Source organism: Plectropomus leopardus, chromosome 15, assembly GCF_008729295.1.
Source record: "Plectropomus leopardus isolate mb chromosome 15, YSFRI_Pleo_2.0, whole genome shotgun sequence".
In the NCBI taxonomy this organism is placed as follows: domain Eukaryota; kingdom Metazoa; phylum Chordata; class Actinopteri; order Perciformes; family Serranidae; genus Plectropomus; species Plectropomus leopardus.
In genome coordinates, this window is record NC_056477.1 from 15,614,650 (window position 1) to 15,758,828 (window position 144,179).

At 39.0% G+C, this 144,179-nt stretch overlaps 8 protein-coding genes across 9 annotated transcripts in view; 5 read left to right on the forward strand and 3 right to left on the reverse strand.

Moving 5' to 3' along the window:
• The first annotated feature begins 5,674 nt into the window (after positions 1-5,674).
• Positions 5,675-12,525, forward strand: got1 (glutamic-oxaloacetic transaminase 1, soluble). Its single transcript, XM_042502254.1, has 9 exons — positions 5,675-5,854; positions 7,947-8,128; positions 8,212-8,335; positions 9,086-9,198; positions 9,297-9,401; positions 9,551-9,701; positions 9,979-10,144; positions 10,264-10,406; positions 11,215-12,525. Exons 1-9 carry the CDS (start codon positions 5,746-5,748, stop codon positions 11,352-11,354), a joined length of 1,233 nt encoding a protein of 410 aa, XP_042358188.1. The 5' UTR covers positions 5,675-5,745; the 3' UTR covers positions 11,355-12,525.
• A 2,053-nt stretch (positions 12,526-14,578) lies between these two features.
• Positions 14,579-27,999, reverse strand: LOC121954622 (metal transporter CNNM1). The gene is made up of 10 exons (XM_042502253.1): positions 26,535-27,999; positions 22,651-22,794; positions 21,413-21,553; positions 21,086-21,255; positions 20,776-20,875; positions 19,201-19,346; positions 18,506-18,749; positions 16,413-16,517; positions 15,308-15,409; positions 14,579-14,927 (listed from the first exon to the last, which is right to left on the reverse strand). The coding sequence occupies exons 1-10, from the start codon at positions 27,997-27,999 to the stop codon at positions 14,848-14,850; spliced, it is 2,697 nt and encodes an 898-aa protein (XP_042358187.1). The 3' UTR covers positions 14,579-14,847.
• Positions 28,000-32,772: 4,773 nt separating this feature from the next.
• Positions 32,773-103,087, forward strand: hpse2 (heparanase 2). Its single transcript, XM_042502298.1, is given in 13 exon segments — positions 32,773-33,271; positions 36,372-36,526; positions 37,825-37,986; positions 70,338-70,511; positions 71,587-71,758; positions 76,817-76,864; positions 88,278-88,371; positions 89,599-89,617; positions 89,620-89,704; positions 89,973-90,087; positions 94,752-94,897; positions 97,057-97,203; positions 101,162-103,087. Coding segments are annotated over 13 exon segments (1,767 nt in total). The 5' UTR covers positions 32,773-32,984; the 3' UTR covers positions 101,325-103,087.
• Positions 103,088-106,972: 3,885 nt separating this feature from the next.
• hps1 (HPS1 biogenesis of lysosomal organelles complex 3 subunit 1) lies at positions 106,973-118,670 on the forward strand. The gene is made up of 18 exons (XM_042502007.1): positions 106,973-107,259; positions 109,486-109,673; positions 110,172-110,306; positions 110,721-110,863; positions 111,503-111,611; positions 113,128-113,288; positions 113,407-113,509; positions 113,614-113,698; positions 113,796-113,854; positions 113,967-114,134; positions 114,358-114,537; positions 115,900-115,976; positions 116,073-116,210; positions 116,432-116,497; positions 116,651-116,795; positions 117,646-117,759; positions 117,842-117,924; positions 118,005-118,670. The coding sequence occupies exons 2-18, from the start codon at positions 109,557-109,559 to the stop codon at positions 118,165-118,167; spliced, it is 2,046 nt and encodes a 681-aa protein (XP_042357941.1). The 5' UTR covers positions 106,973-107,259; positions 109,486-109,556; the 3' UTR covers positions 118,168-118,670.
• LOC121954494 (ankyrin repeat domain-containing protein 2) lies at positions 118,136-128,759 on the forward strand. Its single transcript, XM_042502010.1, has 9 exons — positions 118,136-118,205; positions 125,272-125,342; positions 126,505-126,651; positions 126,760-126,867; positions 126,957-127,055; positions 127,191-127,289; positions 127,415-127,513; positions 127,606-127,704; positions 128,612-128,759. Exons 2-9 carry the CDS (start codon positions 125,274-125,276, stop codon positions 128,726-128,728), a joined length of 837 nt encoding a protein of 278 aa, XP_042357944.1. The 5' UTR covers positions 118,136-118,205; positions 125,272-125,273; the 3' UTR covers positions 128,729-128,759.
• st3gal7 (ST3 beta-galactoside alpha-2,3-sialyltransferase 7) lies at positions 118,719-123,264 on the reverse strand. Of its 2 annotated transcripts, XM_042502008.1 has the most exons (8): positions 123,125-123,264; positions 122,718-122,883; positions 122,514-122,640; positions 122,097-122,434; positions 121,060-121,246; positions 120,766-120,906; positions 120,302-120,451; positions 118,719-119,132 (listed from the first exon to the last, which is right to left on the reverse strand). In XM_042502008.1, exons 2-8 carry the CDS (start codon positions 122,864-122,866, stop codon positions 119,046-119,048), a joined length of 1,179 nt encoding a protein of 392 aa, XP_042357942.1. In that variant the 5' UTR covers positions 122,867-122,883; positions 123,125-123,264; the 3' UTR covers positions 118,719-119,045. The 2 variants fall into 2 exon arrangements, with proteins under 2 accessions (XP_042357942.1, XP_042357943.1); XM_042502009.1 differs by lacking the exon at positions 118,719-119,132 and having other exon boundaries at positions 120,441-120,506.
• Positions 128,760-134,010: 5,251 nt separating the features above from the next.
• morn4 (MORN repeat containing 4) lies at positions 134,011-138,463 on the reverse strand. The gene is made up of 5 exons (XM_042501529.1): positions 138,422-138,463; positions 137,214-137,287; positions 135,449-135,563; positions 134,495-134,604; positions 134,011-134,399 (listed from the first exon to the last, which is right to left on the reverse strand). The coding sequence occupies exons 2-5, from the start codon at positions 137,278-137,280 to the stop codon at positions 134,251-134,253; spliced, it is 441 nt and encodes a 146-aa protein (XP_042357463.1). The 5' UTR covers positions 137,281-137,287; positions 138,422-138,463; the 3' UTR covers positions 134,011-134,250.
• A 1,481-nt stretch (positions 138,464-139,944) lies between these two features.
• LOC121954964 (ligand-dependent corepressor-like) overlaps positions 139,945-144,179 on the forward strand; it is a 19,039-nt gene continuing 14,804 nt past the window's right edge. Inside the window, exon 1 of the mRNA XM_042502724.1 lies at positions 139,945-140,041. Within this exon, the coding sequence (XP_042358658.1) occupies positions 139,945-140,041 (97 nt within the window). The remainder of the gene's footprint in view (positions 140,042-144,179) is intronic.

The window sequence follows — 144,179 nt, forward strand, 5'->3', positions numbered from 1 at the left end:
TGTTTCTTTGCATGCATATTTGTATAAAGCAGCGGCCTGGAGTGCCAGAGCTGGCCAAAAGACAACATCAATCAATTAGAATAGCACGCGGTAGACCTTGTGTTTGAGGTTCCACCCAGCCTTATGGGGTAAAGGCCATATCAGTGAACAGCAGCATATTAGCAGACCTTGATATGATCCTACTTGTCAAAACTGAGGATCAAAGTCAAATCCTAAAACATTTTGGGAAATATTTTGCTCTACTTTCTTTTCAAGAATTAAATGAAGATATTAATACTCTAATGTCTGTACAATAAATATAAATCTACCTGTACATGCCAATAGTTGGTTAAAGTGTAGCACAAACACTGAAAATGGGGGGCAACAGGAGGCCCAAGGTAACCAAATCCACATAGGGGAATCTTTGAGAGCCCTGACACACCAAGTGAACAGTCAGCCGTTGGTTTACTTTGAGCAATCACTGAGGGTCTGTTGCCCAAGGTTTTGTGGTGCCCCCTCTCTACTCTTTTCCGGCTGATTCAGCATGTTTAATTGGCGTTGGAGACAGCAGAGTCTATCTGTGAATGAAATCACTCAGATAAGCAGTTCAGCTCAGTGCACGAATCCATCGAATCCATCTGTCATGTTTGTCTTCTGGTTTCCATTTCTGTATGACAAGTACAGACTGCCGCTGCCTGCTGGCATGGTGACTTATTTCTTTTCACACAGGTGCGGAGCATACATGCTAGTTGGCCTTTGGCTGTAGAGCTTAAGGTGTGTTCAGTGCAACTTTTTTAACGAGACAGTCAATGTAAGGCGATGCGAAAGTTGGCCTTTATTGCCACAGCTCTGTGATGTCGGTTTGTTGCCTGGGCCCTAAAGCTCACTGATTAACATGTTGACCCTTGGTAAAACCTAATTTTTTGTCGACACTTTGCGTTGTGAAGTTTAAAATACCAATTAAAGAGCTTTAGAGGTGTTGGTAGATGGATTTTGCTTCCTCTGGACCTCTGGCCAGGTTAGCGGTTTCTCTGTTTCAGTCTGTGTGAAAAGATATGTGGCTGCTGGCTCTATTGTACAAAAATGAGAGAGGTGGTGAACTTGTCATTTAAATTAAGGCAAGAATAAGCATGCTTCCCACATGATGAACTACTTCTTTATTCTGTGTGAGTGGCACATGTAGTGACATTGTCAGGATTTTTTTCAGAAAACCATCTCAGATGGTGTATGGCCTTTGTCACAATGAATCTTAACAAAAATAAAAAAACTTTACTTTTTTTCTTTTCTTTTTTTTCAGCTGTGCAAACAGTGCACTTGCAACTGCTACATTCATTTATTTGCATTTGTGAAACTCAAAAAAACTAAAGGTGAAATACTGATAGGATGTTTTAAAATTTCATTTTACAAAGCAATTACTATGCTATCTGGAAAATTAAATTGGCATTTCATTTGAATCCACTAATCTAGTTTACATTTTTGTCATTCAGGTGTACAAACAGTATGTCATCATTCAGATGTACATAAGAGAGAGGGTAAAGTGTGAATGTACGCATGCCCAAGGAAAAAAAATCAGATTTCATATCATGATATCAAATGGAGCACACAAAGACATGTATGCACACATAACCTTGCGCAGACACACGCTCAGATACAGAAGTCGGAATGCAGTCAGACGCACAGAGCGTTGATGTGTGTTATTGCATGCACGCTCCATCAGTCATTGGACTGCACAGGGAGCAACAGGGAGGTCCTGTGCTGTCTGTTGTTGCTGTGTCTAGTCCCTTGTTAGAGAATTGATGACACTGTCTTTGGAAAACAAACAAGGCGGGAAGCTAAAAAGGTGGTCACTCACCACAGCGCTCTGACCCAGAGACACAGAGGCCACAGCAACATGTGAGCAACGCTGCAACGTCCCCCTTGGAATGTGCTGCAGTGTGTATTGTGTGTGCGCACACGCTCCTGTTTGTGTTTCAGTGATACCGCAGCTGGAATGTGACTGTCTTGTGCCTGAATGTGTGCCTTTGTGTGTTTTAGTGTCAACAGCACCAATGATAACCTGCATGCAAAATGAAAACACTGTGATAAAAGAATCCTTGTTGGCACTTTTCTTTTTTTGTCATATTTGCATTTCTCTGCTAGATGCCAAAATAAATGTTCCACATATCAATGTCAAGGAGATGCAGAGAAGGTGCCTGTGAATGTTTGGCTGACTAACTCATTGATCTGGATGTGACACACTCCCCCTGTGGGCACTGTCTTGCCAGAGGCGGCTGCTGTCACTCTTTGCTCTGACTCACACTTCACATCACAGCCCAAACCGTGGTCCTGGGGCCTCCCCAGTGCGTACACACCAAACCCTGCCCTGGGCCCCCGAGCCTTGTTCTGGGAGCTCAAATCCCATAATTGCAGGGCTGACAGTGATAGCTAACATACGAGACACCCTCACCTGGTCGGAAAGAATGAAAACATCTACTGTCAAAGTGAAGCGGGGAGATGAGTGGGGGTGGTTCCAGGTATGGGGAAAGTGAGTAACATCTGGGACAAAACCGGAGGGGAAAATTGTAACTCAGTGTTCTGTGATAATTGGTATTATGATTATTTGTACCACATTGGTAGAGCATGATTAGTAAGGTGTATATAATGCTTTATTCTTGGTTAAAAATACTTTAGTCATGGTCTATAAATCAGAGATAAACCATTATTAAGGACAACTTTTTTGTCACCATGTTGTGCAAATACATTTGTACAATGTTTATCCTGTACAGCATTACCTGTTATTTTTTTAGCTTACTTTTTTAATGCATAAGGATGGGGCTGGTTGATATGGAGAAAATATCTGACCAAATACCTTGATATCTATATTGTGACGATATGGAAGGGTTGACAATTGGTGCCTCACAAAATATCGACACAATAAGATTTTTGATAAATCATAATGTGGATACAATGAGTAAATATTGAACCAGCCAGAGCAGTCTGGTAAGTTCAAACCAGAGAGAGACAACAACATGATATAATGATTGATATCGAATCTAATATCACAGTATTGATATAACATTGATACTCCCCAGCCCTTCATCAGGAATACCTCTGGTTTTCCTAATCAATTAACAGCGTAACATTTACAGTATAAAAAAATCTCTTAATTAATAGTGTATTTCTGAGCTATACAGTAATAAAGCAGAATTACTGATTTTTTAAGCAGCATCTTTTTTTTTTTTTTTTTTTAACCTTTTGGGAACAATGGAACACTATGTTGATATGTTATCACCTTGTAACATTATAAACAATTGCCTGTTTATTTACACATCCAGCAAACACGGAGCAACGTAAGCGCTCATAAGAAGATAAGATAAGAAGAATAAAGATATTTACTCTCTTTCTTTGCTCTGCCAGTCTCACAAACTACTGAGAAAAAAAATCTGCCTCTTTAGTGTATGCTCCAAAGTGTTTACTTTAGTCACCACAGTAATATTGTTTTCTCCTGTTTGGTGCTGGGGAGGTAATGATAGTGTTGAGACTGAACCAGTAAAGTTGCGGGCAATATAAAACTGAAACAATGAGCTAAATAACTCTAAAACACGTGTACAGCTGAGGAGAACTGCAGAGTTGAATGGTAATTTTGTTTGTTTCATTTGTGTGTGCTCGTCACTATAAGTGACCTGTTTCCAGTGTTGGGGAGTAACTGCTCACATGTAAAAGTGTTATCTAAATACAAAATAAATTTAGTTGTAATCGTTTACAGTTACTGTAAAAAATAAAGTATTTTACAGTTTCTAAACAAAATGTTGGTGATTACAAGGGGTTACATCCAAATATATTTTTCTCGGTAGAAACTTCAGAATATAACATTCACTGTGTCACCTTGCATCTTTTCACCGTGCAGGAATGCCTTTTTTTGGCCTTTTTCTAAACTACACAGTTCAGCAAAGCCATCAGGAAACTTTGAGTGCAACATTTATGCACTTACTGGGCTGTTTTTTTAGGACTTTTTTTCAGCTTTATCAACCAGTTTAAAACATTTGATAGAAAAGTAATAAAATATAAGCTACATGACGGTGAAGAAATGAAAATAATGACATTACTGCTTACAACACGGTAACTAGTAATCTGTAAACTATTACATTTCAGAAGTAACCTTCCCAAAACAGCCTGTTTCACAGTATAAGTCAGGGGTGTCCATTTTTTTTTCGAATGGAGGCCAGATTAGATAATAGATAAATTAGATAATACCTTGGTGTCAGCTGCCTCTAACATCAAATGTGCAACTGTTTCATCTTTTAGTGAAAATGTTGTCAACTTTGTACCGCTCCAAAAAGAAGCAGTCCTCACTGCCGTCACTTCTTTGCATTGGCCATGGCTGGCTACAGGAAATGTCTGCTGTTGGCTTGTTTGCTCGTTTACCATCTATTTCTGAAAACACATTAGTTCTGCCTTCATAGTTCCCACTTGATGCGTGTTTACAAACTGTATTATAGTCCTGCCATTGTGAGCTGAATAGAAAATCTGCAAAGTGATCTTGCTTAATTTACCAGTATTGTGTGGCAGGCCAAGTAGGCCTTCATTATATTTTGAAAGTCAAGCCAAGCGTAATTTAAAATTGGTCCACGGGCCATGATTGGCCTCAGGGCTGGACTTTGGACATTCCTGGTATAAGTAGTCATTTAACCCATGTAAAAAATTGTATTTCTGCAGCTTTCACTACGCAAACATGGTTAGACCATGCAACAATATCTTCATCTTAAACTTTCTTAAGAAATAATATTAGTACTATCTGAATGCTGGTGGAAGTGTAGCTAATCTGAACTACTGTATCTATAGCAATGCATATTGTATTTTAGTATTCCTAATAGAAGATGTTACTGTTTTAATGTGTTCCACCAGCAGTGACTTTAACGACACAAACTAGGTCAAACAATGCAGCAGACAGAAACATTAAAGCCAGCACTGAGGCCTCAAAACGGGCTGAGTCCTGCCTTTAGTACAGCCAAAAAGCTTTCCAACAGGGTCACAATCCTGATAGGGGCGAGCAGGCTGGAGTGGCCCTCATTTATCAACCACTTCAGCTCCTGCAGACAGCTGTGGGGAGAGCACAGAGGAGCCAGAGTGTTTACACCACGGCTCAGCCGAGGCCCTCAGGACTGAACAGATGAAGATGCTTGCACATTTACACATCCTTACATGCAGTTACTCAAACAGTGTGGAGCCCAAGCATAATAGCTGTCTGTTTAGCGAGGGTTCAAATTGTCATTTATGATGGGATGTTCGGCCTCGCCCTCTGACACAGAGTTGGCAATGTCTGGCAGATATCTTGTCTGTGAGTCATTTGATCAAGATATATCATTTTACATGTAAACTGGAGGACATTGCTGTGCAGAAAAACTCATTCCATCAGTAATTTTGGTCAGTTTAGCTCCTGATACAAGCTTTAATAAGGCTGTGGCGCCACCATGTGGTGATTTTTTTTATTGCGGTCAAATCCTGAAACGCCAGGCATTTGATGAGACATTTGTCAGTCATGCTGCAGAGGTATTCATTGGTCAACAGTGCCGGGTGTGTGTTTTCTTGAACTTTGACCGGACTGGGATCAGTGCTGGGATTGGTTTTGCAGATGCATCTCGACTTCTATTGGTAAATCCGCTCACACCCACTTCACATGCCACAAATCCAAGTTGAAGGTGAAAGCCCTCTTTTCTCCCGTTAGCTCCGCCGGTAGCAGCTTGTCGCCCGTCGTCGCCACAGTCGCCTGTAAATTTGACAGCAGACATGTCGGTGTTTTGTGAAGTCCCTCAAGCGGCTCCCGTGGCTGTCTTCAAGCTCACGCAGGACTTCAACAACGACCAGTTTCCCAACAAGGTGAACCTCGGAGTTGGAGGTAAGTTGTCTACAATAAGTCTGAATGACTGCCTTGTTGCTAGTGACATCGATAGCCATGGTAACGGTATCCTGGAGCAACCAACTAGTGTTCCAACTAGTGGTAGCTTAGCTAGCTAGGTGTCTGTTAGCTGAAGCCGGTGTTCCAGCAAATTTTGTGACCTCTGTAGGACTTACTCCTATCAAACAGTGACACAAGTTCTGGAAGCTGTTAACCCAAAATTTGAACTACTTATACAGTATCCGTGACGGGTAATTCGGTATGGTATGTAGGATGTTTCCATAAAATTTGAACACTTTTTTTTTATTGCTTTGACCGCATAAACTAGTCCAAATCTGACGGGTCACAGATTTCGATGTAACACCTGTAACGCAGCATTATCTAAAACGTCATGTTTGATGTTTATACTGTGCAATAACTTGATCCACAATGCACTTTTAACCTGCTGCCATTTATTTATTGATATTTAAGACACACTTCGTATTATTATTTATGCTTGGTGTTATTTGTCGGTTTTATTTCGTGTTTTAAACGTAGCTTTGATTGAATGTTTATTTTGTTAGTGTGCAGCTGTCAGCCTTGGTCACCAAACATAGTAAAATTGCAATGAACTGTTGCAAGTTTTCTATGTAACGTTACAACTGTATAATGACGTTATTCAGCATTACTTTGCGTCTGACAGGAGGGTTGATTTCCAACTGATCGACTAGTCAGGTCTTGTTATTTGCTCTTCAGTCACCCCATACCAACTGCTGATTGCAGCTTTGTTGATAATGCACTCTTGTTATGTAATAATGTGGCACAAAGGCAGCAATCATTTGTACTCTCTGGTATCCTCTCTTCCTCTCTCTCGCTGCAACTCTGCACAACACCCTCTTACTCTGTGGACTAAGGAGTCGATGGGATTACTGTTCCCCTCATGCTGCAAGAGCAAGCTACACAGGAGTTTAAATATGTATCACGTAGTCCTACGCAGTCCTACTTCTCTCCTAAGGCGAGCAAATGGCACATTTCAGTCCTCAGTACAACTGTTTTCAGTGTTAATCTTATTAAAAGTAGTAATCCTTGCTGCTTACATTGCAAAGGAACAGAGTGAGAAACATTGCTTAGCTCTGTTGTGGCAGTGTGTCAATGGCACTGACTGCACAGCAGGATGAGGCTGCCTGAGTCCCATGATTAGTACAGCAGGCTGAGGCCCTATAATCCCCTTCTCTCTGCAAGAAACTGTGCCACAGATGGTCAGTAGCTACTGGGCAGCTGGGAACTGAAGGCTACACAAAAACTAATATCTACAGCCAAAAAAAATATCTCTTTTAATTATTAGTCGATTGATAGAAAATGAAACAGCAGCTATTTTGATAATCCACTAGATGCATAAGTCATTTTACAAGTAAATGACAAAAATGAACTAACGCCAGTCTCTCAGTTGCGAGGCTTTGCAGCTTTTCTTTATCTTATTTGACAAGTTGAATATTTGTGGGGTTCTGGAGATGTCATGTGGGCTTTTAGGAACTTGTGATTATTTATTATTTATTTTTTACTTTATTACTATTTGGAATTTTCTAGACCACAGGGTTAACACATTAACAGTGTGCAGAATAATCAAAAATGAAAACAATGGTTAGTTGTGGCTCTAGTCCTATCAGCTCTTTCTTTCTTTCTTTCTTTCTTTCTTTTTTTTTTTTTTTTTTTTTTACAATTTAGTCATGTCTTCAATGCCAGTGAGTGAATGAGACAAAACTCATTACTGCAGATGATATTTGCCCTGAAACTTATTAGTGAGTTACAGAGTAAGTTGATGCCCTCTGTTCTGAAGATAAAAAGGCTATTGTCCGATTGTCCTTATCAGGTGGTGACACAGAGTTCAGCCGGCTAAAACACTCAGCAGAGAGATGAAACTGCACTTCTGTTACAATATCTAAGTTATCTTTCCAGGGTCAGTGTTACATTCCTGTTATTTGACTGAGAAAGAGTGTCCCTCTTAGAAACTCATACTTAATACTGTTGAAATTGTTAGGCAATACATCAAGGCTTAACTGTTTTAGTCCCTTTTTTTTTGTATATAATGGTTTCCCTAAATTGTTTCTTGCAGCCTACCGGACAGATGAGGGCCAGCCATGGGTTTTGCCAGTGGTGAAAAAAGTGGAAAAGATCATTGTGCATGATGACAGGCTAAATCATGAGTACCTGCCCATCCTGGGCCTGCCTGACTTCAGATCCTCGGCCTCTAAGATTGCACTGGGAGACAACAGTCCTGCCATCCAGGAGAACAGGGTTTGTGTTGTAAAACACCACACTGTGTTTCAGTTTTTAATCTTTTTGCATCTAAACTAACTGTCTATTTCTGTCACTGCCAGGTGGGGGCCGTCCAGTGTCTGGGTGGCACAGGTGCTTTGAAGATGGGTGCAGAATTTCTCAGACGTTTCTATAATGGAACCAACAACACCAAAACACCCGTCTATGTGTCTGCACCTACCTGGGGTACATTCGCACATGCACACAATCAAAGAAGTTTCAGTTCTGTAACCTCACCGTTAGATGCTGCTAAATCCTACAAACAAGACCTTTAGTATTTACTGTGTATCTGTACACCACATAAGCAACTCATGCTTTGCCAGTGCCACTGTCAGCATGTGGTTGCTGTACATTTTATCCACACTATCAGTAAACATTAAGAATGACCAACTAAGTTATCATACACCTCCTGCACAAAAAGAATGTTTATTTTGCAACATTAGTTAACTTTTTCAAAGTCATATTGCTTCTTAAATGGTCAAGAGTGGTGATCTCTGCAGGTGCATTGCTTTATAAAATGATAACATTAAAGGTTAATGATAGCACACTGAACGAGAGATTGCGATTCAGAAAACTTAATTGTTCATCAGATGTGACAAAAGCATGTTTTGAAAAGGGTGAGATTTGCTAGCATTTGCCAAAACATTTATAAAATTTAAAAAAAACACATTTTAGTCATAATTTCAGAATTAGATCAGTATTACTTTTTTCACTATTCAATTTTAATTTGACTCCAGAAGTTCTCTCAGCAGCTCTTTATTAGACTCACTGTAGACTTTACACTCAGCTCATAGAGTATGCTATTAATAAATGTCTCAACAGTAATCTTGATTTGTTATCAGTTTCTATCTGAGCAGCATTAATAAAACAGCATTTATCTTTGTATCTAGTAATACAATAATGTGAAAACACTTGTTATTCTTGCTGTTGTTTTAGAAAATCACAATGCTGTATTCGCCAATGCTGGTTTTGAGGATGTCCGTCCATACAAGTACTGGGACGCAGAGAGGAGAGGCCTTGATTTGAACGGTTTCCTTGGAGACCTGGAGGTAAGCAGTGTGTGATGGCGACTCTAGTACTACTTGATTTTGGTCATCAGTCATTTTGATTAGAAGTTTACAGTACTTCTTCTTTCTGTGTCCCACAGAGTTGTCCAGAGCGTTCTATCTTTGTCCTCCATGCCTGCGCCCATAATCCCACTGGCACAGACCCCACACAGAACCAGTGGAAGCAGATTGCAGAAGTTATGATGGTATTGCAGACATACATGAATATAAACTAACATTTTTCCATACTGTAACACAGCTAACATAAGTGTCCGTTTAAACAGGACATCTTTTTGCTGCTTAATGTCGACCACAATATGATGACTGTTTGATCTTTTCTCCTGTTCTTTTCCAGAGGAGGAAGCTGTTTGTGTTCTTTGACTCGGCTTATCAGGGATTCGCCTCAGGCAGTCTGGATAAAGATGCCTGGGCGGTCCGCTACTTTGTCTCCATGGGCTTTGAAATGTTTTGCGCTCAGTCCTTCTCCAAGAACTTTGGCCTCTACAGTGAGTGAACCCTGGGTGCATTGAGTCGTACATCATTCGCTTGCATGACAGTGATAAATAGTGACATTGTTTATACTGTTTTTACTTCACTTTTGCTTTATTTTGCAACATGTTGATAACAGAATTAAGGATACGCCTCCAACTTAGATTTTTGTAATCTTACTCCACACCTGTCTTAGTTTTTTGGACATGACAAAACATTGTAAATAATCAGCAAAGCATAAAGGAAGCAACACCTACAATACTGATTTATGTTGGATGTGTTGTGTCCCATCAGATGAGCGTGTGGGAAACCTTACCATCGTGGCTCGTGATGCAGACAACCTGAAGCGGGTTCTGTCCCAGATGGAGAAGATTGTCAGGACAACTTGGTCCAACCCACCGTCTCAGGGAGCTCGCATTGTTGCCATCACTCTTACCTCACCTGAGCTCTTTGCTGAATGGTCAGCACAAAACATACCCATAATAATAACAACCAAAGCACTGTATGAGGTATAACAGACATAAAAACAATGCCTTTTCACTGCTGCAGAGTTATTCTTTTCTATGTCTTTGACTCTAGGAAGGACAATGTGAAGACCATGGCTGACAGGGTTCTGTTGATGAGGGCTCAGCTGAAAGCTAAGCTCCAGGCTCTGGGGACACCAGGCACTTGGGACCACATCACAGAGCAGATTGGCATGTTCAGCTTTACAGGCCTCAACCGTGAGTACAAAGACTATGTACAGAGAGCAAATGATTTTTCTGACACGCATACACAGCTCAGCACAACCACCTTACACACATCTCCATAGAAACCAGCATATTGAGTGATGCAAGCTGCTGCAGTTGCACAAAAAAATGCTGAGCTCAACTGTATTTCTCGGGGGGAAAAAATCTGGTGCCTTTAAACATTGTTTCAGTTTTTGAATGTTAAAAAGGTGTTAAGATAACTAATGCCAACCATATACCATAAGAATTTAAAAAGACTAAATTCTGATGACACCCTCTTACATCTAAAGACAATGTGAGATTTATACTCACAAACTATAAGATTTCACAGAAACTGGGGATCTTTTAGGGTCACTATTTGCAAGAATACAACTAGATTCCTTTTAAGATTATTTCCCACCCTGCCCCTGAAAATATTACACCAAACTTCCTTTAAGAAATACATTATATTAACACATACACTGTAAAGCCCTCTGAGGCAAACCATGTTTTGTGATAATGGGCTTTATAATTAAAATTGACTTGACTTGACTAACAATTCCTTAGATGTCAGAAAAAAAAAACCCTAACTCCAGAAACACAAAGCAAAGGGTGTCATATGTCAACTGTAATCTTGTCAATTCCGCATCAATATAATCTATAAGACTGTATTTGTATACCGACTTTACATTTTGGATTTTGTTGCCTCAACTTGCTACCAGTCTCTGTTGTTTAGCTGTGCTATTTTCATGGGAGGAGACCATAAAGTGTTACATTAATAATCAATAAATGATTAAATATGGTTCTGCTGTATATCCTGCAGCCAAACAAGTGGAATATATGGTGAAGGAGAAACACATCTACCTGATGGCCAGTGGTCGCATCAACATGTGCGGTTTGACCACCAAGAACATCGACTACGTGGCTGAATCCATCCATGAGACCGTCACCAAGGTCCAGTAGAGGACTACACTACCCACAGTTCTCAGTACCTCCTCATGAGCCACCAGATACCAGGGGAAAGTGTTTGTATGGAGCAGATTTGATTGGGCAAACATGAACTCTAATTTGCACACACAGCCCTCAGTTATTGGCCCCGTTTCCTCCTCATTTCAGTGTTTGTGTTCAGCTAGGTGAAACACATCCTGGACCTAATCCTGTGTAAACGCACAAATGTGAAAAATTCCTTTACATAATTGTTTTATTGATTTTTCCTGTTTCTTCGTGTTGGTCTCCCACTTATAGTGTGTACTCAGTGTGATTTTTTTTTTTTTTTTTTTTTACAATAGTCAACTGTAGGTGTATGTGTCATTACCAGGACCTTTAAAAAGGGCTCCGTGTTAAAATTACCTCAGCAGTGCTGACTCAACTGTCTAAAACTGTTTAATGTCATACTTTCATGATTCATCCATTCCAAGTGTTACATATTAACACATTTTGAATTTTATTTAACATGCAGTAATTACCATGAATGACTAACATTTAAGCACTGACCAAACTGACTCAATGTAGCTTTGATTAGAGGAAGCGATAATACTTTAAGTATTTACTAGCTCTATCATAAACGGAGTATCAGTATTTACTGCCGATAATGTGAACAAATATAAGTGTTCTCAGGAAGGTATTTTTAACTTAAACTATGTAATTTATTAATGCCACTGTCTTCTGCCCAACGGGGTTAAACTAATTACCTCAATTTTAATAAGTATTTATGAAGCATTTTTACCTCCAGTTTATGTTCAGTGAGCACAAACAACATTGAACTATCCTAACAGTGAATCCAGTGTAATCTCTCTTTTCAGCTCACAGCTGAAAGTTGGGATGTTTCTGGTTCAGTCGGGCACCTGCCAACTGAATATTGAGTTTGCACAGCAATTGTGGGTCCATAGCACTAATGCAATATTATGTAAGACCACTCATGTCAGTGGCACAAACACACTAATGATCAACCAGTTTGCTATCGTATTACTGTGCATAGTACACCAGAAAAACAGTTGTACTGTTAAGCAAATAAAGCTGAAAATGAAAATGAAGCTAATAAGATTAATTAAACACTAATAAAGAACAATAAATAGTGGGTTTCTATTGTTACATGTTGGAATTGTTTGCATCTATTAAACAGCTTTTACAAGCACACATGATTTGAAGTGAGTGATGACGGAAAATAATAATGCAGTGTACAGTTGGACAAATATAAAAATGGAGGAAACAAAATAAAGTAGACAAGAATAATATTTAAGTAGATTTATTATAATTATCCCTTGTGTAGAACATATTTTCTATCTCTTTATATCTTTGGGTAACTTGTATAGTCATCTGAATTTTACATTACAAAACATTGCCTTTATTATCTCAAACAAACAGTATATCAATCCTCATAAATATATAAATCAGTGTTCACCAACCGCAGAATCTGGTGTTCAGGGGAGAGACTTTCTGATTCACACAAATCCTCTTACTGAGAGTAAGTTGCCAGATCAAAAGACTTCCCTTTGCATGTTCTGTGTACATAGAGGGGTCAATGCAAATAGCATAGCAGTGCAGTATCCTTTGTACTCCTGTACCCTTACCAAGCAGAATGAATTATGTCACAGAGTGTCCCGATACACCACCTCTGTGTGTGTGTGTGTGTGTGTGTGTGTGTGTTTGTTTGACAGGAGGTGGAGGCTTGACGTCAGCGTGCATCATATTGCTTTCCTCTTTCATATCTTTTTCTCTGTTCTGTAGAGCAGTGTACCTGCCAAGATTTCACAACACAGAGTAGCTTAGTCCAACCTGAGCTGCAGCAAATACATTTCAAAAAAGATTAAATCATTGTCATTATTGCAGATTATTTATAGAACAGTGGCTTCATTTCTTTCCTTCAGTAAGCAGGGCTGTATGGCCTCCCATCGTCTTCAGTAGATGCAGTGACCTTTGACCCTTTCTTGTGCTGCATTAGCAACAGTTGAAAAGAAAACTGCTTTTCAAGAAAACTGCAGCCTGATTGCAGTATTTATTGCACATATCGCTCTAACTCTCAACTTCAGCAGTTTAAACTTCAGGCTTATTTTAAAATCTTCACTTGCTTAAGATTTCAGTAAGTCGCACACTGCACCCCTGTGGGGAGAAGTTACTGCAGATCATCCTACTCATGCATCCCTTTACTTAAGCATGCATATGGGTAAACACAGCTTTCTACATGGGGTACTTCTACAGTAAAAGCAGCATAAACAAACATGCAAGTAGCGACTACTCTTTCTTCAAGAATACTCATAATATCCACCTAGATCCCCAGATCCCAGGACCCCAAACCCCTAGCTTATTTTGAATTGGTGTATGCAGCTTTAGTGAGATCAACTGTACATAGAAAAGTGGTTAATATGGCTTCTAATGGTATGAAGTTGATTGCCCCTACATGTTCTACTCAAACAATAGGCTAATGTTTTCTTAAAATGTAACATTAAGAGAAAAGGTGGGTAAGTGAGGGTGTCTGTTTGATTGAAACACTTAAATTGTGTCCATACAGCTACATATGCAGTGAGAAGGGAATGTTTTGATAGGACAGACTGTATGTAGGACACATGCATTTGTGTGTGCATTTACTGAGTGAATATGTAGCCATTTACAGTATGCAAGATGACTTATATTGCTATCATCAGATTGCTTTTTGTAATTCTGACACTTATGTATAAAAGGTAAGAAATTGTGTTATTTCAAGCACAGGCATTGTCAAAATTGCACATGCTCCCTTAAACTTGCTGAGAGTTCAGTGTGTACAATAATAAGTCATTCAAGAATTATTTTATGGCTTTCTCATAATTGTGTTCTTTTAAAAATTGTGCTCTTGTTTAGTGGCTCTCTTTTCTTAGCCGATGGCTAGTGTGTCTGTTGGCAGTAGGTGGCACCCTTATGGCAACATTAGAACAGTTCCCTGTGCAAACAACATTTCCAGTATGTAGGAACTGCCTTATAGTAAGAAATAAATCATGTTTTCATTGTTTGATCAGGTAAAAGTTGGCTCAGATTTTTCCTAAGGACCTTGTTGGCCTCCACGTTGAGAGATCTTTAGAGTCCAGATGGCTTAAATGAGATGATTAAATGTTCACATTATGGATAAAGCTACCATAAAAAGCTTGAATGGCAAGATTTCACTATAAAACATGACCAAAACCTCCATACAGTCCAGTGTAAGGCTGGATAAATCCAATACTATGTTGTTTAGATTTGTCCAATCAAGTTTTTGTCAGATCTGTCCCACTTATAATCACTTTAAGGGTGTGAATTCAGGCAGAGGTGGGACAGAGTGTGCCAGTGGGGACCTGAGTATTACTGGTGGCTACATCATATTAAGATGGCTCAGTCTCCTGTGCGAGTTGTGTCGGAGCATGGAGGGAGTCTATGAGGGGGTGGTTGTTTAGTGAGGAAAACCAGTGAGTGATACAGTGGAGGAAGCTTCATCCTCAGTGTCACTGTGCTAGCTCGTCACTGCTGGCTGCTCTGAACCTTCCTCCAAACTCCTTTCTCCATCGCGAGATTTTTTCCTCCTCTTGTTACCTAGAAACAGCAGAAATTTAGGTCATTACTGGTTAAAACGCCTGCCTTAAACTGTAGCTGCATCAGTTTAAGCTTGTCTTTCTTATCTGTACATTTCCTCTGTTGTGATGGCCATTAACTGAAATGATGCACTAGGCAGCACAGCTACTGCCTCAAACAAATAAATAAAAGTAAATGAGTCATGTCAGTTGCATCTGGAGAATCTGCTCTACTGAGGAGGAGTAGGTTGCAGCAAGGGACACGACACATCACTTGTTGCTAAGAAACACACGGCGCGGTTTCCCATGTCTGATAGAGAAGTTTGGGCACATCTAATGGTGTGTGTGTGGGGGGGGGGGATGTACTGTCACATTAGTGTTGGTGACAAATGGCTCACTCACTCAATTTACGCAACAGCTTTTTCCCGATGTTCTCCTCCGAGCTGGACAGAGACAGAGAGCTGATGAAGGGAGAGGTGGAAGGCTGAGACTCCGTAGGCACGTCTGAAAGAAAGTTTAAGAGAGATGACAGCGGGATGAGAGGGGATACAGCAGAAGTAATCGGCAAGGTAGATGAATAACCCTGAGACCTACAGTGATATGTAGCCTACTGCACTGCATGCAGTCTACTTGATCAAATTAGTTGCTTGATAATTAGGGAATGAATACAAAGGGATTGCAAGAAGGAAACAACAGCCATAGCTCCCAAGAAAAAATAGAGAAGAGTCATAAACGCAGCAGTGTGACTCATTAGATTTTGTGATACCGATATTAGTATTAGAAATGCCTCTGATACTGCCAAAAATTCTGTACTGGTTAACAGCAAGTACTCAAATCTAGTAGTTTCACATCCAGATAAAACACTTGTCAGACCAGGAGGTTGCGCTGTGCAGCATGTCGCAACTACTGTTTTAGAGTGGTGAACAACAGTTGATTTCCTTTAAGTAGTGTAACATAAAACGTTTTACCCTCGAGTGTTGTCCTACAAGTAAAAAGGCAATGTGTACAGCATGGAAAAAGGTGCTGAGCAACTTTTTTATATATATTTTTTTGTATTATATTATTAAAATGCCTAGTTAAGCCACCGAAGGCTCCAAGTAAAGCTGTAGCTGAAAGATTCTGAGTGTATTGAGAAAGGGTGATTTATTGCATGTGTCTTCATTTAAATAAGGAATGATGTGTTATTTCTTCTTTCAAGGCTTTCTGAGATGTATTTTAACTGCACTAATGGAAAACTTTCAAAGAAAAATACTGAGGACTTGCATGTTGGTTTACTGCTACCATATTTAAAAAAAAAAATATTTTGCCATTCAGACAAGTAGTGGAAACTGATTGTCTGTGCAACGTTTTAAAAGCCATCTTAGTCAGTGTCGTATCTTGAGTACTGAACTCTTATGAAACAAATGAACAAAATTAAACTTTTTGGACATTGTGTACTTTAACAAAAACAAACTGAGTCTCAGAATTGAGGATTTGTAAGCCTGTTTTCTCGTGCAGCAGCACTCACCATTCTCTCCATAGCTTTCTGGCCGGTCCTCATGGATGTAGGGAATTTCATCCATGCGGAGGAACACAGTATCGTTTGGACTCCTCTGCCCATCCGATTTACTGCCTGTGAAGAAAGAATTAGACCGATCAGCTTGAATATGACTGCACGTAGCCACATAACAGCAGTTTGTTTGTAGCTCAGCCTGTAGAGGGAGGTAGAGAACTTGCAATTTATCAGTCTGTGTTTTTTAAGGGTCCAGTATGAAGTTAAACATGACAGTGGGTATGAGGTTTAAATTCTAAAGGTGAGCTACAACCAGTGAGGAGATTTAATTGGTGAAACCTGGAGCGTTGTGTTTGAACATAAAAACTGGTGGTATATAAGTGGATGCTACCCTTTTATTGACAACCAATAGAACCATCTGTGCAGTGATTTTCTTTGACACTAACGCAAACACGCACAAACTGGGTGGCGTGTTGCACCCAGCATAAGACAGATGGTATGTGGGAAATCCTTTAAGCCTTGAAACCAATACAGATTGGTTGATGTTAGCACCAGTTTTGTGAGTGAGTCAGTGTGGGTGTTTAATTTATAGGATTCCTTCTGTACTGATATTATAAATATAAAGAAAAAATATTTAACAGACTATTTGGCCATTATTTTATGTGAAGCATTGATGATTCAACCTCATTTTCATTCAATTTCTTTTTTTTGTTTTTTTTTTTTTTTTGTTTAGAGAATCTATAATCATTGCAGCCGTCAGTCATCAGATCATTAATTCTAAGGTTGCCCCTGACCAGTCTGGTCGTTACATTAATCATGTATTGCTCCTGTCAGACAGGTTTTTAGACCTTAGCCCACAAAGTAATCCGATCAGTGTGTCTGATGCTTTGAACGTGCTCTTTCTTTCTGTTCAAAAGAAGTCTCCACCACTCCAGTGGAAAGTGAAATTCATATTGAACCTCATGGAGCTCGATCATGATTTACATTTCAGGGCTTTGCAGTTGCTTTTATCTGTGGAGACTAACAGCGAGTGTAAAAGTAGAATCCCCTCTGTAACTAAAAGTGAGCAGTGGAAATATTGTAGTGCTCTTAACAAACTTTAGGCATGAGCAAAGGGCTTGTGGAGGAAATCGAGTATTAAGCCGAGGAGGAAAATAAACAGATGTACTTGAGAGGGGGTGGAGAGGCACTGAGAGAGCAGATGGTGATGTCAGATACTTAAAGATCCTCATCCTACACATTAACATCTGAGGTACAGGGACAAACTAAGGTGGAAAAAAGTTTTTGAAGGATGATGCTGAATGTAATGAGCATTAAGGCTGTCGATAGCTGATATTTTGTGTCAGCCTTCGTACTTGATTGAAGCTGATTAGAAGCAAAAGCAGCAAATAGTCTAATTTTAGAAACAGTGAATGTTTGGCATATTTGCAAGAAAAAACACTGACTAATTATAAAAACTGTAGTAAATTAATTTCTAATGGACTAATTGATTAAAAGAGTGTTATTTTAGCACTTAAACCACACATTTGATAACATTTGACTTAACACAAAATAAAAACTGGACTTGGACTTCAAGCATCATTGACTAGTGACTTAAATCAACTAAAATTAACACTATTCATTTCCAGCAAGCTGAAACTGACTGTAATTCCCCAGATCCCCTTTGTCTGAATCAATCTGACAGCATCCAATCAAGGTGCAGAAGACAACCATGAGAAACTAATGAAATAGAAAAGATTATCTCATTCATGCAGAAAAAACTATGCTTTGGTCAACAACAAAAATAATTATAGTGTGCAAAACGTGTCTACAGACAACTTCCAACAAACATGTTTTTAATCAATAAAGAGAAACTTAAATGACTTTCAAAGATTTTCTTGTAAATTGAATATACAATGTTGTTACAATGGCATAAGCACATTGTAATTTTTTAAGGACTCAAGGTTTAAGACTTGATACTTGACTTGGGACTTGTCAGTCTTGATTTGGGACTTGAGAGCAAAGACTTAATACGTACTTGTGACTTGCAAAACAATATCCTGTTCCCACCTCTGACGAAAACCAGCAAATTGTACAGTCAGCATGTTCCAAGCATCTGCATTACTTACGAACAATGCGGTTTCTTTCATTGAGCTGGGAGGTGTTATGAAGGCCACCATGGGGATGGAGATGTGCAAGGCGTGCCAGCCCCAGTCGAGTATGTGTGTGTGTGAGGGGGAGGGCGATGCTGTGTGAGCGGGCCTCTGGGACAGGAGGCCTCCCTTTAGCATCAGGATCCACCGCATCTGGTGTCTGAGGGGAGCTGTCCATCCTGGTGGCCGTCAGGGCGTTCTGGTAGTGGTTCCTGGTGATCTGTTAGGAGACAGAAAGTATCAGATCTGTGTGTGCATGCAGGGCTGACCCCAGTAGACATGGACTGTATTGGGGAAAAAAGGGGGGGGGTGAAGCGAGAGGGCACATCCATCATTAAAGGCTGAAATATTCATGGTTGAAATGGAGCTCAATTATCCCCAGTGATTAAAGGAAAGCAGTTGTACGGAGGGGAGAGCGAGGGACAGGATGTCTGTGTTCAGTCAGAATCAGGGATTAGGACATATCAAAGGCAAACGCTGCAGCAGAGGAAGAGTCTGAATTGTTGGGAATTTTGAGGATTAAATGGAGGGAGTTTTTAAGTGCTTGCTTGTGCTCCCAATTTTTTTTTACCTTCTCCATGCAGGAAATTATACATTTAATTGAGAATTTAATAATAGCAGTTAATGATTTTTTTTCATGAAGTTTCCGTGTAAGCACTGGTGTTTGTAACCTTGATAATCTGCAGGTCTGTAAGCTGTCGGACGGAGTAGTCTGGTAAGTAGACCCCTCCTCCTGTAGTAAGCTGACCCACGCTGCCTCCACTCAGTAATGAATCTGACTGGTTCAGACCACTGCCACGGGAACTATACCTCGGACCTGAACAGGACAGAAGAAAAAACTTTTAGGCCTGTGTATTTTACTTACTTTCATTTAAATGTCCAGTGTGTAAGATTTAGGGGGATATATTGACAGAAATTAAATACAATATAAGAAGTATATTTTCATTTAGTGTATAAACACCTGAAAATAAGAGTCCTTGTATTTTTGATACCTAAAATAAGACATTTACATCTACATAGAAAGAGGGCCCTTGTCCACAGAGTCCGCCATGTTTCTGCAGTAGCCCAAAACAGATAAACTGAACACTGGCTCTAGATAAAGCCATTATGTTTTTGCATCAGTCACTCTAGTAAGCAACCCCCCGTGACAAGCCAAACAGCACTGAAAAAATAGACTTTTAATGTGAAACTGCTTTTAGTGGTTTTAATGGTTTAAACCATTGGGTTCATTTATTTTGGAGAGGAATAGATCGCTGCAGATAATTCAGCTCCTGGTAAAAATATCCTGAATGTCTGGATCTTAAGTTATCAGAGAAAAAGGTAATCACACCTGAGCAGGTGCTGGCCTGGTTGCTTGTCAGTGACGTGATGAACAGCATTGAAGAAATACTGATTTGTAATGTGACACTGCTTTATTTAGTGTTTTACTGATTGAACCATTTGTTATGTAGAGGAAAAGACCTCTGCTGGTAATTTAGCTCAAGGTAAAAATCTCCTTAATAATGACCACTGAAGTAATTTTAACCAAGAGAAGTTTCAGGTCAACTATAGATCTCAAATTAACACACTTATGGGAGATGATTGATGGCATTAGACATAGAAATAGTTGTGTGTGTTTTGTTATGTAGGGTCTTTCTATTTGCCTATATTCTGCATAGTTTTGAGTTTAGCACTGCCCAGCTGAGTGGCAAGAAATGCTGTTGGAGAGCAATGACTCATAGAAAGAGTAAATAAAAACCAAAAACCAAAAAAAAGTAAAAAGACAACTCTTTTCAGATGTGATACCCCTGCAGCTGCTTAAGAGAAAATTCTGGATTTTGTAATGTCCTAAGAAGGGATTTTCAAATATTTAATGGGGGTCTTCCAAATAGCTTTAAGCTCACACTGAACATCACACATGCAAACAACCATCACAAGAAACAGAGGGGGGAGAGAGAGAGACAGGCTGTCCGCTTGCTCTGCAGTCTTAGCTGGATTTCATATAATCCTGTGCAGGTCATGTCCTTCCGCTGGGAAATTCTCTGAAATCACTTCTTTTAATTACTTACTTCCCACGGCTGCTGCTGCTCTTGCAAGCTGACGCTATACAGACGCTGGGTGGGATATAGACCGCAAAAAACATGTCTGCCACCGGCACTGCGTTTGTTATGTGATTATTATTGCTGAACTGTCCCTCTTTTCATTATCATCACCATCACCCTCATTGTGATATTGATCTATATTGCCTCATGTGTGCACTTACTTACCAATAGGCAGCGGGGAGATGAGTGCTGGCATGCCATAATAGGAAAATGCTCCATTTTCAAAGCGGAGAGCCTCCTTTCCTATCTCGACCTCCACTCGTCCCTGCAACATCAGCACAGCCATTTACATGCATTAGCTCTGAGCTCATGGTGTGATATAAACACTGAATTGATTACTCATCTAATGGAGCCTCCTACACGGGAGCTATGCAGAAAAACACTTTAATTATAACAATATCAAGCACAAAAGAGATTGTTGCTCAGTTTCATTATTCATCTGCACAGCCTTTCTGTCTTATTTGCAATAATTTACCTGTAGGATGAGAACAAAGTAGTCCACAGGTTTGCTTCTCTGGAAGAGGTAGTGTTGAGGAGCGTGTTTGTTCTTGGGGTTGAACTTGAGCTCCTGCACAACGCTGGGATGTTTGATGAGACGTAGCAAGATCTTCTCTGACAGGTGACACAACCTGAAAGGCTCCACCTCTAGATGGATACACACACACACACACACACACACAAATAAGCCAAAACAAAAGTCAAAGAGAGAACACCATGTCCCCTGCCCCATGTCCTCGTCTCTTTATCCTGCAATCCACTGTGTGCACCCAAAAATACACAACACGCATAAATGCAATGCTACCTGTTGCCAAGAAGCGGTGTGTTGCAAGCAGCAACTGGGGTGATATCTTCACCTTCAGCTCATTTTCTGACACTTTGAAGATGGAAAAATCCTGCTGTTTCCTCTCGTGGTTGGACACTCGCCTCTTGTTCCGATTATCAGCTATGAATACACACAAATTTCAAATTATATCAGGGGCAAAGAATGCAGTGCAGATTTCACATTTCATATATGCTCTGTTAATAACTGAGGTAGGGAAAGGTGTTAATCTTTTACTAAATTGGTTACCTAATTAGATATGTCACATAACAATAGTACTCTTGTCAGCACTACAAGGAATCAGAAGCTACTTTGAGGTGCCACTGACCTCATTAGTTGATGCAGATTCATGTGTTGCATGCCAACGAACCCCGCAGATGTATTAGTAAGTTTATCTGCAGAAAGCTTGAGATTATCCATCTCTGATTGATAAAATTAACTTATCCTCCACAGATGTGTGGAGCGTTAAATGCATTATATCTTATTAAATACATCGTAGCTGCAGCAGGAACAGCTGGTGTGCTATAAATGCCTGAAGTACAAAGTCTGGAGAGATTAGCTCCCCTGCTATATATATATATACACACACACACACACATAATTATGCACATGTAGACACACAAATAACAGAGTTTATGAAAACCGATGCAAGTGCACCAGTGACTGCTTCACTCTGCATGTAATTAAAACTGCAGAACACTTTCATGTTCATGGCTTAGGGGAGTTTTTTTTGTTGTTATTTCCCAGTTCTGGCTTGCAAATTGTCAAATTTAGTGAGGAAACTGAGAGACTGGTTTAGAAATGAAATGAAGGGAATTTGGCATTTGACTTCCTGTCTGTGGAGAGCCTTTTCAGCCAATTAAAGATGAGCGGATTATGGTGATTATCTGTGAGACTAGGCCATTTATTCACATTATTTAATTATGCATCGGCAAGGAGCTGTAAGCGCCAGGGGAGGGATCATGGGATCAATAGTTTAATGAAAAAGCAGGAGAAGAGGTAGTGGAAGAAAAGAAATTCCAGTGTACAATTGCTGTATAGTATATGTTGTTAAATTGAGCATTTTGCTGTGGACCGCAGAGCCACATAAATTCTGTCAGCTGCTGTGACGAACAGAGAAAATCTATTCAGTGTGGGAGCTGCAAATATAATTAAATTGATTCACAGCTAATGCAACAGTGACTTTAAAAACTCGAGTTTTTGCATCATACAGTACTTACTATACAGATCTGTCTCGTCCACAATCTCTGACTTGATGATCTCTTCTATGACGTCCTCTAGGGTGACGATGCCCATCACTTCGTAGAAGGGGTCTCCCTCACCCTCACTGTTCACCCTCTGCACCACAGCCAGGTGGGACTTACCTGCATTCATCAGGGGAAAAAAAGGGGTGAGTTTGAATGTTTTCTACAATGTGAGTTTATGCTAAAAACTGCCCGTGCAATGGGGTTGAGCGGCAACGTCACTGGATAAAAATAACACGAGTCAACAGCCTCCAACTGGATCTGTGCAGTCAAGATGAAAATCAGCATAATTACACCAACTGGAGCTGAGAGGCAGTAAACACAGGAGAGATCTATCTGAGAGCTTGAATGTGAATTTATGCCAATGTCAGGACTGCCCTCGTGTGTGTGTGTGAGTGTGTGTGAGTCAGATGAGAAGAAAGTGGGCATTTGGGGGATTAGTCTGTAGACACTTTGACAGTTTGGAAGACTTGGACCCTTACGTAAACACTGAGATTATGCAATCAGTCTGGGGATGCCTGCATCTGCTGACTAAACTGCCCATGCTGCTGCCGCCCCTGTTAAACACACATACATACACACACTTTACACATCCATGAGCAGACCCCAACGCTCCCTCTCAGTAAGCGTTAGGCTGAACATGACAAGCCTGCCAGATACAATGACACAGCTCGCCAACAGCATCTCCGGAGCAAGTCGATAAAGTGGATGTGACAAGAAGTAGAAATTGCCGCCACTCTTGAACATCACCGGGAGAAATGGGCAAATTCCCATGAACACATTAGCAACCCACTACTGTTATGCTTTATGCATTTAATGTACAATTTTTCTTTGTCATCAGCGTGGCTCTTCTTACGTCAAATAAGTTATCTAACCAATTTTATGACGTCACCAGAACACAGATTCCACCAGTCTCCTTACTTCGAACAAAATCAGTGGCTCATATGAGATGGGCCGATTTAGGGGATCGCTGCCAGGGGATAAAATGGATCAAATGCCTTAATCCACTGCAACAAGACAAAAAAAATCCTGATTGACTGACAGGAAGCAGCCATCTCCCAACATGAAACTGTGTCTGTGTGAGATTGGCTGAGATGACGAGGGTTGTTCTCTGCACTCAGGTCAGCTTGTCTGAAGAGCTCAGGTGAGTCAGAGGTAGATTTGCCATCAGTTGCTGATGTGCCCGGGCACTGCATTACATCATTCATATGTTACATAATACTCTTGCAGAACAACACACACACACAGAGTTACCAGGCTCACACACACAGACGCACATGCCTAGGGCGAAACTGGGTCTACCATGGATGTCCCTTTTGCGAATGTTTCTGCTCTGCCAGTTACAAAGGCTCCTCCAGACTATGCGTTGTTTTGGATAATGCATAATATTTTTGTGCATGATTGTGCTGCATTGTGTATATATTTTTATTTGTCTTTTCTGCAGAGATTGCAGCCATACAATACAAAAATAATGCATTGTTTATATTTCTGCGGCTATTTTTGTCTTCACTCTTTACACACATGCACACACAAAAACACACTCAGCTTATAAAAACGATATTGGCTGCCTTCTATGATTTGTTGGCTGTTATCTAAAAGGTTCAGATTTATTTTGTTTACTGTTTGGTGCCTAGAAATGATTTATTTTGTAGATTTGTATGCAGTGATGCACAAAATGCATTTACTCAGACACTACCCTTTAGGGTCTAGTGCAGAGATACTCAACTCACTTAGCCCAGGGGCTACTTTTACAAAATTAGTAGGCTGGAGGCCAGTTTCACATGAAGGCAGGTGTGTTTCTAGGATTTGAGGACATTCGGGGCTTAGCCTGGACCCCTGTTAAGAGGTCTGGAGAATCCTCTTCTGGCAGTTTTTTGGTAAATGAGCTTCATTTTGATGATTTTTTATGCACTCTGGCAACTTATGTATATTAAATGTTGAAAAATAGTAAATAAAAAACCCTGTGCATAGCAATTTATTTTAACTGTGAAATTGGGCACAGGGCTGCATGACATGCAAAATAAAATCATATTGCGACCCCCTCTGTAGGTAGATGTTAACAGCTCATTCTAAGGTAACAAAAATGCAGTGATTTTATTTCCAGGTGATTAAAAATTGAAAATATATATAATTTCTGCCAGTAGAGGCTCCTAAAGTAAACCCACTGGACCTTTAAGTACATTTATTAATCATACTTTTAAATTTTTAAATGCAGTATTTTATTTGTAGTGGAGTGTTTTCATAGGCTGGTGTTGCTACTTTTACTTAAGAAAATTATACTTCCCCCATAACTGATTGAATATCTCTTCACAATACATTTCCAAATTTAGAGTAGATTTTGTGTCGCTCATAAAAATTTCATGCCTTAGAAGCAACCATGCAAAAATTAAAGGGCATAACTGCAAATACTCTGCTGCACAGTATTGTAGTCCTGCCTTACATTTCTTTGATTACTGCTGACATTTTCGTCATCTCCTCTCACATAGACCTCACCCCAGCCCATCACCCTTCTCAGTGAAACGTCCCCCACTAACGCTCCCAGCTAGGCTTCCTGAACAGCAGGAGTCTTTAATCCATTAGAGCAAAGAAGGAAGGAGGTGAGAGGGTGAGGGGAAAGGTCGGAGCTGAATTTTTTATGGCTGCTCTGCAGGTTTGGATGGTGACGACCTACAGAGTAAAATGAGCTTCAAAGTCACTGCAGGCTGGCAATTAGCTGCACACACAACCTAAAGGTGAAGCCTGATTTCAACTTTTCCCCTCAACCTATCTATAAATAACACATTATATGGACACACACAGGGTCAGACAGGGGCCCGTGGATCATATGTGTCACTCGAAAGCTATCCATCATAACCATATAAAGCTGTACACCTCTTGACTTGGAAGTGTCAAGCGAATTTACCACAGTGTCTATTCCCTTTCACTTTCTCCGACCAACTTCTATTGAGCTCTCTTTGTCAATGAAACTGATTCACATCTTAATCCCCCCTCAACATAAGCCAATGTCAATGACATCCTTACATAACAGCCACTCCAGTGGCGTCTCATTTGTCTCTATTTTAACTTGCGACACCCTCAGCAGAGCAGTTCAAGCTGTCTCCTGCAGGGCATCCATTCAGAATCATATTCAATGTTATCATCGAGACTGAAGTGAGTCCCAGGGGAGAGGCAACACACTTTTGCTCAGCAGTGCACGAATGCTGTGTATGAGATGCTGTAATGCTGTGAATGCACTTATCAGCAAAGATGCTTATCAGACAAGAGCTGTGTGAATCAGAGATATGGGATGCTATTTACTAGCTCTGCTGCCATTCCAGTGAGGGTAAATGCCTCCACTCGTGCTAAATTCCTTTTTGACATCACATTAAAGTGTATCTGATATCTGATACATATGGCATAATAAAAAAGGGGGGGTGGGGGCAGGGTTGGTGGGGGCAGATCAAGTTCACAGGGGTGCTGTCATGGGAAAATCACTTTAACTACAAAAATTCTGAAGATAACCCCACTCTGCTCCTTTGTAGCCTCCTGAGCCAGACTCACTGTGCAACACTCTATCAGATTGCACATATGGCTCTCAATGCTCTGGGCATCAAAGGGCTTTACTGTCTGGCCCACTGTGAGCCAATGGGCTGATGTATACATTGAATTTTGCACAGAAAACGTTTTTAAGAATTGCAGTCACTTGAAACGTCATTTAACTCCAAGGTAGCAGGAGGTTTAGCCTTGAGACACTCCAAAGCATACACATGGCGCCTCCTACACTAAACTTTCTCATAAGTTCTGGACATGTAAAAACAAAGGACACACCTCCCTCCTGCAGAGCTCCTCATGAAAACTGGCATGATTTAAAGTGGAGTTACCTCTCTTGAATTCCTCCAGCATCACATCCAGCTTGGTGTCATTGAACACGCAGTGCATGGGATGCTTGTAAAATTGAGTAATTGTTTTCAGGGGAGTGCAATCGTCAGGATCCACGAAGGCCAAGTCTTTGACAAACAGGATGTCCACGATGTTGGATCTGTCGTTCTCGTAGACCGGGATGCGGGTGAAACCGCTCTGCATCACGTCCGACATGGTGCAGAAATCCAGCACGGCGTCCGAGGACAGCATGTAGCAGTCTGATAGCGGGGTCAGCACGTCCTCCACGGTCTTGGTCCTCAGCTCCAGGGCTCCCTGAATGATATTGAGCTCTTCTTTGACCAGGTCGTGGTACGGATCTGTGACGCGCAGCATGGCCACCAACTTCTCCCTGGTGTAGAAGTTGCTGATCTCTTGGTGCAGCATGATGTCCAGAATCTTGGAGACTGGGTAGGCGATGGGGAAAAACACCAGCATCAGTAGGCGGGTGGCGCAGAGGGTCTTGGAGGCGATGGCGAGGTTATGTCTGGACGCTAAAGAGTGAGGTAAAATCTCGCCTATGAAGAATATCCCAAAAGTGCACGAGGCGGTTGAGAGAGCAGTCATTCCTAAAATCTGGCACATCCACACTACAAAGCATGTGTTTGTGAGCACGTTGCCCAGCACTACCGTGCAAAGGATGTAGTTTCCATGTTTACGCACTGACTCTATTTTCCGTGCGTATTTCTGCTCCTTCTCTGTGCCGCTGTTTTGCAGCACCCGCAGCTCCACGGGGTCCAGAGCCAGCATGCTGATGTTCAGACCGCTGCAGAGCGCAGACAACCCCAATAAGAGCACCGAGACTCCCGCCTGGAGCCAAACATCTGCCTCTGGGGGTCTCTCCACCACCGCCAACCAGAAGTCTTTGGTGCTGAAATGCTCCCATTTGACTCCATCAAACGCGCACATGGAGTAGTATTTGATCACCTCGCCTCTGCGCAGGTCTTTAGCGAGCAGCTCCACCAAAACTGAGTTGTGACTTGAGGTGGATCTGAAAGAGCCCAGCAGCTCGATGTCAGAGCTCCGGGCATTCTCCTCTTGGCACGGGTTCCCCTCGGATTTGAGCCGCCTCTCTGTGTCCTCGCCATCCCCACCTGGTTCCTCTATAAACGCGATCCACGGGGCGGCGTCAGGTCTGCCGCTGATGTTCAGGCTGTTGGTATGCTGCTCCGTAGCTGGAGATGCGGAGTAGTAAACCCTCAGCATGAAGCGGGTCCCCTCGAAAGCTCTCAGTATCCCATCCTGCACGGACAGCTCTCCGCTCTGGGTGTCTTCCGGCCGGACGCCGAGCAGCGCTGCTGTCGGGGCCGGCAGAGAGGAGAGAGTGACGGTGAGAAAGAGGAGAGAGAGCCGGCGCGGATGCAGGATGCAGCAGAGAGCATCCGCAGCATCCGTAGCCATCATGCTGAATGAACTAATGAAGGACATAGGAGGGATGGGTCACGTGGTCTGCGGATGGGCTGGATGGAGCATCTGGGTGGCCATATCCATGAAGAAGAGGATGGGTACGTTACAGAGAGAGAGAGAGGAGGGGGGCACTAGAGTCCTTAAATATACATGACAAACCGTGACGTGGGCCTGTCTTATTTGCTTTCTGCCACTTTCTAAAAATAGAAGGAAGGAAATGCCCAACTCTGAACGATTAACAACACCTGCAGTTACAGAAACCATTGAATAGGCGAAATATTAGAGATGTTCCACACATAGGCCTATCAAAGTAAAACTGAACCGTTCCGAAAACACACACACACACACACACACACACACACACACACACACACACACACACACACACACACAAAGCACCTTTTAATGTGCTTTAACATTTTAACTGCCAGCTCAACTGTTTGGTAGAGCACATTTGAGTCACTGTATCTTGATTAAAAATGCGTTGAATTCAGCTCAACCTTATTGTGCCATCTCTACCACTTGGTTGAGGTATGTTATTCTAAAAAAAATCCCCTAGATTTCGCTGTCTTTTTTTTTTTTTTTTTTTTTTAACATTTTTATGAAATAAAAAGGGATGAATATTCACTGCTGTTAATATCATATCTTTGATTTTTCCATTATATATTTGGTGAATAAAAGTATATCAGTATAATTTTTTCACCATTTCTGAGACATTTTCAAAGTCCTGTAATTGTACATATGCATGGAAATAATATTAGTGCTGGTAATACTACCACTTCCATGGTCACAAATTGATATATGTTGATATACTAACATATTTCTTATTAGCTTTTAACAGTAAATGATTTGTAATTTTGTTTTTTTCTTTTTGTTCTACCATTGCCATGAACGGTCAGTTCAACCATTTGGTGGAGGCCTATCTTTCAAAAAAGTATGGGGTATAAAAATAAAATAACATGTATTCTTGTGGTTATAGCCCCAAGGACATAAAAAATGAAAAGAAAAATGTAATACTTGTGAAAGTCGTATAAATCCAGCACAAGAAAACTGATATCAACCCAGGTTTTAAATTGTTAATGTGTGGGGCAAAATTAGTTTGGAAGTCGCAAATATTACATAGCTGAAACGCTCTCCTGGTTTCAAGAGTCTCCACTAGATGGCAGTATTATCATCTGTTTCAGTGCAGCACGGTCTGAAAACTACATGGATCATAATAGACTTCAGACTTAATACGCAGGACAGACTAATCTGTGTGGATTTATTTATTTGTCATATAAAAACAGTTTTGTTTTCAGATTTCGCATCCTTTTACAAATAGAATAATTGTAATAATCTCTCAACACGTTTTAGCTGAATACATCTTGATCCTGCACCTTGAAAATTGGCGATCAGATAAAACTTTTATATCCCATGGGATTGGCTACATTATTACATAAAGACCATATACGACCACTAAAGATGAAGAATAAATGATAATATTAAAAAGATAAAATATGAATTAAGATTCAGTAAAATATCATTATGAGGTCGTTTGCGGCACATTGATCGGCTGCTCTTGCAGCCTTGATTCAGTTCGATGATCTCGGCCTGTCGGATTTTCGACTTCGTATACTGCAGGTGACAACAGAGTCCTGCCAGGTCTCAAACACTGACACGCTACCTCTGCTCTCCATCAGTCACGCGTCCTCCATAATATTTACAATATTTCCACCTAAGAACAAAACTATCTTGATTGTACGTTTCATCAGAACGCAAAAAAGGATAAAAACACATCTAATCAGATAAGTTATCTTTGGACATATCCTATCGGCCTACAGTATATTTTAGGGAATTTGTTTGCCAGTTCAAAAATTTTGAAAATCTATCTTTAAAAAAATGTCGAGAAAAAAGTTATCAATAAATAAAAAAAAATAAAAGCTGAACTTTCCCCTCGTATTTAGTATTGTTTCTGGCGATTCATAAACTTTTGTCGATTACATATTATATGTCGATGGTGGTAACAGAAACACGCGTAAAATGAAACTTAAAGAAAAGATAATTTCTAAACGAAAATCACTCTTAATTTTTCACATAACATGTCTGTGTGTTTGACTAAACTGATTATAATCGCATGATAAACGTATTAGAACTTATATTTTATCTTACTGCCAGTTGATCAATATTTATAATCTACAGAAAAAGGTGTGTCAGAGAGTTTAAATGTTTGTCAAGGTACCATAACTGTGTATGTTTCTTCAGAGAACATGTTTCACATGAATGAGAAGATTTTCGTTCAAAGACTTTTATTTAGAACAGGCTGTTGACATATATTACTGCCCTTATCTGAAGTTATGCGTTTAAGTTTTGTCAATAGATTTTTTTCTCTTTCTTTTGCATAATACGTTAAAACATTATGGTAACGGTGTGCAGAGTCATAATGCTTATCCGATTTGAATTTTAACCTTTATTATTAATTATACATCCACTCTATTCATTTTTCATATATACAAATAATTTACATTTATCAACTCCCCTCCAGAAAAACAAATCCCTCTGAACTCTGCTCTCCCCTAACACCTTCAAAATAGTACACGTAACACAGCACAGCGGATAACATGAAAGAAATAAAAGAGAGTAATAATAATTTTTTTTTTTTTTTTTTTTTTTTTTTTTTTTTTTTTATGGTAAATTATTTAAATAATTTTACCTACAACAAATCCTCCCTGTAGCTAACTATCACCATGCCTCCCAGAAAATATTTGATATTTTAAGTCCCACAAAATCAAGGAATGCTGTCAGATATTCAGTGGGTGGAAGGTCAGTTATTACCTTGTGCAATAGGTGTGTTAAAAGATATCTATTTTAATAATATATTCGGCTTTCTAGTTTAATCTGAGAATCAGTTTTGTCCAAAACAATCAAAAACTGTCATTTTAACAGCTGCTCCATCTCTTCATCACTAAATGTGTTCATTCTTCAGCGGATACAACATTCACCGCAAAAATAATATAAAGAGTAGCTGCAATAGTCAATAGAAATGCCCTAAACACACTGTAACTGCGCAAACACGCGATTTCTCTTTTTAAGTTTTGTGGAAATATACTGATGTTTCGTTAAAGTTTCTTGTTAAAAAATATATATTTCCCAAACTTTAAGTGTCCCGCCAGATGTGTCACAGCACAGTTTCAAATTTTAGAGCTAATAGAAGAGCCAGTTTAAATATATTTTAGTTAGAAACAACAGAAACCTTTCTATTGAAAACAAAACTTTGGTTTTATTGAAACCACGCGACGTCAAGCTGAGCCAAAATGACAGCATGAGGCAAGGGAGTTGGTTATTTGTTCATCTGCTAAATGAATCTTTTGTAGCCATATAACAAATAAAGAAGGAAAGATCATACTGGATTATATGAGCCTCGGATGTTCATGCCGGATTCATGTTTGTGTCACAACTGTATTTCTGAGGTGTATCTGGCACTCAGGAGTGACCATTAACTGCACAGTTGTTTTTTTTCACTTTTAGTTGAAGAATTAACAGAAGAGCAAAACACATCCTGCTGGATTCTTTAAATGTGTTTAATGGGAGCGTTCGTGCGTAAAACACAAAACGTTAACACCTAATTTTGCGATTTATAGTGTTCGTGAGTAGGTGTTGTAGACCGGGATGAAAGGATTAATCCGACTTCACAAGGAACATTTTCTTCTCATGTTTGGGGCTCATCTGTTAGACAGCAGTGACCTTAGACAACCACGTTTCGCTACACTGACCGCCGGAGGAGACTTTGTCGCTGGAGAAATCACAATAGAGTGCACTTTTTCGGTTTGTTTCTTGTTCTCCAGCGCACCAAAACATCTGGACCAGTCATAAAAAAGTAGTTTATAGGTGAGCTCCATATGTCGAAATTGCAATCCCAAATTGGTTTTGAATGTATTTGAAAATGGGCCAAACTGTCCATGTTGCCAAATGCCAGTCTTTTAAACAATGTGCGGTCAATCAGACGTTTTGACAAAACAGATATCCCGTTGACAAGATTGTATCTCTTCTCTTTTTGAAGTATGTCTTCTTTGTTCTCTGTGAGAGTCTTGTGGGCGCAACAGCGTTTGTTTTCCGTTGGAAATCTGGATTTGCAGTGCTTCTGCACATTGTACATTTGGAGGGATGTAGTTGTGAGAATGGGCCAAGTGACCTTTAGTCATCATTTCTAAGTATGAGCTGCATCAGAGTTTATGTCATAGAAATGAATATATGGAGGGTAAATCTGAGTTTAGGTGAGTTTGACCTCAGCTTCATCCCTGGATGCTTTGCGCGCAGCATTAACGTGTTGCAGTTATTTTTTTCAGATTTCTATTGCATAGATTTTACTCTCAACCATGATTGTCCTCAATCACTGAACAATATGAATTATAGATAATTACCCTCACAAAAGCAATGGATGGTGCGTAAGCCAAAGTAGCTTACTCATTTTTCAAACCATAGAAAACATTTTTATCATCATCATCTTATTGACCAAATGGCACAAATGCGCAGCTACTTGTTGACACTGAGTAATCCTTGTTTTTCATTTTAGTGCTCGACTCAACTTTCTTCAAAATAATATTTCGATTTTTGCACTATTTCGCATGATTAAAAAAAAGTGTTCATTTAATCGGAAAACAATCCCTATATCATCAACATTAATAAGACGATGCGTCCTGACTAGAGAAATTGAACAGTTTGTTATCATGTACCACAGAGAACCTAAGAGGGGCGGTGCTGCCTCCTCTCCTCCCCCCAGCTTCTGGCTGTCGCAACAGGGATGGCTGGATCGGGGCGTGCGCACTTGTGAGCAGCTCCCAAAAATACTGAGAGGGGCGGGGGGAAGAGGGGGTGAGACAACCAGACAGGAAGACAGCTCCAGATCGATGAGACCGAGGTGAAAATCCACCACCTAACTTGGCGGCAGCAAAGTTTGTTTAGTTGTTTTTCCTCCCCTCTTCTTCTCACCTTTAAGCCTCATTGCGCGCGCACTGATCCTCTTGCTGTCCATGAAGATGCCCAAATCCTCCCGTTGCGTATTCCCATGTTCCTCCCTATGGCTGGCATCTTTGGCTACTTTGGTGGTGCAGTCGGTGCTCTCTTCCTCCTACTCTTCTTCCTCTTCCTCCACATATCAGAGATCTACAGCCGGTGGGAAGCGGCCGGGCTTCATGGAGAGGACGCTGGTTCTCCTGGATGTCAACACACGCAGTCCGATCAGAGTCCTCAACGACAACTTCCTCTCTCTTCAGCTGGACCCCTCGATTATCAAAGACGGCTGGCTGGACTTTCTGAGGTACCAAACAGCTTTTCTTCTCGCCAACAACATTGATATGAAAGCCTATCGGTGTCTACCTCCAAAATGTTTGTTGGTTCTTTATTCATTACGCACGCAGCCACGTTGTCTGAATTGTCATGGAGAGAACCAGCACGTTTCCCTCTTGCTCAGGGCACTGAGTGGTCCAATGCTCCTCATTACTGAATGATTGTCATCGACTGGCAAAACGCAAACCTGTCAGATAATTTAATAAGACGATGTTGAGGGTGAACGACCGGTTCAGAGTCTTAACATTTTGGGATTATTGCTGCTAGTGCACAGTAAACAGTGCACACTGATACCTTACCGCGTGCCAATAAACATTAGGCAAAATTGTGTCCATCTTAAGCCGTCTTGTCTACAATGCAAAATGCCAATTGCAGAAGACATTTAGTTGTTATTGATTTCTCTTAAAACAACTAAATTATATTATTACTTATGGGGTCTAGTGCCAGGATGCTTTAAGAATGCATGGTGATTTTTTTGACTGGTTGTCCTGCAGTTGTATGACTTTTCACCTGCATTTCCCAGAACCGTCCAAATTTTAATAGACGCAAATAACCTGCACCACTAGTACATGGTTTGCCCATGATTATGAATTATGACCATTTAAAAGTCAAAATATGGAAATATCAAGATTCATCGTACGATGGATTGAATTTAATACTTAATACAATCTATGATTTAATAGTATCGGAAAATGCGTCACATTATTTAGTTCAGCTTGTAAACCACATTGCATGATTGTCAGAGATTTATAAGGCAAACATTAAACCAATTTGGACAGTGCGTTTAATAAACTGGAAACCATTAACTGACAAAAACTGAGGAGATCATGTTTTACTCTGTGAGTCATTTTTCCTCTAAGATAAAACAAACCACTCAATTAGATTATTTTACAATATGTGAGTAAAAACACTGTTCATCTTCAACATCACATGCCATATATTCACAATTTCTCTCTTTCACACCCGTTACAACGTTTATTTCTGTCCTTTTAAAATTAATATTAACATGTACCTTCATCAGCAAGTCGAGTAATGGTTAATACGTTTTATCTGAGACTCAGATACGTCCAACAGCAGATGCCTTCAACAGTCAATTCAACAGTTACTCCAACTCTTGATCACTAAAAATGTTCATTCCTAATAAGCTGATGCAGCATAAACAATAAAACAATATAAATAGCTGCAAAAGTCGATAGAAATACCCTAAACACTAAGACACCATAGTCGCTCAGACACACATGATTTTCATTTCAAGTGTTGCAGTATTATATTAATCTTTCGTAAGGGTAGAGTTTCTTGTTACTTTTCTTAGGAGAAAAAAAAACATCCAAAAAACTGTGGCACCCCGGATGTGTCATCGCACATATTTTAGAACTATAATTCAAGAGCCTGTTATATATCATTCAAAAACTGTTGAAAATTTTTTATTGCAATTAAAACTTGCGTTTTATTGAAACCACCTGTTACCTAGATAACGAAGCTGAGCCAAAATAAAAACATCAGGGAACAGACTTGGTTTTCTGCTCATCTGCTTGATAGATATTAACGTATAATAAGAGACGTGAGGAAGAAAAGATGATGCTGGATTACATGAGTCTTACATATTGCTCTTTACAGAATCATCTTTGTGTTACAGCTGTATTTTTGACGTGTATCTGGCATCAATGAGTGACCCTAAACTGCACATTAGCTTGGTAACGATATGTAAATAATTAACAGAAATGCAAAACACATACTGCTGGATTCTTGTAATGCGTTTAATGGGAACTTTCGTGCGTAAAACACGAAACCTTAACACCTTGGATAATTTGACGGTTTATAGTTTTCGTGAGTAGATGTTGTAGGCCGGGAGGCAGATTTAATTGTATTAGAAAATGTTACTTTGTCACATTTTTTGTTCAGCTTCTAAATCACGTTTCATGGTTATCAGGGAAACACATTACATATTGTTGTACAGTGCTTTTAACAAACTATGAAACATATACGGACAAAACTGAGGACATGATGTCTTATTCTGTGTGCGTAATTTTTCCTCTATAATTACAATAGATCAATAAAAACAATTTTTATTTCCAATTTCCCAACATGACATGCCATTCCTATTCACAATTTCTTTCTTTCGCATAACCTCCTTTACAACTTTATTGTGAGTTATTTGTTTATTTACATATCGTTTTATAATAATATAAAAAATGTTCCTTTATCAACTACAATTTCAACATTGGTTGATCAGGCTGATATATCAACGTGTCTGTCCTGCAGTATGTGCGCCTGTCGGGCGTCACTTTATGAATCGTCCGTAATTTTATTGTTTGGAGCTTAAACAGTGTGACACGTAGGCTGTAATAAAAAATCCAGGGACTTCTAACAAAATAAAAATCCTTGTGTACCGTGAGCTCACTTTTTCACGTTTTCAGATTTCAGTGGAAATACATTAAACGTTTCGCTTGAAGAAAACACACCAAAAAAACAAATGACACGCTGTCAGCAGCTGCAGATTATTGTTTCTGTCTGTCTTCACAAAAAGCTTCGAATAAAACCATAACACTCCCCAAATATTACATACGCGTGTTGTTTCAGTTCCATGGTCCTTCAGGTTACACCGTGGCTCCCTGCTGTTGCTACTTCCTAATATTTTCCCTCAGTCAGGATGACAGATGGTGTTGAAGTCTCTTTCTTGGGCTCGCTGCTGTCAAAGGGAAAAACAGGGTAGAAGTTTTGGGATGGGCCTGGGGTGCTTTAACATTCACAGATAAGTTAAATAACTTACACCGAGCCCATCTGTCTCTTTTTTAAAAAGAAATTGTATGGAAATTGGCCCATAAACAATCTGAGATAAAGTAAACTGATTTAAATTATCCACTTTATCGCTTTTCTGCTCTTCCTAAACATGTCCGTGATTATAAATAGAATCCACAAATATAGATAACAGTTTAATAACGTACAGTTGTGACACTGAAGGTAATATTTCTCAAGTGAGTATCATTCTGTCTGTCTGTGTGTGTGTGTGTGTGTGTGTGTGTGTGTGTGTGTGTGTGTGTGTGTGTGTTTGTGTTTGTGTTTGTGCGCAGCTCCAAGCGGCTCGTAACCTTGGCGCGCGGCCTGTCGCCTGCCTTTCTGCGTTTTGGCGGAAAGCGGACCGACTTCCTGCAGTTCAACAACCAGAAGAACCTCGCCAAGTTCAGAGGGCCGGGGCCAGACTACTACCTGAAGAACTACGAAGATGGTGATTAGACACGACATTTCTCTTCGTCTGCTGTTCTCAATGTGTATTTGTGACTTTTTACAGGATACGATGGTGTTTGTTCCTCGTCTGTCTGTGTTTTTCCTCTCTGGATGAACAGTCAGACGCACCGAGCACATTTAATGCAGAATTATTATTTCCTCCAGCAGTTGTTTGTTTGTTCTCCACAGCGTCTATTTGTGGTAAAATACAGCACGTTGCCAGTTTTTTAGGGGCACCGTGTTTAAACTAACACCGACCGACTACAACGAGTAGAGCTTCTCTCACTAGGGTTATGTTCAAGTTTCTTAAAAAACATTTTTTAGGGAGATGCCTCTGATATTTCAACACATTTTAGCTTTCCCTGTTTAAACAGAGTGAACAAAATATTCAAAAGACTTCTGATTCTAACACAATTGGCTAAATTACTGTACCCCAAAAATACAGCCTCCAAAATGATCATAAAGTTGAATAAACACCTCTTTAAAACGTTGTCAACAAAACTTTAAAATAAAATGGTATTTGTATAACACATTTGTGTTAATTTTCAACTGTATATTTTCAGAAAAAAATATGTTACAATTACCACTAACATATTCTGTTTTGGGAAAGTAATAAATGTGTTTTTTAACTTCTGACACATATTACCTTTTGCTAAAAAATATCAGTACATATATATTTTTAGGGTTGCAACGGTGTGAGATATTTACATTACAATAACTATCTCGCAAAATTAAAAAAAATATTATTATCAGTTACAATAAGCCTTAAAGGAATGAAAACAGAAGTTTTCTGTTATGAAAGTATCTAAGATCATGGCATCCAGTTCCAATTTTTCCGGTACAACAGCTGGAGGTAAGGGGTGCGGGTGGGAAATGGTGAGGGAGATGATGTAATGATAATGCAGATTTGTCTGTATGTCTTTGTTTTGCATTTGTGTCTTGAGGACCCCCTTGAAAATGAGATGCTACATCTCAAAGGACTGTCCCTCCTATACATTTCAAAAATAAATTAAAGTTTTTTTTTGGTTAAACAATAACTTCAGTATAATTGAAACTTGATACCATTTTACTGGAAGTATATGTAAAAATGCAGGCAAAGGAGATGTAAGTGCCAAGAGAGATTCTCTGATTGCATTTTTTTCAATACTGTATATAAGAAACTTGATGCTGCATGATAACCATTAACTTTCATACCACGGTATACCATGAAACCAGTATATCTGGTATATTCTAGTTCAAATCTATGACAAAAACAATATTAAAATGGCGTTCACTTCTTCCATCTGTGTTGGCTTGCAGATATAGTGCGCAGTGACATTGCATTGGACAAACAGAAGGGCTGCAAAGTGGCCAACCACCCTGACATAATGCTGGAGCTGCAGAGGGAGAAGGCTGCCACCACACAGCTTGTTCTGCTGAAAGAGCAACTGTCCAACATCTACAGCAACATTACAATAACAGGTAGGAGATCACACACACACAAAATAGGTCTTTCTTGAGCATTTGCTCATATTCTCAGGAGCAAGTTATCCATGCTCAAATAGCGTAGTCTGGATTCTGGTCGTGCACGATCATACATATGTGAACACACACGGTTCAAAGCATGCCAATGTAAACCCTCAGCTTTCAGAATGACAAATGTAATTTGTAAAAGAGGAAAGCAGGGATGGATGGAGGAGAGCAGCAGGAGACGCTAGTAAACAGAGTACTGACATTTTTGCTGGTTACAGTTAACTCAGCCTGACCGCAGAAAGAACTCTGGAGTCCTGATTTTGGGTGGGCTGCCTTTCTTATCTGTTACTGTGATTGACTTGGATGGAAATGAGGAGCTACAGCAGAGGAGAGTCAATGAGGGAATCGTCTGTTAAAATTACAGCAGTTTTGGGGATCAAGTTAGTGAGTGAGTGCATAAACAGGCAGAATTAGTGTCAGAAACGATCAGTTAACACTCCGTGTGTGGTTTTAAAGAACCAAAAAGTAAAAGTTGGTAGAATATGATAATAGGAAAAAAACTTTGTAACAAGAAGATTAATATACAGACATAAGAAAATAAAGGAATTAATAGAAAAGCACCAAATATTTAACCACTGAGCAATACAAAATGTATTGATATCATCGAAACAATATACCTAATGCTAATCCTAGTCTTTATACAGAAACATACATGCTTCGTATCCTCTTTAGCATCTTGAAAAGACAGCCGGTGGGGATTGTCTTTTGCGTGGGAAGGGTTTTATTCCATAACAGAACCACCCAGAAAGTGAGTTTTGAAAGCCAAAGAGCACCTGCAAAAATAATTGGGGACTTGGGAGTTGACCCAGCAATCCAATTAAAGACAATACATTATTTATGTGTTATGAGGAAGTAAAAGTCAGACTTAGAGAGCCCGTTAAAGTTAAGCCCAGGTTCATTGCAGATCCAGATAATATGAAATATGGGGCCATGCGTTTTGAGAAAAACATTGTTAAATTTATGTAAAACAAAAAATCAAAGTATACCTCAGTAGAATCCAGTTCGATGTATCGCTGTTATGTCTGGTGTTACACACAGTTTGCAGTGTGTTTTCCATGTATTCAGAGGGTCTCGTTCCCCAGTGTTGCCGAGTGCGTGATAGATGTGGGACAACATTTATCAGCTGCGTATTTGCAGAGGCTCTCGTGCGCAACAGTCAAAACATGGTCCTGTTGCATTTATCAAAGTAGGCAAATACGCAGAAGAAGAATTAGGACCCACTTGTGTGATGGGAGGTTCAGTTCAGGAGTCACATAGAGTAGGAACCTATTATTAATTTTGTAGTGTTGCAGCTGTGCTGAAAGGCACTATGGCCCTTGCGATCTTTATTTTTATCCACACACATGTAGGCCTAGCACTCTCAGATGTTTACATTTGACTTTGCAGTTTTCATTAATCAAACATATTTTTGATCAGGCATGCTGATGGTGATTATGTGATGATATTTTTAGTTTGTTTTCAGGTTGTTGAGAAACAGCACAGGTAAAAGCATAGGATGCGTAGAAGCATGTGTTGTATATTTCATTGAGTAGAAGGTGTCTTGTAAATACAGAAAATAATATTACATGACTATACTGCTGTGCAGCATATCAGTATCATATCAATGTCTTGGTATGAGACGAAATATCGTCTCAGACTGTGGATATCATAATATCCTAAGTCTTGTATTTTCCTGGTTTCAAAGGCTGCATCTCAGTAAAGTGATGCCATTTTCTGAACTTAGTGGACTGTTTTAGCTGTTTGATAATTTTATTTTACCCACTTAGTTATTGTTTTCACATTTATCAAAAATCTCATTGTGTAAATATTTTGTGAAAGCACTAATAGTCAGCCCTGCTATATTATCAAGATATTGTTATTGTGGTATTTGGTGGAAAATATTGTGATATTTTTTTCCCCGTATTACCCAGCCCATTACTATGACATTGGCAAAAGCCATCAGAAGTCCCAGACAGAATCTAGTCTTAACAAATTACCATCATCATTTGAACTGTTGTAATTCAGTAAAAATAACTCTAATCTAATAAAACCATGGCTGGGACAACTAGCCTCTTACTCAAACATGTGGTAAAGTGACAAAATTAAGACCACATTTCCCATAAACCCTGGTGCTTCCTGTCACAAAGAGGATGTTACCACTTGCTCAGTCTGCCCAGCTGCAGTGGAGGCCTACAGAGTGTTCTCAGTGATGGACGAGTAAAAATAAACCCAGAAATGATTTACGGATAATAAAAATATGAATAGCTCTTTTTACTTATTCTACTGTGGGGAGACTCAAATTTAATTTTCTCACATTTGAATGTAAATATTTAAACTGCTTTTACAGGTGGGAGTATAATGAAATATATTCGACACCTTGATGGAATAAAACTTATGATAATCGTGAATCACCACTGAATGTTTTTCTCCCAGTCACTAGACATTTTTGCATCATTTTACTGACTGATTAGGGCCCTATGGGGGTTTTTGTCTTCCTAATGTGAACTCCTGTCCTATTAAGGGGTAGAAGTGAAGCTGAGAGAGAGAGTGGTGCTGTGCTGTTTTTGAGCAGGTGCTGTAGTTGTTATCAGATTGGTTGGCTGGGAGAGGACTTTATTTACATAAAGCTGATTTACTGTGAAGTGTTCCCGCTCATTCCTTCAAGCACAGACACTAGCTGCAGGATTGACCCCTGGGTAATGTTGTTCAAAGTCTGATGGGTATTTTTCAAAGATGAAGGTTGAACAGCTATTTTCTGGTACAAGACACGGTCTCTAGTGGAATCTAACATACATTAAGTGTTTTAGTGACAAAATATGTCACCAGAATGAGCAACGATGACACTGAAAAACGTAACATTTTTGCTTATGGTTTATTATTACACACAGTTGTTGTGTAACTAGAATCTGTGGTGGAGAGAAACATTGGTAGAAAGGCACTTGGGATGTGTTTAAATAAGGTCTGGTAACAATCAGCCAGGATTCATCGTACATGTGTGTGTGTGTGTGTGTGTGTGTGTGTGTGTGTGAGTGAGTGTGTGTGGGGAGGCAGTAGGTGTTTAAAGGACCTTTAACAGTCTCACTCCATCCTTTTCCACTCACCACTGTCTGACCTTTGACCCAGGCTTGTTAGAGCTATCAATAATGGGGCCACTCTGAGCTAACACACACACACCTGCACACACACATTCAGCTGGAGAACTAAGTCGGGAAAATAGGCCAAGCCCAGACAAGGTCATGGTTAGGGTCATTGAATGTCTCCCTGCAGGAGTGTATCCCTCCATCAGGCATCACTTCTTCAATTCTCTCTTCTTCTCCCTTCATAAGTCCCCTCTTCTACACATCCTGACACCTCTCCCTCATTTTCTCTCTCTCATGTTTACTGTTAGTGTAGCTGTGTGTATTGTGACTTCATGTGAAAGTCCTGTGTTTATTTGACACTTCAGAGAATGAGGCACTCAGTGCGTTAAACTTGTGACCTCTAAGGCCTCGTCCGTGTGTTTAAGGCTCAAAGGATAAACACAACTCAATTTAGAAATTCCTATACTGTGTTATTCTTGTCGACCAAGGCTGGATTATCAATATTTGAGAACACGGACAAGAAGAAAAGTCTCCCAAAACAGAGAAATTGGAGAAGCAAGGGTCAAACAGGATGTTTTCAGTTATAAATTCTGCAGCTGCTGGTGAGACAGTGAATAGGAAACTTATTTTGCTTCTCTTGGAAGTATCAAGGATTTCTCCTTAAATGCTTTCTTTGATTTTCAAGAGAGAGGAAACAATGAGCACAACTGGAAAGGATACATAATTTAATCAGTTGGAACAAACACTCGCCTCACATTTACTGCACAAACAGAAAAAGCTGTTTTATGGTAGATAAAAGCCAAAATACATCATATCTAACATTTGGTTTGCATTGACAGATGTTCAGTGAGAAAGAAAGAATTATTCTTTACAATGCAAAAGATAAGTAATTCTAGATTAAAAGTAGTAAGTTGGGCTGTTACTAATAATTATTTTCATTATCGATTAATGTGCTGATTGTTTTCACAATTAATCAATGAAATGTAAAGTCCAAAGTCTAAAGTGACTTCTACAGATTGCGTCTTTCATCCAACCAGCAATACAGAACCCAAAGACTGTACATTTACTGAATGACATAGAAAAGCAGAAAAATCAGACATTTAAAAAGCTGGAATCAGCAAATTTTTGACATTTTTGGTTGAAAAAAGACTGATATGATTTATCGATTATCAAAATAGTTGGCAATTAATTTTCTTTTATTAGTTAATCCACCAATAGTCGCAGCTCTTCTGATAAGTGTGCTCTAGTTTCAAGGATTTATTTGGAGTTTTTAATAGGAGTTTGAATCAAAACTTGGTCTGTTGCAGTTGGGTCAGTTATTTTTATGTCTTTTGGACACAAGCAGCGACTGGAAATCAGTGGCGGAGAGGGAGACTGGGAAGAGGAGCCATCTGGATGAGATGGAGGGGCTAAGTAGGACATCACTTTTGGAAGAGCAGTAACCCAGATTGGAGATGAGCAGGAGTTTTAGCACTGGACAGAGCCAGGTTCATGGGTAGAAAATAAAAGAGAATTATACTTTTGAGATTTAATGTAGCAGATTTTTAAATCACTGGATTCCCGTGCAGAAACTAGAGCTCAGTGTAGCCAATGTAGCTGTGTGTTGCAATAAATTTTAGCGATGATACTGAAATGAAGTCAACAAAGCACAGGAAGCTTGTTTGACACCACACATGATCCATGACGTTATACTTTTTTTGACATTCTTTTGGTAAAGGGCATCGCCATAATGAGCTTTGTATTATTTCTGTATGAACCAAAAACTGGGTGTTGTGACCAGGCAGATGGTATGCAGCCTGACATCATGATTTAGACTTTCCTCTCTTGCTCTTTCTCTCTTTCATAGTCTGATCTCACTTGTGTAGTATCAAGTGACACAAATGTTTACAGAGTCTAATCAGTTGTTAGGTTTAAGTAAACATCACTAAAAGTGCATCGGACATTAATACCTGAGCCCCTCTCTTTGAACTGTCACAGAGGTGCAGCAGTCACAGCCAGAAGCCTCTCGCTGAGATCTGCGGGGCTCCACTGGACGGAAACATGAGAAGAATGACAAAATAGAAAAGTGTGAAGCAAAACTTATGTGACCCTGCTTTCACAACAAACGCATAAGTGAAACAGAGTGGGGCCTTTTATTTTTAACTGCAATAGTGGCTGTTAAGAGTGCAGAATGATTGTCACAGTCCTGATTTTCCACAAATCCAGGCTGTACATTTTGGCACTGACAGGCGCTGTTGGATGAATGTGCAGCAAGAGCGATCTTAATGCAGGAGGCTGGAGTTTGTACTTGACCTGCTATTAATTTTCACCTTTTTATTTACCGTTAGCCCCTTGAAACCTGGATCAAATGCTTTATGAATGGAGAAATAGAGGGATATTTTCTTTTTGTCACAAACTGTCTCACATACTTCTTTCAGACAATAGTGACATTTTCAGCAAGTATAATAGAAAGTTATTTTCATGAAAATTACTATACTAATATACACAGTTTATTTGCCATGTACATTACACAGTCTTTCCCTTACTTGATTATAACAACAATAGTTTATACTTACTCCTACTCCTTTTCAAACATGAAAAATCAAATTTTTGTTGTTTATCAGAATCTTTTTATTGAGTTTGTGTATATAATCCATTTCAATGGTTATTTGTTTGATTTTTTAAAATCTTTTTTGTTTTGTTTGTTTTACACGTTTGAAATAAATACCAATAATTCAGTCAATTAATCAATCAACCAATCAATCAGTACCTTGGTTGCCATATATAGATGTTGTCTCAAACAAGAATTTAAAAAAAAAGGTTCTGATGGACATTATCACTGAACATACTGTAGGTTGGCAGAATTGTCACTGTTGAGTAGCTGTGTAGTGGAAAACTGAGAAAAAGTTGTCTTTGTACACATCTGATCTTTTCTCTGATCCTACCAGGACATAAAAGAACAGAGCAAAAAGTATTTCTATGAAGGGGCGACCTCTAGCTCACCAGGTAGAGTGTGCGCCCCATATGCCTGAGGCTTCTGCAGCGGCCCGGGCTTGAGTCCAGCCTATTGCCCTTTGCTGCGTCTCACTCCCCCCTCTTGCTCCCACCTTCCCTGTTTCACTTCAGTTGTCTTATAAATGAAGGAAAAAAATCCCACGAAAAAAAAATGTTAAAAAATCTTACTATGTAAAATTTGGAATGTAACTGGTGTAACATGAGAGCACACATTTCAGTATTTTACATTTGCTTTAGCTCATCAGAATTTCAATGAGTTCAACTCTTTCTGTAATGGAATAATGGAGAGAAGACTGAAGGGAATTCATGTCCTGACAAAAGCCATTATGAGTCTCTAAACAGGACGTAGAGATGGCAGAAGGTTAAAAATCTGGGAAGGCAAACATTAGCAGCAGGCAGAGAGATGGATTTTACCAAGCATCTGTGAAGCGCTTGAAAATGTTTTCATCAAAACAAACTGGCACAGCTGTCTTTAGTCAGAGGCCCATAACTTTCTGTTTTAACTCATTTGAAAATCAAAACATATTTTCTTGCAACAGTGGGAAACGTGCTCCATCTATCCTGTTAGTTCTGCTACACGACCCCTCCCAACTTTTTATCCATTCTTTCCTTAATCTCATGTTCAAGCCTCTTCAGTAAGGAAGGAGTATAATTATTTCTCCAACGTCTGCCTTATCTCATTTGTTTAAAATTCTCTCAGTAAATATGCGTGCACACAAGCTTGAATTGTGATGGATTCAGTTTTTGGTGTTACAGCTGTCTCAGTACCCAATCCATCTCCAGCCTGCTGCTGAATGCAGATTTATTAGAGCTTCTCCTGCCAAGTTCTACACTGTAACACCACAGTGCAGCCAGTTGCCGTGACGGTGAGAGAATGCATTTAATCTGTTTTGATTTTTTGATATCCATAATGATATTATTGAATATGAGCAGTCATTGTGGACCTTGGAAAGTGAAGTGGTAAAACAAAGAACATTAAAGGTTATGTGTATGTTTTTACACATTTCGGATTGCCCGGCTGTTTGCTTGACTGTGCTATTTAAAGAAAAGGACCTGAAAACCTGCTGTGCTCTACTGCCAGCAACTGAGGGGAGTTGAAACACATAAATCTGCTGTGAGCAGAACACCCACGGGTTCTATACAAATACATTTAGTCCTGGAACATCATCAAACAGTGATTCCAAACTGATTTATTCAACACAGACTTAACTGTCTCTAACCTGTCCACAGTTAGATGTAAGATTTATATCCTCCTCTATTTAGAAGGCAAGTTTACCATATTTTAATGAATGTTTTGAAGAAAGAGGTTTAATCTCTTACCTTAATAATTAGTAATTAAGTATTTTGTCCTTCATTTTTTAAATTTTGGCACTAATTACATTATCTGCTTAATCTATAATCTGCTTCTAACATTTAACAAGAATTTAAAATGAAAAATTTTGTATTGATTAAACCAGTGGTTTTTAATTTTTTTAAATCACAGAAAGTTAGTGCTTTTTGTGCTTGAGATACAATATCCATGTAAATTCTTGAGTTTTGATCTCATTTTCTGTTTCAACTTTTTAATAAAAAATGACAAATATACATGCAGTAGAAAAAATCTAATAAAAATAATTTAAAAAATAATTGACAAGGGAAAAAAGGGAACAGGGAAGACGAGGAGTGCAAGTTATGTATGCAAGTTCTTTCAACATGAGAAAAACACTTAAAAACAGGCGATAGACTGCTTTCCCATTGCCAGTAGAAGAGAGCCCATGAACACGGCTCTGCATTAGATGATTGTGCTTTTCTGTGTGTTTGTTTTTTTCCCCCTGTGTATCACATTTAATGTCACAGATGCACCGTAAAAAATATTAAACAGCAAAAAAAGCAGTATGGAGGCCAGTGAAAATATTGTGGTTGTGGTTACTTCTTTTTTTAAAATATCTTTTACTTATTTAGTTTCTCTCTCAGACTCGGTTTGGACTAAATTTTGAACAATGTTTGAGAGCTTGTTATATTAAGGCAGATGGTGTTTTGTGGCTGCATGTTATTACATCGCCCGGCAAAGGGGCTAAAATTAGCTCGTCCAATGGGGTGTCCTATTTCCATCACTGCCAATCGGAGCTGGAGCTGATCAATAGAGTTATCTGTCCAAGGGGGTGAATGCGCATTGTAACCTTTCCCAAAAAGCCACATGTTACTGGATGTTAGTGGATTTTTTTGTCCATTGGGAAGGGAAGCTTAAACGGAGGAGATATGCTAATGGTCTGTGGTCAGAAATAAAAAGATTTCTGATCCAAATGGCAAACTAAACAAAAACTAAGACAAGCCTATAAAGGAATCTATAAAAAAAAACACCAAGTTGAAATATAAATGGCCTTTTAAAAGAGCTCAGCTTCCTATTGCAATTTGGGTTTGGACTCTACTCAGCTTGGTTTTAGGGTTTCATGGCAAATTATTTGTGACAATAGATAAAATGATGCCAACACATTGATGAAGATTTATTCAAATTAGACCAAGGAGTGCTGTGGAAATCGCTGTGTCTGATTTGTACTGGCATGAATAAGACACAGCATAGTGAATTCTTGGCATGTGGTGGCGGAACACCAAAGAGAACAGCTGCCTGATGCTGGAGCCAAACCCACCTTTCAGGTACTGAAAAAAACGCTTAAAGGTTCAGTGTGGATTTAGGGGGATATAGGCAGAAATAGAATATAATAAGTATGTTTTCTTTAGTGTATAATCATCTTTCATGATTGATTTAATCATTTAAATCAACACAGTGAGCGGGTCCTCATCTATAAAGGATGCCATGTTGCTCTGCTATGTTTCTACAGTAGCCTAGTACAGTAGTTTTTACGTTGGTCACCATAGTGATATAATACAATACAATCTCTGGCTTTTGTTAAATCTCTAGTGTCGGCAAAAGCATGTTGCACGTCGCTGGTCCATCGCTTGTGCTGTTAGCTTGTTTATTACCTGAATGGCGCTGTCAAATTCAACATCCAGCTGACACCCATTCAAACTTTAAAGCTTTATGAGGAAAACAACCCAAACTGTGGAATATTTGTATTGAATGGCCAAATCTGATTTGACTGCCGTAGTTCTCAGTCGGGTAGAGCCCTAGTTTTTACTCCAGTTAAAAAAAAACTCCTCAGCAATGAACATTGATGTAATTCTATCTGGGAGAAGTTTCAGTTGGTCACAATCTGCAATCCTCTTTGCAAGGTGACACTAAATCTCCCGAAATCTTTCACCATGTTCCTTTAACAGTGAGAATCTTCACAAAATCATAAAGAACTTTGTCAGTTGCACAGTTGAGCAAATTTTCTTCTTATTTGACTACAATTGTATTTTATCTGCTAAACAAGACACTCATTTGTTTTGTTTTATAATTCAAACTATTTGCAGCTAAACAGTAAAATGATGGTTTCATACATCTGTGGTTTTCAAGGGTTAAGATAGATTCTTTTGTCCTTTTGGCCACCATGTGCATCTTTTTAGCAAAGTTTAGCAAAGAGTTGGCCTTTAGATGTATCTCTTATAAGAATCATTCTTGAAATAACTTGCATGATTAGATTACTTGTGTGCATGTGCTCAGCAAAAAAAGTTTGGACTCCCTGCAGTTTTACACATGGAGTCTTTTTATAACGCAGCACAGAGCACTAGAAGCAGTATCTTCAGACAAAGGAGCTCTGTCAATGTGGATACAATGAATCACATGACCTTATGTGTGCTTGGCTGAATTTATGACATCCATTTTTTTTCAGTCATACCTGTCAATTTACAGTTATGAGCAGTGATGTAAGCTCAGCGGGACGCGCTCTTGATTACCATACTGCCAGCTTTTTTTCTTCACTCTTTCCACATGGCCTGCACAGATCCACGACTGTCTGTTTTTCCTTGATCGAAAGAATACCTAGATTGTTTAAATCATGGATGGACATAACATGTAATTCCATGTGTTTGCAATATGCCCCGAGACAAGTGCCAGCAACCTGCAAACGAATGTCATTTTAATAGCCTGATGCATGGGGAATGTTTGAAAGCAGCCCTTCCTCTCCTATGATTGTTTGGCATGACATCCAACCTCCACATTTTTTTCTTCAGAACTCTAGAAAACATACGTTTTGTGTCAAATTTCAAATCATGGCACAGTGTTCTTGACTGCTCTGAACCAGTTCGTACCAATGGGATGGACCTGTAGTAGGAATACTGTTACCTCTTGAGTGTGTGTAAGCACTGAAGGTGCATGTATGTGTGTGTGTGTGGGTCTAGATGAAGTTGTTATCCTGAGGGGAAACATGCCTTCTTCATTACCAGTGAGACACATTTTATTTCCTTAATTTAACTCTCAGCCTGTCAACGGTTATTTATGAGATTGCCCTGTGTGTGTGTGTGCGCGCGCATGCGCCTGTGTGTGTGCGTGCGTGCATGATGTACGTGTGCCTATTCGTATGTTTTTATTGTGTGTAAAGTTTCTACCAGAAATGGGGGCTAGTAAAGGTCTAGGAAGCTGTAACCACTGTTTCGGGAGGTGATTTGACCAGATGTTCAAGAATGTTACGCTAATGTTTCTTCTTTCAACTACTTACACTGGAATTTAACACACTCATTACCGTCACACAAATGTTTGCGGCATTTCTGCATGCGTGTGTGTTCAAGAAAAGAGTCATTTTACATGAGACAAGCAATGTATCCGTGAGCTGGTCAGTTATCATCAGGAAGAATCAGAGGACTTCAGTACATTTTTCTAAGCATGAATATTACTTTTTTTTTATATAACTTTATTTTCTATGACTTTATTTTTCATAACTTCATAACAAATACAGTATTGCTATCAGTGTGTGGCGCTAACGCCCGGCGAGTTTCTGCATTCTGCAGGCTGTCTTGCCATTTTCAGTCTACACAGTGCATGAGATGTCAACACAAAGTAATATCTTACACCTATTATCCTTACTAAACAGGGAAAGGCAACAATACACATACTCAGTACATGTTTCTCTCTTTTAGTCTGAACTGGTACTAGCTTAATTGCCTTGTTAACTCATCGTAAATCACACTAATTCAAACTCAACAGAGACAAAATAAAAGTCACCGAAACTGTTGGTCTGTCTTGTTAGTTTTTTAGTTTGTTATTCCACTGTTCTTACAATCAGCAACTCTGATTTGGTCAAAGTAACCCCCTAATATGCTGTTTTCCCTGCGGTCTCTCTGCTTTCTACCTGCTGTTGTTGGCAGACACTGGCCTTTGTTGACCAGCTGTTTACAATCTTGTTCTATTCACTGCGCGCAGTCAGTTCACCCGCCTGTTGCACAACACTCACCTCTGCTGGCCCATGATGTGCATTGCATTGCATGTAGGACAAGGGTCAGGATTTCTAAAATACCCTGGTATACCGTTATACCGTTATACCGCCCATGTCTCATTGCAACAGTGTGGCTTAACATGCGGGCTGATGATTCCAGAGTTTCTATACCTCATGCCCCAACAATGCTTTTAAACTGTGTTCCATTTTTTAAAAGAAACAAATGACATGGACTTTCAAGGGTCTCACTGGAAACGCCAATGATCACTTTGATTTTGTGCTAACTGCTCTGAAGAAGGGTAGTTCGAAGGTACGGATCATTCTTTTTTCTGAGAAAAACCACACTGTTGGCTGTGGCTTCCTACTCTGGGATCTCTACTGTTCTGTGTCTGTGGACCATGTATAATAATATAATTAACATTTTGAGTAAAGTAAACCACACTGTTCTGCACATTTTATATGTTGTGAACCATAATGAAAGTTTTATTATGGGTCCTTAAAAGTCATAGAAAAGTTTTGAAATTTTGTCCATGAAAAAAGTGTAGAGATTGATACTTTTCCACTATAATAAGTTTATCATCTAGTTTGTATCCAATATGGTAGCTTTGCTGTCATAGTCGTTATGCATTATTTGTTTTGTTCAAATGGGTCGTTCTTTCTTCTTTTTTAATTAATTTCTGTTGTGCGAGTTTCACTACTTAACTGAAGAAATGCCAGCCAGTTTTAAACATTGGGGATGTAAATCTAACTGTCAAAACCCCTAATATATTTCTGTAAACTCCACAAATGTTGCTTGCATAAGAGTTTGGCATGTGAGTCCTCTTTTATTCTTTTTAGTGTTTTTACTCGGAGCATATGGCTTGCTGGATTGTGTTGGACCTTGTCATAGGCCATCTATCACTCTGCAGTGTCCTGCTGAGTTGGACATTTACAGTGCGGCTCTCAACCCTCAAAATGGGAAAACAAGAGTGAAAGGGAGCAAAGTTAAATTAAGAGAGGGGAAGGAAAAGGGGGATGGAAGGAGTTAGAAATTAAGTAACAGCAACAACCAGGTGGGGAACAAGACGAGGTGTGAAAACAGTGAAGACAAAGAGAGCACAACACTGAAAGATGAGTAGAGTAAAACATTTTCCCTCATATGAGACCAGCAAAGACTGTTCTTAGTTTTTCTCTGACGATCTCTCTTACCATTTCAGCCAACTCGGGCAGTTTCCACCTGTCAACCCAGTCGATTCCTATTGTGTAAAACTGTGCCTTCAAGGTTGAGCAAAGCTAAAAGTGCTCAGGGTTCAGTTGTTTCACACTTGTTAGACTTTCCAAAAGCCTCAGAGCACAAATAACATCTTCAGAGCTCTCCTAAGAAAACATCTTTAAAGAAAATGGCATTTCCAAAGACCTTTCAAAAGCCACTAACTTTGAATTTTGCGTACATTTCTGGACACCTCTAACACTAACAGATAGAAAACAAAACAGGACATATTATGTGTTTCATATTATATTTTACATGAAAAGTGGATATTTCCAAATGTGACTGACTAGATGGTTGTTGTTTTTGGCTTAGTCATATTTTATTATATATACATACATATATAAAAAAAAAAATATATATATATATATATATATATATATATATATATATATATTGGGTTGAGGTTATATCACATCTGCAATATTATTTTGTCTAAAATGAAATAACTTTTATAGTGTTTTTTTTCATGTAAAACCAACAAAGAAAAACACAGTAATTGAGAAAACATGTTCTTCCTTGTCGAGGGCTTGAGAAAAAGACAAAAGCTTCACCTGCACCAGAGGCATCGCTCAAGGCTGGGACTGACCTCTGACCCTGACATGAAACAAGAAGGGACTCTCTAAAAACTTGGTATTTCACCCGAGGGTGATGCTTTAAGTCCTGCGTCGCACAGCAAGTTGTGTGCCTGATGTATGTTCTTGCCGCATTGGGTCATCTTGTTACTTCTGTATAAACTGGCAAAATTGTAACCTAAAAAAACTGTTAACCCAAACTTGACCATAACTTCAAGATTAAACCTACAAAAGGCCTCATGTCTGTCTGTAACTTCAAAGACAGATGTGTTTTTTTTTTTTTTTTTTTTGTTGTGATCATCAATTTACAAAGGCGCACTTAGATTTTTGTATATATATATATACACATATATATATATACATAAAGGTGGATACAGGTCATCATTTAAATTAGGAGTGTGCACTCACAGGCTGAAATGATCAAATAGCTCGCCAAAGTGCACTGCTACATCATTCAAATCGTGCCAATACAGGTGAAATACAAAGTTTCTCAGAGTCCTGAAATGATAGCATGTCTGTGCCTCCGAGGGATTTGTGAAGACACAACTTTACCATTATTTTGTTGTTATTGTTTGTTCGATGGTGAGCTCTGAGAACATCTGTTTGTTACATCTGAGGGTTGAAAAACAGAAGGCAGAACAATGAACGATTGTTCATTAAAGTAATAGCTCACGATTTTTAAGTGGGGCTGTGTGAGATATCAGTGTGTTACATACAGTAGCTGGCGGCCAGTGCGCTCCCTTTTGCAGAAACACACGGGACTTGCAACCCAAAGCTCAGCATTACACTGCTGTATGGAGGGGTGGACTAAACTTAAATACATGTAAGCTTCACCAGCAGGTACAAATTACCTGTCTTGCTCACCCCCAACATCAAACCTCTAATGCATCTAAATCCAGGCAAGGACGTGATATCTTGTTTCCTTTTAGAAACTTTAACCCTACAAATGCCCAGCTATCCTCCAAAACAATGATTCAGTACAGACTTTGTCAAACATCAGCCAAATAACAAACAATCCTGGTATCCAAACAACATAATCCAGATTTCCAGGAAACAGCTGAAATGTAAAGTCTTAAAGGGAAACTGACTTCATAGCAGAAATGTCTCCTTGACATGTTTTCCATTTATTGTGAAAGATGCTCATTACCGAATAGCTTTAGGTGGTAATGGATTTTCTGTGTGGCTTTTTATTTGTGTGAGGTGAGAGAAGCGGGATGGGCTGTGAGTTTTTGTGCTCAGACAGAGGTTTTTAAGTCAGAACCCACATCTCTGTCAGAGTGGGTTTGTTTGTTGATGTTAACAAGTATGCTAGAAACTTGGCCGGACACATATGGAAGTCAGTTAGGGCTTGGCTGTTAGGATGGTAACCCACTTTTACTGAGACCAACAACAGATAGCGGTTTGGCTACATCTGAAGACCAGTCACCTCTGAAAAGTTTATTGGCTCATTAGAGGGGTAATGGAAGCTAAATGTTAGATGTGTGACCAAATTGTTTTCTTTCTCGTTTGCCAACGTTTCTCTTTGTTTCTGTTTTTGTTAATTGGCTTAAGTATCCAGTAATTGGTGCTTTGAGTTTTTATTTGGAGATTTTATTAGATCCCAGCTGATGTATGGTCACAAGATGACAGGGAAAATATGTAAACTATTTTATGAGCTTTCATCACCTAAGCAGTGCAACACATTTAAAACATATTTATTTTATGTCTTGACTATAATATGCAGTTGTTTATGTGTCGTAAAGAAATGAAGAAAGGATGGAAGACGGACACGGGAGAGACCAGTGACTGGGACTCATGCATTGAGGCACTAAAGCTAGTTGCCCTCTAAACCCTTAAAACTCTGTTGTGTAGACACAGTGCTATGTTATAGAAGGACTTTTATAAGTCCATAAGTGTGTAATGAAATTTGTCTCGGTCAAAGGAGTAAAGCATGGGAAGGAAAAGTAGAATTAAATTTTCTGTGGTATTTTTCCCCCAACCTGCATTCCCTTAGGGAGCATACAGGACTGCTCACAGTGGCTCAGGCAAGGTGAGGCCGAGCGTAACCTTTCCCTGAGGTTTTGAACCTCTGCTTTGAATGGTAGGAGCCGACACCTCTAACCAGGAGCAGATGTTTGGCTCGGCTCGGCTTGGCTTGGCTTGGCCTGGTTCTTCCCCTGGCAGAGTAGGAAACCCGGGGTCTGATGAAGCCAGCATAGCCCACTCAGGTTGCTAATAGCCTGGCTCACCGTCACTTGTTCTCTCCTTGGTGAACTTCACTGCCCTCAAAACCCTCCGCTGTAGGGCCAGAAAAAACATGGGAACGCATTCACAGCAACATTAGCATGTCAACACTAACGTGATACTGCAGGTGATTCTACACGGTTCCAGCGAATCCTTAAATAGTCTTGAAATGCAGTGAATCGAGATGCATGATGATATCGGCACATCATCAGACTTGGTCACTTAATTTCTGTGTAAAAAAAAAAAAAGATGTATCAATATTGGTATCAATTACCAGCCAAATGAGTTATGTCAGCATATTGGATATCAGCAAAATATTCATTATTATGTATTCATTTATTCCTTAGACTTCAGGTATATTTCAACTTAGAGAAAAACTCTTTTAATGCAGCATTTTGGTACTAGATCTTCATCAGGCAAACATTTTTGTGACAAAGAGAGGCACTCTTCAGTAGCAGTGGCTGTCACAATCTCCATGTGCAGTGGGATGGCATAAATACTGAACATCAATTTCTGTGACAATATACAGTATATACAGAAAAGTAAAAAGATAAAAACATCCTGTATATTGACAATCATATACTCACCCCAAAGTGTTTACAGTCAAAGTTAAAAAGTTCTTGTAAGTAAACACAAATATAATAAATTGTATTATTCAATCAGCAATTTCAAAATAAGACAGATGTATTGCAGGTGGCACATACATGCACACAATGGCAAAAGTTGTAAATCACCATTCATTATATTACATATATTATATTAAACTTTACAAGTCACACTTTAAAAATGATAATGAAAGAATGCAAAACAAAACTTTTTTTGGCAAAATGTTTTTTCTTTTCATTTGATAAGGGTGAACTTAGTCGCAAGCAGTGCAGTGCTGTCTAATCCAAGGTCCTCATACACATTTGTTCAAACAATGATAATAAAACTCACACTGTTAATATTTATTTTGTGAATACTCTGCTGGATTCAGGTAAATTAGACATTTTGTAAACAAATGGAATACAGCTGTCTCCTGTGTTTTAACCGTGTTCCAAACATTGAAAATATTGCAGGACACTTTGCCCTTTCATCTTCTAAAGCCTCTACTGAAGTTATTCTCCAGCATGAAGCTTTTTTAAATCCTCCAGATGTAACTTAAGCATCTTACTCTTACCAGATGTGCAGCAGTTTCTCTGCATTGACCTAAAACTCTTTAAAATGTATACTTTTCTGTACAGCTCCTAAAGACATATCACTGGTTTTATCCGCAATATTTTTTTTTACTCCTTTACTTGTGTGACACAATGTCCATGTTACACATAAGTCACATAAAAATGTGCTCCATTTTCAGCACCTGCTCTTTTTTTTAAACAAACTGGAACACAATTTAACACAAATTAGACTGTTAATATTTAAGGTTATAAAAGTTATATTTTGTACCTGAGATGTTTGAAGTATGAATATGTATACAGTATTTTAGCATCCCCAGAGCAGATTGATATAGGAACCACATAATCATAACATGAATTGCAAATTTGATGACTTTAGATCTTTATACAATCTATGCTTCAGATTGGACTTCACAAATTTTTAAAAGGACTTGCATCTCGACTTGGACTTAAACATCAGTGACTCTTGACTTCACTTGAACTTGAACCTTTCCACTTATAAATACTTGATACCTTCCCCCAAGTCCGTTGATTAAAAAGTATGTTATTTAGAAAGGGTGCCATGAATCAGTTCATTTCCTTTCATTTTCTGAATCAGCTTACATTGTGACTATTTCCAGCAAGCTGACACTTAATTCCCCAGATCCGCTTGTTTGAACGAATCCGACAGAATCCAGTCAATTTGCAGGAGCGAAATCATGAAGAACTGACACATTACTGAGCGCCAGTTAGACAAGATGATTCCAAAAAACTGTACGGTGGTCCAAAAAAACCCAACAAAAAATGGGCTGTATGCATTGTATTAATCTGCTGGTAAAATGGAATGACATTTGGTGAAGAATGCATTATGACTTGTTAAGGACTCAAAAAAAGGACTCTGGACTTGAGTTTAAAGACATGAGACTTACTTGTAACTTGCAAAACAATGACTTGGTCCCACCTTTGGCTCTGCCACTTCTGCCTTTTGCAGTTCAATTTTCTTCAATATTGTTGTTCATTTTAAGTTTAGACTATTTTGTAATGGTTAACTAATTTGTATCAGAGACTTAAAACAACCTGGGTGTAATAAAACATAAAAGCATGACATTGTTTTTATTGGTAAGAAATCATAAGAAACAATTTTTGCTTTACTTGGATTGGGTTTTCATGTTTACAATACTGTCTAAATCGTGCAAATCAAATCAATGAAACAAATAAATACTAATCATGTTTATTCAGATGTGTACTCTTGCAGTTATGATTTGACAGATCAGTGTATTTGTACAGCATTCCCACAGTGGGTGTAAATGATTTGGTATTTATTTAAAAAACAGAAAAAAAATCTCTGTGGAATTGCTTTCAAACCTTTTAGCACTCAATATGTTTTTTGCATCAGTTGAAAGCTCCACCACAAGTGTTAAAGCATTAGAGCAGAATGTCATTTTTCGAAACATCAAACATCCACACATTCAAAGACACTAATTGACCAGAACACAATAATAAAACAAATCAAAATCGTGCTTGCGAGCAAACCTCTGCCAACACATCTTAGTGAAGATGGAAAGCACAAATGGTGAGAATGTGGAAATGGGCCCAGATTCTTAAATGCCGCTTTATGTGCAGAGGGGATCGGAAAAAACTCAGCAGGAGCTCAAGACTGATGAGAAGACAGTCTTGAGACATTTGGGAGATATTTGTTAAGGTGAATGGTGAAAAAAAAGTCCCATTATTTTCTCCATGAACATCTGGCAGGGATATCCGTCAGTGCTGGAGGAATCCCAGTTTTGTCATAACGAGTTGCTGCAGAAACTCAAATGGGACTTAAAAGTTAAGAGTTATGGGAAGAGAGACTGTCCGGCTGGCCGAGGCAGGTGCCCCCTGTTGTGTTCATACTACACTTGCCAGCATTTTGGAGAGAACTGATATGAGGACTCTTCTTTCTTTTTACATGAGCTGCATTGCTGTAGCACCACATTATTAATTTACTGCTGTGATAATGAAGTAATTGCATAATTTAAAATGAAAGTTCACTAAATTGAAACCTTAGAAATTGTTTTTTGATTATCCTATAACTGTATTAAATTAGAGGCTTTGCACTGACAGCTTTTACAAGAAAGCAGATGCATCAGAAAAATTTGAATTACAAACAGTGTTGGAGGGTAACGTGTAACAGACTTGCATAATTAAATTACTAAATAATTTAACTGTAAACGGTGAATTACTGAGAAAATATGGAATTAAATTAGTTACAAATCGAAATGTTGGTATTTCCAAAAAGGTTTTTTCTGAATCTATTCTTTTCCATGCCAACAGAAATGTAGTTTTGCTGAGGCTGCTGCACAGAATAAATGTGAGTGCAAGACTATGCATGTGCACGTGCTCAAGCAAGACGGCTGCCAGCTGCAGACCACTGTTTGAGACCATTAAACACAAAACTGGTTGTTTTTAGGTGGATTGTGCCACCAAAAACAGGTATTTTGGGCCAAAACATGTTTTTTTTCTGGGCCAAAACATGTTTTTTTCTAATCATGACCAAGTGTTTTTTGAACCTAACCACATGTTACCCACAGCATTGTTAAAACAAATTAAAAAAACTTCAAACCATTTTTCTCGCGACTAGGTTTACGAGCTACGGGAAAGCCGCTCATATGTACTTATATCTGTAGTTCCGTTAGTCCAAAGACTGCGCTCTCTCACCTCAGACGCAATTTGTCTTTGAACTGTATCTGCCAACATTATTATAAATATCCTTTTGAATGGTGGCAGATGTCCAGTTGCTTGTTCGCTGAAGCTGCTCACGTCCCCTGGGCATCTCTTAACGTTACATCTGCTTGTCGAGTGTGCTATCATTAGCTGCTGTAAAACTCCATCCTGATGGATATGGCCCAGTGGAAGTCCCTCACATCCAAGATAGTTTATGGGTCTAAAAGCTTATATGTAGAATATTTCATTCTTCTTTGCATCTTTTTGCTGTGCAGTAATGCATTTTTTGGCATACTTCTGGGCAACACAGGTCAGCTGTTGGGACAAATTTATATGTAGCACCAGTAAGGGTGGGGTGCTCACCAGCAGCCGTCTCTAGCTGTCAATATGTGCTTAAATTTCAGCATTGCTTTTGATTGCTCTCTTTTGAATTTTTACCACCTCTTGTCTGCTAATGAAATCAATGCAAATTTCTCTTAGCAACCCGAATCTGCCATTCCCTGGCTGCAACCAGCCGACAATGCCAAGGCAGGTGTTCATGTCATCAGAGAAGAACGCCTTAAGTGCTGTAAATTCAACAAAATTTTCCTTCTTAAATTGGAAAAGACACCAACATTACTTTGCAGTGTAAATCTTGTTTGCAAGCAGTGGAAATTGCTGACATTGATATGCTTGATGTCAAACCTGACAAAACCTTTACAGGTTAGTTAATGTAACTGCGGTCAGTCTCATGAGTAATAAGTAACTTATTATAAGTTACTTTAATTAAATGATTTCAAAAAGTAACATTACTTATTACATTTTTGAGGGGTAACTAGTAATCTGTTATCTATCATATTATATGTGAAATTCTAGATAATTTACATGTTAAGGGACTGTGTATAAAGATGGTGTCCTTGGCTTAAACTCATTGGCAAACGTTTGGTTGCATTTTTATTATAAGAGAACAATTTAGAAATGATTAATTAAATGTATAAACTGTCATTGCATCATTAATTCAATTATATTTAATTAGGTTAATTATCAGTCATTATATTTAAATTACAAAATAACTAAATAAATAGCTTACAGAGTCAATGTGGTTGCTACATTGTAGCATTCCTAAATTTTTATCTAACTTTTATCTGCCATTATAAATATATATTGATTGATATAAAACTGTTCAGGTTCTGTGACTGTTTAATCTGGCCCTGTTGGTTTGGTTTATCTGAAGACAGAGCCCTGAGTTTAACTGAAGCATAAGTAATGTGTGTGGATATAGTTTGAGAGTGGAAGATGATTGCTGTGATTATGGTGATTATTCCAGCAGTGAAAGGGAGTCTGGGATACCATGTGTTTGCTTTGCTGCCCTGCATGAGATCTGGTCTTCATAACCCTCATCCATCACACGGCCTGGGATCAAAGATCCTGAGCTGGGAATGTAGCAGATGTCCTAAATATCCCATAAACAAATGTTTTGTTTGCCCTTGGTTTGTTAGTTGTATGATCTTTGACCATGATGAATTTTAAGATGTTAAAAGAGGCATTTGTTAAGAGCCTAACAATGTTCCTCCTTCAGATGAGAAATCAAGGATCTGCACTGTGTTTGCACCCTAAGCAGGTGTTTTGTGGGAAGGGCTACAAACACTGTTTTATGTCCAAACTCTTTGATGGTTCAGGGGCAGTAAAGCCTTAGGCTATGCTCCCGCTTGTTGTACTCTGTCCGCCCGCGGGAGTCCTGTTTCTCTGCAATTACAGAGCAATCAGTGCTCAATTACAGCATCAGCAGAGGTGTGTGACGAGATGGCTAACAGGATAAGAGGTGGAAGCTTTACAACTGCCCTCTCTCGAGGTGACAGTGTTACTAATCTCTGGTAGTAAAAATGTCAGGAGTGGCTCTCTCTTCCCTATCTTTAACGGCCCAACCTTAAAAACAAAGCAACATTAATGTCTGATGCACAAATCACATGTTATAAGAGAAGATGCAAACACAGAACTACTAAAGATATGTCGTTTAAACACCATCTGCTGGACTTTTTATTTTATATGGCCCACTATATATTTCCTTATCTACAGCTTCAAAGCCTTCTCTTTCAACCCTGTCTCCTAGAAATTACATTTGTATATAACTAAATTGTTTTCAAAGTTATGTTGTGGTGAACATGTAATCACTGCCTGCCTAGAAAAAAGGCAATAATAAAATAGGAATGCTGTAGTCACTGTGAGTGGATTGTGTACTATTGTGGGATTGCCAACTTTGTGAAAAATGTTGCTAGTATGTTCAGCCACATTATTGTGGCTTGCCAGGTCCGTTAGTTAGCAATCGTAATTCAGCTCGATGTTTCCCACTAAAATGTTCACACTGTAAAAACAGCCTGTTTGATTTAACTTAAAAAAAGCTAGTGTCTAGGCTTACCTAAATTTTAATTTAGCTGAATTTGTGAAGACAAGTCTAGGTACTTTTGTAATGTTTCAACTCGTTTTCTCAGTTACAGTCAGCGTAAAAATTTAAGGCAGCCTGGATACGAGCTTTTTAAAGTTACAAAAAATAGTTTCTTTTTACAGTGTATGCTGAAACAAATTTGTTTTAGATAAGTATAATTTCCAGGACATAGGACTGTCTCTTTACAACAAGTTTAGCCCATAACGTCACTGAAAAGCGAAAAAAAAAAAAATAGAAAATGACACTGATGAGAGCAGTGAAAGTGAACCAAAGGGGTTGTGAACCGTAAAATCAAAACAGCTGCGATAAAGCTCTTTTTTTTATTAAAACGAACTTTCCTTGATGTATAAATGTAATTCATGTTTCTGTTAGACTGCCCCATTAATACAGCTAAGCCTGCTGTGCCTTTTTTTTGACCACAGCAAAAGTGTTGTGTTGTAAAAGGCACAATGCCAACAAATACCAAAGCAGAGTATTTTGCTAGATAAAGACACATTGTCAATTTTGGAAATGATTACATATTTATACAATATTCCAAATTTAGCTTCTTGCTTCCATGCTTCTCATTGATACAGGCAGCTGCAGTCCCAGATGACCCAGACTGAGTCTGTCAGGCTCTGAGATAACGTTATCTTCTGCCTTCTGCTTAGAAGTGGTGAATTTACAGTTTGCAGCAACTTAATATGATACAGTCTCTTGGCTTCCTTTGATATCTAGTGTTGGCAAAAAAATGTTCAACATGTCTGTCGGTATCACACATTGGGTCAGAGGGCTTCTTTACTATATATCGTGAACATCGCTTTCATCCTGAATGTTGACTGAGCCCGAATGAAATTCTAAAACTATATGGAAACAAAGGAACAAGGAGTCATATATTCACATTAAACAGCCAAGTCTGTTTCCAACTAACAGAGTTCTTAGTCAGGTACAACCCTAAAATTTTGACTTGTGAATTTCATAACAGTTTGAAGTTATTGGAAATGTTTGGATCTTACAAGTTGGAAACAATGCCATGCAGCCACCACTGGAATCTAATTCTTAAATAATATAATACTAATAATTTTAGTGTAGCCTAATTTCTTTTTTGCAACTGTGCAGAAATATTGGGTTTAAACAGAACGGACCTGGAAAAATAAACAAACTGTGCAGCACTCGAATGTTGACATATTTGTTTTAGATGTTAAATGTCGTTCTTCAACACCACTGCTAACAAATACTGTTTGTCCTTGGCCATTTTTTAAAACTTTTTATTCATTCAATCCAAAGACACCACACAGAAAACAGAGGAGATGTATAGTATAATATAGTTTAAATACTTAAATACATATTTGTTTAAATACTATTCTTTTGCCATTGCTATGTCCATATTCAGCACCACTAAGTACATCTTCAATGGTAATATTACTTCTCAGAATGAACTTATTAATTCATCATATACCTTAAACTTTACAGTTTAGGAGCACAAAAAATATACAAGTATGACAAAACAGTATTAGCAATAATAATAAAATACAAACCTAAGTTAAAAAAAAAACCAAAATGAAAGGAGAAACTAAAAACAAACAAAAAACGCGTAAAAAACATGGAAAAAAATGTCCTTGGCTTTTAAGCTACAGCAAGTTTGTTTACATTTAGTCTCTGTAGCCCTGCCAGCTCAGCTGTCACTCCAACTGGTACACTCGACCGCCCACTCACCAGCTAGAATGCTAAATGAACATTTTGGATGTATCTCAGAAGACCTTTTTATTTAACTTCCTTTAAATGATAATGATAAACTTTCAAAATGGACAGATTTGTTTTCCTCAGACAGAGGTGAATCATTGGTTACATTCACGAGTTACTAAACAGCATGTCAGTTTATAATAACAGGGTGATTCACCAACAGTTTTGGCTCCTCTGGACATGTTTGGTTGTGGTTTGTAGGTAGTTGCACAGTGCAACAAACAAAAGAAAATAGACATGATGATGTTTCTCCCCCGGGTAACGAATGCTTCCACACACCTTGTTTCTTTACAAGCCAAACACAGTGAGGTCATTAGTAACTAAAAAACGTACTTTTCTCATTAGGGAGAGATAGACTGCGTCCGTTGCTGAACAGATGTGAAAACCACTCACACCCCATACGCATTTCTCTCACACCCTATTCCCCTAACAAGTGTTTTGAGTTACATTACAGCAGCAGAGAGTGGATGTACTTTACATAGAGAGCCGTGTATGTTAACATACCACTCATCTTACTCACCAGCTCTGTCGACTTGCTCTGCATCTCCCTACACTGGGTACACAGAAGAAGGCCACACGCAAGTCTAGTCACAGCAAATTCACAGATTGAGGTAATCTCCCTCTCACACTCTTGTTTCAACACACACGCACATACACACACATAGATCCCCCTCTACTGACGGAATTGAAAACAGGTGCCCACCACATATCTTGCATTCTTTAAAAATACAAAAGTGGTTTGACCTGAATGGTTTCACTGGATTGGAGCCATCCTGTATGAAAGAAGAGTCCATGCAGAGATGTGTGTGTGTAAACATGGAGGCATTGGGTTCTGTGCAATACGCTGGCGGAGCAGCGCATGCTCACAATATATTGGAACCACATTTCTCCCTCTGTGCAACCCTAACATGCAGTGTCAAGTTAACGTCAGGATAAGTCGCAGATACGCCATGCGAACATAGCAAGCCACCGCATTTAATAGCTTTCGATATAGCGACTGTAACAGTATACCGGTCTGACTTTGACCGATATGGATGAATGATCAAGCTGGATAGATAGCAGTTCCTAAACTTTTGGTGATCCTTTTTTTAAAAAAAAAATTTGCAAATTGGAAACGCCAGTCTTGAGATGACCTTGCTTCAGTCGCAGTGTGTTTTTCCGCTGTTAGTAGAGGAACTGGGCCAATGAGAAACAGAAGGCAGAGAGTTGCTAGACGAATTGAAGGAGCTGGTGGGGAAAATAGATTGAAGCCATAATGGAGGAGCTGGTGATAAATGTGCTGCACGTAGGTTTTTGTGGATATTTAAGCAGTTTACTCCCAAATCTGTCATGACTAGTAATCCTGTTTGTCTGTGCCTGCATGCGTGCATGTGGTGTGTTTTAAAGTATAAATGTGAAATTACTTCGCCAACCATCTGGTAAAACCTGGTAAAAAGAATACTGTAATTTACAATTGTTCCCAGCATGTTGAGGACAATATGACAGACGGACAGCCCGAGAGAAGCTGTTTACACCATGGGTGTCCAAATTTTTTTAAAAAAGGGCCAAAAATAATGTGAAAATACTTGGGGGCCAGCTGCTTCGCACAAAAAAAGTCACATACAAATGAGACAAGCCCAACTGTTTTATCTTTCAATTTATTAAACTTTTCACCACTCCAGTGTCCCTTGCTGTCCACTTTACTCTTCTTTTCTGTTCCACTTTTGTATTTCCTACTTGGTGCATGTCTACAAACTGTTTGATAGTCCCTCAATTGTGAGGTGAACAGAAAAAATGCAGTGATCTTGCTGGATTTGCTTAAATTTTATAGTATATTTTGAAAGACAAGCAATGGGACATTAAAATCAGACCTGCAGGTGATGATTGGTCCCGGGGCCAGAGTTTGGACATGCCTGGTTGCACCATGCTTTTCCCACTAACATGATTTGTGTGTCACTTTCGACTTCAAGTCAACATAATTTTTTAGAATGAATGCATTTAATTCACAAAGAATGAATTACTACATATAAAAGTCCAAGGTCATTGTCTCATAAGTCTATTTTGAGGAATGTTGTGAGATCATGTTCATGAGCAGTGAAGACACACTTACAATGCATTTTAAAAGCTGTGGGAGCTAAAGTGCAACACGTGCATCTTCAGATATGGAAAAACACATTGTATCCATAAACAGAAGAAAAGAGTCAGAATTAACTTCTCTAAACAGCCTTCTCCCCTGTCTGCACATGCTTTTAAAGTGAGCCAGATCTCAGCTGAAGCCTCCTCTGTGTTTGCGCGCACACGTGTGTGTGTGTGTGTGTGTGTGTGTGTGTGTGTGTGTGTGTGTGTGCTTGTAGGTTCCAGACTGACTTTGATGGAACTAAACATCCAAATTGACATTTGCTCTAGCACTAAGCTGCATCTGGCAGCAAGTCATAATGTTTCAGCATTACATGAAACCAGAGACAGAAAACAAAGTTTTTGCTGTGCCCCCCCCCTTTTTTTTTCAAGGAGAAAATTATGGGGAATGTAGGATTATCCACATTTCTACACGCAAATTTTTTGACAAGAATTGTTTTCACAAATCATCGGAATTTGTATTTGAGGGAGGAGGTGTGGGAAGATGCTGTTTCTTCTATCTCCATAGCTGTAGGCTGCGTACATCTGTGTTCATATTTCAGAAAGCAAGCTTGAATGAATGCCAGTTTAACTATTAATGTAACTTTTGTTTCCACCTAAACCTGGTTTAAGATGACTAAGCCCAGCTTATTTGTCATGAATTGAACTGACTGTATGTATGAGTGTAGATTTATATGTGTTCCTTTTTAATTTAAGAAATCCTTTTAAAATAATGTTATTCCTGTTCATAACAGAAAATCTTGAACTCGAGACACTTACATTTTTTGATTTAAGCAATCCTTATCAATTTGGTACAATCTATGCCACAGTAGATCAAGGAGAATTCATTTAGAACTCACTTTACAGCGGGTTACATTAAAAAAAAATCCCTGCCAAAAACTGAAGTTGTTTCAGATTGTAATATTTTTGGCCTCTCTTTTTCTGGCAACACTGACATGAAATGTCAACATTTGAAATTTTAGTAGACTTATACAGTTGGTAGTGGATTCATAACACAGCATTATGCATATAGGGTACATGGTTTATGTTTGTAGTTTACTGTCACCAACTTTTTAAAAATGATTTCTTTCTCTTTTCAACCGGTTTTTCACAACTTAGTTGAGTAAAGCTGTTTTTTTCAGGCTGAGGACTTTCCAGGTCCCCCATAGCAAGTGTTCTCATAATTAACTTTGCAATTCCTTATTTAATGAGGATATATGATTTGATTAAAGTGACTGTTACATTTTAAAAGTAAAACATCACAATTTGAAGCTGCACCAGGAGTGAGTGTGATGTAAAGATTCGTCGGACTCAGTGGATGTAGACTGTAGCTATAAACCTGCCATTGGCTGACTATTTATGCTGGCACTCTCCCTCCCTTCTGCTATCTGCATGTTTTCAAAATCCCCTTTGCTATGGAAAACAATAACAACCTACATGCTGATAGCAAATTTTGATGAAGATTTTGAGTCATGCAATAAGGCATACCTGCTGCTTGTCAATTGTAAAAAAATACAATGACTGAAACAACGTGTTAATGTACCTTAGAAAAGTCCAGACTCTTACAGGACTATAATGCCCCAATGTTGATTGGTTTTCTGACATGGACAGCCGGACTCAATTTGTTTTGTCTTTTTACTCTGGCAGTGGCATGCACCAGTGACATTAGCTTTACCAATACACTAGTCAATTCCACTTCACACAAGTTCCTGTGATATTGTCCTAGTAATGTTCTGCAAGCACCACATACAGGGAACAAATCGATGTGGTTTTAACAATTTGACTGAGCTCTTCCAGAGCTGAAGTATAGTCATGCTTCAGCTGAGGGGCACCGATTGTCAAATTATGTTTGTCTTTTTTATCAGTAAAAGTTTAATCACACAGTCAACGCACACCTGTTATAGTTTTTTGTGGCTTTTTCTTTTGCAAAGCCATTTTGATGACACCAAAACAAGTCCTCCCCGACACCATTTTACAAGGGCTCAGATGCTGCATCCTGGGCTTAGCACCTCCCAAGATAACTGTGATTAGTCTAAAGAAATAAACATGAGCTAAAGAGTTATCCCCCTGTATCAGAATGATAAAGTGTTCTTTTAGACTTTTTTTTTTGCCCTGACACAGGCAGTGGAGATATGCAAGACTATGTAAAGATACACCTGTCTTGTCAGCCTTTAGTATTGCACCAAAGGTGCAGCTACACAGAAAAGTGTTATTTCACTGGAAACTTCATATGGGAGTCTGTTTCAAGTGGGTGGTACATAAACCAGCAAACACTGTTTGTGTGAGCGGGCCCAGTGTACATAGACCTATGTGTACCTCAGTGTTTGAGTGAATATGCAGAGCTGCAGAAATGAGGCATAGCGCTGACTGATGCTGCCGACCTCTCTCTGCTTCACAGAACTGGCTTTTCTATCAGATAGACAGCTTGACAATATCCAGACCCCGCTCTTTCCGCTGCACACAAACACACAAAGGCACGCCAACACACACACACACACACACACACACAGAGGCACATATACACACACACACACACACACAGAGGCACATATACACACACACATGTACAAACTATTTTCTGGGATTGTTCTGCTCATTTCTGGCTGGACTGTTTGCAAGATAAAAGAGAAGTTTGAAACTGAGTGAGTACAGTAAATTTGACCTCTTAGACAGGCTTTCAATGTGTTATGTGTAATTGAGAATTTTAAGACGCAGTTTAAAACGTATTACAACATACTGAAAGAAACTGTCATTCTTAAGAAAACAGCAAACTGAATAACCATGTTGACTCAGGGAGATTATTTAATGTCAGTGGGATAAGCACCATTTATTACTGGCTTGATAGTACTAACAGAAGTAAAGGCAGTCTAATGTTGGCTTGATTGATCGAGTATGTCTGTGTTTGTGAAACAGTAGATCATTTGTGTTGTTCCAGTTTAGGAGAGTAAATGTCCAATAACAATAAGTGCTGCTATTTCACCCTTAATTCACCATTTACCACAATATTTCATTAAATACTGCTTCATTTCTCCAGATGTGATAGTAGCAGCTCACATACACACACACAGTGTGTGTGCATGTGCATACACACACATATTCACAGTGTCTTGGTAATGTCATTATTTTCCTCTGCCAAGGATCACAGATTTGTAGATTCAGGGCTCTACAGTGTCGGCATAGGAGCTCTTTCATGTTCGACCTTAGTGATCTGCAGATTTCCTGACACCAGGGGGGTGAATCTACTCAGCATCCTTTTCTTTTTGGAAGAAGGCATATGATCCCCTGCTCTTGTCAGGCAATAAATGAGAGCACAGCTATGCTGGCCAGTAATGCCATACTTCCTCCATGGGCCAGTAGCTGTTGTTAGTGTACGCAACCGAAACAGAAACTGGCTTACTGCGGATTACTCAGTTGCTGTTGCTGTTACTGGCTGCCGGCTGTTTACAGTCCTGTAACTGTCTTTCAGTTCAACTGACTATTCCAGCAGGAGAGACCGCAGACTGAACTATGGTCGTACGTGCGCTACATAAAATGAGTTTAATAGAAAGAGGAGCGCCTGTATTTACGACAGTATTGAAAAACATACCTTTGGGATTAATAAATACCCTAATGAGAGTTTTTTGACCCATCCATCCTATGTGCTCTATCTCACTCTTTTTACCACGGCAGTTGCTCGGAGCATCAAAAAATGCCATCACCAGTGTCATAATCCTGCTAAACTCAGCGCATCGTTATGTGACACCGGTGGCCAGTGACCAATCATCTGTATTTGACAAGATGGAAGTGAGACCAGGTTGGACAAAGACAAACAGCAAATTGGCTAATCATTACAGTTCCATCTAGTATCAGTGACGTTTTTATAGCCATTAAATTGATATTAAAGAATGGTTTAACTTCTGATCCACTTTCTGCTGAAGTACTTCCTTTGACCTCAGCATTTAACATACCTTTAAGGTGCAAAGACAGAAAAGAGCCTGCTGTGCGTTCATCTGTCGCTGCATTAGTAGAATGAATAGTAAAATTTTCCAGGAACCAAACTGACACATAAACACATAGACTTTTATTTGATCTTACATGCTGCTCTTAGCTCCCCGACAGAGAGACAGTATTTTTTAGCAGCTCTGGGCATTTAATGATGCCTTTATGATGTGTCTGCATGGCTGCTGGCTGTGTCTTGGAGAGAGGCTGGTTGCCGTCTGCTCAGATCTCAGGTGAGGAAAGGCCTGGAATCACTCATCTTGACAGCCACATCTGGCGTTACTTTCTCTGTCCTGTTGCCCTCAACTCTGCTCCTGCAAACAGACACCACTCTAATTTAACCACAGAGGGAAGGAGTTATGATAATAACAATTATGATAATAACATTATTAGTGGTTATTAAAATGAGATGGAGAACAGACAGTGCACTCAGAAGACATACACCCCTGAAGAGTGCCTTGTGTAATAAAACCATTGTTACTGCTAGCAATATTTTTTGTTTTCAGGCTTCGTCCTGCTGTTGCTGGAAAGCGAATGAATGCCAGGTGCAACCATCAATCTTTCTGTTCTCTCTTTTTGCTCTGTGGATTAGACATAATGTCTGCTCCGTTGGAAATAAAGGCACAGTAAATGCTGAAAAAAACACATTTGTGCTGAAATGTGTCTCAATTAGCATTGTTCAGCATTCCAATGTATTCTGACTTAAAGCCAGACGTTTGTATGTCTCACATTAATTCACTACATGTTATAATATTAGAGAACCTTTCGCATAGTTGTAACAGCTCAGTATGTATCCAGGTGAACAACCTCACATGCACCCTGCTGCTTTTGTCTTCATTCCACATTTGCCGTAGCAATCACTTGGCAAGGTCAGCTGGTGCTAAACCCACAGTTGAGGGCAAACTCTTGCTAGAGCCAGACAGGATCACTTTCTTCATCTGTTTCCTGTTGAAGCGAGAAAGCAAGGGTCGAATGTCAGGGAAATATTTACATTAATAGAATGACTCCAAACAGATTAAATTTCAAATTGAGCCTGAGATATCCAGGAGCAGCCTCCAGTCACGTGTTTTAATATAAACAAACACTTTTGGCACTTTCACCATTATGCCAGCATCTGTAGTATGGCCTTCATCCTTTGCTGCCCAGTGAGAGTGTTGATGGAGACAGCAGACAAAACATGAGCGAGTTGTCAGCTGCAGAGGCACAAAACGATCCCGTGCTCGCAGCTTTGAGGGGCGCATCACCACAGGGGTCCATGATGGGAAAATCAGTCTTTCTGGACTCTCACTGAATGTTGTTTAAGATGAGACTCTGTTGTCATGTGCATAAAATGGACACACATGTACAAAGTCCATACACATTACTGCTGAGAAATGGAATCTTTGTGTGCTGACTGTATACGTTATGATTTACTGAGGTTGACGAATTTAGAAGAAACCACCCTGTTTTAAGAGTCACATGAGAAGGGGCTTGTTTGTTTGAAAGGACAAAACCAAAGTTTTTATAATGGCTTTTTTTCATTTGGTGATCTACAACTCTTCCACTCTTTCTCAGCATTGAGAACCTGAGTGCTTTATAATGTTATATATTACTTTTTCAGCCAGACCTGTTTCGTAAAATTTGTGTATGACCAGGAGCTCTTTTAATTTCTGTTTAAGGGGACCTATTATCATTTTCACTCATTTTCATGTTCATGCTTGTATTTTTTGTTTTTTACTGCAACATGTTTACATGCTTTAATGTAAAAAAAAAAAAAACAACACTTAATTTCCCTCATACTGTCTGTGCTGGAGCACCTGTTTTCACCCCCTGTCTGAAAGCTCTGATTTTGTGCTTGTCTCTTTAAGCCCCCTCGAAAATCCCAGTCTGCTCTGATTGATAATGTTTCTGTGTCTTCTGTATCTGCACTCAGAGTTTTTGCATTATCTTTGCAGTTGGGAAATGACTGTAACAGAGCAGATAAAATCTTCTAAAGAAAAATCTTGTTAACCAGACATATTTCAGCAGTGATATGATTTGAAATTGGGAGAAAGTAACAACAGGGGCAACCAAAAGTTTGAACGGGACTCAGCAGGACAATCAGTGTGACAGTGGCATTCATGTCATACAGTAAACAAGATAGCAGTGCTAACGACAGATTGCAAATGCACACTACATATCAAACAAAACAATAGACTGCATCCTATTTACTTACTGAGCTTTAATTTCACCACTTCTTCACCTTATGGTGCGGCCTCGCTCTCTCTGTGCTGCTGCCTGCAGGTCCGCAGCTGCAAAGAGTAGCATGAAGTCAAGAGCGCTCACTCACTCACTAACCTCTCACTCCACAACAAAATCTGGGGACCAAAGTATCCTCAGAAGTACACTGCACAGACAAAAAAAGCCCACTGCACGACTTGAAGCAGTCTCAGTCGACTGAGGATTTCTGACTGACAATTTGAGTCTCTGAGTTTAAGGGATATTCCTATAAATGTCAGACTTTGCAACATTAGATATGACAGAAAATAAGCAAAAGCACAAGTGGTCCCTTTAAAAAATTGTGCACAGCACCACAATCACAATAAAAAATTACTTTAAATTTGTATACAAAATGGAAAACGCAGTTTACTGCTTCTTTTTATATTATCTTCAGTGACACAACAATAAAGCAGACACAGCTGCTAATATTGGATTGTATCGTACAGAGAGTAACATAAGTTGTGTTCCGGATATAGTTGTTGAATAATAAAAGAAACCCATATTACATGGGACATGCAAAGCAGTAAATTTATGAGTTCGACATGGTCTCCATAATGTAGTCATGTGATTCCAATTGCGTAAAAAGAATCAAAGTTACAACTGCTTTGTGGGTTTCTCCCAGCCAGGTCTTTAGACAAACTGTACAACTTTGCTGACTGTGCTGGTCTGCACCTGATCCTGGGGCTCAACTCGCTGCACAGAAACCCAGACAACTCCTGGAACACCTCCTCTACCCTGAGCCTCCTCAAGTACGGCGCTGGCAAGAAGTACAATATCTCCTGGGAGCTGGGCAACGGTCAGTACGACTACACATCACATATTAAATTACATGAGGCTGCAGCCTGTAGAAAAATTTCTGTCTTTACCAGTTTTTTTAACTGGTGAGTTGATGGTCTATGTTCCTGCAGCGTATTGGAAACCCTTACACTCAGAAATGTAACATAATTTACATAATTTCAATGAAGTACCTTTACTTTCAATGAACATTATTTGTCCACTTAAACTTTGCCACAAGAATGCAGTTACAGTAAGCATTTTCTGGTTCTAACGACTTTGATAGAGAGCGACATTAGTGAGCTGTAAGTGAGAGTCTAGCGGTTTAAGGGTTAAACCGAGGGTTCAGTCGGGAATGAAAGGAACTGTTAGTCCTCATGTCATCCTAACCATCTGTTTTCCTTGGGAGCTGTAGTGCACCCAAAACCCTGTGTTCCCCCTGCTGCACTTCACTTTATATTTTCATTTTATTAAATCTGCAACAAAGCTCACAACAGAAACTTTAATTTAAGCCCAAGCCTAAAAGTACCATGCAAAATGCATTGATTACACCACGTGAAATATTTAGTGGGGACTTGAACCATAGCAAAAATGATCATTGCAAGTAAATTACCCAGACGCTGCAGACAAAAAGCTTAATTGTGGAGGCTGATCCTTTAAGATTTGCTAATAATGTTCTCATTAAAGTTTTTAGGAGTAAAGCACAGAAACAGCTACATAAAACAGACATATTGAAATATTTATTTTACAGCTTAAACACAATCTATTACAGACATTTTCACAATGCTCTTTAGTGGAGTGCTTAAAGAGCGGTGGGCCTGCAAAACTTTTCCTCTGTTTGGGGAAACGAGCTCCCTCGCTCTCCTTGTTTTACTGATTTTGCAAGGCCACCCTGTGTGCTTGGACCGTTCGCCTGACACTGAGTACATCTGTCTGTATTACTGCGAATTGCCCAATTATCCCTTATTCTACCGGCTGTTTGATACTCGCTAGGAGAGCAAGATCAGACTACAACAACATCAAAATCCCCCCTTTCCCACTGTTGCTTGTATAAACTCCATCTCTCTGACTCAGTGTTGTGCATCTCCTCCTCCCAGAGCCCAATGCCTACCGCAGCATGGTGGGTCGTGCAGTCAACAGCACCCAGTTGGCTCAGGACTACACTAAACTGCGGACCCTGCTGCAGTCTGTGCGCTACTACCACCGAGCTCACCTCTACGGCCCAAATGCAGGACGACCCCGCAAGAACGCCATCCTGCTGCTTGATGGGTGAGTCAGCAATAAAACTTTGAAAGGGCAGGATTCCTGTCCTTGTTAGGCTATCCTGCTGGAAGAAAAGGGAGGAAAGTAGTGGAAAGTATGCTCCATTGGTTAAGGACTTTTACTGAGCTTAACTGTGTTTAACGTGCACGCATATACACACACACTGCAGTGGTGTTCAGTGTTTATGGATTTCCACTCTGCAGGTTTCAGCGTCTCAGCTCCAGTTATACCAAGTCAACCTAAATAAAGTGTCATCTGATTGATAACGTGACGGCACAACGTCCCACCTGCTGGTTTTACCCAGGAGCTCCACCAGCTTTACTTTGACTCTTATCTAATGGCCCTCTCTCAGCCGCAGCCTGTCCCCTCGTCAGACTGAATTACACTTTACAGTCATAACTATACTGCACAAGACCGATATTGGCAGCTTTATATTCTGCTTGTTACCTACAAGCTAGTAATACTTTATCTCTTTTAAAGGCAAACATAGGATTTCAGATAAGCGTCATCTTCCGGACAACTGATATCATTCAAATCAATGTTAAAAAACAACTCGAAGAGACATTAAACTTACTTACATATACTGATTCTGTCACAATTCCTTTGACAAATCTATATTATTTCCACATGGGAAAGTTGTTGCAAGGAGGCTCATGTTCATGCTTGAGAGCCAAGTCTCCTGCCAACAAACATCACATTCACAGGCTATGTTTTTTGGAAAATAAAACACAGAGAACAAAGAATACAATAACACTGGCAACATAAAGTAGTTATATGAATTAAGTAGGTTTTTATTTTGTTATTTCGAAGTTATGAAATTGACTAACAAAAGTTTAAAGGTACACTATGCAGGAATTGTTGGTTACTATTCAGTAAAGCCACCTCAGACTGTTTTTTTTTTTTGTTTTAGACACTGTGCCCACGGTTTTAACTTGGATTTGTGCTAATTACAGACTGGCACCTGGTCACTACCTTTTTATGAAATCCCAATCACACCTGCACACTGTGCTGAGGAATATCCAAACACACAAAAATAAGAAGAAAATAAGAAAATACAAACAGGGGGCAGAGCCTCTGCAGAAAAATACATCACCACACAATTCTAGTGGGTCATAAGTGATAAATGAGAGGGATCCATTTTTCAGGAAAATCCAGCATAGTCTACCTTTAACATGTGAGAAAATGTTGGCATGTGGGATAAAATGCTGCAGTGTTAAAAATGGACAATCTCATATTGATAGAAAATTAGTTGGAGTGGCACAAAATGTAATTTGACTATTGGCTGCATCTCTATGTGAAATAAGCCGTAATACTTCTCTCATCTACAAAAACCACAACCTTCAGATAATCTTTCTATCAGACACTGCATGTACGCAGGTTACTTTAAGATGTCAGTGCCTGGTTTAATTTGTTAAAAGCCCTTTCAGACAAAAAATGCTTTCTCAGTTCTGTTGACCAAATAAATGACGTCATCTCTCAAATGTATTCATCACTTCCAAATAAGTTAAGCCCTTCTGAGCTTCTCTGCCTGTTGAAATTGAAACAAAGTGTCTGAAATGGATGCAACAGTGGCCCTGTACAACAAACACAGACTGAAAATCAAACATAGATGGACATACACAACTCTATCAGTGTGTGATGATCCAAATAAAGTGTAACCTTATGGAGAGTTGTCTTTTTCCAGAACATGAAAATATACAGCCCAGTTACCGAGCAAAATCTGAGCTTTTTATGTTTCAACAAACCAGGAATATGTTACATTTGCTCATTTCATACATACCCTATGAACTTTTCTAAAGTCACATGGTATATGAGCAGACTTTGTCATCAGGAGAGGGAGGGGAACGTTAAAGTGTAACCTCGGCAAGATGTCTGCCGAGCTGCCGACTGCTGCAGATCACTTTTAGAGACCATCAAACAAGGGAGACATTGCTGTTTTTCCAGCTGCTTTTTAGGCACCAAGCGTTGGTGTTTGCTAGCCTCCCATTGTTATTTCTCCAGATCGTGCCACCAAGCCAAAACATGATCTTTTCCTAACCGTGTTGGTAGGTCTATGTGCCGAAACCTAACCACCCTTTAACCACAGAACATTGAACTGTGGCTGAAAGGAAGCTGTAATCAATGCTATTCTTGTCAGTCACCAGAAACGTATCTTTTTTGTTTTCTTTTACAGGTAACAAGCGTTAGAAGTGACAGAGGTGGAATATACAGCTCTGGCTTTAGTTTGCACTCCTAGATAATCAGGGAACAGCATTCCTTTGAACAAAAAGAGTCCATACAGTTTTGTTTTGTGCGTGTTTGAAAGTGGATGTGCAGATATGCATACAGAGGAACAGTTTAATGTCTCAGTATGTCTCAGTCTGAATCTGTCTCCAGCTCCTCTCTGAAACCACACACATTTTGACAGGTAGTTGGAAGACAGAAGAGAAAGAATAATTTGATATGGGTCTCCCTCCTCTGTGCACTTGAGCTACTTACATTACTGAAACCATTAGGGTCTGCTGTTTATCTCACTGAGTGCTCACAGTTCATATTTACTTAGAAATAAAAGGTGTGTGTTTGTGCGCACCAGTGTGTGTGTATGTGTACTGGACGGTTCAGACTGATTGATGAGCAGTGGACTCAGAGGAAAGGGAGGATGTAGAAGATGAGTGGTGAGAAGAGGAGGAGGGCTGAGAGGATGAAGAGGAGAGAGCTGGAGTATCTGCAGGTCATGGGTGACACATTTAACGACGGGGTGCTTCTTGTGTGTTTGACACTGTTACGAGGGGGTGGCTTTTGTGTTTGACAGCCCAACTACTCTGCTGCTCTCAGGAAATAAGATGAATTAGACACTGAGCTGCTCGACAGTCCAAATATCAGAGCTCAACAGACTAAACAAGCCAGAGCGGCGAAAGTTTAGAGATACACATTTTGGCATGTCTGACAAGCTGTTACCCCCAAATATGGAGAGATTTGGGTCAGGTAGACCAGGAAACGCACACACACAGAGTTGCAAAAGCTCAGGAAAAGGAAGGCAGACAGCGGGAGGGACTGTGTATGTGTTGAGATGGTGTTTGTGGACACGAGTTTGTATTTAACTGAAAGCAAACTGTACAAGCTGCAGGAACAGCAAAACACTTTAAAGTGTTGTTTACTGTTTTATAAAACTAGCAGGGCTTTAAACTGATTATTTCCTCTAAATTCTTAACCAATCGCCAGAATAAAGTTGGGCATTCTATGTTATATAGTGGATATGTTGAAACTTTACATTTAGATAATGCTGTGGTCAATGTCTAATAAGGTTTTGGGCACAAAAATATTTGGCAATGGTCAACGAAAGGTCATATTTTGTCTTAAAATGCCTGGTTTGAATGGCATGATCCTGGCTGGAAAAACAGTGATGTCTTGCTAAAACCACCTCTCCAGTCACCAAACGGAGCAATGTCTTTGTAAAAAATTTGCTTTTTTTTGTGACACAATCCCTGGTGGAAACTAGGGCTGGACCCAAATATTTGGCTATTTGGGTATTGGTTTAATTGGGTAGGTAACTGGTTTTCAATTTAGGCATATGGATATTCTTTCTTTTACAGAGGACAAATGTAATTTAAGTGTTTTTTTTATTCTGCTGCTGTGCCTGTCACACACACAGTGACAGGAATGATCATTTTACCCAACGGTTATTAACAGGTTTATTAACTGAGTCGAGCAATTTCTGCGTTGGTGTGAGCAGCACTGAACGCAAACACGTGAGCCCCCCCGTAGCTCACCCCGAGAGGCCCTCTCCTGCAGTACAGAGCAGGTGATTTTCAATATCCTATATAATTAGGACCCTTATCATTTCAGACGCATAATGAAATTTAAGAGACAAATTGATAACTCTCAGAGTTTTTTTAACTTTACAAACTAAAATGTCACAACAGCTGACAAGCAGGTAAGGCTCAACAGGCTCTTTCAGTTAACACTGAAGCTCCGTGGCGCACTGTGTCTCTCTCCACCTGAAACGCTGAAACTGTCGGGATCCCACACAGTGACAGGCCACTAAAAAACACCAAAAGTTTGGTGGCTTTAAAGACACTGGAAAACAGCTAAGGGTTGAAATAAAGCACCCATATTTGGTGGCTAAAATCTGTTAGAAGGCGCAACGATGACTCACTGAAAAAACAAAACAGTTTTGTTGTTTGATGGTCACGAACAATGGTCTATGGATTGGCAAGGATCTCGCCTAGGTGCCATGCCATCCACCATTCCCTCCACCTCCCAATAACAAAGTCAGCTCATATAGTACGTCACTTTTTAAACATTCATTTGATATGTATGAATCGTACAAATTTAACAGATCCGTTGCTTTTCAGAAATTTAAAATGCCAACATATTCTTCTGGTAACTGGGCCTTGAATTTTTGTAGTTTGCAGTTTTACCATCTTAACTTAAACACTTGGTGTGAAGTGAATTAATTAATAGAATTAACACACAACACAAAGTATTCATTCAGATAAACAAATCAACCTCCTAAAAGACTGAGTAGTTATTTTGCTTGTGGAAAACTGTTATTTACTCGTCATAAACTAAACTGACTCTGCACCTCCTGGTTCAGCATGAACCTACAATATTAAGCATAGTGGTCCACACATGGCTTGTTTTAAATGCAATGGACAGTTCAAATGGACATGTGCATGTGTGTGAGAGACCTGTTTTGTGACTCCTGCTGTTTTGTATTTTGTTAAGGTAGTTAAAAAACATTTACATATTTGGAACTGGACGTAAATTATGTTGTTAACAAAACCTCAGTTTGAAAAAAAAAAAGTCATTTTTGGTGAATTCATCTTTGTTCCACTTTCTAAATTATTGGGGTAAAACAGGGATATGTTGGCAACCTGTATTGTCCGCCTGCCTGCCTCAGAGTTTCTTGCATATTTTCATATTTCTTCTTGACAGATAATGTGGAGAGGGGGGTTGTGGAGTTATAGAATGTTAATATAGACTCTTAGATGTGAAAATAAGACCCAATTTGTTGAAAAGTGTCTTCATGTTGATGTAAAAGTGCCAGTCAGGTTAAGACAAGTATGTTTTTCTGACTTTCAGGTTCATGAAGAATGCTGGCTCTGTTGTTGATGCAGTTACGTGGCAACAGTAGGTATTTTACCCTTTTTTTCTATTTTTATTATTTTCTCCATAGAAACCCCCCAAATCAATCTGCACTCCTCTAAAACTGTAGAATACTCACTTAAATAACCATAAATCTGACATCACGGGCTGTGTTGTGCTTATGTATCTTTATCAGCATATTGCATGTCTTCAGTAGCCAGTAATAGCCATTATTAACACTGTTACTGAGAGAGACTGACGCATATTGTTGAGAACGGTGTTTATCCTGTTAATGGAACAACAGGAAAAGAGGCTGAAAGAGTGCATGTGTTAAATAAGTAACACCTGTCATTTGTGTATTGCACATACTGTAGGAATGCATACAGACAAATCAATGGTTTGATCCTTTTCCCCGTGTTTAATCTGCATCTATTTACACACATGTCAAACTTGTACAAAGAGACACACCCACTTCATAAGCTCAGACAAGCCCCATGTGACTGAGTGAGTGGTCATCAAGGTGAAGGTCAGGTCTCATTAGATTAAAATTAGAAGAAACGGAAGGATGTAGGGGTGGCAGTGAGGCTCACAAAAACACCAACACTGCTGAAATCAAACCATATGCTCTGGCTCATTCCCTCTGTCAATTAGCTAGTTTTACACCAGAGATCCAGATTCCAGTCTAACTAGCCTGCGTGACAGCAGCTCTGACCTCTACAAAAGAAGCCAAACATATAAAAGTGGAGACTACTCATAAACACGTCTACGACATAGGTTTTACTTCCCTGCAGCTGGCTCTAGTTGTTTTGAGTCAAACATGGTGCGTTGGAAATGCAGCGTTCATTATAAACTGGTTTAAAGAATCAGATAGATTTGTTAGAGAGTATTTTTACGGTCAGAGGTGTTCTTTTGGAGCTTGTGGCAATGAAACATCATGTAGTTGAATATTTGTGTACCTCCGGATCACGAAACATGGATATATGGTTTGCATTATGTTATGACGTTTTTCCAAAACATTGTAATTTGTCATTTACAGCATCGTGGCTCAGTTACAGCCTGTCAATTTTTGGATTTTCCAACAAAACTTGTTCACTGTGTGTAGTCATTCTCTTTCTGTATCTCTTTCTCCTCTCTTGTTTTTTAATCTGTCTGCAGTATTTCACCTCACTGGAAGAGTGTGCCCATTTTGTTTCAAAAATGCATGCTTGGTTGTCTGGATGCACTGTTTTTTTTCTGTTTTTTGTTTGTTTGTGAGTCGATTTACCTAAATAATGAAAAATGTTTTTTCACTTGTGGTTTGTATCAATGTAGGCTGTTTTGGTTTTATTTTCTCATGTTGTAAGATAAAGGTTCTGTTTAAAAAAAAAAAAAGAAGAAACATCTGTCTCCAGAAACACTGACCTTGTTACTCTGGATAATTCACAGAACACACAGTCACACAGAGTAACCAGGACATTGTTTTGGGAAAGAAATGTTGCTCTTAAATTTTTTGAATGTCATTCTTTAGGAACTATTTGATATTTATTGACCCTCCCCGGAGTTGCAAATATTTTTACTAAAGCCTCCCCAAGGGACACGGGGAAAATGCATGTCCATATTATTTGTATTCACACTAAATGTAGGCCTAGGTAGTATCCCAGCCAATGCAATGAGGAAGTAGTATGGAGGGATGAGTTATCGTCAAAACAAACGTCTAATTTCTTAAGCAAAATGCAAATCCTCCTCACAATCACATCATTATACAACAGTGTATGCACTGAAGCAAAATATGTGCGCATGAAAGCCAACGGTCTTTGATCCCACCACACAAAACCAACTACTAAGGCTATGTCTCTCTCTCTTTCTCTCTCTCTCTCTCTCTCTCACACACACACACACACACACACACACACACACACACACACACACACACACACACACACACAAATCACAGCGTGCACAAAGCCAGCATCAGCAACATGTGCATATAATGACTGTTTCCCCAAAGAAAAAATGTAACATTCACAACAGAACCAGCAGCAGCAGCAGCAGCCAGAATGATATTAGTAACCTTGCACGGCAGCCGTTTTCAGTTAATAAAAACTTACCCTTTTATGATTGACAGTTAAACATTGAAAATGAAATCCTGGAGTTGAAAGAAAGATTGTCTTAGTTTTTTTGTTATTATCAAGCATGCAGGAGAGAAAAAAAATATATATATATTTTTTTTTGATCTGGTGCTAATGGATCAAATCTTGGCAAAATATTGATTGAAAGATGAGAAATAAAGTGATTTTGATGAAATACTGCAATTTTTTAGATTTGGCTATGTTTCCTGATGGAAGCGTTAGATGCTCATGAGTGTTCAAGGACCGTCAGAAATTTGAAGGACCGACAATAATTTGTGTTTTTACAGTTTCTGGCTATGACAAATGGTATAGTTTTGCCTCTTTTTTTTTTTTAAGAAAACATTTCTCTCAAAACCACTGGTGGGTGTAGGGTTCAGAGGTAATGTCCTTCCCTGAAGAAAAAATGAAAAAACATAAGTCCTTCCCCACTGCTTAAAAATTATTTGACTTGCCTCCCCTCATTTTGCAACCCTCCACCCCAACCTCTTTCTCATAAATAATTAACAGTCCCTTAGTGCAGGAATGGCAACAATAGTTTGTCAGTCAGTCGGTCTACCTCTTTGGTCCAGGCTGACACATTTCTTGCCATGAATTTTTTTTACAGACATTTATAGTTCCCAGTGGATGAGTCTTTGATGACCCCCTGACTTTTTCTCCTGCAGCACCACAAGGTCGACATTTGTGGCTTTAAATGAGGGTTGAATTGCTACGTTCAGGATAAATTTGAGATTCCTTATATTTTCTTTGCCATCAACAGGTCAAAATTTCATTTTATCTATTACTTTGGGTTATGATCAAATACTTTTATTTAATGTATTTATTTATTTAAAAGGGACCATGTACAGTTTAAAACGCAATCGTTACCATTTGATGCACCATACCAGATTATAGTTAAGAGTTAATTTGCATCTGCAGTCCCAAAGACACGGCGCAATAACATTATGAAACATTGTACAAAAAAAACCCAAACAAAAACACAAGACAAATAATACACACAATAGCACATGATATAAAGTGATACAAAGAAAAGGACAAGAGACAGACAATGCATCATAAAACTACATTTAAAAAAAAACCCATCACACACAAAACAAAACAACAAAAATCTCCGCACAACTGTGCATCACAACTGAATGCTTTTCTGATAAAAAAAAAAACAAACAAGTAATAAAGTCTGGAGTTCAAGGTCAATGATTACAGAGTGAAGCAGCTTTTAATAATAATAATAATAATGATAATAATAGTGCTTTTCACAATACTCAAGGACGCTTTATAGTAAAAAAAAACCCAAAGTCAGTTAAAATCACTTAAACATACAGAAAACATCAACAAAATCAATAAAGCATAACAGAAAGACATGAAATGTGAATAAATCAAACATTAAAAGCAGATTTAAAAAGGTGGGTGTAGAGGTGGGATTTGAACGTTTGGAGGTTAGTGCTCTTGGAGGGGTTCTGTCCCCGCAGGTCTTTTCAGTGCAGTTTGTGCTGATACCTGCAAATTTAATGACATTCCCAACAGCCTTAGCTTTGCTTTGTGTTTAGTGCTAACTGGAAAATGTAGCATGCTAACATGCTAAACTAAGATGGTAAACATGATAAATATTAAGTGCAAAACTACAGCATGTTGTCAATGTGACATGCTTGCACGTTGGTGTTTTTGCACCAATGTGTCCAACTACAGTACAACCTATCAGAGTCACTTGCTTAGTCTTGTTTCTGGGCTGTGAGCACCACAAATAAAATTTTCTTTACCTCTTTTGTATCAGGGTGTTAGCGAAAATCTCCTATATCAACATCTCAAATCTGGGCATATAAAACCATAGCTATCTGAGTGATTGGATATCATTATAAATAAGTGAGAACACATTTTTTGTGTGTAATTTGGGTTTATTTAATCAAACATCCAACACTAACACTGTCTAACCTTAACCTCAGTAAACCCGCTCTGCCTTACCCTACAGGCTACTTCACAGTGAGAGAACCGAGCCAGTCAGAAATGTGTGCCCGGACGGCTGTCGGTTTTAGCTGTGAAAATATGAGCAAGGAAAGTGAACGAGACAGATTTACGATTAGCTGTTTAGATGCCCCTGAGCAACACCATTAATGTGCGCCCTAACTGTACCATTAGATATGTATTAGTGGTGTGAACATCTGAGTGTGAAATGAGCAAGCAAAAGACCCCTGCTAAACATGTTATATAATGAAGTGATGAAAGGTACGCTTTCAGAGCCCTTGCCCTTAAAAATGAGCTCCTTTTGTTCAAAACACTGTGGCATGTTTTAAACCAGCCAGGATGAAACAATATACCCACACCCCTCCAGTTCATTGTCAGAATGATGGTGGTGCTGCATGCCAGAGAGCAGGGTGTGTTGGTAATTTACAGTGGAGCAGTGAAAAATAAAGATGTTGAAGATTTGTGATCTTCTGCTCTTTGGTCTGAAAGTCATACAGGCCTTGTAAATTCACTGCAGGCATTCCTGAGGAAGGCTACATATTCTCCAGCTGTTATGTAATGATGAACCTGATGGTCCACATCAAAGAAACACGTCATCTTCTTACTTTGTGACCACTCAGCTTGCCCCAAATCTGTCTGCTGTGCTTCTTGACGCTATCCTCAATACTTCATGCTATTGCAAGTAAACTGTTGTAGAACACACTCATGCTTTACTTGAATATTTCCATTTTTATCTTATATAGCTTTACAGAAGGTACTTTAAAAAAATAGAATAAGGGTTTAAAAGATGAGGAGAGGAATCCATGTTAAGGACGTTAACATTACTCACATGGAAAGAACAATTTGTGATATTAACACACGCAGCATAAGACATATCTAACACAAGGCGCTTGGTTTGAAGGAGACATGAAACTGGGTATGGGAATTTATGAGATTTTATCGGCATCAATGCAATTCTCGATTTTGCTTATTGCGTCTTGTTCTGAGTCCCACATCCCCTATTGATTCCTGATCAGTTTTCTGTCTTAAAAAAGAAGGCTTACACAGATTGTCAGCCATAACGCAGCTGTTTTATCATCTTTGAATCTGAACACTGTGTGTGTAGATGAAATGAGAGAATTTGTACAGCATTTGTTTTCAGTTAAGTTTTGTAGTGAAAGAAAAAAAACTCTGTTAGACCTGCCTGTGTGGTAATAATGCTATTATAACAGGATATTTACCTTTGGTAATGGCTGCTCGGTTGGGAAGCTGCTGCACTCGCGTTTCAAGTGTCTAATACATGGCGTAGAGTTTAAAACCATGCTGTGTAGAGAGATGTTTCAGCATATTTCCACTCTTACTTGAAATTATCACTTAACAGACATGACAGCAGCACTGGTGTCATCTTTCTTTGTGAAATGAAGCCATGCTTTGGACTGTTTCTTCCTCTCTGTCGTGGCTCTTTCTTGTTGCAAGTTTCTAGCGGTGCAGACTAGGGGTGCAGAGCTATTTGTTTAAGTACTGTAGTACACCTGTGACGCACATGCATGCATGGGCAGGGTTGTGGCTCATTTCAGGGTTGTTAAACAACTCTTACACAGCCTGCATTAGTAAACTATAACTGACCACATGGTCAAATGTTAGACAGACTTCATTAGTAGTAATAGTTTCAACATGTTGAAAATAGTACGTAGCAGTCATCTAAACATTGAGCTAATAGGTGATAGCAAGGATAAAGGTTGTCATTAGAATGGCATTAAGCAATATAGGTGAATGAACACAACTTATTGTGTTTTGGATAATTTTATTTTCCTTTCATGTACAGAGCAGATGAAGCCGCATTTGCAACATCCATTCTGATGATGTGCAGGACCGGGTCAAGCTCATTTAATAGGCTATTAGACTTTGAAAATATAGAAATATAGTTTTCCTGCAGACATCAGCACAACCTGGCTGCATTTAATAGGGTGACTTTGTGATGGTTAATCAGGAAAATGTCAGGAGAGTGATGCATATTTTATATATGATTAGCTAGTTGCAGACTTTGACAAAATAACATAATTCACTCTGCTGCTTAAAGGCTGCCTGCAGCTTTTAAGGTGGAATATCTTCTCACATGTTACTTGATGCATAAGTTGACATTGTGAATCAATCAGAACACATTAAATGTCAATATGACAATTTTGACAATCACATTTGTTTCTATTTCCTCTCCCGCCTGACATACACTTTACTGATGAATGGATCCTCAGTTGCTTAAAAAAATACACAAATAGACATTCCAGTTCACTCTGATAGCATCACACCAATGCTGTAGATGCACACGTTTGTCGTACAGAAAAACATTCAGGCATCGATAAAAGAAACTGTTTTGATGGATGGGATAATTTGGAACTGGTTCTAAACTAGAGCTGCGCCTTGAGTTACATCCTGCTAAGAGACTGCAACAGCTAAACCATTCCTCAGTACTGTTATTACTTTACTACATTTAACTCTAAATATTATCAAGTAAAATTTAAAATGCAGCTGTTTAACTTTCAGTTGAGTCCTCCTCCATTTTTGGTATTGATACTCTTGAATCTATGCTGCCACCCATCCCTGTCTGACAGATCGCATGTACGTATTTCTACTGCAGTTTGTACTATATGACTGTGTTGTGCTACATAGTTTTGTTAGCGAGCTCTTTGATGCGGTGCACGCACAGTGAGAGCTGCGTATAATAAGCTCACCCAGTGGCTCTTTGTCTGAAAACATTCGGACACAGTGCTGTTCACTTTTGCATATAATTGAATTCTGGTCACTCTGGCAGCTGAAGTATCATACCAAAATATTGGATGAACAAAGGAAAAATTCTTGGTTCTGTTTTAGGAGCTCAGCCTTGTGCAATTTTATGAATACCAAACTATTATCCCTTCAATCCTCGTCAAAATACGCTTTCTTTATGTTGCCTGTTTTCTGCATTTGTTTTGAGGCAGTGGGTGTTTTGGAAATGTTTGGATGTGTGCTGCTGTTTTTTTAACTTTTGACATTTTTTTGCCCCTACCTTCATTATTTAGGAAGCTTGTCTTTTGTTAGACTGCCAATGTAAATAATAATGTGTTCTTAATGACTTTTCTGGCTAACTAAATAAATAAATTCAATACTTGTTTTTACATGGGGTTTCTGCTCTAATGAACCACCAGAAAAAGCAGAAAAAGCAAATCTCACCTTGTTAGCTGGTGCTTTAATAGACTGTAGCTAAAATGATTTGTTGGGCTGGATTAAGATGTAATAACTTGTTTTGTTTTTAATTCAGTTTCCATATATGAACTGGAATTTCTTTCCCTGGGATCTGGTCAGAGGAATTATTGTGAGCTCTCTGGAAGTATGACAGGATAACTAAATAATTTGTGTAAAGCTATGACTTAATCCATGTGTTGTTGACAGTTTGAGGCCAGAAGCTTGGGACTTTTCCAACAATGTGACGAAATTTTCATTGAGGTTAAGCTCAGATTGCAACAGTGCTTCATCCCACATGAATAAAAATCAGCTCTGTTCTCAGCAGTTATGATGATACATTAGACTTTTCCAAACAGGTTCAATAGTGGTTTGACCTCTGTTTTGGAATTGTTTATTGCTGCAGTTGTTATGATTACATGATCTTCTTGTCTCCTGGCCTTATTATTCACGATACAATCAGTTTTTCCACTGGCATCGTCCCGTTTGATTTGTTATACTTTTAATGAAGAAATGTGCTGTTGTCTAAAATTCTCGTAGTATTTTGTTTGCCTCAATTGTAAATTGCCTGTCATAGTTTTCTTGGAGTGTTCTCCTTTTTTTTTTCTTTTTTTTTGTGGGGCGTGGGGGGCAAAGTGGAACAAAACATTTGCAGCTTTAAGCAGGACTGAACTGAGTTGATCTGGTATTTGATTAATAACATTTGTTGCTTTTGAAGAAATCTGTTGTGCTATGAGTCACAGATTGTATGACTCTCTAATTAGCAGGTGTTGCATCTGTTTCTGTGTTTTTTATTTTGTCATGGTGCTTTAAAATAATACGCATGACCGCAAGTGAGCTATTGCTTTTTTCTCATTTCAAAAGTCTTTGGTGAGATCTGAGCAAAGTAAAGCCTCTAAATAAGTCATTTTCCTCTTTATCATGTAACTTTTTCTGTTGCTTATGTGCAGCGATTGATTTGGAAATGCATCAGGCTATAGTCTGGGAAGTGTTGTTTTCTTTGTGTAACATCATTTTACAAACAGAATTTTCTACCACTTTGATAATCTGTCAAACCAGATGATCTTACAGGGCTGGACATTCATCGGTGGATGTCCATCAGGCTCTTAACATTTAGTATTTATGCCAATGAAGTTAGCTAGAAACCTTATAAATATTTAATTAAGCCGGTAAATTATGGACTTATAAACTGTATATAATGGCAGAGCCAGACTACTGAGAGAGGATTTTTAAAAAGACTTTGTTTACATACCTTGAATGAGAGTATGAAAAAATGTTTGTGTTGCATTTGGAGAGATGGTGTTTCCTTGTAAGATTCTGTTTTAGTGACTAATGGTACTCTCAAAATGTTGAAGTTTTGAAGTCCAGCATGGGAAGTTTTGGGGATTTGGGACGCTGGCACTATAAGTAAACCAAAATATATATTAACTGTTAACCATTTTAATAGTGTTGTGGGTTCTTAGTTATGTTGTTGCAATCAATTTTCCTAATGTTAATGCTTTTTTCATACCTATCATAAATAACCTAACGTAAGTAACTAACCAAAGAAAGTATATAATGTAGGGCCTGCTGACTGATTAATTAATTGTCATATGTTTCAAGAGAGAAAAAACAAGATTACCTGAGATTAAATGCAAATTTATGTGAAAAAAACAAAAAAAATTAGAAAAAACAAATATATTAGAAAAAAAACTCAAAGTCATCAACTTAGGGAAAAACCTCAGAAATTTAAAGTTTAAAGCCACAAATGTATGTGGAAAAAAGGATAGTCTTTGAGATTATAAAGACAAAAAATTTTAGAAAAAAAAACTTTCAAGATTAAAGTTGTAAATTTATGAGAAAAAAACTTGTATGCTCTCTGAAATTAACCTGGTTTCTCACACACCATATGCTGATCGATGAACCCAGGGTCAAAGGGTTTTTTGGGTCTTTGATCATCAAACCCCCTCACCTGGGTGATCCAGCCAGGGAATGATCAGTCCGCAATTTGAGACTGCCCTTGAGATGGAGACTGGCCTGCAAAGCCCCTACAGCCAACCTCGATGGGCTCATAGCAGCTCTCCCACCCGTTCCTTCTGCACTCCTCTGTGAGCTCAAGATATTTGGCCTTCTTATACTTTTGGGCCTCCTCCATAAAGTCTTCCAGGCAGACAGTTCGCTCCAATAAAACCACATACTCAGAGGAGTCTGATGTTAGGACCAAATCAAAAATTACAGAAAAAAACATAAGTTTAAGAGGTAGAAAAAATCAGATGTTCTCAGAAATTATAAAATCATAAACATGTGAGGGGAAAAAATCCTCAGAAAGTCTCTACAATTAAAATAGCAATTCAAAAAAATAAAAAATAAAAAAAGGAAAATAGTGGTTTCTTGGTCAAACAACTCCATAAATTCACTTTGCAAGGTTGAAATTAAAAGTTGTGTCGACATCCTGGATGTTAACCGGCCATCAGTTGGACATCCTGGGAGGCCAGGCAGAGTTGAAATATGATGTTAACACAAACAGGCCTAATCATCTAATCTGTTAAAGTTTATGTACACACAATTTCTGGTAGTTGGGGCTGTGGCTCAGGAAGTAAAGCTGGTCGTCCACTATTGGCAGGTTGGTGGCTTGATGCCAGACTCCTCCAGTCAACATGTCAAAGTATCCTTGGCAGGATACTGGACCCCAGAGTGCTCCTGATGGCGTGTGAGTGCATGTGACTGGCTGAGAAGCAGGTGGTATACCTGGATTGGTAGCCTCGGCCACCACTATGAATGTGACTCAAAGTGTGAGAGCCCTTTGAGCAGTCGAACAACTAGAAAAGCGCTATACAAGTACAGGTCCAAGTGCAGGTCCATTTACATCCTAAAAACTGAAAAATAAGAACTTAATTAAGTCTAAAACTAACAAGCTAATGTTGGCTCATGCAGGACATTAACCTTAGTCCCCTCAGTGAAAGTATTGTGGTTGACTCATTCATCCACCACTACTTCCCTCCTACATGGATTTTGTCACTCTTTACATTACTTGACTTTTTTGGCTGAATGCCCTGAGGGGAAATTTTTCCCATGTGCGATCAAAGACAGGTTGGATAAAGACTTTTAGCTCTTGCTGACACCACAGGCGTCTCTCTTTTTTTTTTTTTTACACAAATTTATTTCAGTCTTTGAGAATATCCAATTTCTGTCTCATAAATGTATGACTTAATCTCAAAAATGCAATGTTTTTGAATTCTCTCTCTCTATTTATATATATAATGTATATATATAATTATTTTTTTATTTTTGTTTTTTAAAACTTTCAATTGCACCATATACAGTAATTTAGTATTTTTGTATCTTCTGCAGTGCAAATAAGTTGTAGATGTGTTTTCTGGTGACCTTAAGCATGAACTTTGTGGTTGTTGCGCTCTTATTTCCCTCTTTTGGCTTCTTAGAGGGGATCTTGGAGAGGCTTTCTGTCTGCCCACAGGACGATGTTCCTCTGGATTTTGGCTCTAACTACCAATAAATTCTTTTCTCATTGTGCTCTCCTAACATCATCTCTCATTACCATCGCGCTTTGTGTCTTCATCTCTCTCACACACATGGCTGTCTGCATTGTTGAGTCTCAAATCTCTGTGCTTCCAATTTCTCTTTTATGCAATCCCACATAGAACTGGATTGTTAGTATGTAAAAGTATGACTGAGTATGTCAGTCCCTGTTCATCATAGCTGTTGTAGTGAAATGAATATTGTGCACTACATCTATTAAAACCAATGAAAGTCATACTTAGTGGTTTGGCAGGGTTAGGGGTGGCATTCACTTAACTTAAAGAAAAAAGTCTTAAAAATAGTCCTATATTAATAAAAAGAAAAAGAAAAAATACATAGATATTAGATAATATTTGTGGTCCTGTGATAGTCTGGCGACCTGTCCAGGGTGTACCCCGCCTTCCGCCCGATGACAGCTGGGATTGGCTCCAGCCCCCCGCGACCCTTACGAGGACAAGAGTTACAGAAAATGACTGACTGACTGACTAGATACTATTGTTTCAATTTCACATTCTGACTTAAGATTTAAATTAATTAAAAATTTAAGTTATACAAGACCAAATTCTGAACATGTTATGTGCATGGATGGATGGATGGATGGATGGATGGATGGATGGATGGATGGATGAAAGGATGGAAAGGAGTATTTCTCTCACAGCACTTTCCTTGCTTTTCCATTACAGTTATTACATGGACGGCAGAGTGAACAAAGTGGAGGACTTCCTGAAAACCCGTCTGTTGGACACACTGACAGAGCAGATTAATAAAGTCACCAAGGTACTTACCCTCAACGTCCCAAACTATGAATGATTCACTATGAATAATCTCTTTATTATGTGTGTAAAAATTATATTGTACATATCCACATCACTGTCTCTGATAGGCTGTCCGATGCTCACCATGAATCAGCTCTAGATCTGTACTGAAGAAACAAAATTTAGTTCATTTCTGCTGTGTATATCCGAGGTTATATCTCCGTTGTTTTGGTGGCCTAGAGGGAGGAAATGAGGAAATAATCACATTAAGTTGTATTTGCATTTGATTTGAGTTTTCCAAGTCATGGGTCAGCTCTCAGTTAGTTTTTGTGATGATAAAGCCACATGTTCAAAACCATAAGAGTGAGCCCTCCGGATAAAATGGTTGTGTCCACCATGGCATTCTTTTAGTATTTAAAAGTTATGAGACTTATGCTGTGATGTCATTATTGGTACACAGTTTTGTTTTTTTCTGTGCAAGGAAACCTTTCAGGCTGCGTTCATCATTGTTTCCCATGGATGCAGTTAATAAGCAGGGCTACAAACATAGAAAATGGAATTATTTAACTTTTTCAACTAATTATCAGTTCTTATTTATATAACAGACCAAAAACTTTGGGGGAACAATAATATAATATAATATAATATCACACTGTCACTGAAAACCTGGAAAAGTGATGGAATTCCACAATCACATTTTTAGGCCTGGAAAGTCATGGATTTTTTTTTTAAGTTTTGGAAAGGTCATGGAATCAATGAAATTGTTGCAGTCTTCCATTTATAATCATCCATGTGATGTAATGTAACAGCACTTTTTCTGTAGGATATAATGGATATTATTTTTTGTGGAAGTGGAAATATGTGTGAAAAGTCTTCTTTTTGAAAATGTCTGAAATAAAGATGAGATTCTCTGGCTAGTTGCAGTTTTTATCAATATTTTTGACCATCAGTTTTCATACCACTGTATACCTTGAAAATGGTATATTGCTGCAACTCTATTTTAAAATTTTGCCCATAAGAATGTGGGAACCCTCATTCTGGCAAACATCGTCAGAATGCACATACATGTTAACACCTGAATTTTAAAACCATTATTAACAAATAAACATTGTGCTATTATTAGTCAGATGTCAAATGTGGTCTGAAAAATCTACAGAGAAGGTCAGGAAATTTGAGTCTGGATAAAAATGGAATTTTGAAATGGGAACTGTGTAGGAACCCTAACTAACGTTTTTATCTTTTATTGCAGGTTGTGAACACACATACTCCCGAAAGAAGGTGTGGCTGGGGGGACTGGGGCCAGCGTGGGCAGGAGGCATCAGTAATCTCTCTGACACATACGCTGCTGGCTTTCTGTAAGTACTGCTATCATACTGTTGCTGCATTGTGGTGTGTTCTGCCGATAATGAATCCTTTTAATAATAATGGTTATGAAAAAAGTATTTAATCCCAATGCATTCTATTTATATATATATATATAGATATATAGATAGATAGAATAGATAGATAGATAGATAGATATAGACATATATATATATATATTTTTTTTTTTGCAATATGTGTCACAAGCAAAGGCATTCCTGATATTTCTTTTCGATGTTTATGTGTTCAAATGTGTTCCAGCTGGGTGAACGCTCTGGGTATGGCTGCTGTGCAGGGGATTGATGTTGTCTTGCGTCACTCATTCTTTGACTACGGATACACACACCTTGTGGACCAGAACTTTAACCCTTTACCTGTGAGTCTTTCAATGTCTTTTCAGCAAAAATAAGAATGGATATTGCTTCTCATTTCACCCTTCTTCACCGTAATAACAGAGATCTGACTCGAGCAGTCCCGTTACACTCTGGACCTTTCCTGTACCAGACCCAGTGCCTCGATGGCACCTCTCGCTCTTTCCCGTGGGAGCTATTAGGCAAGATGAAAGGCGTTTAGTGGTGATGAGTGCTTAGACGCGGGGGCGAAATGCCATGTAACATTAGCTCTTTGTTAGTAGCTCAGGACAGTGTCACTGCTCCCCTCAGCCCCCATCACATCTGTGTGCTTCTCTGTGCGGGACAGTCGGCCGGTGAGAGATCTGCAACCTGAGATGCTGATACACAGGCATGTTAGTAAAATAGCCTGCAACACTGTGTGAAATGGAACTGCCCAATCCCGAGTTCCTCAGTGGTTTGGTTTGAATCATGCAGGTACAGAAATACAAGCTCAGTCCACAATGCTGTAGTAATTATCAGAGATGCACAGTTCTCTTATTTAGTTGTGTTTGATTGGTAGAGATGAAAAAGTATGAAAATTTAATATCACAGTTATAGCGACCAAAATGATCATGACCGAAGAAGCCTTCTGCACAGCTGTACCTCTCTCCTGGGTGCCAGCCAGTAAAGGATAACAATGAAGTGAAGAAATTTAAGTTCTAGCGCACACCAGGATGTTCAGGTTGAATTATTTATTAATAGTTCGCTATAAAAACAAAAGAAGGAGGAAGCTATGCGTTTCGCATATCCCTTCATCAGATTTGTTCTATCAGTATGATCACGTTTAAGATACACTCTCTTTATGGAGATTGTTGGAGATGGAGATTCACAGTATGTACTGTGAAATGGAAAAAGGTTTCAGACCCAAATGTCAGTCTATGAAGGGAAAAGAATTTTAACAACATAGGTGTCAGACTTTTAAAGGTTGGGATAACAGTGATAAATGTTTTTATTTGTCCCTATGGGGAAACTGATTATCCATAAAATCGCAATGGCATTTTAACACATCAGAAAGCCACTGATGCATAAACTCAACACATACCAATATATTAAAGACCAACAATACCCATATCTGTAGACATGATAGACATACTCATAAATACACCCATACACATATACAAGGTGGAGAGGGACAGACCAAACCAGCTGAACATCTTTTGTGAGCAAGAAGGAGAGGCCACAGTGCAAAGGGGAGAAGGTGCTGTCCTGTTTTAAAACTCATTACTCAAACTCTGTTCCCTCATCGTAATCAAAGTAATATGTATGATGTTTGTGTTTTTGCTAATTTTCATGGTAATTTATTTCTCTTAAAAAGGGACTTTGAAGTCTTGTCTTTGTGTTAAGCTTCTCATTTTGCTGGGGAAAAAAAATAAATAAGAAGTGTGAAGGAGTGATAAAATTCAACCACAAGCCAAGCTCATAAAAAAGAGCTATTAAGTCCGTAAAAGGGGTTTTAAATAAAGCTGAGGCAGAGCAGGGGCAAGAGGCATACACGAAGGGTGTGCACAGTAAATCATTTTTTCTGCAGTAAAGAAGAAAAATGATGGATTTCAACATTTGCTTTTATTCAAGATCCTTTTATTCTTGCAGTTCAAAATTGGCAGTCCAAAAATACCACTTTTTACAGCTAATGTTATTGAGCTCATGAACTTATCTAACAATGATTTCCAACTGAATCCCTCATTAGTTCTCTCTGACCAGCATACACTTTCTTTTGCCTCACTTTAGCTAGAGATGTTAAACAATCGAGATGGCTACAGTTTTCTTCCCGCTTCGTCTCCATTATTTTTCTGGGGCTGACCGTCTCCCGCTAGGATCACAATGCTTTTAACATGGCGGGATGTCTGAGGGCTGCAGCAGCTTACCTGCTGAGAGAGCTCACTGCTGGGCCAACCTGTCCTCTGCATGGGAAATTTATAACCTGGCCCCTTCCCCTATACGACCACTCCTCCATTGGTAGAGCACTGTTAAAAACCCCCTTCCACTGACTGACTCAACCACTTGACCTTTTTTTCAACGTTATCCTTTTTCTTTCTTTCTCTTCTGTCCTAATCATATTGTCTTTTTTTCTTCATTTTGTTTCATGTGCAATACACACAAGTCTTTTGTCTCCTGGGTTATAAAACTCCTAAGTGAAGTCAGGAGTAGGCAATGTCTGAAAAGTTTGCCCTTCAAATGCTCTGATGAGAGAAACTATTTCAGATAACCTCATGCAGTTGTCTAGCCTGCACATACGTACATCGCGGATACAAAGCAGGAAGAGGTAGCAGGCTGCAGTCACTATTTAGCCGGTCTCTAAGGGTCCTGGCACGCCGAGACAACAGTTGGCTGTCAGTGAGCATTTGTCGCCTTGGTTTTGGCGGTGTGTCCCACACCAGTTGGCACTCGTCGACTCTTTTCCGTCCTATTTGGCTTTTTTCAAGCCAATTTAGCATGTTAAAGGGGTGTCTCAGACTGCGTAGACTGTCGTTAAATGAAATCACTCTTATTGGCTTCAGCTCAGTGGACGAGATGCGGCTAAAGTCAAAAGGGCGTCAGATCAGAACAAGCTTGTTATTTAAGGGAAGATTAAGTTTTTTTTAAGCTATTGAGAAATGGTTTTTAATTGTTTATGTTATTGTTCGCTGGCACACAGTCAATTTACTTTTTTTTTTTTAACATCTGGTTGTGTGGTGAGCGTACTAACTAGCATCTGGAATCCTGATTAATACAAACTGTTGCTGCCTGCTGGTATGGTGTTATTGTCTCTCACATAAGCACAGAGTGTACTTGATAGTTAGACAATAGTTTTAGCCTACGCGGTATGTTAAAGTGAAGCTGTTTGGCCGAGACACAGGCGACATGAGCCGACACAGTAGTTGGCCTGTGTCGCCACCAGTTCTTTGGTGTTACTTTGGCGTATCCGGGACTGTTAAGGCCCGTCTCCTCTTGTTGAACCCTCTGACTTACAGACCCGCATGACTCTCCATAATTTGGGTTTACATTGACATATTTTTACCTTTTCCTGGAAATGATTTTTGTCTTTATTTCCAGCTGCTGTTATCATTTTAGTGTTTGCTCCCACTACATTATGTATTTACTTAAATTAAAAACACTGAAACATTAAACTTCCTGACCTCATACTTTGATCTCTGGATTCTTCTGGATTAATAGCATCTAAATCAGACAGCCTGGCTCATTTGCCCCATTTAGTTAAACATTAAACATTCATTTTTATTCTCCTTGTCATCGTCCTCTTATTTCCTTAACTGTGCAACTGCGGTTTGGTTGGCATATGGTTTACTTCTCTTACATCCTTGACACGTTAATTGTTTACTTTTGCCTGCTTTTCGTTTTTTCTGTTTCTTGGCTTATATTATATTTTGATTGTATCTTAAAGTGACGATTGTTCTAACAAATGGAAGAATGCAGAGGAAGAATTGGGAGACAGACAGACAGGCAATTAGACAGGAAAACAGGAACTGTTAGAGCCACCGAGGATTTACCACCTCTGCTGATTTTTCCTACCCAAAAAATTATTATTTTTTTTCTAATCAAGGCTTTTAACACAGCCGTATTTTAGAATATATCCATTTAGTGACGGTTTCATTTACTTGAGTTTTGAAATTCCGGCCATCTTGTGCAAATAAAACTCCAGACTCATAACTGTTCTTTGTTTTAAACACTCCGTAATAATCACAGATCACAGGTCTGGCCATATATTCATCCATCCATCCCTCTGCCTGTGGCCAACACTATACAGTTCCATACTGTGCTCTGCTTCTTCGATGCCTTGGCAGCAAATTAAGTTAAAGCCTCCGTGGAAAAAAGAAGCCCTTAAATGTTGCCATATGCAGGATTGCATGAGAACTTCCTGAGGAACACATGTTGTTCTGGGACTCTCGTAGAGGTGTGGAGTCTGTGGAGTCTGTAGAGTGAGACACAGTATGGTGGACCACTCAACAATGATAACCGAAAACAGCAAGCCCCCACAGAACGTAATATTTTGTAAAAATGTCATATTTAAGACTTGTCAATTGTAAACGGGTCAGCGCTTGTGACACGTTACATGGGGTTATCAGCTCCAACTAAATGTCAAGTGTCAAAGCGCTGACATGCTTTTACTTGACATTTTTGTGGAGTATGTCTCTTTTTTCACCCAGTCGCAGACAAGCTGCTTTGCGGGCAAATTGTTAAATCTCACAGCTGGCGAAACATTTCATGGCTGAAGTGACTAAATTGAGATTTTAGCAATATTTCCTTTCAGTGGAATCCAGAATCGAACATTGCTGTGATAAATGGTCTCTTTCAATAAATATCATTTTTAGATTTACTCACGCATTTAAGGGAGTTCACGTTTGGTACATGGGGGAGTTTCATTTGGTTGCATTCTGCTTCGGGGAAACTAAATCCTGCACACTACTCCTTTAACTGCAGTGGAGTTGTTCAGTCAGATCAGATCTTTTAAGCTTGTTTTCCACACCTGCCTGCATTCACATTGTATCTTGAAACAGAAACCAGGTGAATCCTGTTCTGAGCATCATGATATTATAATGAACCCATATTGTCATCGAAGTAATGCAGTGTGTGTGTTTGTGTGTGTGTGTGTGTGTGTGTGTGTGTGTGTGTGTGTGTGTGTGTGTGTGTGTGTGTGGTGTTGCCTTTACAGGATTACTGGTTCTCTCTGGTCTTTAAGCGTCTTGTTGGTCCAAGGGTTTTAGCTGTGCGAGTGGCTGGACTGCAGAGGAAGCCTCAACCAGGAAGAGTCATACGAGACAAACTACGTATTTACGCCCACTGTACCAGCTATTACAAGTACGTGTTGCAGCCTATCCACCTTGGATTAGTTTGTAACCTGTACTTAAACACAGCACATCATTACATACTGTGATTTTGGTCTTTTTTTTTACCGTTTGAAGCTGACAGATTGACAAAGCACACATCCTCTCTGCCTCTCAGTGATGTGTAGCGAAACTTGAATGTCCTTGAGGATTTAGATGGAAAACAGAACGCTGCGGTTTTAACTTTTCCTACTCCATGTGTCCTCCTGCACACACCTGAGGCTCAGTGTCTGGTGGGGAAGAACAAAATCCCAAGCCAACCCATAAATAAGCAGACCGTAGACACCCGCTCATTCACAGCTCAGAGCCTATAAAACTTAACAGGTATCACTTATCAGGTGTGTGGGTTCTGTCTCTCTGCCGTCAAAGAGCCGCTGAAAGGTGTGCTAGGCCTTTATATCGTCTCTGACTGGCTGGAGGGGGGTATTTGAGGGGGAGGGGGAGGGACAATAAGGCGGTCTGTGCCGGGAGGAGATAAAGAGTGCCACCATGGCCTGTTCAAGGTTATCATTTAACCCAGGCCAGAGGCTGTCAGCACCAGGCTAGACTTACGGCCTTATTCCAGACGGGGCTCGTTTACAGGTGAAGCATCTCCTAGAAAAATAGCAAAGCTCTGAACAGATAGATGGTTCGATAACTGGGCAGGAGTTGCATAACCACTACACACATGAGGCCTGATGACATGCATGCAAATACTTGAAATACTTTTCATCAAGTGTACTCACTGAGCCACATGGTCTGTATGGTGAATTTCGGAGTGGAGAGATGGCATGTGGTGTCACTCAGCTCCACTCAATGCACCAATTAGCCATGGACTCAGACAGTGAAGCCCTGAAGCTGAATCCAAAGTTTCAGTTGCGATTATTTCTGCCACTTGTGGTTTTACATGTTCAGCCCTTAAGTGGACAACCATTGTAGTCATAGTGGTTTGACTGCACTGTGTAAGACGGCAAAGACTGTAAATGTGCTCAGGCAGTCAGTGGTTTGAAAAGTCTCCGCAGATTAGACATTTGACTTTCATTGCCCTTTTACCCCTTTTAGTGGTTTGCATGGTATTTTTTTCACTTTACAGCAACGCTTCGACATCAAACAGCATCAACACATGTTTATGTTCCTGGTTTGGATCGCAAAGAACCTCATCATTTGAAAGGCCTGAGAGGTCATTATCTCGCCCTCCATCTAACCATCTGATCTATCACTCGGAGCCATGCTCCACGTTTCTCAGAAACAAGTCTGCAAGAGTTTAACACAGAGCCAGACTCACAGCGTTCCCATCAACAGCACACCACTTTATTTCTCCCGGTAAATATATTGAATATCTGCACTCTTGCAGGGTTGATGAAATAGATGCCTCACCGTGAGCCCCAAAGAACATAGATAAACATCAAACCAAAAAATGTGATTGCTTTAAAGATATGAGATTTGGGGAAGATGTCTACCAGCCCTGACCCTGAACACCAGGGCTGACATGTGGTATTCACTACAGCTGTGTTGTCTTTGTCCTCATATCGGGGCCCTTATTAGATTTTATCAAGTTTGTCTTATCTGTCTGGATAACTGTTTCACCTCTGGCCTCTCCCTATAAAGTTGTGTACCCAGTGCTTTGCTCTCAGAAGAGTGACTCAACACAGTTGTCTGTGTAACTGAAGAAGTCTTGCCTGTCACATTCACAGCCTTTATCTGACCCTGGGCTAAGCAGTGACAGCATTTTATCATTGGACGCTGTCAAAGAGAAGCAGATTCCTGCATCGGATAGGCTTTATAGGGATGATTAAGGCTTTGAAAATGAAAAATGGATTATGATGGTTCATACTAAATATAGATGATAACTTTCTGCTTAATAGAATTCCATTCATGCTTTATCTTACTTAATTATTTTTCTGCAAGCCTTTTGATCCAGATTAGATCAAGGAGTTGTGGGTTGATCCTCTTACTATCAGTGATAAAATATCAAAGGCTTTCTTCTCTTTGTAGTCATATTTAATGATAGAGACTTTTATTCAGCATGGCAGTGTAATATATAATGAATCCCCATTAACAGATGTGGAGAGGAGCCTCTTTTTCTTCCTGATTGTCTCTTCTTAAGGTAAAGGAAAATTCATGTGATGTTCATCATTTTCTTTACGGCAACAGTCATAACTATGTGAGAGGGTCCATAACAATCTACATCATCAACCTGCATCGGTCACGGAAGAAAATCAAGTTGGCGGGGACATTACGGAACAATACGGTCCATCAGTACCTGCTGCAACCCTACGGCACTGACGGACTCAAAGCCAAGTAAGTTCCTCTCTCTCTTTCCCTCTTTTTCATGAACATGCATACATATGCACATGTGCAATAGTAATGAATAATTGTTTTCTATTCAAACAACAATGTGGTCGTATTATAGAGCGTCCTACTGTAGACAAGTCACCAAAGCAAACATTCAAGTCTTCTAGTCCTGTCATGCTTGTATTCATATATATCAAAGAGTGAGAACCAGAGGGGTGTTAGTGTTATTTGAGAAGAAGTTATAGTTGTACATATCAAATGAAAGCTTTGATGAGCTATACTTTGATGAGCTTCTACTGCCAAAAGGGTACTTGGAAATTCTAAAGCAATCTTGAGTTATTAGTTAAAAACCGAAAGATGTAACGGTGAACACATTCAATTATTTAGGGCCAACTACACACTTAAAATATATATTTTAACGAATGTCAAAATGTTGTACATTACTGTCATCCACGTTTTTTTTTTAAAATTCAATATCTTTATTGTCATTGCACAGCTGCACAATGAAATGAAGTGTCTCCAGTGACTCATACAGTATACAGACCTACACTGATAAGCAGACACATTAATCTAGATACGTTTAATTAAAATAGCAAAATATAAAAATGAGGTATTAAAGCAAAATAAACACCATATAGATATTGTACATGGTCATGTTTATATTGCACATATTTAGGATAAATTGCACATATGCAGAATATTCCATTTTCTTGTTATTGCATATATCTTACAGCGTGTGTTTTTAATCATTTCATTCTTCAGTGGCACTTGAGTAAAAACTATTTATGAATCTGGATGTGTGAGTTTTAATATAAAAAATTCAAATCACTAAACAAAGTTAGTATAAATTATAATCACGTTTTGCCCCATAAAGTTAGTCAAATATTACTGATACCCCTCTTATTCTCACCTCTCTATATAAAGAAAACTGTGATTTGTCCTCTAATGATGAAACATTTGGTAGACGCTGTTTTCAGAAAGTATTTTTTATTTTTGCAAAGGGGTGAAAGGATTTGAGATGAGGAATAGGGATAATGAGACTTTTATGGACAACTTTATGGGTCTTCAATTATTTATTTTTTTCCAACCTTAATAGGGTGTTAAAAATGCTGCTGTGAACACATTTTAAGGCCACAATGGGTTTTGGATCTGAGGTGTTAAATTCACACTGAGTCGGCATGTTGTGCAAATACACACCACAAAACTATACGCTGTACGCTGACAGTAACTTTTTCACGTCTTTATCTAGATTAGATTGCTAAAGACAACATAAGAATTATACCGAAAATTAAAAGCAAATACAGAATAAAGCCTTTTTATCTTTCACTAAAGCCCTGTTGAGGCAAACTAGTAATTCAAACTGTCTTAATATACTGCACTGAGTTCCAATGTGTTTACGCCCCTTTGTTCAACCGTGTTTTTATAGCCTGCGACAGATGTTTTATCAATGGAGTTTTATTTCCTTTCATATGTGTAGGCCATTTTAGCTCTCAGTTCTGTTCACGATTTTTTCTGTGATATATTATACTTAATATACTGAGGTAATATAAGTCATAATGCCTTAAAGCATCCATTAAAATATGAAGTTTATGCTTTCAGCCTCCTCCTCTCCTGTAAGCCTCTAGACTGTTATTCTGACTTAGACTAAAGCCTCAAATCCTGAAATAACAGTCTGATGACTCAGGACTGTGTGTGTGTGTGTGTGTGTGTGTGTGTGTGTGTGTGTGTGTGTGTGTGTGTGTGTGTGTGTGTGTGCGCGCGCGCGTGTGCGCGTGTGTGCGTGTGTGTGTGTGTGTGTGTGCGCGTGCGTGCGTGTGTATGTGTTATATGATCCTGACATCCTGACATACGGCCTTAATGGTGGCTCAGGCATGATCCTTCAATAACAGCTTAATGATGGAGGATGTTTTAGGTGTTAGAACAAGATTATGAGGTAATTAATAGGAGAGAAAGCTAACGATGGGCCTTTTTCAGGCCTTAAGTGCTTTGCTCTACCACAGGCGGCACAGGGGAACTTTTTATGAAGAATTTAGCAACACCAGATGTCTATAAATTTGTTTGAGTAGTGGGACTTTATAACATTGGCAGAGTATTCAGGCCCATGCAGGTTCAGGTAAAGCTTTGAGCAGCTCAGTTTGATTCATAACTTCTCCTTATTGAGCATATTTTATTTGATATTTTATTGAATTTGAGGTCCTTGTAAAAACATTCAGTCCATTGGCTTAATTCCTTAAATTGTCAGAACTTTACAGTAAAACAATAAAAATGGTTGAAAAGTTGTGTGATAAAGTGATGAAACATTGCAAATACAGTGTAAGGAGATAATTTCTCTTCAGAACGAGATTATTATGTTACATTTTACAATTACTTTAACATTAAATAAATAAATAACACCTTGTACAGAAAAAGAGAAAGAATGCATTTTTAAATTAAAAAGAAAGTTCTATTCATGTCGACTTATTATTCAGGAAGTATCATGGTCTAGATTTTTGAAATCATATTAATTATTGTATAATCTTTTTCAATCTACAATCTTTTTTAATTACCCTTTTATTTGTCCCACAAACTTTTTGGAAAGAGTTCACTTTGAATTAAAACTGTGATGTTTTATAGTTGCTCCTCCATATTCTTGTATATTCTTAATGTTTTCTCATGGAAAAGATACTATAACAAATACTACAAAAAACATATATGCGAAAAGATGTCAACCTAAGAATTAAAAGAAAGAAAAAAGAGTCAATGGATAAAGCTGAATATAAACTTGACAATAAAATGTTGTTATGCAACTCATTCTGGTCTCTTCAAAGAAATGTAATCCTCTTCCCAAGAGTAAAAGGGAAAATAGTATTTTTTTAAATATGTTTGCAATGACTCAATTAACTGTTTTGACACTGTGAAATTTTGTTATAACAACCTGTGTGTCATGTAATGGTAATTTTAAGGCACATGATAAATTAAATCAAAATAATATTTTGAACAATTTCTTCTTGAAAATTGTATTTTAAATGTTCTTATTAATATTGTGAGAATTTTTGTGGCTTTATAAAGAGTGAGATGCAAAGAGTGGTGGCATTGATTGTTGCAGAGATGGAATATTGCTTCAGATCTTTAAAATGTCCCAAATCAGTGCAGTTGACTCCAAACTGTTCAGGTTTCCATTTGCAGATTCCTGCTCATGCAGTTGTGAAATTTCCATTTTGTAACAACAGCACCCCCAAGTGTACAACTGACAGATGAAACCTCTTAAAGACAGCCTGTGCATTGCAATAACTATAGAATGGCAAAAATTTAGTGTGTCCCAACAAAAAGTATGACAGATGTAGTGTGCTAAAAATGCCAGAATGATCTACCACATCCGGTCAGATTTCGCAGTATGCAGGCCAGCATGCTCTTCTGGCTATATATAGTTCACATCATGACAGCTGATTGACAGCAATGAGGGATAACAGCACATCCAACTGATGATCAGTCAAATGATAATATTAGAAAGATGAATCATTTAAGTGAGCAAAACAATCATAGAACAGCAAAACAGGAAAAAAAACAATGAACGAGAAATGCTTATGTAGGCTTAGTTAATGAATATAACATATTAAAATCCACAGTGTATGTAGTTAAAACTTTAAAAATTAAACATTGCAAAGTAACAACAGCAGAGCTCTGCAGGTTGACCTCCATCTGTGCCGAGTTTGGAAAATGGTGATTAGTTTATATCCATGCTAACAGATGTATAAGAAAGAAAGTAGTATGTCCCGATTGTGCACATACTGCATGCAATTGTAAATACTTTTTAAGGTCAGCTGCAGTACCTACTAAAGGTAAAAAGAAAAAGTATGAGATTCGGAACGCAACCTGAATGTGCATTTTGCTCTTTTGTTGATGAAGTGAAAAGGTGGCAGGTGAAAAAAAACAGTATTTTACTGATCTAATGCTGTCCATATTTCCTGCTTACCTCTCTTTGCAGATTTGTCCAGCTGAACGGGGAAAAGCTGCTCATGATGGACAATGAGACATTCCCAGAGTTGAAGCCTAAGACACTGAGGGCTGGACGGACTATAGCAATGCCTCCAATGACCATAGGTTTTTATGTCATCAAAAACATTAACGCATACGCCTGCCGGAGATAACACTGACCTGTCACCCCTGAGTTACAGGGTGATGCTCAGAAGTCTGCCAAACCACAAACTATCTGCCAGCTGACCCAAAACATAAAAACTGTGTGGCTGTTTTTTTCTTCTTCCAAATTCCATGAACACACAGGCAGGTCAAAATACTTTTTTTAAGATTTTTTTTTTCTTGTTTAAGGACGCTTAAGTAGAATGGACGTTTTGATTGAACACAGTACAGTCCTCTGCTTTAACGAAAGCTGCTCCAGGCATTATTTCAATAGTAATATTTAAATTACAAATAAAGTAGGCCCTTCCCTTCTCTGATCCAACAAGAAATATTTGCGCAAGACGCATAAAAAGGGCTGCACTGAACTGAACTTTTCAGTTTTTCTCACCAGCAACTCCTCACGTGCTACACGACTTAGATGATTGTTTTTGGCTTCATATGAAGCTATGCAATATCATAAAAGTCCACATTCTTTGACTTGATTAAGCTATATTTTCTTCTCTTAGATTGTAAAACCTAGAGTTTGTTATCTCAATTTCTGCCAAGAGTTTTCTTTTTTTCAATCTTTCAGTGACAGACTAAGAGGAAACTGAACAGGCAGCGCTTCTGAGGCAATACACAAGTCAGCTTCAGTTTGACTTGATCCTCTCCACAAAGAGAAACGGCCATGGTGTGTGTAGGGTCAGACTCTGTGCGTGCGTGCGTGTGTGCGTGCGTGTGTGTGTGTGTGTGTTATATTGATAAAGCTACTGATGTATCTGTCCAGTCTGTTTAGCCTCTGAAAGTAAACCTTTTTCCCTTGCCATATCAAGTGGCTTACGGGGAAAAATCTGTTTCTTTTTTGGGGGGGCTGTTTTCATACATTGTGTTCATCATTGCTTTTCTGCTGCAGGTTTCAGTTAATTAACTGCAGAATACGATAGCCAGGACATGTCTGTAGTGCTGTGAGCAGGGGCGTGTATAGCTGACAATGTGAACCTGTCCATAACATCTGTCTTCACATGCAGCCTGCATACACACAAAATCTGAGTTTTGCTTTCAGTTCTAAATTCCAAAATACCCGTTTTTCAGGTATATTTTAACAACTGTCACTATCTTCAGTTTGATCTCACGTTTTATAATCATCTTATGCTGCTAGGTTTTTGTGTACTAAATATACATGATATATTTTACATAAGTTTGTACAGATTTACTGTCATATATTATTAGATAACATATTGTACATAAAAGAGTGATGAAAGTAAGCTTGATATGTTTTCTTACACACAGTATACACCTAATTTATATGATTAAATACATTTGTTTTATCTTTATATTTCTATAATATAAGACTGTTCTGTTAGTGGTACTAATGTCCCAGCTCTAAAGGAAAATCTAAAATAATTTGTTTTGTGTTAAATAACAGGGTGACTGTCTTAAGATGCAAGTGTCATAGGTGCATTTTATTCTGCAAGAAAGGGAATTACTGTAATGTGGTTTATGGCTCCTGATGTTTCACATTAATTTTAGTTATAATTCATAATATTTCATCTCATTTAAAGATTGTTTTTTCATTCTCTAGGTTAATACCATAGAGTGAAAAAAGTCATTATTTGTTGTGTATTGGCTTGAATATGAATAATGGTAACATTTCTACACTCTTGCATGTTGGCAAGTAAGCAGGTTTGGGGCCCAAAAATGTTAAATATAAAGAATACTTGTCCTCTGAATGTGTTCATAATTAATGTAGAGATGTTCATATTTCTTTTGGAGAGCATTATTTTAATATGTAAAGTGTGCCTATATATTATTTTTTCTTAAAAAAAAGTTTACATCGATAATAAACACTTATAAATATCTAAGAAGCTTAATTTGTTCTGTATATGCTTCAGTCAGAATGACAAACTTCTGTGTCAGAATCTGCACTGACTTTGTCAGCTGGTAATGACAACATTAAACTTTGCTCATATACTTTGCTGCATAAAAGAGAGCGATTTTGAGAGAAGTTTTACTTCTGTATAAACAACATTGTGTGAATTTAAGGAATATTTCGCTCACAAAATGATCTTTTGCATATCACTTACCTTGTGTTTCCTTGAATTCATGATGAAAAATGTGTTTCTCAATGCCTCTGGTGAAAGAAGACTTCAGAAATGATAAACATTCTTGAAGTAAAAGGGGACGCACGCTTAACAACCGCAAAACTATATCAAACCATTCTTTAATCCAAATGTCATTTATCTAGATGTATGCCTAGTAGTTCCCGCAAACGTGCATTTTCTCTAAAAACATTCAGCATTTCTCTTACAAAGCAAATGTGTGCGTTGGAGCTCTACTCATACATTCCATTGAGCAGATTTTAAAAGCATGCACTTGCCAAGGCGTTACTCATCTGTGTGTGACACTGTTTATGCAGAAGTGTTTAAAACAATAACATTTCAAGGAAAATGCATGTGTTTGTACTGAGCATACGACTGGATAAATGAGACTTGAAATATACTGCCCAAGATGTGCGACAGTTGTGAACGGACATTTTGATATTGTTTTGTTGTTGTTAACCGTGGCCCCCATTTACACTAATTCATTTAGATTTTTCTCCGTTTTTGGATTCTTCGTTCTCTGTTAAGGCATGCAAGAAAAACTAAGTTTTCTTCATTAATTCAAGGTAACACAAGGTGAGTAATTGATATACAAATTATCATTTTGTTGCTAAAGCTTTCCTTTTAAAATCGAGCAATACAGCCAGGCTCCATTTCAGTTCTCCATGTGCTTGTTCAGATCGCTCTTATATCCTGAGGGGGAAAAAAAAGAAAGAGATGAGAGGATATGATGTATGCCTACACAGGAGCACAAAGAAGTGCAGATATACTGTCCTACAGAGAGAACCTATAAATACAAACTGTCAAATTCCAGCAGCATCCTCAAACAAAGGCACTGTGCTATTTAAGTCACCCTCGTTGGCGCAGCCCCTCACTCACTCACTCACTCTCTCTCTCACGCACACACACACACACACACACACACACACACACACACACACACACACACACACACAAACGGATACACTCTGTGGCCCCAGATGTGGAAGCAGCTGGAGTAAGTCTTTGTAGTGGAAAAAGTGCTGTCTTGTCACTGCATGAGGCAGCTGCTGATGGGAAAAAAGAAGCCAGGATGGGGCTATACCTCCAGACCTCAGCTTTGGCCCTGACTGACTGAAGCTGGGCCAGACCTGGCTCAGTGTGTGCTGATGCAGACAACTGGGATCTGCTTGGTAGGATCATGTAGAGGGTAGATGAAGGATCTGGTGTGCCCTCTGACTAAAGGGCTTGTTTAGTTTCTCCAAGTGAAACATGGCATGTGAGAATTGCTCTGATTTCTGTAGAAAGCAAGACATGACTTGAACTGAAGTTTCATAAGTGAGTCATTAACACTGGTGACCCTTCAGGAGCTGTGATCCAAAGCATGTACCCTTAATTATATTTTTGTTTTAAGTTCCATTCATGGGAAACAGGCTTTGCTTTTATGTGAGTAGCAAAAATGTTTGGTCTCAGAAATTAGCTTCAGGAACAGTCTTCTTTCGCGTGTGGTTTATTTCAAACACGCCAACATTGTTGACACATAAGAATCAAACCAGACTTGTTAAACACCCAGTGCATTTAATCGGGGGCCTTGCAAAGAAAAAAATATTATTACGGAGGCCAGACATGCATGCACAAATTTTAGACGAATGTGCTTGTACAGAGAGAACGTGAATTCGGCTGCACTTTATCAAGAAAATTTGTTGAAATCAGTTGTCAGTGTTCATTTAAAATGTTCTTAGATCAACTGCTTAATACATGCATGAAAATGGAACTGCATAACATAATTCAGTTTGAAACTACAATCAAAGGTATGTTTTTTTGAGTAAATGACCTGTAAGTAATAAGTGACCAAAGCGATATCAATCAGGGAGGCCTCAGTGAACTTCCCGACATTCAGACCAGAATCTTATCAAGATCCATAGAAATGGTTTTGTTTGGCAAACTTATCATATAAACCTGTACCTTGTGACAATAACCGCTGAGCGTCACTTCCTCTTACAAAATCTAATTGTGTTGTGATTTAGGCGGACTGCACCGTGTCTGGCCACTTCTGCGTGACAGTGCCTCCTTAGTGGAGGTAACTGCTACCCAGGCCTGCCTTACACTGTTTACACTCAGTGATCCGTTTTGAGACATGCAAGGCCCCCTTGCCCTGTTAGCATACACGGAGGATTTCATGATGTTTACTCTGTATATACAGGAGTCAGCTTAAATAAGGCTTCCATGAATGCTGGATCCCTAGAAAACTGATGGACTAGATTAGACTTTGGCCCACAACGTGGAACTCTCTTGGCATTTTAGACCATTTTAACCCAAGCAAGGTTAATAAAACATAAATATTTATGTTACTATGGGGTTCTCTGCTCTGCTCTGAAGCCAAGCATACAATCTGTGCTGAATATTGTGATACAACACAGATTTGTTGTAGCCATCAAAACATTCTCTGAGAAATCGCCTGCTGTTTGGTGAGTGTGTGTTTGTGTATATGCAGCATATCTGTATATATAATGTAGTTTTTGTCTGCTACAAGGTGCTCCATTGATGAAAAACCTGTAATATTTATATTAGAACAGATATGTGAGGCTGCTTAATACAGCTTTTCTAGTGTATTCTGAATTGTTTCTTCTCTTAATGTTTTTTTTTTTTGTTTTAGGTATCCTGGTGTACGTTTTGCTTTGCTGCGTTGACTTTTAATGACTTTCTAATGTATTCAAGACCCATGTTGAAGGTAAGCTTTAAGCAATTAAATATAATAACTTATTGATCAGAAAGTTGTTCAAAACTGAGTACACTGTGAACTTTTGCACATCCCGCACAAACCAATCAGCTTTCATGTTCACATTTTATGTACAGCTTAATTTTACATAATGATTATGGTGTTTTATAGTAAATTTCTCAAATTTTCTTTTCTATATGTTACTGTTGCAGTAGTTTGCCTTTATTTTTATTTCCTATTGATTGGTCTGTTTTTGATTGTAAATGCAACATTTAAATATCACTTTTTTAAAATTATAAACCATGTGGGGCTGCCCTCTGAAAGAGACTCGAATCATCAGTAGGAGACCCCTCAGTCGACCGAGATTGCTTCAAATTGAGCTGTTTTTTTTCCGAGGAGTGTATTTTTGGGGACATTTTGGAATAAAACTCAAGAATGCGGCAATTCAGAGCAAATGCCACAGTGCACTACAGCATGGCCGTTCAATACATGGGTAGTGCCATATATTGTATAGGTCTTGCCTGCTGTTTGAGGCTGCTAATTATTTATTTAATAATTTTTTAAATTACTAATTTTATCCTTTTGTAGTTTTTCTTAGATAGTTTTATGATATCTCTTCTTGCACTGTAAGGATTACATTTCAATTTCGTTGTACTTGTGCAATGATAATAAAGACATATTCTATTCAATTATATCCTATAGGAGGGGAATTAAGGGATATGTGTCATTTTACCGTACACAACATGTCTAATCTAAATCTCAACCATTAAACTGCATTCCAGAGATGCCAAACTATTGTCCACAGCACAGCCTCCAAGTCATGTGCCCCAGTTAAGGCACCAGCACGTGATTTTTTTGCTGCCTCACTGATCATCGGGCTCCTCCAGGAAGAGCGAGGGCAACCGACTGAAAACATTTTACGACAAACACTCATGCAGGAGCAGTCTTACAAGGCAGCTCCTCTGAACAGTTTGATATCTCGACTATCTGTTTTCAGATCAGACTTCCTGCTGCTGAAGTCACGTGACTCCGCGGTGTTGCAGCAGGAGGAAGCAGGTTCGGGCCGAGACAGCAGCATGACAACATCCACGAGCTGAAGAGCTCAAGTTTTGGAAAACTGCGACAAACAGAAACTGAGATGCAGGGATCATCCGTCGCAAGAAACACAGAGTGAGTTTTGATTTGGTGAACTTTAAATGTGTGTTTGTTTGCCACATTGAGCGTGCATCGAGGGAGTTACAGGTTTTGAAAGAGGAAGTAAATTCAGGCTTTACTAAAACACGGGATGTAATATACGGATCGGAACAGTTTAAATCGCCTATGCTTCAGATGATTAAAAAAGCTCTGACATCAGCCGAATAAACCCTGTGACCTACATACATGCTCGTAAAGCATGTATTCAGTGTATTTAGATCCTTAACTTCAGTAAAGGTACAATGTAAAATACCCTGTCTTAAGTAAAAATATGTAAGTGTGATCAGGAGAATGTATTAAGTATTAAAAGCAAACAAAAACTCGTGCAGAAAATGTCCCCTTTGACTTTTATACTGATACATACGATTATTATTACTCGTGCATTTATATAAAAGCACGATTTTACTTTTGTAGTTGGTTTAGGTGGAGTTTATTTTTCACTATATTTGTATCACACTGCACCTAATAATTATTTTCAGTAGGGATTGATCTGCTGCTTATGTTTTTTAATTAATCAAATGATTATTTGGTTTTTGAAAATTCAGAAAATGCAGTCACAATTACCAAGAGCCCAAGTTTGTTCTGTGCATCCAATAGTGAAAAAAAAGTTCAAAAGATTAAACTTTTTTTACATGATTAAACATTTCAAATCCTCACATTAGTGAAGCTTGAACCATGATGTTTTTGCATGAAAAATTATCAAAATATTCCCCAAAACTTTCTTTGAATTGACTAATCATTTTAGCCTTACGTATGAACTGATGGGTAGTGTACTTTACAAGATCTTTTTTTTTAAATAAATGATTAAAACCAGTATGTTGTGTGAATTACCAAATTTCATGATTTATAAAGTAATAACTAAGACTGTTAGATACATGTGGATTAAAAAGGCAATATTTCCCCCAGAAATGTTGTGGACCAGAGGTAGAAAGTGCCATTAAAATAAAATACGAATATGTCAAAATTGTACTTAAATACAGTAGGCTACTTGAGTGATGTACTTAGTTGCATTCGGCCACTGCATATTGTTACATACATCTTTGTGGAAAAATTGCAGATGTCATTGTACCTTCATGTGTTACTGCACATTTACAGTCTACAGCAGATAAAATCAGGTTATCAGTACAAGGATCATTTTCAAAAAATTTTGCAGCGTGCCCATGCACGCATTTGTGCATCTATGAAGGGTCAGCAGGCTGTGTGCACATCTTTGATGATAGCAATAAAATGCACTCTTAGGTAGGATGGCCTGCTCTGGCGACGCATAGGCTCTTACATAGGTACACCTTTATATATACCTCAGCCTGGAATTTGTTGCAGAATGACTTGAAACTCAGGGAGCTGAATGTTTTTAAATCTAAAACGAACGACTTGACTCTTTTGACTCATAAACAGTTCTCTTTAAATGTCAACTTTAGTGCTTGTGAGTTGGATTTTGTCTCACCTTGTGTCTCTGTCTGCAATTCTTTGTCTCCCTTGAAAAAGAGATTCTTGATCTCAATGGGAGCAGCCTGGTTAAATAAAGGTAAAATAAAATAAAATAAAATACCATTAAGGAAGTGTTCACATTTTTTCTGCCTTTGAAGGTGAGTCGACCAGAGAGATTACACAATGTTTTTTCTTTGTCATCATTATTTCAACCTTTGTGTGATTCAAATGGAGTCCAGTACAAAGAGTTGGTAAAAAAGAAGTGCAGCATCATCTTTACTAAATTTAAAGGATTGTAAAGACATTAAGCCTCTGAGGGTTTTTTTCTTTTTTTGAATAAGCCGATTTCAGAGGGCAATAAGTTCACAAAGCTGAGTCACCCAGTTATCGTCAAATTAAGTCTGATCTCACTGATCTCAAAAGATGACCCAGATCGCTTATAAGTCATTTGAAAAATCTTTTCTTACAGAGAATTAGAAAAGCCTATATCTCTTGAGGTGGACTCTTATATCTGGTTGGACAGAGAGTGTCCTGAATTCTCTCACAGCTGGCATGTTTGCCTCTGACCTTACTTTTTTATCTGCGCTCTCACCAGAGGCTGTCATTGATAAAATATCAGCTCTTAGATACTGTTTATTTTAGGTCAAAAGGGCAAAGGGGTATGGGAAAAAAAAAGTGTCTTCAGTGTTTCTAGTGGCTAATGTATTCATTGCTAGGCCTGTGTGAAAGTACTGTTTTACACTGTTTTATATCTTTTAACCTTTTTCTTTATAGTGTAATGCATGTGGAGTGGTTGGAATAAATAAGACGCCACAGCGAGGCAGGACAGCGTGTCTGTGGTCCAGATGAAGTGTTTGCTGATTGCCAGTGAGAGGGCTGATGTCCTGTTTCACTGGACTGACCCTGAATTTCGTCAGAACGTCCAGGATCAGTATGGGGCGTCTCAGGAGGAGGGCCAGGGGGTAAGGAGGAGGAAAATCAACAGATACTGTGTGTGCACTTTTTTACTGATCTCCTGTAGCTTTTCAATAATTATTCTCAGCATTTAACAATTGACAAACATTTAAAAGATAATACAGAAACAATAAGAGTATAATTAAACAAAACAATTATAAGGACAACAAAATAAATGAGTAGACTATTTAAACATAAATGAGTAAATAGATGACAAAATAATAAAATAAATATATTAAAAATACATCAATAGATCAACTATGGTCACAAAACATATGTCTTCTTTCCATATAGAATCAGATCAAGTCTAGCCGGCTAGGTTGTAGTCAGCGGTCCATAAGAGGTTTCCGTGTTTTCAGAAATATGTCCAACTTATTTTTTAGGCTGTTCAAAAAGTAAAGTTTCACTCAAAACTTGTTTAAACAAACTGAATGTTGGTGGCCTTTGGTGGTTCCAGTTCAACACGATGCATTTCTTTGCCTCCTTTCTTTGTTTTTGACACTCAGCTTCCAGCCTTCGAGGACAGCATCAACACTCTGTTTGCTCCCATCATCATCTCCTGCAGCACCATGGTGGACAGACTGGGGGACAGCTACACGTCCTTCACCACAGAAAACAACCATATCTATGTCCTGCACCAGGTAGTTTCAAAATAAAAGCTGCACAAATCCCAGAATTAGCTTATCCAACCATAACCATTAAATATTGAAAAGGTTGTTCTTATTCCTCTTTTGACCTCGTTTTGAAATCCCTCCATGTGTAAAGCAGATTCCTGCATTCTTGAACTTTGCCTTGAGTGCAGGCCTCTTTTACAGTGAAGCGTCATGTTTGTCATGTGAGTCTTGTTAAGGAATCAAACGGAGCTTTGTCCTCGCGCAGTGCGTGATATACTTGACATATTACAGTTCTGTTCAGTTTGAGAGGCCTTTCAGGTTGTTCCAGTGCAAATATTTTTATCCCCCTTAGGAACAGCTGAATAAAACAGTCATCACTTTATTTTCCATGTTATCAATGGGGCATTGCAATCTAATTTGGTCATTTTGTGTCCTCTTCAGTTTGATGAGTGTCTCTATATTGCTGTGAATGGAGACGGGGAGGAGGGAGAGGATGACCTGAGGAGGAAGATCTATGTGATGAAGAAGATGATTGAGGTCCTGTTTGGCATGGTCACCCTCAGCAGTAACCTCCTCAAGAGAGAGTAAGACAGTTTGCTGCATTCCTTCTTGATAACAAATAGATTTAAAGTCCATGTGAAAGAGAGGTTAGAACATCTCTAGCTTCTGTACTATGACGTATTTCCTAATGAACAGAACATATATGCACAGTTACAAGTGGGATTTAAATCAAATCTTTCACATTTGATTGAATCGTTGGCGGGCTTAGAGGTTAGTGCAGTACGGAGCTACAGCAGATTGATGGCTCCACATACACCTCCCTTACCGTTAGATCAGGAGGAGGACGAGGGAGACATATTACAACCTTAAACAAAGTGTTTTGGAAATGAACACAAAACCACTGATATCTACACACATCACAAATGTTTTTATATGACCTGTGTAGCTACATAGTCAAAGTCTTATTTGATGGGATTAACTTTTGTAAATGCCCCTGAGTGAAGAATGAATTATCATACATATGAAACTGCTTTACTGTGTTTTACAGAAAGAGAGAAGACATATTTTGATTTAAAAAAAAACCCAACACATTCTTAAGTAACAGGAGATAAATGATCAACACAAGCACACAGGATTGTAATTGTGAAAATTTATTTTTTTATTTTACCTGGTCTTTAAAGCAGCATCTGGCTGATCTATAAAACTGTGCCGTTTGTCACCAGACTGCGTCCTCAGGACATGGAGCAAAGAGCGAGGCTGTGGAAACATCTCCAGTCGCTGCTGGAGACCTACAGCTACCTCCGAGAAAACGACCAGAGCTTCTTAGTGGAGGTGCAGTACACTGCCACTTTATAAAGCAGGCAAATTACGCTACTGGGTTTTACAAAATGTGTCTTGATTTCATTAGATTTTTCAAATATTGCTATAGGTTTATTTAAATTATCATTTGCATTTTTCACTCACCAGTTTATTCTTCCTATATGGGGACTATGGGCAGCAGACTTCAGCGTTCTGCCACCTTGACACAGATTCAAGCTACTTACTTTATTTGTCCCCTCAGGAAGTCCTGTATGCAATAAAGCAGGACCAAACGCCTTATTGAGGTGTCAGTGTTATTATAATGCACAGATATTATTGTTTAGATGTTGTGTTATGATGTATCTGTGATATATTTCATTGTTTTTCATATATGTAGTGGTTTTTTTCTTCTTGCTTATAATATGTTTGGGCTCTTGCTTCCATCAATGGAACAATGGTTTTTAGTTTTAGTTATGGTCACATAATTTATTAGTAAAACCCCAACTACCTTAGGTACATTACTCCGTCAGATTTAGAATGTGAAAATTTAAACCACTAGATGGCAGAAACTGCTAGAAATTCCCTTTCAAATTGGGTTATTATGGCTTTCTGTACCTTTTTTGCATGCTGAACTAAGTTTGTTAAAAGTCTGAAACACAATCTTTAATTTCAAGTGCATCCATGGATCGAGCCATGTCTGTACACCTGTCTACTCAGCTATCACTCGGTGAACAGTGAACCAGTCTTGACATTAAAGCTGTCATCCAAAAAATGCAGACATGGTTCTATTTTTAACTATTTTTCTCAATTATACTCATCTGAAATCCCCACTTTTAGTTAAGTTTAGTAAAATAAAAAAAAACCAAGAATATTAAATAAAATGAACAGTAATGCTAAAGTAAACTCTCAATATACACATTTTCATAAACAACACAAATAAGCATTATTAAATATCTATATGTCCAAAACAGAGTACAAATAAAGATTCACTTAAATTGTCCTTCCCCTTTTCCATAACTCAATTTTCTCAAAATTGATCAGATAAACAACTCACAATTTTTTAATTATTATTATTTTTCTTAATGTTATTTTAAAAATAATCCTTCTACCTCTTAAAAAGGGTTTTCTTGTATATATTCTGGAATTAATTTATATTTTGACATTGCTTAAATTCTACATCCAAAACCTGCCACCAGTTTACCTTACAAATTAAAATACATACTGATCATTGTAGTAGGAATACATTTTTTAAAATGTTAACTTTCCTGTTAAATAACAGCTTCCAGCCTTACTGAGAACATTTTCAGTATGCTATTTTTCCATGTAAAAAAGATGCATGTAATTTGGATTCCCCTTTGAGGCTGGTACTTATCCTATTCAAGTAATTTTTTTAGGTCAATTAATGAAAAATTAAAAACTTGACACGCCAGCTATCCTTTAGTTCTCATTCTCATTAGAGACGCAGGTCATTACATACTGTGTAAAATTTGAGAAGCCATCATGTTCTCATTATCACCCACGTCTTTGTGCCGTCTCCTCCCTCTCTCAGGCAGTGGAGAGGCTGATCCACCCCACGCTGTGCGAGCAGTGCATCGAGTTCCTGGAGCGCCGTTTAGTTCAGCAGCTCAACAGCAGCATGGAGAGAGCTGGAGAGGAGGTGCTGCATGCCTTCATCCTGGTTCACACCAAACTGCTTGCCTTTTACTCCAGGTACAGATGTGTTTAAAAACCCTTCACATTCATCCTATAACTTACACTATTTCTTATTTATAACTTTTAAGATTTATTTATAAAGTATGCTGTCTCTTTGCACCTGTGCTCATTATAGCCGCAGTGCGAGCACGCTCTCCACCTCAGACCTTCTGGCCCTCATCATCATGGCGCAGAATATGTATCCAAGCAACGTAGACCTGGATGATTCGAATCCTGAGGTAGATAAATGTTGGCAGCGGCTCACACAGCGTAACCACAATGTGTTGGTCATCGTAATTGTGGTTGTTTATTGTCTGTTTTTGCTTGCATGTTGTCTGTGAAGGATGTTGAGAGTACATCTGGTTCTGGACCTGAAAGTTTTTACACACCGGAGCCGTCCCCGACAGACCGGGACTCAAGCAATTCAGGTGGGTTGTGTGGTGGAGACTGTGTGTTTGTATGTAGCAGTTTATCTTAATACATTTCAGTAATGACGATGACGTATGTTGTCTTCATGTTTGTCAGCGGAGAAGCCAGTGAGAGGAAGCACCCCTGTGTTTGAGTTTGTGGACCCAGACGTCCAGGTGAGAGTGTGTCTCACTGTGTATTCCTAATAGTTAATCTGATCTATAATATTCAACATAAAATAAACTGATTGTTTGGTTTGTTAACTGCATAAAATAATAATGTCTGCAGATGGCAGAGGATAGCTTGCAGACTCTGGAAGTTCCTCCTCCCGACCCTACGAGCCCTCGCAGAGTCTTCTTAGAGGTCTCACAAAAAGATGGGCTGTATCCCATGATGCCTCACTCCATGTACTGTCTGCCACTGTGGTCTGGCATCACACTTGTGCTGCTCACTAAGGTTTGGGAATACCAGCACACACCCACGTATTTACTCATTTAGCTGTCACATGCTGTAGATACAATTTCCTCCCTCTCTGTCATCACATGCTGTGGCTGTGTGGCCAGCAGGAGGCACACTTATGACACTTCTATCTGCACTTACTTAACTACAGTTTAATACAGCGTTCACAATATTTGCTCCCATTTTCGAACCACTCGGGTCTCTGTTTTTAATCTGTTAGATTCCCACCAGTGCAGTGGCCATATCAGTGTATACGTTTTTGGAAGCCTTCGCTAAGTTGGAGAAGCGTTTAAGTGAAGGCCAAGAAGGTTCGGCTGCAACTAAAGGCCAGCCGACGATACACGACATCCGTAGCAAGCTGGATAGATTCATTAAAGCCCTGGGGCCAAGTGACATACAGGTATGTGTTTTTATGTGAAGCTGTTAACTAAAGCTGCAACAGTTAATCAGTTAGTTGTTGACTATAAATTATTTGTCTTCTGATTTGATAATCATTAATAGGTTTGAGTAACTTGTTTTTAAAAAAAGTCAGACTTTTTTTGTTTCCAGCTTCTTAAATATTTTTGGGCTCTATACTCCTCTATGAGAGTGCACTGAATATCTTTAAGTTGTGGACGAAATAAGACATCTAAAAACATCATCTTTGGCTTTTGGACACACGGATCGACATTTTTCGCCACTTTCGGACATTTCACAGACCAAAAAACAAATGGATCAGTCAAACAAATAATCAGATTAATCACCAAATAGACTGATCGTTGGTTACAGCCCTACTTCGTACAACATGTTGCGTGCCATACACAACATGTCCAACAATTGTCTGCTTTTAAATTAAGCATTTATATCTCACCAAAACATGACTAACTTTCTAAAATAACACCCTAAAATCCTGCACATTAACTACTGTAAAATTTACAGTAAAATAAAGGTTTTTTTGCTATTGGCCTGTTAAAAAAAAAAAAAAAGATGATTCAGTCTTTGTGATAACAGCATCATTCACAAAACAGTGCAACAGTTTTAATAGCAATTCATTCAAATTTAATGCAATGTCAAAAACTATGCTTTTCTCATGGCAAACACTGAGTACCTTAAAAATGTTAGATTATGGTAGATTATAATACAAAATAATGTTTTGTTGGAAGATTTATTTTGTTGTTCAAAACTTTAATTAATCAACTGTAAATCTAATAAAAGCACCTTATAGAGAAAGGTACCTCAGCCAAAATGACCAGCTCCTTGCTTATTATAAAAATGAGTGTGATTAATCATATGAAGATATTCTCAGATCTACACTTACAGGGTGTCTGCAGGTCCATATAATGTCTTAAAACATCTTAAATTATTATTGTTTTTAATATTAGGCCTTAGAGGTCAATAAATACTCTTAAATGTGAATTTGTGAGGTCCTTATTTCCACAAACATTTTATCCAGTTTAATTTAACATTTAATATTTAAACTTACCACTGAATCTGGTACTGTCTTGGTACTTTATATTTGCACTTACCTGTTGGCAAAAGATTAATCTAACTCACTCTAATAACCATATTACTTCATAAAACCTACCTCTGCACTGTGCTAAATATAGAATTTTTAACTATACATTTACCTGCAATGCTGTAATATTAAAGATGATCTGTCTTAAAATCACCCTCAAATTTGGTTAAAATCTTGAAAGTGGAGTAAAAAGTATTACATTAAGTGTCCAACGGCTTTATACACCATTTAGTAACATCTGTTTCTGTTCCTTCGTTTTGAATCTAGTCTGCACAGTTACAAAATGTCTGGACACAGTTCAAGAACCGAGCCTTTGCCAGAGGAGGACCGGGGTTCAACAGAGAGTAAGTCTGCTGCAGCCCCCTGCTGGACAAAATGCATTATAGCAAAGCCATTGGACGATCCTTTGCATTTTTCTGACATTCATGTTTTTGTTTAAGCCTCATCCCCTGTTGTAAGAATATGAAGACCCAGCTGTGTGGCATATACCGACAGTGTTTTCTCATTGAATCTGGACCTGCTGACATTCCTAGACGTCTCTCCCCCGGTCTGCAGGAACGAGCCCAGACCATGGTGCAGTGTGTATCAGTCAGCCAAACCTCTTTTTGCACTACTTTTTTGTTACCTTGTGTAAAATTTTCAAATGTGAATCAGTTTTGAATATTTTGAACTACATTTTAGTGCACACATACCTCCAAGAGGAGCATCCTACATTGTTCATGTCTGTATCCTCTTTCTCCTTGTCTTATTTTTTGTCACCGTCTTTCTGTTCTACTCTTTTTCTTTCACCGTCTCCCAGAGAGAAACTGATGGACTGGAAAGACTTCCTGTTGGTGAAAAGCAAGAGGAATATCACCATGGTGTCATATCCTGTTAGCATAATAATCCTGCCCCCTGTGATGCAATGCTATGTGTGAATTTATAATATTTCTGGAATATGCATACGCCTGGAAATCTCTTTAAATGAGGTATAACAGTGTTGTCCTGAGTGTATTGATCTTAACCCAGTTAATCTCACTTACCTGGAGGATTTCCCAGGACTCATCCATTTTATCTGCTTGGACCGATCCACCGGACAAATGATTGCACCATCACTTAACATCACAGAGCGCAACACATCTGAGCTGGGGAAGGGACCAGTGGCTCAGTTCATTAAAAACAAGGTCAAGTCTACAATAAGTGAACATCTTCAAAGTAATTCGAGTGATTTTAAACTGCTGATAGACAGACAAAGAGCACACCAGAATCTGTTCATCATAGACTAATTTTAGTTTTCCCCTGCTTTTAGTGCACAGAATCAGTAATATTTAATTACTGACTTATCAAATTAAATTAAGAAATAGAACCTTCTTTATGTGATTGGTTAGGATAGTATATTGCCAGTTTTGTCTGTAGAACACCAAAAAAGTCACGAGATATAAGCACATACACGACCAAATGTGTTGATACCATGCAGACATTTGTCTCTCATGTGTAGTGGGAGCCTACAGTCTCTTTGCTTGGCTTATAATGAAGAGTGGGGGCCCTAATTAACACCTGGTGCAGAGCGACACAGGATGGCTGACTGTCACTGCTAGTTTTTAGACAAACACAGCTGTTGACTGACTTTTAAGGGGAGATGACACTTACTTATTCATGTTATGTCTGACATCTATGATAAATTGAGGGACTACATACAACCCCTTTGCCTCTTGCACCTTACTTTGCACATAGATTATGCGCCATTAAACTGGCAAAGGGGACTGGACATGCCCTAAATGCACTTGTGCTATGTAATATAGACCATGTGCTATAGATTATTTAAATGGGGCCATCTATGGAAACTCCAGAAATGACCAAGACATAGTCCACCACATACCCCCCCTAAAGTAGCAATTTGTTGTTTTTACTCTTTTTTTTGTACAGATTAAAATATTTTATTAGTTAGATAACATTTTCAATTTGACATTTGGGGCATAAAATTGTTCTTTGAAAATGTTTGTTAATCTTTCTCTTTACTGATCTGTCCTGAAGGTGTGGAGCCACGTCAGCACAGCGCGGCGCTATCTCCAGAAGGGTTACTCCACTGTCACATTGCGCGATGGAGACTTCTACTTCTGCTACTTCCTCTGGTTTGAAAATGAAACTGTAAGTTTTTGGAATGTTATTTCTTAGTTTTAGTATCGAGTAATATCATTATATCATATAATATGTATGTCTCATCAATCAGGGCTACAAGTTAGAGGCAGGGGACATACCCATCCTGCCTGATGACTCTGCCCCCATTGGGATGCTTGCCTGGGATTACTACAGGTAACCAACCGCACATGAAAGAAATTGTTATTACTCCAAACAAGGGTGCTGCTGACTGTAGAAAGTAATATGTCTTGCAGGAAGCTGCTGCGGTACTATAGCAAGACTCACCAGGGTGAGGTGGTGAAATGCTACGAGCTGCTGACGGTTCACCTGGGGGTCATCCCCACTGAGATCATCCTCCAGCACTGCAGACAGCTGGCGAGCAAACTGTGGGAGCCTTCACGCAATCCTCTGCTGTAGATGCACCCACACACTTGGACTGAGTCACAGTAGCCAAGGTACTTGTTTGTTGTATTACCAAGAAGAGAAAAGGAATATCTCGCTCTTTGTACACATTATATATAACGTGTCTAGTGTGCCTGTGTTTCATGTTTCTATCATTTTAATTGTTTATAAGGTTATTTATTCTATGATAAAATGAAAAAAAAAAGTTGTTTACTAGAAGCACTTATGATTAGCACAATCAAAGCATTTGTGGACTTATGCACTATTTGTCTTACATGAAGTATATCCCTTAATTGTTTGTAATATATTTTTGACTACTCATATATGCCCTATTCTCTATTTATTAGTACTGCTGTATATGTTTGCAGCTGACTGATTTTTATAACTGCAGATATTGCCCATTGTTGCCTTTAAAACTTCTTGTCATAACTTGTGTGAGTGAAACACGCAAAAGCAAATACTGTATGTCTCCCTCGATATAGATTATAGTTTGGAGACAATAAACACAATAAGTTGTACATTCAATTGTTTATTGAGTCATTGTAAAAATAATTTAAATCGCACTATTTTTACCACTGACCATTTAATTTACATGTTCATGCTTACATGTTCTGGTGTGATTACAAAATTATTCATCATTATAACATCTGATTCTTATTCTTGTAACCGAAAGATATGCTGAGGTTAGTCACACCAATAGCGAGCTATTCTAACCTTTAATTTGCCCACTCGTCAGTCAACCTTGGAGACTGTGAGCATTTTAAAGGTCAGTCCACGCTGTGTAGGATTCTTCCAGCAGGGCAAAGCTATGGAGGACCGCACACAGGCTCACAGTGAGAGGGAGGAGTGCATGTAGAGTTAAGTACATTATCATCAGCCTCTGCACTGCTAACTCAGAGAGCCCCTGTGAGGTCGGTCACAGCTCCTGCAGCCACCAGGTCCCTCAAGAAGAGTTTCTCTGCACTGACGTCATGCACCACCTGGATGATGAGAAGAAGAATAAGCCCTAAAAAAATCAAAATATGAGGCTTGTGAGCCTTAAACGGACAGTTCACTCAAAAATGAAAAACACATATTTTTCCTCTTACCTGTAGTGATAGCTATCAACCTAGATTGATTTGTTGCAGAGTGTCAGAAATATCGGCCATAGAGATGTCTGCCTTCTCTCTGATATAATGGAACTAGATGGCACTCAGCTTGTGGTGCTCAAAGCGCCAAAAAATACATTTGAAAAACTCTTAAGCAATGTCTCTTTCCAGAAATCATTACCTGGTTACCCAAGATAATCCACAGACATTAATGGGTTACTGAACGGACCTACTGGGCAAAGGATCGTTGGCTCAAAGTGTTAGCCCCCCATCCCTTCACTTTAACACACATTGACCAGGAAGAGACACAACACCGCAAAGAAATGCAAAGGAACTGCAAAGTGACACGAAATAACTACATAAGGGGTCAAACAAACTCAAGGAGACACTAAATGACTGCAAAAATACACACAGTGACCAAAACAGACAGAAAGTGACCTCAGAGAGAATCACAATAACTACTAAAAGGGGCAAAACAACAAAAAAAGACAAAAAATATGTAAGAGACTCAAAATAACCATTAAAGGGGCAAAACAATGTCAGAGAGGCACAAAATGACTACAACAACGAAGGACCAAATCACCACAAAGTGTATGTGCGCTTCCAGTCCTCTTTAGGACAGGTGGTGGGGCCTTATACAGGTCTGTGCTCAGGGTCCCTTTGACTTATTGTCCTCCCACATCCACAGATCTTGTTGTGAGAAGCTTCATTAAGGAACTATTTTCTTTATACAGATCTACACCCACCTACAATATTACAGCACACAATGGGACTCATGATGAGGGGCTCGTGCTTGTGACAGTGAGAGATGTAAACATTAATGCTGTCCTAGCTAGCTAAACTAAACTGTAATGGTTGCCCCGTCTGCGCAGTGAAAGGGTTGGCAGGTGTAGTTCAATAAAATGAAAATAGTTGCTACATGAAAGTATTTGCAACAACTTGAGAAACTGAGTCATAATATCTTCAAAGCGACATTGCTGTTGAGTTTTGCAAATATATTTCTTTGGATTTGAGACTGTCCCTTTAGAAATGCGTACCATTGTTTGTTAATCTCAACTTACTTGAGCCTTCATTGCGTCCATGCGTATGGTCTCATAGTAGTGAAGCCTGGCCTCTGGGTGCTGCATGTTGTACCCAAACCCTGCCAGGCTCACCTGGTCACACAGCTGCAAAGCCATCACCACCGCACTGGCACCTAGTGTTGGCACCATCTATTTGAGGAGAGAAAATGCTCTTCTACAACCAGTGTCAGCACCAATATTTGCTCTGTAAGAAACACCCATTATAAAGAACAGTGGGTAATGGGATGATCGTGTTAGCGTCATGAACTGCAGGTTGTGTTTGCTTATCTTTCACTACCTTAATTCTTCGGCTTGTAGCAAAGTCAATACAAGGCTAAGCAGGGTTCAGGACAGGTTAGGCTACATAGATGTGCCATTGTTCTAGGATTCCTATTTTGTCTGTTTGCATGCAGCATTTTTATGAAAGCATACAAGATAGCATGAGCAAAGCATGTTGAACTCACATTTCCCTGTTTCAGAGCATATTTCTGCAGAACCTGTCCTGTCTTGTGAATAATCTCTGGGTGAAGGATCCTGAAATTTTCCGGTCTCATGGGAATATCCTCCACCACCTCCCTCCAGAACCATATTTTGGACCAGAAGCTCTATTAAAAAAAAAACAACACAGGAGATGTAGAGCGTGTGAGGCAATGAGCGTGATGATGTGATAGTGGTGTTGCTGCATGAGTTGCTGTGACACTCATGGCTTATGTAAGACACAGTTTCTGTTTGTAACAGTTCCTGTGATGTAGGCTCACCAGTGGCTGTTTGGTGATGACAGAAGTGAGCCAGTCCAGGTCCAGGCTCTTAAAGACCGCCAGGGCAACCATGGCGGTCTTTTGGTACTCGTTTGCGGAATGGGGTGCTCCCTCTGGGTAAATCAGGCGAATGGTGGTGCGGGAACCAGCATCTCTCTCAAAGCCAGGCACTGGAGCATTATTGAGCCTGGTGACAGAGATGAAAATGGATGTATGAAATTGATTATATTTTGATGATGCAGTCTTTTTCTAAAGGCCATTTCCCTTAAAGCAGGGGTAGGCAACATGTGGCTCTGGAGACACATGCAGCTCTTTAGCCCCTTTCTAGTGGCTTCTAGTGGATTTGATACAACAAAAACAAAAAGGAAACTATAGAAATGAATTTTTTTCACATTTGAATTTTTTAATTTTTTTCTGTTCTAGGTCAATAGCCAAACCTCAATGATGGCTTGTCTCAAGCTAGGCTAGTTATGTACTACAAATCCGAAAGTCTCGGATGAAAATAGAGAATTTAACAGTGTGTAAAAAGATTTCAATTTAATGGTTCAAGGAGAACACTAATATTGTTTACATCTCATGCTGTCATGAGCAGGAGCCTCTCATCCAGAGTAGATGGATGCTTCCTTCTGCACGGTGAATTGGTTGGTGGTTGTAGTTTGGTACAAAGAAAAAAGTTCCTACATAAACTGCTCACAACAAGGTCTGTGGATTATCTTGCGTATTCATGTCATGACTTCTGCAGAGACATTGCTGTTAAATTTTTCAAGTGCCATCTATTTCCATTACATTGGTGAGAAGGCATACATTTCTGCAGCTGATATATCCAACACCCCAACACCAAAACAATCTAGGTTAATAAGTAGCACCACAAGATATTGGAAAAATTTGTCTTTTTGATTTTGGGGTGAACTCTCTCATTAACTTCATTCAATTTTTGGCTGCTGAGAGAAAAAATCCATCAGTGTGGGCTAAAAATAGCCACCAGAATCTGTCACACAAGTAAGACATCTGTCCACTTGTGTTTGTGGTGCACATACCTGATAATGATGTCATACTGATCTATATGGGATCCAAGATGGCTCCCATGAAGAACTCCTCCGTTGCCCACAACCACACATCGCCTGCAGCTGCCCTCACTCCTCAGTGACGGAGGCAAGCCAGGCTGAGGTAGAGATGCAAGAGCGAGGGCCAGATGCTCCTCGCTGCCCTGGAGCCCCAGAGGAGGCGACAGATCCCAGGGCACAGGCCTGTTCTGCTGCACAAACACAGGGATGTCGAGAAGGCCTGCAGAGCAGGACAAGGGCTTGAGGTGGTTCAGACACCAGCGAGGCTGACAGGGGCCGGACAGCAGCGAGGCTGACCGATTTAGTAAGAACTAAAGAGAAAGGCAGACATAGACGTTTGGCAAAAGTGAAGAAATTATCCAAAAGTATCACTAAGATGTGTATTTGTACCAGATCCTTTGGTTGTTGGTTGTCATCACTGAATGTTGACACTTTTTCTGAAGGGAGGTATGCAGGAATCAGAATCGTTGAGTAGCATCCGATCAGCAGCACCAGACTGAAGGCAAGGTTCTCACTCCTGCACAGCAGAGAAAACAGCAGTATAGTATTAAATAACAGGTCAACAAAATAAATACAGTGCCTGCAGAAATGTACCTGCTGAGGAAGAATTCCCTGGAGTCACTCTTCGTGGTCACCAGCTGTCTGTGAAAGACAGGCGTTGGCGTTACAGCCTCAGCAGCCTCAGGCAGCAGTGGAAAGCCATCGTCTGTATCCTCTACGCTCAAGTGATTCAGTGTCACCATGGCACCTGTACTTCCACCTGAAACACACACACACACAGCAGTGATTATATTCTAATTCATTTCATTGCAAATATGCAATAAACTAATATCGCTATCATAAAGAAACTTAACAACAGCATGATAGTATTTATAGAGCTTAAGAGTACTGTGTTATCTTTTTCACCACCCAATGTCAACAAACACTATTTTTTAAATTGTGTGTACACTATTAAAAATACGAGAAGCATCAGATTGAGTAAGATAAACCATATAACTCACGTTCAGTCTGGTAGAGACGTAAACTGATGGTTAACTGTCAGATCCCCTGTGCTCCATGCTTGAGGGGAAAGCAGTGTCCTGTACAGCTAAAATGGCTGTTGCTTCTTCCTGATCCTACCGAACTCTGCCCCTTCCCTCAACAACACCGGTTAACCATTAGCACGTTGCTCAGTCACACTCAGGCAGGAATGTAAATAAGCACGCGCGTGTGTGTGTGTGTGTGTGTGTGTGTGTGTCTCATCCACTAAAAAACTCTACGTAAATGTCAGCAAGAAAAGGGGAAGTGCTCAGAAAACACATACAGTGTGAAAAAAATAGATCAAAAAAACACAAAAAAACACAAACACCGGATGACACTCTTTCTTTCAGAGCAAAGCAGTACAATATGAAAACATTAATTAATTTGTCTTAAGAAATGTAAGTGCAATTTCAACAATCTGTTTCAGTTTTTCCACATTCAGTCCATCTAATACTCACTTTCATTACATGTGCACCAAACCAAACTAAAGAGCAAGCCGTCGAGAAAATAGGTTGAGTTATATACTGCATTAAGTAATGAAAAGGTTTGGCAGTGCCATAGCAATAGAGTCCCAGCAGTATCATTGTAATATAGAGGCCTGAAGCAGATTGTGTTAAAACTATTCATTGATAATATTTTGCACAAGGTTTAATATCTTTAATTATGACCACAACAAGTATACATTTTATTCTGATCAGAGTGGAAAAACCTCTAAAGCAGTATTTTTAACCTGTTCCCATTCCCGTGTTGTCAAATACTGATGCTCTGCCATGCCACATGGTGTCTTATTGTGATGCACCGGGCATCCTTTAGCATCACTATGTGACGCACAGCTGAAACACATTGTAACATAATGTTGTGAAATGGTTGTGTTTAAGTTTAGGCAACAAAACTACTTATTTAGGTTTAGAATAAATGTAATATTTTGGATTAAAATAAGTATGTCTGTTACATTAATGTAACATGATATGAATACATCATGTGAGTGACATAAGTGTGTGACAAATATATGTAAATTATATAATGTTATGTTAAAACAACGCTGACTTTTGGTTTCACACAGGACACGGGCTGCAGTCTCCTGGGTAAAAGTCTGGTTTTGTTTGACATATCCACCACCCCTCCCTCTCCCCTCACGTGGGCTTACTCCCTCTTTACACTACATCAGTTACTCTTAAGGTCAAGTATAACAGGAAGTCTGCATTGGAGTTAGTTGAAAGCCTGCTGCATCTCATAAACGTGTTAAAGGGTGCATTTGGTGTCGATGTCACGCAGTGAAGGGCATATAAAAGTGATGCAACTGGTATGAGAATTTGCTGGCATTTTACGTAGGATATTAAATGTTTAACTTGCTCCTGAAATCTTAGCCTTCACAAATGTATCAATATTAGGTTTGAAAAGCCATCCTTTTGGCCAGATTGAACCCTCTTGTGGGCTTGTGTGACCCTATGTATAACACCCCTGGCTTAAAGGTTTAATGCACTAAAAAATACTGCATGTGTGTGTATGTTTGTGTATGTGTGTGTGTGCTCAGTTTGATATACCTATAAACTGGTTGGAAAAAATACCAATGCTGAGGCTGGACAGTGATTGATTGTTAGTTGTCAAATCAAATATTTACAAGCTACCACTTGGCAGTAATGAAAACTTTATAAATAACATAATCCCCCGAAATGGTGTGTTTATGGGCTTGTACTCCCTTGTAAAAGAGGAGCACACATGGTTGTAGCAACAGGAGTGAGTAAAACCAGGAGCTTGTGGAATGAATGTCCCCTCAGCTCATGACCCGCGGCATGACATGCCTGAAGGGCTGGATGTACTTGTATATGAATGTTGTGTGCATGACAGAGAGGAAAAGAGGGAGAGGGAAAGAGAGAGGGAGATTGTTATACTGGCACATAAACATACATGCATACACACACCAAAGTGCACACACACCTGTTTGACGGGGTGACACAATGTCCCACCATGAACCCGGCATTCCAGCTAGCGAGCCACTGGGCTTGCAGCGCTTCTGTATAAAGTGACACGCAGTCGGTCAGATTTAACTCGATTATGGTTAAAAACCTTCAGCTGTTTTGAAATTATTGACTGTTTTTGTCTTCTTTGGTATCTTTTTATCATACAGGAATGGAGGAGGTTGTGCAGTGGGCAGCCAATGTGATGGACCATGAAACGGGAAATGAAAAGACAACTCAGGTAGGTGAGAGAGAAATACAAATGTTTCCAATTTGTGATGATTTGTCATTAATTTCACAGTATGGCTCCTAGAATGTTAAGCATTAAACACTACTTGTGAGATTCCCTTTCTTTAAAAAAAAACAAAACAAAAAATGTTACTGTTACCACAAAATTTAAAAAGCCCTGATTTGTGAAAACCTGAAAAGCTATTTTATGGCATGATGTGTATTAATGAGTTGTTAAATCCCAGAAAACATGTCAGCATTGAAGTTAAGCCCCAAACAAGAGGATAGAATGTCTGTCAGCCTTCCTCAACATGTATTTGCAGATACACTGAAAAACACATACATACATATAAATCGGTTGTTACTAGATATGCAGTTGCTTGCAGTTGGGTAATTTTCTTTTCCAGAGTTTCAGTAAATCCTATTTAAGTCAGGAGATTTTCTTCTTGAAGTTTAATTAACAGAGAAGGCTGCTGTTCATACATTTTAATGTAATGTAGATTTACATATATTTACACTTTGTGTATAAAGACATTTTGGAAATTAATCAACATTGACTGTTTGATTACCTGATGCCGTAACAGTTCAATCTTTCTTCCCTTATACTATGATTTATTTATATTCCTTTTATGTGCACCAGACAAAATAATGAACTGTAAAGAATAGATGTTATTAAGGTCAATAATCGTTGACAGTAATTTCATTTAAAATGTAATTACTTTGACTCAAGTGATCTCCCTGGGTTCTTATATGAAAGCATGTTTTAAAAATTCTGGCAATCAAACGGTTTTTCTGCAAAATAGACAAAAGAACCCCCAAACCAAGAAGGTCTTGTTAATAGAGTGAACATAAATGTTATTTTACATGTATAGAATAAGTATAATAAAACAAGAATGCAAGGCAGATAAAGGCTTACATGCATATATTCTCTTTGTTGATGATAAATAATATAAAAACATTCATATGAGAGGCAGTTTACTGGGAATGCACTTTTGTTATGGCCAAGCCCAGCTTGCACTATGCTGTGAATTTATTCTGACATCAACACTACCATTCCAAGCCCTCAACACCCCTTAGCTCACTTGGCACATCTGTTTTACAAGCCAATTGTATCTCTCTCATCTGGGTTTTCTTATAGTGTTTTCCACGTTATTACTGTTTCTGTCATTTTTCAGGCAGAGGAGAGAGTGAGGAGGATCTCCTCAGAGCTACACTGTGAGATTTTGGACCTGAGTGGGGGAGAGAATATCACAGAGCTGTGCAAAAGGAAAAAGAAGATCAAGAAAACATACACACCCCGAGTGTCTGCGGAAATCCCTGTGGTGAGCTGCAACTTTCAGAAACCTTATCTTCATGTGTACAACAGAGATAGAAAAACTGAATCTCTTTCTCTCTACTGTCCCTTTGTGTTTCTGTGTGTGTGAGGACAGATAGGGGCTATGGATCCTGCAGAATTCATGAATGCAGCCAGTCAAGGCAAACTGAATGTAATAGATAAGTACCTGGCAGATGGTGGGAACCCAAATGTACATGATGAGGTATGCTCTCTCTGCGTGTCAGTTAAACAGATACATTTACAACTTACTACAGCAAATCATTTCTACTTGTCGTATATTTATCTCTCCAGTTGAAGAGGACAGCACTACACCGTGCCTCTCTGGAGGGACACACCGCAGTTGTTCAGATACTTTTGGAAAAAGGAGCCGATATCAACTTTAAAGATCAAGTAAGACATGCGGGCACATGGCTGTAAAGATGATGATGAGATTGGTTGAGATTATCTTCACTCACTAAAGCTCCAGCCTCCAGTGGCCTGCAGCGAGTGCTATTAATAGAACAGGGCCATGCTTCTGTGTTTCAGCTGGGCTCCAGGGCCATACATTGGGCTTGCAGAGGGGGAAGCCTGGGAGTCGTCAAAGCTCTAAAGAGCCACGGGGCTGACCTGAATGTTAGAGATAAGGTGAATGTGCATTTTATTTGTGCCTGACTTCATACCAGGACTCATGCTGAACATATTTTTAAATATACAGTTGGTCCTTCGTGTGTTTGTTACAGTCACAGTGTATGACAATGTCCACATTGCAGTTATACAGCACTCCTCTACATGTGGCCACAAGAACAGGCCACTCTGCCATCGTGGAGTATCTATTATCCTGTGGTGCCAAAATCAGCTCCAGGGACAGGGTAGGCGGCAGCTCAACACCGTGTTTCACTGATGTGTTTCGGCATCTCTAATAATTCATCTCTGTCATTAATACAATTTTCTCTTCTCTCAGGAAGGGGACACGGCCCTGCATGATGCTGTGCGTCTCAACAGATACAAGATAGTGAAGCTGCTCATAGTTGCAGGGGCTGACACGAAAATAAAAAATCATGTGAGTTTTTACAGCATGTGCATTTCTGGTTAAGTTGGAATATTATTTGGAAGGAATAGTTAGACATTTTGGGGAATATGCTTACATAAATGGCCTTGTTTTTCCTAAAGCTAGATTTGAGAAATAACACGTTAATTACTTAGCTTTTCTGTTTACACCCATTTCCAGTCTTCCAGCTAATCAACTGACTGCGGCATCATACTAACAATAGACATACTAGGGTGGTATTGATCTTCATTTTTAATCCAAACAAAAAAGCAGAAAATAGAAATGACTCTACTTATCTCTGCCAGTTGGTGGTGACTGGTCCCTAACAAGAAATAGTCCATCACATAATGTAAATCATGACATATGACTTTGTATGACTCCTAAAGAAAGACTTTTAATTTCCGCTGATATTTAACTTTATGAGCTCTTGTCTGAACCAAGTTAATAAAACAAAAGAGGGCTGCTGTTTTTGGGATAACAACAGTGGACAGTCAGCCCAATGGCATGGCACCTTTAAACATGGAGTTCTTTTACAGATTAAATAAACAAGTTATAAGGTTTTAATAAGTGAGTTTTTCAAGTGCTGTTGGGTAGATTTTGTTACTTTGGACAGTCAGGCAAGCTGTGTCCAGTTTTGAATCTAAGCCAAACAACCCAAGAAATGCTAGTAATTAAAAGAAAGATAAAGATAAACGGTTGCTTGTAACCTCATATTTAACACAAACTTAAGAGTGGAATTGATCTTCTCATCAAGCCCTCGACAAGGAGCTAATAAACATTATTTCCAAAAATATTGTCTGTTCCTTTAAAAGATAATTATTGATTACATTTAAGCAGCCTACCTGCTGTGGCTCATATATTAAAACTGCACTGTACATACTTCAGCCCTGGCTAAGAAACCATGTGAACTGTGTTACAGGAAGGAGTGACGGCAGTGCAGCAGGTGAAACAATGGCAGTTAGACATCATGGAGACCCTGCAGAGACTGGAGAAGATGAGGGAGGTGGGACCTGATAGCACCTTGAGAGAGGAGTGAATAGCGCTGTACATCTATTCAGTGTATTCTTTATCTTTAATCTTTCTACGACTTTTTGTCTCAGGTTAAAAATTCATTCTGTGATTCCACTGTAGGTCTGTGTATTTCATATTTGAGCATATGCAATATACCGTATGTGCTAACCAACAAAATCTGACTTTCCAGGGCATGGCTGTCAAACCTCTGAGATTAATGTGATTTCTGACACTTGAAAATGTCAACTGACAGATTCAAAATGACGTGCTTATCTTTATTAAGGATACAAAAACATGCACACTAGGATGCAAAGCTGAATTCCTGAAACCTTTTTGCCAGGTTTTGGCTTTTGATGTTCACTTCTAAAGAGCCTCATGATCTGAGGAGCACTCTCATGGATGTGTGATAGTTGATTTGTGATGCCTTTGGAAGCTGAATAATATTAATAGATATAGGGCTGTGCAGAAGCTGTGTTTGAATATACATTGAGAGGTCCTTGTTTTATGGAGATGGCAGACAAGGCCAGAGCACACAGTAGCGTTGTGTTTGAGACGTCAGCTGACCATAGCAGAGATGGCTGGTATGCCCTGTCTAAAGTCAGGGATTCGAGGGGAGCTCAGTGGGCATATTTTCCTTCTATCATCAGTGGCTCAAATGTTCCTGTGGGAGGTTGGTCATTCACATTGGGGAAACTAACAGCTTGCTCTACGGCCTGTAATGTTGTTAGTCATCACACATACAGCCATTCATTCTGTGAGCACATTTTGTTTCCACAAATATTGTGCTACTGCTTTACTTTTCATAATGTAAATCTAAAACACTGTTTTAAAATGCGTGCTGTCTTCTGTTAAAAAACAATGTGTTCATTGTAGGCAACTCATCACATACATTATCAGCTACACACAGTATTTCCTGTTCCAAACAAGGCTGTGTAACTGTCAGGGACTTTAGCAGAGACACGTACCATTCACAATATAAGGTCATACAAACTATGTGACTGTATTGTCGTTTATTTTGTAACCTGGTGGGGGGTATGTGTAGGATTTAGTGGCCTCTAGCAGTGAGGTTGCAGGACAGAAACTTCACCCTTGTGACAAGCGTGTAGGAAATTATTGCGGGTAACAAAAATGTGTACAAGTGATTGCCCCTACATAAAGCCAGTGTTTGATTTGTCTATTCTGGGCTATTGTAGAAGCAACATGGCAGACTCTGGAAGACTACCCACTTAGAGATAGATAAAAACAGCTCTTTCTAAGGTTACAGAAACACAACCATTCCTAGTTTCAGGTAAAAGTAATAAAAAGATAGTTATAAGTATTTTATACCATTATGTCAATGGATGCCCCTACATTGTACACACTAGACCTTTAAGCCAGCAGCAGAGGCAGTAACAGCACTGTATTGAGGTCTTTGCAAAAGGGATAAAGAGCAGGATGGGTGTGACACTTTGAAGGTGGGTTATGTGTGTGACACACTGCAAAAGCAGCTAGCAGTAGTTTGCAGCTAACTCAAAAAAGAATAGCAACGGAAGTGTCAGCAATTGGGAAAACAATCATGTCTTTGAGCTCCTCAGCCTCGAAGCAGAGGACAAGATCAACCACCATATAACAAATGACAGTTAATGCCACTTTATGACATTGTTATTGTTTTGAAAGAGCTGTTGCTGAATACATTATATCTCACTATAGAGGCAGATGCTGTTTTGTTGGATGTAATGCCCGCCATGCATCTTTTGCTTCCGGAATGCTGACATGCTGTCAAAAACCACACACTGGAGTGGCATGATGCTGCCGTTGTTTGGTTCTGGGTAAAAATTCAAAGGAGGTGATTAGAAATTACTTTGTAATGGTGCTATAGTGCGACCTCTGTGTGGAAATGGCTGAACACTTAATTTTATGGCATTAATGTGAATTTTTATTTTCCAATTTGTGCCTTTTCTGCATCAGGTTATGGTGAAAATGCCTTTAATTTTCTCAGAATAAAAGCCCTCTGCTACTTTGATGTTTTCATTTGCAGGGAGAAATGCACATTTTAAATATTGAGGGGAACATGTCCCCTGTGTCCGCCCTCCACCCCCCAAAAAATGTACACCCATGTTTCAATTTATGTATCAGCAAGATACAATATGTTGGACTCATATATGTTTTACAGCTTTAATTAGGTTGTTTTCAATTCCATGTGAGGTACAAGCTGAATGCTGCGCTGTTGCGCTGTTGCTGAGGGCTGGAGTCGTGTAGATGGTGTAGGGGGGATGGGAGAACTGGAGGCTTCTGCTACATGCTGTGCAGCAGCCAAAAACCAGAGGAACCTGTTTATCCATGTTATGGTTAAACTTCTTCACAACAGCTGCAATGTTGCACATTTCAGCCTTTGTGTTAGGAGATGAGAAATGACCGCATATACATCTAAAAAGGAGCTACTTTTCATATTAGTGTGTCCAAGTGCAATGAAAAGCATGCTTCTTTTCTCAACACAAGGCTTTATTAAACACATTACCTCCTACTCAGACCATTTCCAGGAGAATGATGAGATACTACTGTGCAGCAGTTTTATCTAAGAGCACTAAAAGCATCATTGTACTGTTACTGGAAAAAGAAAGGTAACCATGGCAATGATATTTTCCAGGCAGGTGAAAGTCTGGACAGGCACGCTTTTAAAGCACCATTTGTTTTCCAGTTGGAAATAGAGGTGGAATTTTTGTGAATTCAATTCCACTTAGGCAGGCGTGTGTAGGCAAAGAAGGATTGAGAGCAGGCGCCGTCTCCGAAATAGCAGAAAGGAAAAATGCCATTACATGATCTGCAATGCAGGATATTACATACATTACACTGGAGATAGTGGTACTGACACATGCGGTGGTCTGCTTTTCTGCATCTAATGTTAACTTCAATCTTTCTGATTGTACTTTGAAGCACATTGCCGTACCAAAGGGGGTACTCAAAGCAAGCAGCAATATGGGTTCACGATATTGAGTATTGATTGTTTTTCCCCTCATAGAATATAACAACAATAAAAAATCAGTAACTGCAATACTCCAGGCTAGAGACTTCAGGAATATTTACAACAGAATATCATATCAATTCCCTGTTTAATCTTCAGTTCTTTTGTTTTTCTTGCGCATGAAAGCCCAGGTGGATTTGTTCTCATTGATTTGTCTTTATTGTCCAGCTGTAAGAAATACCATGTAACTATTCTTGACTGTTCCAGGCTTCCTTACCTATAATATCATTTGATTGTCTTTGGTTGAATTTCTACGTAGGCAACCCGAGACAACAAGCCATGTCTGCAAATGCTTTGTAAGGCCTATGAACTGTTCAAGTACACTGAAGTCATTTGTAATCACAGAATAGCTGTGATTGGCTATAAAGGTTAATATATTCCTCAAAAATAATCAACCACACTGTCTTAAATAACACTATTTTCTACTTGACCAATCAAACAATCATCTCTCTATTCACTTGAAAGGTCAGAACAAACACAATCAGTGCCAATTTGTGCACACCTCACAGAAAAACACTTACATATTCTTAAATATATATAAACTATTTCATTCAGCTGCCTCAATTCAGATCCCTAACTTGATGCATTTAATTATGATTATCTAACAACTTCGACAATGTCCAGTCATCCAAGTTTTTCAGGTTATATAGGGGAAAACGTGAGAGAATAATCCAGTGGAGTTAAATCTCCTCTTCCATGATTTCCACTGGGAAAGGGGGGTTTATTGGAGAGAAGAGAGCCGCTGGACTTGTGAGTGATGGGGGCCCAGACTCAGCACCAGCTTAGCAACGTGTCCTTCAGAATGAAGGCAATCTTCAAACAGCCCTCATATTCATTCAGATGACAGATACCTTAGGGGAAATGATGCAGAGGAGAGGGGACTGTGTGTCATCTAATTTTCAGATGGACTCCCTGGAACTACACTCTTGTACCAAAATGTCTTTAAGGCAAATGTGAATACTGATCTAAAAGAAGAAACACCAGTGACGCAATGCATTCATTAAAAGATCAAGATGGCAGCAGTACTGTTAATTGAGATGAGATTTTAAAGGTGCCCTGTGGAGTTCATTGGGACAAACTAAAGTTATGTCTACTTTCACTGTTTTTCACCCAACACACATTTTGTATATCCTGTCCGACAAATGTGTTAAATGCATTTACTTCCTCATAAAGCATTTCTAAAATATATTTTAAAATTGTGAATTGTTTAGATCAAGGTTTGCTACCTTGCAGTATCAGAGGTCTCCACAGGGGACCTTTAAGTAACACTCTGTTTGATCGTTTGCAGCATTTTTAAGGTGAATTGATCTCTTTGTTGCTGTCCTTGACATACAGACTTACTTTACACCTTATCCCAATGCAGGGAAAAAAACTCCACTTTGGCAGACCAGTGTGTAAGATTTAGGGGGATTTAGTGGCATCAGGTGGTGCAGATTGCAGATTGCAACCAGGTGAAATCTTTCCCGGTTTGAATTCCTTCAGTGTTCATTGTTCAGGAGGTTTTTACTGGGAGCCGAAATATCTGCAGAAGCCTCCTCCTCTTCAAAACCATTGGACCAGGTGATTTAAATCAGTAAAAACTACAAATCAAAATCAAATTACAAATCAGTATTGCTCCAATGCTGTTCACAGACAGGCTGCTAGCCTGATGCCTGCTAATGTGTGCTCATTTTTTTCTCTGGTAACTTAAGATCCTGATGTTTAGGACATTTTTACCGGGGGCTGACTTATCCGCAGGTCTCTTCCTGTCGAAAACAAACAGAGCTGGCGATTTAAACTGGCAAAAACGCTGAATAAAGCAGTTTCATGTTAGAAAATAATTTTTTTTCTTTGCTGCTCATGGTGATGGGGCTGGTAATTCCGGTGACTGACAAAAAAACGTTAATTGCCCAGTCTAGAGAGTATTTAGTTTGTCTATTCTGGGCTACTGTAGGGACATTGTGCAACATGGTGATTCTATAGATTAGGACCCACTCCCTGTGTAAAATGGCTCCCTTATAGCTAATAAAAACAAAAAGATTGTTACTTTCAGGTGATTATACACTAAAGAAAACATTCTTATTATATCATACTCCATTTCTGTCAATATATCCTCCTAAATCCTACAGACTGGACCTTTAAAGTACCAGATGTGCAATAATAAAGTAAGACATAGTCTCCCGTATACTGTTGTTTGATATATGGAGGCTAACTATTCTACAGAAAAAAACACTAAGACACTCTTTATGTGTAAAGTATTAGAACAAAAAACAAGAAAAAAACAGCAGCACTTGGTGTTTATGTGACTTGTGAAGTTAAAGGTGTGCTTCAAGGTGTTGTGCATTTCAAGTTAGTCATACAGACAGCCATTGTTTGGTCAAACTGCAAGTGCATCCCAAGCCACTGTGATGGATAAGCAAGGAAGATGCATAAAAAGAAAGTGATGGTGAAAAAAGAGAGAAAGACACAGGGAGAAGAGCTGGAGGAGAGTATACGAGTACACATCCCTGAGGCCCTCCCAGAAGGTGCTGGAACCCTGACCATGTCTCCTCTGAGGTCCATGACAGTCAAAGTGCCAGACTGCGAGCGCTGGAGGCTGAAGCCTGCGCACGCTGCACCACTCCTGGACACTTCTCTCTCTTCTGCAGCTTATGGTTTTGAAACAAGCCCTCGTTTCGTGGGACACCGTGAGCTCCATCTGGGAAAGTCAATAGCCCTGGAGGCACAGACAGAAAGCACAATGACCAAACCACAGAGAGATACCACTGACATTGTAATAAACAAACTGTTGTAACAGTGTAACAGGCTCACCATATCCCTCAACACGTCCATCTTTGAATTCTCCTTCAAACTTCATGCCATCGTATCGACTGAAGACTCCTGCACCTTGAAACTTCCCATGTGCGAATTCTCCCTCATATCTAGCATGGAGAAAAGAGAGCAGGGTCTGATTTATTACTATTTACTGAGGACAAATCTTTTTCTTTTTGTCTCAGTCAGTGCGTTTACATGATGTTAGAAAAAGTCAAATTATTGTGTCAGTCTGACTTAAACTGGACTTTTAAAATACATGTAAACATGTTAGTCTGACTGAATTTGTACCACGTCGAATTTCATGATGATGATAATGCGGTTAGGGGGTCAGTTTACTCTTTCATGTATATGCCTCAACTGAACTGGCCTTCTGCGCATGCTCCATAGTCCCAGTGCCAGGCTTTGACCTGGAAGTCGAACAGCATAAGTTTGTGGAAGAAAGTCAGGAAAAAACAAATAAGAACAAGAAGGGAAAAGAAAACTAAACAAAAATATACAAATAGAGTCTGCACACTCGGTAATGCTCCCATGGACATTTATTACCTCCACATACAGCATGTGATGTTAGCTCTACTTCTGTCTGAATTAGGGCTAGGGCCCAAAATGTCACACATGTGGAGGTAATAGATGTTCATGGGAGCATACCCAGTGTGCTATTTGTATATTTTTTGCATCAATTTGTTCTGTCCAGTACTTAGTGTATAACTGCTTAACTTGTTTGGTATGTGACATAATAGGTCAATCAGAAGAAGGTCTAGCAACTTAGTGAAAGGGGGCATATCCCCACCTACCATGGAGGAGTTGGACATACTTCCATCAATATATTAATTCTCCCCTGGTGCTTGTATACTGGGACAAGGACAGCAGTCCAACTAAAAGGCCTAATCGACCTCTAACTGTCACTTGACTTAACTGTGCATGTAAACGTAATGACTCTTTGGATTCACATACCTTGACCCATCTGTAAAGAGCAGTACACCAGAGCCATGGAAGAGTCCATTCTCAAACTGACCAGAGAAGCAGGTTCCATCCTGAAACTTGAGCTGGCCAACACCATGCCTCCGACCTGAAAAATCACACAAATCAGACTGAGCAATGGCTCAAACTTCAAACGGAGAATGGAAACACAAGAAATCCTGTCAAGGCAAACGACCTTGACACCATTTGTCAATTCACATTATATCTACGTGGATGTCATCATGCCTCATCTGACCACTTAGCCCTAATGGATTGCTCTTTGGTAATAGAGAATAACACACTGTAAGAGATGACCAACTAAGCTTGACATTTGAACTGGCAATGTGGCTCAGGGTTTTATATTTACTTGGTATTGGAGAGCCACTACATATGTCACGAGTCAGTACGTGCTCGGATTTAAGTCCCCCCCCCCCCCCCACTGTCAGATAAAGGTTTACTACTGAATTAGGAGTCCCATCTGCCTCCTTAGTGGTGGGACTTACAGCACTCTAATCCATCAGAATTTTTAGCAGGGATTTCGACTTTAGGATCCAGGAATGTACTTGCATTCCCCTTCTGGTAGCCACCATGATCCACTATTGAAGCTTATAATCATATCAGGGGGCACACACCTACAAGTTTCTGGAAAACTGCTACAACTGGTTTACACTTGATTGGCGGGACTGGAAAAGTGGGCCAAGTTGCCTTGAAAAGTGAAGAAAAAGAAGGTTTAAAAAGTATGGACAGAGTTTGGGTTAACCTAAAATCATGACTGCATGCCAAGACAAAATGCTTCTGTTCGTAGCATTTCCATTGATTTGGTTTCTTGGCAGCAGCTGACAGAGGACTCTCTAAGATTTCCAAAACAGGTCCAAAGTCTAATCCAGTAGATTTGACAAAGCCAGAGCTGGTAAATCTGGCTCTGTTCGTCATGGGTTGCCAATGCTAGCTAATTGGGATTTGATTAACGGCTTGAGCTTGCATGTCACTAACATCACTGTATGTGTGTGTGTGTGGGTGTGTGTGTGTGTGTGTGTGTGTGTTGTAATCTTTGCCACAGGTGAGAATTTGACAGATAGATTAAACATTTTAGTATGCAAACATCTGTGCAGATTAATGAAAAGAAAACCTAAAACATTTGATACCACTGGTAGTTGCATTTGTTCTTGCTACCTTTCCCGTTATATAATAACATTACATATACTGATGATTTAATGAGCATCAAGCTCATACTGAGGCAGAGAGTGCTGATTCTGATTTTGCTAATCTCACAAGATTTACTTGAGGCTAATCACAGCACAGTTTTATGCCATTTGCATGTCATTCTCAGTAACTGCTGTGTTAAGTGTGCTCACAATTTACTTGCACGTGTGCATGAGAGCAGAGATATGTGTGGAAAAAATGAGAAATGTAAACCTGTGCTGGGAATCATGAAAAAATAACAATAACTAGCACCTATTGAATTATTATTTTGCGGAAAATAGCTAATATGTTCAGTTTTGTATACCTGTATGCCAGAATCCTTGTGTTAAACCCAGACTAGATATAACAAGTACTGAATGCATTTTCGCAGTCTGTCTGTCTCTCACCATTCCCCTTCACCCAGCTGATAACTAACACACTGATGCCTCGGAGAGCGTTAGGAGGACCAGATGTACAGTGCAGAAGGTGCAAGTGAAAGCTTGTCTCATTTCTGTAGTTAAGTCAGTGATGCTTGCACACAAACTTTATATATAACCGAGAAGCAGGGCTGTCTTGCCTTCTTTCCATTCGCCGTGGTACTCTTCCCCACTGGCATAGGTGAAAGATCCTCTGGTCAGAGTCATTTCACCCCTGTTTTCAACACAAAAACACACTTATTGGCAGCAGAGATAAAGAACACATCTATACTGGTGACAAACAATATACATTTAACAGATATGCATCGCTCTTTAAAAGGTTTTCAGAGTGAAATGGGCATCGGAGTCTCTTTGAGCTCTGAGAGGTTGTTCTTTAGCTGACCAAGACCTCTGATCTTACAGTGGAGGGAAGTAAGGGAGAAGGAAAATTTCCCTAATGGGATTACTTTTGCTCAGGTAGTTCTCATGTCCAGCTGGGTATTACTTTTACAATGTTAACAAAAGTAGTCATTTCAAGCTTTCCAGACACACTGAAATTAGGCATTACCATTATCAATGAAAAAAAAGAAGAAGCTAAAGACAGTGGAAATCTAGCAATAGACTCAATTACATATCAGTATTCAGTTTATTTACAGTACCAAACACCGTTCATTTGAGGATTATTTTTCAGGACATGCTGCATTTTACAATTAAGTATCTGAAGCAGTTTTTTTTTCTATCTTCAGATATTTGAACAGGATGTGAATTATTGTGAAAATAGCTATAGAAAACATTGCCTTGGTGCCAGTGCATGTTCCTGTAGTTGAACTTAAGTGAGGGTCGGATCAAAGGATGAAGACAAGTCACAGCAAATCCTGTAAATGTCAGCCTTATAGGAGTCTGTTTATTGCTCAGTGCATGTTGGTGGTGGTGATGCTGGTGTGAGCCCAGTTTGAAACTGCACACTTGTGGGAGAAACGCCTTCTGTGAAGGAATAGGCTGGAAAACGTGACTGTAGCATGACTGCAGATATAAACAAAAGCTTATCGCATGGTGACAATTTCAAAACAGCCTGTTCTTTAAAAGACATGACAGAGTGTTACAGAATGGCAGTCAGGTGTAGTTTTACCCATGCCGTCGCCATTAAATAATTCATCAGTTCATACCAAGACTGAAACACTCTAACGTGATTGTGAATATCAAAATCAGGTTGCCAAGATGTTTCAGTGAGTGCAGCCTTTACATAGCCTACATATTGCTATTGCATATTGCTCTCGCTTACAATGACAAGCCTATGTAAATCGACTGTAACCTATGGCAACACGACTATAAGCGAAAAGCCACAACACCTATTAACGCTATCATTTACCTGTACGCTACGTTTGTCTCCTCTGAAGCATGGAAACCACCGTTCAAGAGCCGAGGGGCGTAAAAATATGAAAACACCGGCTGAGAAACGTATGCCGCATTTAGGTGCTCCTCGTAAGCTCCTACATCCGAGATAGAGAGTCTTAAAGGACATTTAGGCTACACTGGCGTCACGTGCTCTGGCACAAAATAAAAAAATCTACAGTAAAAGCATTGGAGTGGGCGTTGTTTCATTTAGATATTATGGCAGCGACGTGTATTATAGCAGCTGCATGGATTTTTTTACATGTCTTCCCGTAGCCATAAGTTGCAATAATTCGACAGCACCTGAATGCAGCATTACAACAGCATCATCGCAGCGCTGTTTCATTGCATGATTGTTGTTGGCTCTCATTGAAAACTTTCTCTGATTGGTCTGGTGAACTACAGTTTACAAGCTGAAGCATGCATGTTTTAAAAAGGCTGTTGGGCATTTTGCTGAAGCTTCTTGATGTACACAATGTTACACTTTAATTGGCTGTAGTAGGCTACATTATGTGTAATGTATAGGCAATAGACTGCATATAAAGTACAGACTCTAATGAACCATAAATAAAGATCATCATCATATTATTATTATTATTAGTTTTGAAAAGGTGAGATAGGACAATAAAGTTTAAAAACTGCTTAAAAATTATAATAATTCTGTACCATTATTTTGAAATATGTAAGTGTGATAGTTATAATTAGTTTTTCCTGGGCTTTTTTTTTTTTTTTTTTACCTTAGTGTTTTTCCCTAGCTGTTTAGATTTGCTTACCCCCCCATGATTTTGTAAGAAATCTAATCAATTTCCTCAGGGTTCATAGATTTAGTACCTGTGAAAGGTGTCTGAAAGCAGCCCAAGAAAAGTGATGTTGCTTCACATTTTTTAAGGGTTTAAAGCCTACTACTACTACTACTACTACTACTACTACCACTACTATTACAACTACTAATACCACAACTATTACTACTACTACTACTACTACTACTACCACCACCACCACCACTACTACTACTACCACCACCCACCACTATAACTAATGACAACAGTAATCAAAATGATATTAGGCTGCATATTTATTCTTCATTATTACCCTATCATTATTGTATTCCACAGAGGGATTCAGATAAAAATATATTGGGATAATTGCACAGGCAATAGGCTACATTCCCTCTTGCTCTGGTGCAAAAACTACCTGTGGGCTCCCCTCAACCCTGTGCCTTATATTTTATCAATAGATGCCCTAAATCAAACACACTGGTCCTTTAAGGGTATTGTTGTTGTTTACATTGGTGGCCTTAATTCAATATTTTAGCCTATTTATTTATATATTTATTAACTTAGTTACTTATTTACTGATTTAACTACACATTTTGCATTGGTTACTATGTGCCTGAAACATTTCTCCCTGGAGCGATTTCCTCTTGACACAGAGAAGCGCGCGTTCACATAGCAAAGCGCTTCCTCTTCCGTGCTCGTGCCCGCCAGACGACGATAGAAAATGGCGAGTCCATGCAAAAAGCAGCAATGCACTATCGACAGGCGCGGCTTTCGGCAGGAACTTGACTCGTGGCGACACAAACTCATTCACTGTGTAGGTAAGGACAATGCCAGCTGCACGGTGTACAATTTCACCGGTTGAATTTCGTCTCTGTGTGACCGTTACCGATGTAAATAACCCCCTATTACCGGACTCACTCGGGGCATCTCCGAGCTACTTTTTGTTCCTCAACTGTTTCCTTCTCACGGTAGCCTGCCGGAGCAGTTACTTAAATGTTGCAGTTTGTCGTAATGTGGCACTACTTTCTTGGTTTTCTTTGCTGATTTTATTGTTTGTAAAGCCAAACTGTAGACTTTGGTTATCTAACGTTTCAGGCGTAACGTTAGTTTGTTTAAAGGGCACCGTGCTCTTTTTAAAGGGAGTGTCTCTGTGCGCTGCGTCGGCTAAAAAAGCCTTTTAGCCAATGCGCGTTCCCGTTTGATGATACTGTATTTTGGATGGGGGAGGGCCACTCATGCCCACGGTGGATGTTTTCAGTTAACATTTAGCTTTACTTGCCTTTCTCTAGTCACCTCCTGCGAGCGCGCATTACTGCATTGAGGAAGTGACCCTGTTGGGGGAGTTGCTATTTTCGACGACGTTTCACCAATAAACTTCTCCAACGTTAGCTACTTAGTTTCTCAGCCCCCTAAAAATAAAGTGAAAATGCAATGTTGATTTCAGGGCTCAAAGCTCGTTGTGTTGTGTATGTTTGTGCTTGGGTGGTAGGTGAAGAGCTATAATTTTGTAATATAGCTAAAGCAACGTCGTTAGCAGGACCCAGCAGAATAGGACATAACCTGATCAATCAGGGTTTGAGCAGGAGATTTAACCCTTCCAGTGGCTTTATAATCTGTCTGTAGGTTGGTCCAACTCTTTTGTCCAGACTGAAATATCTTCCTCTAGCAACACCACCAGCAGCTTTACATTTTTGGTCCTTCATTGAACTGTTTTCGCAACTAGGCCTACACTACAGTCCCTGCTTTAAATGAATTGGCCTAAAATTAGCAAAGGCGTTCATTCTTCACAGATGATGTATAAATTGCCCCAGGAAATGGTTCTTAAACACCTAAATGAGTTTGTATTTTGGCACTCCTGGTTCCCTTGTCTCAAAGTCAGTGTTTTTTTGTTTTTAATGGGTTTTTGGTTAGGAGTCTTAAATAAGGTCTGTGGTGAACACAAGTTTAAGAGAAGTTCACATTTTGGTCTGTGACAAAAAATATCTTCATCATGTCATCAAGCCATGCCGTGTCGAAAACAGCTTTACAGTCTTGTTGTGGTGCCGTCGTTGAGTCGTGCGACTGTGGTGTAGTTTGTTTCGCCTAATGTTAGATTTTTACTTCCGGTGATTGCATCTTTTTATAAGATCACCTTGTATCATAAACATTTGTTTGCCAAAGATATTATTTTCTGCAGTAATCCAAAATCCAATGGAAAAATCTCATTTGCTTTTAATAAAGGAACCAGGACGAAGCTAAAATCTTCATCTGTCTATAGAAAAACATCATCCCTGCGGCACTCTATTGTTTTCAAACTTATCCTTTTACTCTCTTTATCTTGTGTGCAAATGATTGGTCTGCGTAAGTATTAAATGTGTTGGTTGAATATATTTAAATACTTAGGTTTGTATGCTGTTCCTCTGGCACAGGTTGAAAAGACTGTACTTAAGAGGGCTAGGAAAATTATTCCAGACCCCTCTCAAGTCTTGTACTCAAAATATGAACTGCTGCCATCAGGCAGATTTAAATACAGAAGGGGTTTCCTGAATATGTATAAGAACTATTTTAACAATCTGTCAATGACTTTGCCAAACTCAATACAAAAGGAAGGTGTAAATTGTGGGCCAGTGTTGCATGTATTTTAATGCCTTATTTGTCTGCATTTGTCTGTGCTTTGCAGTTAACATCTGTTTCAGCACTTTGAATTTATTTTTATGTGAGAACCTTTATGTCCAAGACAAATGTTCCAAGAGACAAATAATCTTGAACCTTGAAGTAAAGGATTTTTTTTAATTAATTGACAGAATAAAAATATTTCTGATTTTTTTTCAACACTTAATAAATAAAACATATTTTTCCTTGAACATTATGAAGTTCTATGTTATACGTTATATAATTCACCTTCTAATAATGCTGTATCACACATGTTGACAGATGGCTTACATTTTCGTTAGTAGTTTGACACCATTTGACAGAAGGGCTGGAAGAAGAGGGAGAAGCCATTTTTAAATCCATGCCTCACCAACCTCCTTCTTTTGACTCAGTAACATAGCAACAGCCAATGTGGACACTCGGCACCATCACACAGGATTGATCAAGCAAATGTGGAGCAGAGAGTTGCTTGGTGACCCTAATGTTCGTATTAAATCAGCTCCTACATTTTTTTTTTTTTTTTACTGGTTTGATCATAATTCTTAATCACTTCCTTCAGTCTCACAGGGAGATATGAAACAAATTATTTCTTTTATTGACTCATTAATGCAGCATGCTTCATTAAGGAAACATTTCCATATTACATAGGACTGCCTGCTTTTGGATGGATGTAACAACTTGCAACTTTAATCATGAGTACAAAAACATTTACGTCGACAGATTATTATCCATCCATGTTTCAAGTGAGAGTCTCTGATATTGCATGCAATTTATTTTACAAATTTAATGCCTAAACATGCATATGCAGTGTTTTTCCTTGTGAGATTTGGCAGAAAATGAAACAGCATTTTAACCACAGGACGCAAAAACTAATTCAAAACCCAGAGCACTACTTCTGACACTGCTGATCTCAAAATGTCACATTAAATCAATCTCACTTAAAGTGGCTGCTATGTATAGGTCGTATTGAAATGTGTAATGTATGCACAAGGCATGTACTCTGTGCTTGCACAAAATTCTTGACCTGAATTTAAAGAGTAGTTATGTGATGTTTTGAGAAACAGTAACACTAAATCTTACAGTAATGTCTCTTGAAGAGAATGTTCACCTCAGACTCAAATTCCTATTTTTCATCTCACCTGTAGTGCTATTCATTTATCTTGATTGTTTTTGGTGTGAGTTGCCGAGTGTTGGAGATATCAGCCAAAGAAATGTGTTCCTTCTCTCAAATATAATGGAATCATAGACTTAAAAAATAAATCACACATTGGTTTGTGGGCCCCCATTTTGAAGCCTGGAGTTTGGCATTTTGGCTGGCGCCATCTTGTTTCTTGGAGCCAGAAGTCACCATATTTGGGTGAGAGGCTGGGGTCAAAGTGACCAAAAAAATTGTGTACCAGGCTGTAAACATGTTTATTTCTGCTGTGAAGTTTGGCATTTTAACATGGGGGTCCATGGGTATTAACTCGGTACATGAAAACTGCTCACAACAAGGTCTGTGTAAAAAATTGAGTTACAGGGACATGATTTCTTTCAAGAGACACTTCCATTCATTTTTTCAAATGTATTTTCGTTATTTTTTGGTGCTTTTGCATGCAACAAAAGGCAGACACATATTTACAGCTGATATCTCCAACACTCGGTAACTAACAACAGTAAAAATCTAGATTGATAAATGGCACTTTTAGCTAAGAGGCTACAATACTAGGTGGCTTTTGGGCTCATAATTGAAAAGAAAACAAAGAGGGAATAATGGCTTTCTAACTAGTCACTAGCTCCAGACCCAGGACTGCTCAGTTAGTCAGTTCCCCCTTCATGATTGACAAATGTCCCTTGTGTTTGGGCATAATTGTAAAGCTGCAGAGTACATGACAACAGCATCAGTCTGCTTGCTGCAGAATGGCATATTCTGTCCATGACAACAAGGCCATACTTTTGTTTGGCTTTTTGGTGGAGAGGGCTGCACGCCACCACCACCCTGCTGACGCTGAAATGGACATTTTGTCTTTGTGTATGTAATGTGAGCAGTAAAACTGCAGGGCAGAGACAAGGGCAATTGTCCCATAGAACAGCAGCAACAATTGTCTGTATGTTTGCCTATACATGTGTTCATGGTCAATCTGCCCCCAGATGAACACTGTGTGGCTGAAACTGTGTGTTCTGTCTGGATTTTTGGAAAATTTAGACCAGAACAGCAACACTTGAAAATGCCCGGAATGCCAGATATTCATGCTTGCATTGGACATGTGGGTGAGTGGGATTAAGGATGTGCTCAAACAAATAAGCAAATATTGACATCAGGCAGATTGCTTGTTTATTATTTAA

Coding starts and splice junctions, on each gene's coding strand:
- got1 (XM_042502254.1), top strand. CDS start 5,746: ATGTCGGTGTTTTGTGAAGTCCCTCAAGCGGCTCCCGTGGCTGTCTTC. Junction 9,199..9,296: donor GTTTCCTTGGAGACCTGGAG/GTAAGCAGTGTG, acceptor TGTGTCCCACAG/AGTTGTCCAGAGCGTTCTAT. Junction 10,145..10,263: donor CCTGAGCTCTTTGCTGAATG/GTCAGCACAAAA, acceptor CTTTGACTCTAG/GAAGGACAATGTGAAGACCA.
- LOC121954622 (XM_042502253.1), bottom strand. CDS start 27,999: ATGTCCTTCATTAGTTCATTCAGCATGATGGCTACGGATGCTGCGGAT. Junction 20,876..21,085: donor ACTTTGTTCTCATCCTACAG/GTAAATTATTGC, acceptor CTGATGTTGCAG/GGACGAGTGGAGGTCGAGAT. Junction 15,410..16,412: donor AGAAAGCTATGGAGAGAATG/GTGAGTGCTGCT, acceptor ACTTTCTTTCAG/ACGTGCCTACGGAGTCTCAG.
- hps1 (XM_042502007.1), top strand. CDS start 109,557: ATGAAGTGTTTGCTGATTGCCAGTGAGAGGGCTGATGTCCTGTTTCAC. Junction 113,855..113,966: donor TTGTGGACCCAGACGTCCAG/GTGAGAGTGTGT, acceptor TAATGTCTGCAG/ATGGCAGAGGATAGCTTGCA. Junction 114,135..114,357: donor CACTTGTGCTGCTCACTAAG/GTTTGGGAATAC, acceptor TTAATCTGTTAG/ATTCCCACCAGTGCAGTGGC.
- st3gal7 (XM_042502008.1), bottom strand. CDS start 122,866: ATGGTGACACTGAATCACTTGAGCGTAGAGGATACAGACGATGGCTTT. Junction 122,435..122,513: donor ACCAACAACCAAAGGATCTG/GTACAAATACAC, acceptor CTTTCTCTTTAG/TTCTTACTAAATCGGTCAGC. Junction 120,907..121,059: donor TCATCACCAAACAGCCACTG/GTGAGCCTACAT, acceptor TTTTTTTAATAG/AGCTTCTGGTCCAAAATATG.
- LOC121954494 (XM_042502010.1), top strand. CDS start 125,274: ATGGAGGAGGTTGTGCAGTGGGCAGCCAATGTGATGGACCATGAAACG. Junction 125,343..126,504: donor GAAATGAAAAGACAACTCAG/GTAGGTGAGAGA, acceptor GTCATTTTTCAG/GCAGAGGAGAGAGTGAGGAG. Junction 126,868..126,956: donor ACCCAAATGTACATGATGAG/GTATGCTCTCTC, acceptor TTATCTCTCCAG/TTGAAGAGGACAGCACTACA.
- morn4 (XM_042501529.1), bottom strand. CDS start 137,280: ATGACTCTGACCAGAGGATCTTTCACCTATGCCAGTGGGGAAGAGTAC. Junction 135,564..137,213: donor CCACGGCGAATGGAAAGAAG/GCAAGACAGCCC, acceptor GTGATTTTTCAG/GTCGGAGGCATGGTGTTGGC. Junction 134,400..134,494: donor TGGACGTGTTGAGGGATATG/GTGAGCCTGTTA, acceptor CTGTGCCTCCAG/GGCTATTGACTTTCCCAGAT.